General features: G+C 39.4%; 1 protein-coding gene across 1 annotated transcript; it reads right to left on the reverse strand.

Annotated features, from left to right (window-relative positions):
- Positions 1-19,563: 19,563 nt before the first annotated feature.
- On the reverse strand, positions 19,564-56,027 carry MMP2 (matrix metallopeptidase 2; the record flags this gene model as incomplete). Its single annotated transcript, XM_080637771.1, has 13 exons — positions 19,564-19,667; positions 21,481-21,590; positions 25,168-25,327; positions 27,096-27,232; positions 33,439-33,592; positions 35,367-35,522; positions 36,660-36,833; positions 38,990-39,163; positions 45,354-45,527; positions 47,196-47,324; positions 49,400-49,548; positions 51,058-51,284; positions 55,884-56,027. The coding sequence occupies 13 exons, from the start codon at positions 56,025-56,027 to the stop codon at positions 19,564-19,566; spliced, it is 1,992 nt and encodes a 663-aa protein (XP_080493897.1).
- Positions 56,028-144,179: the final 88,152 nt, after the last annotated feature.

Raw genomic sequence — 144,179 nt, forward strand, 5'->3', positions numbered from 1 at the left:
CAGTCTTTCAACATATAAATGACAGGAATCTGGGAGGTTTTCTAAACTATATGTACTGTCTTGTTAAATCACAGTGCAGTGTTTCATCTGACCGTTGAAGACCTCTATAGTAAGTAGAGCTAACAGACAGGTGCACAGGTGACTTTCTTATTAAAAATCAGAATATCCCTCATTTATTTCTGATGTTTTTTCTAAAGGATTTGTGCTTCCAGATGATTTTATGCCTTTGCATTCATTTCTTATTTTGGAAAGGAAGATCTTTTAATAATGTTTAGCATGAACTTCTCCCAGCCTTGCAATTTGCTGCTCTGGTAAAAGTGCTGTACTTCTGCAAAAGCTCATAATGTGCTATATGAAATGTCAAGAATGATAAAGCAAAACAAAGAACCTCTCAAGGAAAATATGCTGCCATGAATATCTGAAATCTACCAAACCATTGCTTTATTATACTTAAATTTCAATAAACACTCTTCTTAAGAGCTTGTGTTTCAGTAGGCAGGGAAATGTGTTTTCTATGTAAACAGCAGTGTTTGCCTTTTCTTTAAAAACAGTATTCTCACCACAGTGGTAAATCCTACAAACAAGCTAAAATACAGTTTAGGCCATGAGATTTGGAATCAAATCTCTGAAACCTCACTCTGTGCTTGCTGAACTGCCTTTTGTGGCCATAGAGCAAGAATGCCTCAGAGAACTGATTTTCACAATGGCTTTAGTGTGTTCAAGTTTTGAAAGTGAGAGGAGGGAAACAGTCCAAACCTTCCAAATGGTGCTAATAAGCTCATTTTGTCTCTTCCTTGTTTTATTTCTTGCTCCAGATTATATAGCTTCAGTCTTTACAGATATGGTATGGCACAAGATTTATTTCTAAGTGCTTATCACTCCTTAATAGAAAGCATTTATGTTTTTCCATAAGAATGCTTTCTGTTCACCTCTTCCTTGGTAGCATTTTTACCCACTTTACCCTGAAGTATCACTTAGAACACAGCTTAGAGGTTGGGAAGGGTTAGTGTAACTATTAGTGCATGGAAGTTGGGTGCTGGAGGTGTTACTACTTTACTGCCAGTTGTGTTTTAGAGCTAGCTGTCTCTGGTGTCACAGGACTTCCTTTCCTAAATGCAAGGCCAGGATTGCACTGTCCTTGTCTGAAGGCTTCTTCAGTAACTCTACTAACTCCCCAGGTCACCTGTTTTAGTTTCCCAAGAAATCAGGCTGAGCCTTGAAAGTTTGAAAATGTATCTGAGATTGTTTTTACAAATATAACTGCTTTTCCCTGGTGGTCAGTTCAATGTGCTTCATTTGCAAGTCTCAAGGGCCAATTTAGGAACCGAGCAGGAAGCAAGTAAAAAGGGTAGAGTATAACAGGCCCAGTTTGTGACTCTGACCTTCACAGAAATATTACTTGAAAGAATATTTTCAGAATGAGAGGCAGTCTCCACTTCAGTTTTATATTCTGCTTTATGCTTTTGTTCTACTCTCCATGTAACATCTGAAAGCTTTTGCATAGTTTTTCAGGTGGAACAGCTGTTACCTGTCATGCAGAGCTTTCTTTTTTATTCCTTCTTTCAAAAAAGGAGCATTGGAGGGGATGATGATGATGATTATAATGATGATGCCACCTGTATTACATTCAGTGCTCTGGTGATTGCTTAGTTTTGCATGGACTAGAAGAAGGCTACAGCTCCAGAGTTCCAGTGTTTTTAAGTCTGCTGGTATTTTATTCAGTGAGGTTGGATTGGTTCTAAAGCTGGTTTGGGAGATTTGATTCACTGTGGGTAAAACTGAAAGTCATGATGCTTATCCATGAAAGCAAAGTTGCTTGCTTTTGCAGAGACCTAAGGCACATCTTCCTTGGAGATAATGTTATAGGAAGAAAGTAGTTTAATGAAGGAAGAATGGAAGCATTAGAAAATTCTTTAGTTTTTTTTCTTGAGATTTTTGTCTTCTGTTCTCTATCTCGAATATTCTATCTTCACATGAGTAAGTTGAATTGTATGTCAATATGGTTGGATAGCTTCAACTGAAGATGCTCTGTCAGCATAGCTAATCACAAAGTTTGTGCCTAGTTTAAGTGCTTCTGAGGGGAGAATAAACATATTTAAGGAACTTTGAGATAAAAGGCTGTGGATTTTAGCGTGTGTAGTTGTGTAACAGCATTCCAGCTTGTTGTACTTCACCAAAGATTAAAAACAACGCAATGAATTACCAGTGTCTTGTGACACAGTGGTCTAATCACATGCCACTGAGCAGATCCTTAGTACAGCTGGGTTGAAGTTTTACTGAAATAAGGAAAAGGGAAATATAACCCCCATTTTTAAGAAGGGGAAAATGGATGACCTGGGGAATTACAGACCAGTCAGTCTCACCTCTGTGCCTGGCAAAATCTTGGAGCAGATTCTCCTGGAAGGCATGCTAAGGCACATGAAAAACAACAAGGTGCTTGGTGACAGCCAGCATGGCTTCACTAAGGGCAAATCCTGCCTGACCAGTTTGATGGCCTTCTATGATGGGGCTACAGAACTGATGGACAGGGGCAGAGCAGTTGACGTCATCTACCTGGACTTGTGCAAAGCCTTTGACACTGTCCCACACGACATCCTTGTCTCTAAATTGGAGAGACACCAATTTGATGGGTGGACCACTCGGTGGATAAAGAACTGGCTGGATGGCCGCATGCAAAGAGGAGTTGTCAATGGCTCGATGTCTGGCTGGAGACCAGTAATGAGTGGTGTCCCTCAGGGATCGGTGTTGGGACCGATCTTGTTCAACATCTTTGTTGGTGACATGGACAGTGGGATTGAGTGCGCCCTCAGCAAGTTTGCTGATGGCACCAAGCTATGTGGTTCAGTTGATACGCCGGAGGGAAGGGATGCCATCCAGAGGGACCTCGACACGCTTGTGAGGTGGGCTGATGCCAACCTGATGAAGTTCAACCATGCCAAGTGCAAGGTCCTACACCTGGGTCGGAGCAATCCCAGACACAGCTACAGGTTGGGCAGAGAAGAGATTCAGAGCAGCCCTGCAGAGAAGGACTTGGGGATATTGGTCGATGAAAAAATGAACATGAGCTGGCTTCAGTGTGCGCTCGCAGCCCAGAAAGCCAACTGCATCCTGGGCTGCATCAAGAGGAGTGTGACCAGCAGGTCGAAGGAGATGATCCTGCCCCTCTACTCTGCTCTTGTGAGATCTGACTTGGAGTATTGCATGCAGTTCTGGTGTCCTCAACATAAAAAGGACGTGGAACTGTTGGAGCAAGTCCAGAGGAGGGCCACGAGGATGATCAGGGGACTGGAGCACCTCCTGTATGGAGACAGGCTGAGAAAGTTGGGGCTGTTCATCCTGGAGAAGAGAAGGCTGCGTGGAGACCTCACAGCAGCCTTCCAGTATCTGAAGGGGGCCTACAAATATGCTGGGGATGGACTCTTCATCAGGGACTGTAGTGACAGGACAATGGGTAACGGGTTAAAACTTAAACAGGGGAAGTTTAGATTGGATATAAGGAAGAAATTCCTTACTGTGAGGGTGGTGAGGCTCTGGAATGGGTTGCCCAGGGAGGTTGTGAATGCTGCATCCTTGGCGGTGTTCAAGGCCAGGTTGGATGAGGCCTTGGGTGGCATGGTTTAGTGTGAGGTGTCCCTGCCCATGGCAGGGGGATTGGAACTAGATGATTTTAAGGTCCTTTCCAACCCTGACTAGTCTATGATTCTATGATTCTAGAAGCTAATTGCTATGTTGGGCTGCAGTGTTGCATTCTGGGTTGATTGTCTTACCTGGTTGTGAATGTCTCCTGCAATTAGGTAGAACATAATGCCACATGTGTGGTTCCTATCGTGTTTTCTAGAGGGAAGTTCAATAAATAATTGTGCAATTTCTATCAGTAACTCTGAATGCTGAGTATTTGACCTTCTCTTTCTGAAAGAGAGACTGTGTTTTCTTGTTCTCACACACCCTGCAAAGGCAGTCATGGTACTGGCAAGATTCTTTAGTGCTGCTGAACTGGGACGCTGCTGGCTTTTGGACTAGCACTTGCAGTCTACCACTAGCTGCACATAATTGCACCAAAATTAAGCAGCACCATAATTATGAGGTGTATGGCCATGCTTTCTTCCACCCTGCCCTGCCTGTTGCTCACTGTATGAGTCTGACATGGTTGGATTAGCAGATGCCTGTGGTTGCTCTGCAGTTCTTCAGAGAAGGTGGTGTTTTGGACCTGGTGCCTCTTCCTGTAGCAGCCCAGACTACTCAGTCCCCAGAGATGCCCCATAGATGAATTAGCTCATGTTTATAATATAGAAAGTGGTGGTGGTGTTCCTTAAAGCTCTTGAACTACTCCTTAGTATAGAGATGCAAGACTAATAGGTTTTATTTACAAAAAAATACATGAGCTGAGAAACACGATGCTATTGCCTGAATTCCAATGAGTTTTCCCCTTGTGGTTTCCTGTTGCCATCCAGCTGACTTTTAAAAACATGTGACTTTTCTATTTTTTTTTTTTTTTTTTTTTTTTTTTTTTTAGAATGGTGGTTGCCTGATGTTAAAATATTTAGCTTTATTCTCATTTTATTTTTAATTGCATACAGAGTGGCTTTGATTAAAAATATTTAGACTGATGAAACCTATGCCAGTAGGCTGTATTTGTATTTGTGCACAGCTCCTCAGGAAATTGCTTGTCTATCTCTGTTGCTTGGCTATATTGCACTCGATGAAACAGCTTTCTGTTGTTGTTTTTTCCAGTAAATCTGGTGTAAAGACTTCAGAAAAAAATATGCTTCTGAAATAATTATAAGGAGAAATGTAAATCAATTTTTTTGTAAGCTGTATTATTTTTCATGCGTTGTATTGCTTTGTGGCAGAAGCCTTGGAAGGTTAGAAGTAGATTTTGCTGTTGGAAAATTATGTAGCTGATACAATGAACATGGATTAATATGGAGTAATTGATAGCGCATCTTTATTTTATTCCACTACTTGTTGATTGCATGCCATACTGCCAGCTGATGAAAGCAAGAGGCTAGTTTTACTTCTTCCTGTAATGAGGAATCATTTCCTTTACTCTGAGTTCACTGGTAGCTGGCAACTCCAGACCTCATATGAGTGTTTGAGTCTTTGCCTGAAAAGATGGACACAGTAACATGGTGGAAACACTTTTTTTAAAAAATAAAAATTAATATTAATAGTTCCCATATTTATTTTATTCTAATTTAACCTGTAAAAATGTGGAGTTAATCTTGTTGGATGCTTTGGTTCTAGGAAGACCAAGTAGTTCTAGCCTCTGCTTAGAGCACCAGTGCTAGACTGAGTTAGTGAGCATTGTAAAACAAAGTTTTCATCAACGAATTAATGTGAAGCACATCTTAAGAAACATAATCTTAAGATTCATAATCTTGAAGAGGAAAGACTGTTATGGACAAATTTGTGAAAGCATATTCTGTATTGGATATGAAATTCTGGTGGATATGTATGTATAAACAGCATAACTCTTGGGCTCTGGAGGTCTGATACAGGGCTTTGGACAGACACTCAGCTACCAGGGTTTGTGTGTTTGCACATAGTTCATTAACAGCATGATTTGGAACCCAGTCGTGTCCTGTGGTTTCCTTGTATCCTTAATGTTGGATGAAAAATAAGCTGCCATTCCTGGCATTGTGGAAACAAAACTACTTAAAAAGACAGTCATTAAATGTGGTAAATTTTCTGTTGTTTGTAGCCTCTAAATCAAGGGTTGTTGCCTATCTAAAAGTGACTATGATAGATGTAGTAATCAGTGGCTGAAATTTGAGGGGACATTTAAGGAGATCAGGCTAAATTATTGCAGTGTTCCTTCAAAAGTAAGAGCTACAAAAGCAATACTGAGCATATGCACAATCAGAATTTTATGTGCCACATTTATTTTGAAATTGGTATCTGCTATTCTGCAGCAGTTGTGGAGGGAGGGGGGCCTTCACTTTAACTCTGCCTTCCCCGGAGTCAGCATGAAGACTGAATTAAAGTGCCATGCAAATAGGAAGGAAGAAAAGAACATTCCTCCTTTATCCATAATGCAGTGCTGTTGTGTTTAATTCCAGGTAAATGTTTTTTTTTAGTAATAAACAAGAGACCTTTGCATTTTGATAAACTAAAAGTGTGTTTGTGAATAGCCATGAGTAGTGTGAGACAGATAAAACCTGTTCATGCTAATAGTATGTACCCATCCCATCAGGAAAATGGATAGGTCTTGCAAGTATAGATTAGATTGTGATGGATATTAGACAGTAAGGGAGAACAGATTAATCCACATAGATGTGAAGCATTTAGTGATATTCTTCAGCTCCAGATAACGAAATGCCATCGAGGCCCAGTTAAATTTCTGTTTATTGACAAACATCTGCTGCAGTGAAGAGCTGCCAGGAGCATGGTCTATGTTTTGAATTGATTTTATATCCTGATAACTCTCCATAATTGTGTGAAACATGCCCAAGTGCTGGAATGGAATTCAGTAGTTCAGTCTATAGTAATAATTTATCTATTACCTTGTTTATAATTATTCCTCTTCTGGTGATTCCTCCTCCCTGCCCCTTGCAAATAATAGCAGCAGGAAGGCCTCTGCTATGCCTCTCTAATGACAAGGTAATTCATCTCCGTTTTGAGCTGCCTGAATATTTATTTTATGCTGTCAATACATTGTTAATATTTCCATGATGCGTGAAGCTTTGGTATCTGCCTAAGTGCAGTAGCATCTGTGAAAGCTGGTTGGTCAAGATTAATTTTTGGACTCAGAGTGTAGCTTTATGTTGCTGCCCCTCAGGATCTGACAGTGAGTGCTGAGTGATGCACCAGGTGGAATGACATGGGGGAGACAAGACCTGTGGTGCATCCCAAGGGTGAAACTGAGCCATAATCTGTGTGGGAATGAACTGCATGGCTACTTATATCAGTTTACTCTGCCACTTTCTTTTTTTCTATGATCATCCTCACTTATGGCCTCTACATATTTTGGTGAATCCTGTGGAGTTGTTGGCTGATAGCTCTGCAGTTTCATTGTCAGTCTGAGACTGGGTTACACAGGCATTCCTCCTCAGGCATTCTCCAAAGACATATTAGGGGTGTCAGTGTGCAGCAATCATCACTCCTGGTTATCAGGATTTCTCACTGTATCTACTTTATTCTCAAGCACACAAAGGTATTTCAGACTATATTTTTGCTGTGATGCTGTAGTTGTTCCATACCTTTTATTCATCGAGGCTGGGCCTGCCCAATTTTCTGTTCCCCAGGCTGCGAAGCTGGCATGCTAGTCACATGCCAAAATCTTAAAAATGACTTTGCAAAGAGAATTCTAGAGTTCAATAACAATTTCCTGTGTTGAATTTCAGTAAGGTATCAATTTAAAGAACAAAGAATTTAACAGTGTGCATGTCTGGAGAAAATACAGATAATGGGTTGGAATACTCATAGTGCATGGCTGAGATACTGCTGAGATGTGGGCCAGAGCAGAGCTTTACTGGCAGCACACTGTGCTGCTTTAAAGCCTATCTTTGCTCGTCAGACTGGCAAGAATTGCTGTGGGGGTCTTACTTTTTTTTACATTTACTCCTACAATGAGTAAATGCCTTGAACCAGCCTCAATCACTCCCACCCTCTCCTGGCTGCAGGCTGTGTGGCTTTGGATGACTTTCCTCCTTTGGCTTGAAGGGATGGTCACTAAAATGGAGAGCCTGAGTGACGTGGGGAGGAGGCAGGCACAAACTCAAAGTAAAATCTTCTAATGGCTGCAGAGTGTATATATATATATATATAATATAATATATATTATATATATATATATATCAGGGTGTATATGAGAATTGTGGAAGATGGTACAACACTTCTCCCTCTCTTTAAAGAAATTACTTTGAAAATGCATTTTCACACTTATTCCCAGCAAAATATGCTTTCCTTTTGATGTTTAAATATGCTTTATCATTTTGAATAGCCTGGTATTACCCCAAAATAACTGACACAAAGAGAAAAAAATGCTGCAAGCCTCCTGCTCGGCAGACACTTGCTCTGCATTGAGGATTCAGAGGGATACAGATATTTTCTGTGCCTTCAGTACACAGGCTTGTTCTGGGACCATGATTTTTCTGAGGGGGAGTAATGGGTTTGGGCTTAATGAAGAAACTTCTCATTAGTTTTCACTGGAGGATCTCCATAAGGTGGCTGTTGCAGTGATTCATTTTAGCCTGCAAGTGGCATTGTTTGTCTGGTTACTGGACTCGATAGTCTGATCTGAAAACCTTACCTGAAGTCAAGTATTTCAGAATAACTCTTTCTTTTCAAATGTTTTTTATGGCAACTTGTTTGCTGACTCTGGAAGTAAAGTCAAACTAGAAGCAGTGCTGTGTCAACTGCAGTAACTCTCCCTCGGTTTGCTCTAAACCCATCAATTATTTTAAAGCCTCATCTTGGCACTGCAGAGGCTTTTCTCTCCTTGAACTTTGGGAATACTTCTGGTTTACATCCACATTTCATAAATGCCCCTCTGAGAAGCTGCCTGCCTTAGGATTGTATGGCGGAGTCTAGTGAGGGTGCAGCTGATTTCCAAACTTAGGACTCTGTAAGTCTCATGAATCTCGGTTATGTTATTTCCACCATATTTTCTGCAGAGGCTCATTTGGCATTTTCACAGTGTGCCATGTGATGTCTTCTACAGCAGCTCAGCTCGTGTCACAATTATTCAGGTCATACTCTGTTATATAAATGTAATTCTTAAGAGTTTTAGCATTGGAAAGCAAGGGAACTACATGTTCTATGAAGATACAGGTATTAAAACAGCATCTTTTTTTCTGTGAGTTCTTTACCTGCTGCTGTTCATTTTAGTCATGTATCTCATCAATGAGAAAATGGAATAGAAACTCTGAATAGTTTGCTATGTATGGCATTCCAGACACACCTGCAAACAACACTGCATTTCCATTGGTCCATTTTGTGTGATTTTTCACTGTTGAAAAACTGGAATGTATTCCCACAAAGACTGAGAAGCCCAAGAGGGCCTCTTTTCTCATAAAATTTTAATTAGGAAATGTGGGAAGGTGGTTCTCCTGTGGGGCTGTATTGTGCTGAGGAGGTGATATGGAGCTCGGAGTCTGGATTATTTTATGGCTTTGAGAGATCTTTGCAGTGCTATAACAAACAATTTAGTTAGGATTCATGGTGCACTTACAAAGTGTGAATTATTATCTTTAATTTTTTATATAAACTAGGGAAAGTTCAACACATGAAGAAAAACTGAAGTTAATTTCAAAAATGATCACCTAAATGGATGTTGTAATGTGTGTGTTCTTAAGACTTTTGGGTTCTACATAGCATAGCCTTTGCCAGCAGTGATTAAAATCCTAACGAGGAGGAATGAGATATTCCAAAGAGATGAGGAAGGTGAATTCAGCTTGGTGTTTACCTGTAAAGTTTAAAAGGGTGAGAAAGAATGTGTTTCCTTGGCTCTAGACCACTTCAACTTCATAAAGGGAAAATTCCCCATGGATTCGGGACTTTGCTGCCTGTGTATAACAACTTTGAGTAGACAGAGTTTTCTCAGGAACACTATAAGCTGCCAGTATGCTCTAGAAACATAATATATTTTAGCTATATTTATTATGATGTTAGTTTTAATTTTCAGAGACCACATCCACTTTTGCATGGCTGGAATTTATGGAGTAGAACTGTTCAAGGACTAACATTATTTAAAAAGAAATATTTTCATTTTTCAGGCACAGAGGCCCTGTGAGGCTTCAGAATCCACACAGCTTTCAATTTAGGAGTATTCTTTCCTGTGCTTTCAGGAACATTTCACATTCCTGAATCTAGTTACGGGATTTCCCCCCCCTAATTGAATCCAGGCTTAAACGCTGGAGTCATGCATTCTGACAATTACTGCAAATAAGTTCTCTGAACTCATTTAATGGGTGCAAATAGCATTTATTTAGCACTGTCTGGAGCACTGTGTCTCCAGTGTATTTTGTCACATTTTTGTTTCCAGTGTATTTTATCACATTTGTGTCTCCAGTTTATTTCATCACATTTGTGCAAAGGATGCTGGAATGTTCATATTTTTAAGCTTTCCAAAAGGGTCACAGGAGAAAAGCTATCCTTTGGGAAAGTGATTGGCACAATACCAGTCACCAGTCATGCTCAGCTGGCGTTCAAGGTGCTTTTCTGATGATGGTTGAGCAGCAGAATTAGCTACACAGCTTTTATTTCTTGGGATCCCATTATGTGGATCCCTCTAGTCAATGTAGTGCTGGTGGAGGCTGTGGCTGGATCAAGGCAGTCTCAGGTACTAGGTATAACATAACCCTGGGTCTGCTTGCAGACATCTGTGTCGTTTGGAAAGGTGGTGGAGCAGAGCAATCATTTTCCTAGGGGAAGTTAAGTAAAGTACAAGTGTATGGAATCCTTTTCTCAAAAAATGGTGTGTTTCTTTCTTCTCTGAAAGTAGCAGAGCTAGAAAGCTGGAGTCCTTGCCCATGTGCAGCCTGGGGAGCTCACAGTGCTCAGGCTGTTGGCATCACCAGCTTATGGAGGCTTCCTTGCCAGGTTTCTGGGCCACCTTTGCACCAAGTATTCTTTTTTTTTTTTTTTTTTCTCTTTTTCTGTCCAGAAAACTGAACTTCAAACATACAGTCCCAAATGCAGGGATCTGGCTTGATGAAAAGCTTGCTCTCAGTGAGGGGAAAAAAAAAGCAAATTTCTTCTGTGGTGTGTTCCATGTTGCACTGCACAACTGGGAAAAAAAAAAAAAGTCCCCCAAACTTCTTTTATTACTGCCTTTACTGAAGGCTGCCAGCTAAGGAGCTAGCAGCGGAAAAATAATGGTATAAGAAGTCCACAAAGGGATGTCAAATTGGCCAGGCAAGCTTCCCACTTTGTGTGGACAAGAGTTACCTGCAGCAGCTAGGCAGCAGGAGAAAACTGCTCAGGAGAAAACTTTCCTCAGGAGAAAACTGCTGCCTAGTTATGTTTCCTGTCATAACATCTTATGAAAACTGACAAAGTGCTTTTGCATTGGATTATTACCTCTAGCATGATGAAAGAATACAACAGGTTAAAATCCACTGCAGTATCTATTTCATGGGAGACAAAAGATCTCACAGCATTATAAGCAATCCATATTTAATAGCTTTCTGGATATATTGATGAGTGTGGCTTCCAGTAATTTAATGTGAAGAATTGCTAACACAGTGGAAAAATCAATTACGTTTATTGTACTGAAGGTAACCTGATCAGAATGCATCTGCAAGTGGCTTTCAAATCGGGTTGGTGTACGAGTGCACAGTTATAAGGTCTCTGACAGGAGAAGACCAGGTCAGCAGCTTACAGTGTGAAATGTTAATATTGCTTTAAATTTGAGACTTTTTTGTTCATTCCTTGCCAAAATCTGCTTGTGCCTAACGTTGTTACCTTTGTTTGGAAGTGTGCACACATTGATCTGAAATACTGGGAGCAGTGAATTGGCTCTTTACTACATTTTTACCCATAAAGGTCACTGGGGATTCCTGTCTGAAGAAGAAATGCGAATTGAGATTCTGAATAGGAAATGTGAAGATCCAGAGTTGTTGCTTCTTTAACAACTTCATTTGTTTGCAGTTTTCACATGAGGACTTTGTAAATTTTTAGATTTTAAATTTGTCTTTTTATTTAATGCTTGTTTATCTTTCAAAGCATGTTTGCAACATAAGATGGGCTGTGTAGTAGACAAAGTGAAGAGTGTTTGCTGAGAGCATGAGCCTATTGTGATAAGCCTCAGTTTACCCTGAAGGGTAATTAGTTTCTAAAAAGACATAAAATAACCTAGTTTTGAAGTGTTCAGATTACTGCAACCTCAGTGTGTGTGATTATGTCTAAAACTTGCCAAAAACAAACAAGGCAAAATTATGTGGATGGACTCTTGCTGGGCCACCTTAAAAATGCTGTATGAGGTTTAGCAGGAGGCAATTACCTCGGTCTAGTTTAGGCACATCTGTAATTTTTGACTCCTAAATATTTTAGAAAATATGACCTAAATCCTGATGTGCTATTGATTTCCTTTCCCTGTGCTGGATTTTCCATGAGATTAAGATCAAATAAATATTTCACCCTATTCTATCTCATTTCTTCAGTTTCTGCCACACTTTTTGTCTTGTTTACTTTAGACATTAGGACCTTTGACATACGGACGTGTGTTGCTGCCTGTTTGCCATGCATTGCATACCAAATATCCACTCTCAACTGTGAACTTCTGCTTAATGCAGGTATATAGTATTTTATGCAAATATAAATATGCATAAATATCAACACCTATTTATTAGGATAAATATATAATAAAATAGTTGGCATTAAAATTCTTATGTGCCTCTCTGGCTCGAATGCATACAGATGAAACTCCTTTTTTCTGAACTTGAAATCAAAAGTAGAAATAAAGAGTCTTTGTAGCAGATGTATAAGCAGCCAAGGGAGTGCTGAGATTTAAATAGAAAAGCTCTATTTAAGCTCATGGTTTCACTGAGAAAAAAAAAAAAAAAAAAAAAAAGGCAGATCAAGCATGGAACCTGCTTGCAGCTTCTGCTGATATTTCCCAATTTTTCTGTCCATCGTACAGAATTTGCGTGCAAAACCAGAGTGTATATAGACAAAAATACTTGAAGGTCTTGTTTCCTAGGGTAGGTTTGAACTGATAATTTACAGGTATTGACTAACTCCTCCCTGCCAATTTCTTTTTTTGGTTCCAGCATCTAATTGTTTATGTAAGAAACAAACCTGAAAGAACAAAAGAGTAAAGAGGTGATAAAAGTGGAGTGAAACCAAAATAAAATCTATACAGGTCCTGAGTGCTTGGATATATTATGCATTTCCTCAGTGGACTTGAGGCAAAAGCCAAAGCAAAAGCCAAACAAAACCCAAAAGCTGAAGATCAGTTAGGCAGGTACCCTACCTCTTTGGGTTGGACACTTACTCCCTTTTAGCTCAAAGATGTTCTTAGATTCAAAAATACTACATGAAAGTGAGAGGAACTGGAATTTACCTATTTGAGCGTAGAATCAAGCCATAATTGTGCACACATAATCAGTGATACAAATGACGGGATTGAGGACTGAAACAGTGGTACACAGTACTATGTAGGAAGGCATCTAAACGTAAGAATGGATGAATAGCATTATTCACAAAGAAGAAAGTCCTACAAATGAGGATTTTAAAAGGGCATAAATAGAAGCCTCCTTGACCATGCAGGAAACAACAGAAAATGGATTTTAAGGATAGGTCCTCTGACTTCATTCTTTTGAGCTGTTGAACAAGAGAATTGTCAGTGTCCTTGAAAAGTACATGTTTCTTAATGGAAAAGAGAAGCATGAAAATGCAAGAATGAAATGAGCCTTGCAAGACTTCAAATAATGAGAAATCATTCTCTCCTTTTAGAAGACTGGGTTCAGCTGGGTTCAGTTAGAGCATTGACCACAGAGAGAAAGATCATCTTCCTTTTGCATGCGAGACTTGCCTCTCAGTGAATTGCTTCAACTTGGTTTGCCTAATAGGATAGTCAGCTGCCATCCCATGGCAGTGAGCTATGCTGCGGTGGGATTCCATGTAATTCAAATCAAAGGACTGGAAAAGGAGAGCAATGGAGAGAGGCAGTGGCCAGAACTCTCTATTATAAGTGCAACCACAGAAGAAATGACGTCTCCATGGTTTAACTAAGTGTATGATGTGACGCTGGATGGGAGACCTGTGGTTGAATTTCCTAACTGACTGGTGATGATTAGAAACTTTGCGCAGCAGAGGTGCTGGGTCTTCATCATTGCCTGGCTCCTAGCTGCAGAATGTGAAGCTGCTTTCTAGCTTCAGCCTTTTTGGCAGCAGTATAAGTGGTGCTGTAACAAGCAGAGGGAAGGCAGGCTAAAGCTATGAAGCAGACCAAGGTTAAAGCAGTGGTTAAAGACACAAAAAACAAGCCCACTTGGATATTTAATATTGCCAGTTCCTAAAAGAGGAAGGGGAGACCACCTCCACATAACTCCAGGGACAAACTGCCAGGCTCCAGACTAATCTAAATTAAAACAATTATCCTCTTACAATTTTGAGTTTATTTTGGCAATGCTAGAAAATTCTTAACAGCAAAGTGAGTTAGTCATTCAGGAGTAGTTCCGAGAAGTCCCAGAGGAAAGCACTGAGCAGTAACAGCTGAAAGCTCAATGGTTTTCTGTTTGGTCACCCTCTGGCTCACTGTGCAGAGCTTGCAGCAGGGTTAGCAAGGGCAATGCAGACCCATACTGATGTGAGGCCTTTCGTTCTTATCTCCCTTTTTCCGAGTGGCTTGTTGCTTGTCTAGTGGAGTCTGAGCATGCACATGGTAAAGCTGGCTGAAGCTGAACTTTAGAAGCATACTGGGATTTTGGGGATTTGCAAAACGAGGTGAAAGTGATCCAGATGTTATACCAGTGGGCAGTGTGGATACTGCCCTCCCAGTGCTGGTTAGGCTAACCAGCCTGGTGGTGTGGGTAGAAGCTGCTGTGACTTGTTGAATGGTCACTCATAGTGTGGAGAAGTTGCTTATTGTTGAAGCAATAAAACTAATAAACTACTTATACTGTTATCTCCACTGGTGCTACCAAGGAAGTACACCTGTACAGATTGAATACTTGTACTTTTATCTTGCTGTATTGTCCTTTGATCAAAATGTGGTGTATTTTATGGAGAACGGAAAACTGGTGTGATGTGCTAAGCAGGGTAAGGTTGATTAGTATTCAGGCAGTTGGACTAAATGATTGTTGTAGGTCACTTCAAACTGAAATACTCTAACATTCATATTAAATCCTTAATATTATTTCTTTCTGTGTGTGTATGCATGTACATATGCAGTCATATATTTAATACATAATGTTAAAAAGCCATTGCATATACTTCTTAAAATTATGTAAATTAATTTCGTATCCTAAAGCAGCTCAAAGCTGGAAGACGTTCACTTAATCCCCACTTTTCCAGGCCAGATTATTTTTCTCAAATATGCTGTATTAACACCACAAATAGTATGTATGACTGAAAGATATTCTCCAAATAGGAATGAGGTCTTGATCTGAAGACATAAGAAACCCTAAAACAAACAAAACGACCAAAAGAAAAAAAACCTGCCTCTTACTTATTTTGGTAGCGTGGTACACAGGTTAATTGTGTGATAATAAAGTGTGATTTTTTTTTTTTTTTTCAGATCCTGTTATTTTCTAGACAATGATTCATGCTGTGTCTTTCTCTGTTAGGTTAAAGAGTTCTGAGATAATAACAGGTTTCTTAATATTTGTCTCAATTAAGAGAAGACTAATTTGAGATCTTATTTAAAAACATTTTAAAATTAGAGGGACAGATGAATGTTGTTGAATTGTTTTGTTTGTATGGAGTATCACATACCTGGAAAATTTGAGCCCTTTTATTTCTGTGGGTAAAGACTTGATGTTGTAGTCAGGGTGGGGGAGGCCATGCACCCAGCTTCCTGGCTAGTTGTGTGTGAAATCATGGCTGTTTGTGTGTAAGTTTAAATCTTGCAACTGGACAATGTACCTGAAGATGCTGTTTTGCTCCCACTCTTTTTTAAGAGGAAATGCCAGAAGGAGATATGTTTCAAGTAATAGCATGTGACTGACAGGCTTGGTATGCAGAAACCTTGCTGGGAACTTTTGAGACACTTCCATTTCTGCCTGACAGTCTTGGAGTTGTGGGTTCTGTTGTTTTGGAGGGTTTGTTCTGGTTTTGTGGTTTTGTCCTTACTGCAGTTCCTTACATTGAAATACCTTAGTACTTATGAGCATTTTACATAACTGGTCTGGAACAAGTCTCTTTCCCCTTGCAGATATAAATCTGTGCATTTGCAGTGATCCCATAGAGCCCAATTCCTCCTCATTTGTTGGCTTTATCTTTTCCAAAAGCAGCCTTTGCTGCTAGAAACGTGCATGTCTGAGTTCGTAAATAGAAATAACTTGTCCCAAATGGGCTCAAAGGACCTACTTCCTCTTGATTTAAAGAGCAGCACAGTTACAGTCAATTGTTTAAATTTATGGGTAGCTGCTGCTTTGTAAAATCATGACAGAATAGCAGGAAGAAAATGTGTTTTTAACAAATACAGAGTGTTAGTGAGACACAAACTGTTAAGCATGATTCACAGTTCAGACTGCTGTGTCAATTAAGTATTTAAACTATGGCATTTCATTATAGCCTTGGCTGCCTTCTATGTATTGTGGCATAGAGGTTACTAAACCACTGCCCTTTATGCTGTTGGGTTGGAAGTGGCCTGCTGAGTGTGTACAGGCTGTCCTGCTCTGAACTGGTAGAAAATGTCCTTCAGCTCAAGGAGCAAGTGTATGAGCTCTATCCATGTTGCAAGAAGCCCTTATGCAACTCTACCCTGAACCCCAAAAGTCCCAAGTGAATCTGACTTCAATTTAGTAAATCTGTAGAACAACTTTAGATAGACTTGATAGAGGTTTATGATGGGTTTTATATGGCTTTGAAATGAAAACTTATGCTTTTTGCCTTTGTTTCTTCTTCTGTAAAAATGGTAGGTAAAAGTCTTGATTCACTTGTGAAAAGTAAGTAAGTAAGACAAGTCCACAGTGTTGAGGCAGGTTCAAAGACAAACAGGGAAGCAAGTCGGTGTGACCAATTAGCATGGGATATGGCCAGGTACAGGCAGAGCTGCAATGCTGCTCAGGGAAAGACCTTCCATCTTGCTGTTAACTGATTACAAACAGGAAAGAAGAGGTACAAAATCATTGAGAAAGTGTACAGTTTCTTGATTTTTGCCCATAGGAAAAAGAAAGGCATTCCTAACTTCAGAAGATGCATTGAAATAACTTTAAAGCTTCTTCTCAATTACCATGGTTAGCTGCTATCCTGGAGATGGAGAGGGTTGTTTCTGAGTTCCAACAGTGAGATTTTAAGAGGGGCTACCAGCAAGTGGAATTAGAACCAAAGATCTTTTCAGGCCACATTTGTGACTTTTGGCATCTCACAGGTCAAATGTGAAAGGCTACTGAGAAGGGTCAGTATTCTCCTCCAGCTTGTCTGATATATGTAGAAAATGACCTGCAGATGTTACAGTTCATGAGCATAAACAGGTGTTTACAAATGGCGTATAAGATTAAGGTTGCCAGTCTGAAACTGAACCCGTAGAAATGTGAGTTGGTTTAAGGATAGAAAATTTTTTTTTGTTTTTTCTGCCCGTGATGTAGTCATTGGATTTACATGGGCAAGAACAAAACAAGAGTCTGAGCAGAACTCCTTAAACCCACCAGATGTGCAGGGCTTTGTGGGATTACAGTCTTACTATGACAGAAAGTAAGCTGGTAGATTTGCTAGTGTTGCAAAACAAATACATAAATTGTAGGAAAAGAAGGAACTATTTCAGTCATCAGTAGAAATGTTCGGAGTTCAGAGCTGAAAAAGCCTATTGCAAATGTTCCTTTAGTATATCTGTTTTTGAAACCCCTTCCATATTAAATACAGATGCTAGACTGCATGGTTTAGGGCAGCATTGACTCAAGAACATAAAAAAATCTTCAGGGAATGGTTATTGAGAATGCTTAAAACAGAACTTAAATTCTCTAGAGAGAAATTATTGCAAAACTCAAAAGGAACTCCTGACAGTCATTAAAGGTACAGAGTATTTTCAATGCTAGCATAGGGAGATGTTTATGGTCAGAACAGACCATACATCCCTGCAGTGGCTCACTAGATCCTGCAATTCTGAGAAGGTTGCCAGTTGTATGCAGAAATTGTAGCAGTGACATTTTGCAATTACAGCTACTTTGTTTTGTGCCTTGTTTTGTTGACGCTGGTGCAGGACTAAGTGGGAAGGTGGTTAATGGTTTCTGTAGAGAATGAATATGCCGAGAAGGAGATGAGCCACCTTTTCTTTTGGCATAGGTGAAATAGGACTGTTCATCTAGGTGAGAACTGTGTGTAGTAATCAATAGCTTCCCAAAGTGGGCGCTGTGTCTGGATAGTGTGCAATGGAAAAATGGTTTGGCCATGCAGCCACTTTAGAAGTGGTATCATTTCAGAATACCATAGTAAAAACCACTGCTTAGAACAAGAAAACACTTCATGTCACCATGAAGAGGACATGAGAAAAAAACAACTGATCACTGACTCAGGTATTAGTGAGTTACTAGCCAGTTCTATGAATCATGGACTCATTGTAAGAGGTGTGTTAAGAAGGATCTGGTTTGACCATGTGCATGATGCAGTGCAGTGTCTCACAAAGTGTTTCATGTGCATTGAGCTGGATAAGATCCTTGGCCAAATGGTGTCTGATCTCATGGGCAGGGATAAGGTTTTACATCTGTTTTTCTCAAGCTTACAATCCGTGTAGGACGCATATACCATGTCTGTGCTGATGCTTCCTGACTGGATTGTGGTGAAGTAGCTGCTGGTAAGGAGAAAGAGCATGGATAAGAAACAGGTGTGTAAAATGGTGTGAGAAGGCAGCGGGCTTTGTGGAGCATGGGACCATATCATCTGTTTAATGTAAATTGCTACAGTTACATCTTACAACTAACAGAGAAGATAATGTAAAATAAATCCAGTAGGCAGTTATATACTGGAGTGATATTGTCTTTCCTTTGACAGGTATTTCCCTGTAGCATGCTACTGAATTTCTAGTTTCAAGTGATACAAGGAAGCCTGGCCATGAGAAGTGTTGACAGTGTAATTTGATTTTATTTGTATCATTGGCACTTCATATGTGGGAGATTTTTTTCTGGTTTATTTTTTAATGAGAAACATTGCATTACATTGTGAAAAGAATATTTTCTGTTGCCCAATGCATAAGCAAAAAACCTAACCAAACAGACCCCAATGTTATAAAGAACAGAAAAATAAACCAAATTAAACAATAATACATGACTTTTATGTATAACGCATTGACTTAAAAAATCTGAGTCATTCCATCCCTATAAACAAGTTATATAGTAGTAACAAAGTGCATGAAGCAAATCGCTAAATTTAACTAAGATATTAAAATAAAAAGTACTTTAAAACAATACTTTACAGTTTCTTGCCATGATTCCATCATGCATCATCAACACAAATCAAATCCTAAGGCAACCTGTGCCTTTGACAGTCTTTCTGCATTATTATGTAAATAAATGGAAGTAATGATCAAACTCGCAAAAGGGTGAAAAACATCAAGACAAACCATCTATTTATAACAGAGTTGTATTAAAAAAAATAAAAATCAAAGTGCACTGCTGGTACATCTCATTTGAGCCTATTTTGGGATATGTATAAGGCAGGGGCATGATCCAGTCTCCAATGGCTTCAATGCTTTGTTTAAACATCCAGGGACTAAAGAATGATGGATATTCTGTTACTAGCATTACTATGAATGAAAAATTGTACCAGAATATATATGTAAACATCTTTTGTATACTGAGGAGGCAAACACTTAAATTATCTGATGTGTACAGTACTGGTACTTAATGTTTAGGTGCCAGTACCAGACTGGTCCAGTATTTAGCATTCAGATCTATTTCTAATACAGATAAGGCATATAACAAAAAAGTAAATAAAATGGTTATTAATAGCTCATACAGTTCAGCAACCCAACCAGTCAGAATTTATCTTGCCAATTTTAACAATCTTCAAACTCTTGTCTTCCATTTGTAGGTAGTACTGATCTTTGAAAAAGTAGGTGTATCCTGTGAAGGTAAATGAAAAAGCATAGTCAGATTATAAAGCACATAATTCTTGATCAAAGCCCTTTGTCTATTTGACTTCATGAAGCTCAATGTACTGGAAAACTTATTTTCCAAAATATTGGTACACAATAAAAAAGATTTTAAAAACAAACAAAAGTTCCCACTCCAGAGAAGACAGGTCTTGTTCAATTGGAGCCTGAAGCCAGGTCACCATTTTGTGACCCAGAATTTTCTGGAAAGAAGTGTTTGCTGGCAAAATAAATGTTGAAAATGTAATTGAGTTGAGACTTGTGATACCAGTGGTGCTCCCAGACATTTATGCATATCTGTGCAACATAGAAGGCCACTTAAAACCATGGGCCAGCCTCTCAGCTGCAGTTGATAGGAGGGTAAAAAAAAAAAAAAAAGGCAAAATACAACCCATTTATGATACTCAACGAGATTATCATACTTGAGTTCTGGCTGTGCTAGAGCAGGAAGATCCTGAAATAGTGCTATGAGTGCATGCTGGTGCTGAGGAAACTATGGAGCTGTCAGGAAGTCAGGAAATTTCCAAGCCATATGGGCCGGTCTGATCATGCCTTCTGCTGTTAGGACATCCTGGGTGGCAGGAGTCACTTTACTCTCTGTTTCAAACTACATTAGAAAGAAAGTTCTCCACAGAGCTAATTTTCCCATGCCCAGATTGGAAAGTCAGCATGAATCCAGGTCTGAGCCTTTGGAACATGTTGACATAAAAGTGACTGCATCAGCTTTCACTTTTCTGCATCTCCAGCCTACATTTATGCAGCAGATTTCTAGACCTGTACAGCATAGCATGGAAAAGAGTAAGATGCTTCAAAACACTTAAGAAATACCTTTTTTTTTTTTTTTTTTTAAGACTAAGGAAGTAAATTATAAATAGTAGTAGCAGATTGAAATTAAATGACTTTCCCTTAAATGAAAAGGGAAATTATCACATTTGCTTGATAAAAACATTCAAAAGAGGTCATATTCTCTTGTGGTTTAACCCCAGCCAGCAGCTAAGTACCATGCAGATGCTTGGTTACTGGTACTTACACACACACACACACTCCCTAATGAGGAGGGGAGGAGAATTGGAAAAGGGTAAAAACCCCCATGGGTTGAGAGAAGAACAGTTTGACAATTGAAATAAAGTATAATAATAACAATAGGTAAAAGGGGAGATGAATAAAACCCAATAAACTCAAGTGATGCACAGTACAACTGCTCACCACCCACCGACCAATGCCCAGCCTGTCCCTGAGCAGCAACTGATCCCTTCCAGCCATCTCACCCCACTTTCTGTACTAGGCACAACGTGCTATGGTATGGAATACTGCTTTGGCTAGTTTGGTCAGGCATCCTGTCTCTGCTTTGTCACAGCGTCTCATGCCCCTCCTCACTGGCAGAGCATGAGAGACGAAGAGGTCCTCGATTAGGGCAGATGCTACTGAGCAACATCTAAAACAGCAATGTTTTATCAGCATTATTCTCATACTAAATCCAAAGCACAGTACAGTACCAGCTACTACTACAAAAATCCTCCAAAACTCTATTCCAGCTGAACCAAAGACATCCCATAATGTTTCCTTTTAAAAAGTCTAAACTGTGATTAGTAGGGTATTTATCAACTGGTGTTTAATAGGAAAATAGAGAGACAATAGAAGTTTATTTGAACCAATATTTTGAAAAGCTGAATGGGAATTTGGCTCCATTTGGCTTGTGCTCAGTAAGAAATTAAATTCTCCAATAAGTTTCACAGCAGACAAATAAGAGCTGCTTGGTCACTTGAATCAGAATTACAGCTTACCACTGTCACCAAGACCCAGGACAGCATCAAGGTTATCTGGAACGCCATTCCAAGAGTCTGCAATGAATTTAGGGGATGCAAGCTCCATTTTCTTCTTTTCTTCATTGTACCTGAAGAAAATCATATCACTGCATTATGAATCTGTAATTAATGTTAAATTTTAACATAATTTTTCAGGGAGTCCTTAGCAAATGTGACTATATATAACAATCAGATAGAAATATAATAACTAAGTTTGTAACCATTTCTATTTCATTATAATTGCATTATAATTATTCCTAACTCCTTTAAAACACCATCAAATTTTGTGTCTTTCCTTTTGGAAATGCAATTCTTCCTGAATAGAAAACACATTTTCTAAGCAAAACCCTCTTCAGAAATGTAGCTTTAAAATTCCAGACATAATTCTAGGAAAGGTAACTTTTTTCTGGCAGCTGCCAACATCTGAAGATAGCAGATTTTAATGTGAAATGGCTGTCTTTCCAAAATTGTATTTGAAATATGCTTGTAGTCCATGAATGCTGTTAAATTACTAATTGCTTTCCCTAACATTTCATTAAAAACCCATATTATTTTCACACAGTCTCTATCTCTGACGATGAACAGATAAATGCCAAGTTAAAAATAGATGTTTTTCTGTTTGAGGAGGAGCCAAAGCCACCATAGCTTTCACAATCTATGCTTTCAAGAGGAAAACTCAGCTGATATAAATACACCTAACATGGAAGTTGGATCTGGTCTGCAGTGCCAATCAGGATTGAGTGGACCTATTGGTGTCCACATCTGCAGATCATGAGTTATTTCATTTACTCATTTACTCCAGTGTGATTTCCACTGTAGAATACAAACACAGGTTTGTGCAAAGCCAGTTTTGCACTCCCACGTCCAAGTAATCCAGGATCTCGCTTTCCCTATATAGGAAATAAATGTCCCAGATATGCAAGGTGCTTGAAAGGAAAGAAGGTGCAAGACTGTGGCCTGTTTTCCCCATTTATCTGATCCATAGATGGGAGTCAGTGCTGAGCAGAAGTGGAGATGTCCTGTGGAGCAGTGACATGGGATATAGTTTGAATCAGGCTTCCAATGCATGTGAGGCCTCAGTCACCGTAGCAGTACCTCTTCAGGAGCAATGGGCTTCAAAGAAGTGAACTTCTTTCACTAGTACTGGAGGGAGGGTTTATGTTCTTTATTTTTATTTATCCATATCTGTGTGTATCTTGGGTTACCTTTCTCTCATTACTGTATAGACCTGGATTCTATCAAAAGTTACATCAATACTAATGAGCAGTAGGTTGGCCAAAATGATTAATTTAAATTACTTGCTATTTTTCCTAGGATATTTAAGGGAAATCTAGTATCTTCTTGGATAGCTTTAAAACTTCAGCTGTGGAATCTGAGCCAGCTTCTCTTCCTCTCTCTCACAAAACTTTGCTTAACAATCTAGTTATAATAACACTAAAAGAGCTTGGGGCTGGAAGGAGAGAGAGAAGAAAGCTTTCGAAAAATCCATTTAAAGCAAGTGTGATAATGGCACAGGAAAGACTATGGTATGTAACTGTTTTGCTCCCATGTGGCAGAGTCCTAGTATAAAACAAAACATACTTAAGGTTTACAGCATCTGTGTTAAACAGAGATGCGTTTTTTTCTGAAATATTTGTCAACTGCTTTCTTCTTTACACAGATAGGAATCACTTAAGCTTATTTTGGTTCCTTAAAAATAACTTATGCTTTCTGCAGTGACTGCAGTTGATAAGGTACTTTGATAGAATTACTGTCTGTGATTAGACTGATGAATTAGTTGGAGGCCCTGGAGTACAGTTAATCAAAACAATAGTTGGTACAGAGGAGACCTCCAGCTTAGCTGACTCACAGTCTGTAGGTTTCGGTAGGAATATGAAGGATTACAAATGGCTGTGTTAGAACTACTTGCAAATGCGTAAAATGATCTTTACATTATGACATTAAAAAATGAATAATACTCTAGTTTTTAAAGTTTAGCCTTTTGGGATTTTTCTCTTTAAATAATGGAGAAGTGTACTGTCGTCAAAGTAATTGAAAGTTATGAGCAAGTGGCAGTTGCGAAAAGGTATTTACTTACAGGAATCCACAGCCATTAGGATACAATAAAGACACACATCCAGTTTGATCATAACATGAAATTAATGTTCACATAAAGTGGATTGAATTATACTGAGACCGCCTTTGATATTTTATATAGAGCATCTCTCAGGAGGAATCTTTATAGCTTGGCAAATCTTTTAGATTTCTGGTGGGTGTTTCTGATCCTATAATAATGAAATTCTATTAAATGCAATTAGACTTTTCATCAGATGTAGGGTAGGATATTTATTTCTTCCACAGTAATGGCCTTAGACATTTTAAGGACATCCCTTCCTAGTCTAAGAGCCCAAGATTTTTCTTTGATAGAGCATGGTAGCAGGTCACCTGAGTTTGGTTCCTTATGTTGTGTCATATTTTGTTTGTCATACAGTCTTTCAAACAGAAACCTTAACACAAGTACAGTTACATGCATTTGTGAAATACCATGTTTGTGGTGCTTTTGCAACAAAAACTTCCCTGAGCATGTACTGTAAACACAAAAAAGATTGTAGACACTCTCAAAATGAATAAAAGCTAAGATTGGATTGAGCTAAGGATGGATTTGGAGCAGCTTTGAGGAGAAAGACTTGGGGCTATTGGTTGACTAGAAGCTCAATGTGACCTGACAGTCTACACTTGCAGCCCAGAAAGCCAACCATGTCCTGAGCTGCATCAAAAGGAGCATGACCAGCAAGTCAAGGGAGGTGATTCTACTCCTTTACTCCACTATGAAGATGGTGAGACACTGGAACAGGCTGCCCGGAGAAGTTGTGGATGCCCCATCCCTGGCAGTGTTCAAGGCCAGGTTGGATGAGGTTTGAAACAACCTGGTCTAGTGGAAGGCCTGTAGCAGAAGGGGTTGGAACAAAATGGTCTTTAAGGTTTCTTCCAACCCAATCCATTCTGTGATTTTCCCAGAGTACTAACGCTCACATCTTGTGGTTTGTTCAGATCTCCTCAGTGCCAACTCTATTAGTAGAGCAGATGTGTTAGTGACTGGTATATCAGGTGCTGAAGGATTTTCAGTCATCCCCAGCATGCTCTGCTAGTCACACTGCTGATTCTTTTATGTCCAGTGCTTCCAAAGCTGATGGCTTACTGAAAGAATTTCCAAGGTAATCTGGTCAGTCTTTGGCTTAAAGTGATTTGGGGTCAGCCCATTTTTAAGGCATTCCTGTCAGAATTTTCTCCCAGCAGCTGTAATTTGACAGTAGGTAAGCTTGCCCCTCTTAAGAGCCTGGCACTGATGAGGGGCAGTTTGCTGGTACGCATGGGTTGAGGTGTAGGTTGTTAGTGAGGAGCAGCCTGACAGGGACTCCCAGATATCCTCTTCCATTGCAAGCTGTTTTCTCAAACACATGCTTGTTCTCTGCTGCTGTACTAATGTTCTTTCTTAGCCATGCTCTGTGGTTAAGCATCCTCACTTGCCACTGCTAAGTTCTGTCCTGGCAGCCCTCATTTTGTATTCTTCAAGGATGCTCTCCCTGTGTTTGGTTCCTGCTTCCTGAACCTCAGTGTGCACTTAGCCCTAAAGATGAGGCTTGGCTAGCAGTGTACCACCACCATCACCACTTCAATGGGTCTTACTTCCAGTATCTGTCTCCAGCAAAAATGTATGTCCTCTTGTTTCTGCCCCAGTTGAAAGCTGCATCAACACGTTGCACATCGGAGGGTAGTCCCAGGTTGGTGAGTTTCTTTGGATAACCCCTATCCAAGTTACTGGCTGAATAAACCCAGTACTCATTTCCTAAGTAGGAGAGAAAACAAACCAAACACTATTTAGTAGTTGGATACAGAGGAGTATTTCTTCTTTTACACTTCGCCATGCAACTTTTCATTGCACTAACTGTATTACCAGCCTTTCTAGTATTTTACTGCCTATGAAGCATTAGATTAGAGCACAGGTGTACTGTGACTAGTTTCTGCTTTTGCCTCTGAAGTGTTGCTTGCCTCTCAGAAAAAGGCATCAGCTCAGTGTGCTCTTGCTTTCTCCCTTCTTAGCTGCTTTATCTTTGAGGCAGACACTGTCTTAATACGGCTGGGGTTATGTTAAAACAGAGGGCTAATATTAGTATTTTTTTGTATAATGAAGATAGTCTGAAGTGAGGCGTGGGCACCTGAAGGTTGAATGCGGATGTTCATGTTCACTCTCCATTTGTTTGGTTGAGTGTTTTTATTGAGAAATTAACAGGTAGGTTTTGCCCAGAATTCCTATTTCCATTCCTTCTTGTCATACAACATTTTCTCATGTCTGTCCAAATATGTATTAATGGAAGAGGTGCTAGTCTGTTCTTTACATGGAATTAGAGTTTACTTAGTAAATACCCTTACTAGATTCACTGAAAACCATGGAAAGATTCGTTAATGAAAGAACATTTCTCCGATTCTATGCTAGTGGGAAAGTAAGTAAACTCTTCATATGAGAAAAGTGTAAAATGTGGGATTTGAGTTCCTGAGAAGTTACTAGCTCACCATTCAGGAGCAAAGGGTGGGTCTTGGTAGTCAGTATTTTAAGTTAGTTGAGCTACATGTAACTTTCAAACCAATCTTTGATAGTTCTTACTTTTTAAAAGCAGGTTAGTTACATTTTTCTGGAAATTATAAAGACAGGGAGAGAGGTTTGGATGCAGCAGGATTATATATAGTATATGCAATATTTCAAGTGTTATGGCTTGCCTGAAATAAAACTTTAAGCTTCCTCTCCCCCCATGTAAACCAAAGCAAATGGCCTTTGAGACATGTGGAATAGATTATCATTACTTTTTTCTGTCCTGTACAGAAAATGTACAGCAGCATCAGCCATATGGTTTTTACATGATTGAAGGTATTTAGTCATGTTTTTAGTAGGTACTGAAGCCCAGTTTTTGCTGGCTCAGTTCTTCATGTTGCAAACAGTTTCCTAGCTCCGCTAATTTGGCCAGGACAGGGGAACCATGTGTGGCTTTGGATAGACAGAGCAATGCTTCCTGTTATCCTCCTCTCCCATGGAGGCAACTAGCATGACTGCCTGTATCCTCTGCATGATGAGCCACCAAGGAAGACACTTGGAAGCCAGAGTGGTGGAAGTCTTTGGCAAAAGAGGATAGAAGGAAAGGCATGGGAGTAAGAGAGAGATCTAATCTTCTCAAGCAACATGTACAGAGACAATAGCTTGAAATTAGAGGAAACAGAAGGAAAACAGAGCAGTGACTAATGAAACAGAACTCCTGCTGTGGTTGCTTTTTTGGTTTAAATAATTACTTTTGTTTAGTCTTGCTTATTTTTGAATGTATCTTTTTGGATGCTTATAGGTCCCCTTTGTTGTAATGGAGGCTGAATGCTCTTAGGTCTTTCAGATGCAGCCCTTGTCCTAATGTCCTCTGCATGGGTTGTTTGACATCCGTCACCCATACCCGCTGGCTATCCTTGCTCTTAGGCAGGCCATTTCCTGGCCCAGTTACAGCTGGGAGGAAACTAAGCTTGAATGCAACATTTATGCAAATGAATGCTTACATTTTAAAACTTAAAACCAGTACCTGAAAAAAATACAGCCTTCTCATCCTGGGGGGCCTCGTAGACGGCATCGATTTTCTCTGGCAGATCAGGCCAGAATGTAGCAACAAGAAGAGGACCTGTGGGTTTTCCTCGGGGGTTTACAGTCCTCCACATGAATCTGGGCAGAACAGAACATTGTATGAGATTTACAATGAACTAATTCACCAGCACATCTGGTTTTCATAATTTCTGGCAAAGTCTGCGTAAGCGTGCATATACCCACACACGTGCACACACACAAGTTAGCAGCAACACACATTTGTAACTATTTTCCTACAGTGACTGCAAAGCAAATCATTCATTTGGAAGCCTGTTGCTAAACAGCTGCACAATAAGCTGCATGCTGGACTGCAGGTGATACTGCTTGCACTGATTGCACTCATTGCTTTGGAGTTTCTGTTGCTTTTTGCATCAGGGCAGAATTTATTCTGTGTTTGAGTATAAAAATAAACTCCTCTACAAGGCATTTAAACTGTTAGAGCTCTCATGCTGTTGTGTATGGAGCAGATGGATGAGTGAGAAAAGCAGAGATTTCTATTCCATTAATGCTTTTGCAATTACTATTGTAGTGACTAAAAGTTCAAATTTAATGACAGTATATCAAACTGCTTGAAAGTGAGCTTGGCTGTAAAAGAAACTGCTAGCACTAAAAATGTTCATTAGAGAAATGCATAGGTTAATTTATTAGCTATTTTATGTGTAAGTAGAATCATCATTTGATTTAAGCTTTGAAAAGCTGTAATTATCTTTAAATGGCAAAGCTTTGTGCTGAGGGCTTTTGGTTAAAAATGGCTCTGCTATTTCCTCCTCTGCAGGGAACAACTTTTTTTCTCAATAGAATGAAATTTTTGCCACGGTGATAAAATGAAAAATCAGCGGCTCTTGTACCAAGCTATAGATATTACATTCTCAGGTCAAACTGCTTTTACCATTATTGTGTTACAGAAGCTCCAGGTGCTACTGGCATCTTACTTTTTACAAAATATAAATAGCGATTACCCATTCCCACCTAGAATAATTATACCTTGAGAAACACAGCATCTGAAACCGAATCTTGGTTTTGCCTAAAACTTGAAGGAGAGATTCTAAATTAATTTATTAAGTTGCTGTATTTTTGTCAGCGAAGTTTGATTGCAAGGAGAGCTAGATAGGACAAATAAAACATCTTGAAACAATTTTTTTTTGTCTCTTAATTAAAAATATGTATTAATTTAATATGACATATAATAATAATTAAGATAGTAATATGTTAACTTACTGTCATTTCGCGTACCTATATGTGTTTTTAACGTGCAAAAATATCAAAGCATAACTCATCATAATTTTAATTTTAAAAAAGAAGCAAGGAATAAGGCATTTAATTACTCTTGCTCTTGACAGTATTTAGACACTATAAAAGGTAATAACTTTTTTTCATGCATCTCTCTTTAGACAGAAAAGCAGATCCTGTATGGTATCAAATGGAAACCCCTATAACAAATCTTTCTGACACTGCATTTATAAAAGTATCTCCTTTGAAAATCCAAGTTACAGAATTTCAATCAGATTTGGACTTGATTTATGGCTGAATCAGCACTAATAATTACTATCCGCATGAATTCCAAACTCTCCAGAGCCAATGGATACTTGAACTTGGGCTTTTGTTAAAGCACACATTTCAAGGGACTTATTAAGACAGTGAGGTTTTCTTGTGGAAAAGGGAGCTTGGTCAAAGCTGAATTTTCTTTTGCTTTTGAGTAGGGCAGGAGGTATTTTTATTGCTACTCATCTTATTGAGGAATGGTGAAATAAATTATTTGGCTTTCTCATTTCACTTTGAGCATGTTGAAATGTTTTAAGTCATTCAAGTTAAATTTTAATATGATCTTTATAGACATTTAATACCTTTTTATAGTAAGTATTTTATATTTTAACATAATCAAGATTTGCCATTGTTAGTATAATTATTATTAGCAGGTATCTAAAGGGACTGAATCAGTGGGTCTTTTTTAATATCTTGGTAAGCTTCAGAAGTTTGAATTTTGTTCACTTTCAGAACAAAGCCATCTGTGTAAATGCTATAGTTGAGCACTCTGGTTGCTTGAGGATTCTGTGCCTGGTGGAAAAGCTCTGTAAATGGCCCACAGCACCTCCAGTAATTCCCATTTTTTCCTTGCTTTGAAGGGGAAAGGAAAAAATTTATTTCTTTTTTTTAAATCCATCTTATCTGACTTCCTTTTTGCTAATTGTTCCTTTTGCATGTGTAATATGACAGATGCTGTGCTTGTTTTCATGAATCATAAAAGTCACAGAACACATAATAGACATTTGTTTTTTGAATTCCAAAAGTGAGTCATAATGCTGTATGCCTGATGTTTGAAAAGCTGCAAGACTGACAGGCAAAGCCATTCCAGAGCAAAACAATTCAACAATTGTCTGCTTTTGCTGATTGTTAGATAAAGCATGAATTGGTTGGAACAGACTGTTTTGGTATTTGCATAGTTTTTTGACCAGCTGTATCTGAATGTGAAACACTTCTGTTGGTATTATATAGAATACTGAATCACTTTGACACTAGGGGTATTGTTAAACTTGGAATCATTTCTACTGCTGTGAGGATATGTTTTACCTTTTGTTTTTACACAATGAGCTGAGGTTAATACTTTAGCTTTCTGATGACTATGTTAGCAAAAGTGGGTACCAGTTTTGGCAAACTTGTTAGACCAAAGTGGTGGGCCAGCTCTGTGCAGCTTGTTGGTAGAAGAGTCCAGTGCTGGCATTCTGTAGGGCTGGTCTGTTGATACTGCGGGACCATTTTGCGGCCAAGAAAGAGCTGTTTCTTGCCACTAGGGATTACTAGATTGTGAGAAATTTTATCCTGCCATTGACAGGGGCCAAGAGGAATAGTACAAAAGGTATCACAGACAGGTTGAGTGAACCCTTTGTGCCCCTTGCAGCTGTAATGGAATTATGTTCTTACAATGGGAAGTTTTAAATCCCATTTCTGCATTGCTAAAGCACAAAGCCTGTGGTAAAGGTTAAGTCAAACTTCAAATCCAAAGGACACACGTGTGATTGGGTATTACATAGATGGGAATTAGAAGGAAATGCGCTGAAGAAATGGCAGTGTACCATGGCCTGTAAAATTACCCAAAAGACCATGACTTTTTGTTATGAAAAGCTGGTAAGTAGAGTTAAACCATGCAGCATATTAATAATTATTCATAGCTTCTAGATGAAAATGTAAATCTGGAAAAGATGGCTGGACTTTTACAGCACCAGGAAACACAAATAACTGGTGTTTCGTGAGGAGGACTTTGCTTATTGTTTCCTGCTCCCTTTTAAATTTCACCTGACATCTGGGAAGAAGCAATGGACAGGTTGGTTGTAATACTTCCATCAGCTTCACATGCTTGTATATGTTTCTCTATGATAGGAGACAGTGTCTGATTTATGCACACACAGTGTGTGCATGGGCTCAGATCTTCAATGGCTTTGGGAAAATGTTCAGGGTAACTGAGGATAAATGATTTCAAATTGGGCATTGATTTAAGACAGAAGAAAAAGAGGATTTAGTGTGTCTTACCATGGTGCTGCCAAGTCCTGCACTTCTTAAGAGATGCTCTTCATTGCTGAGCAGCTGGGTAATACAGACCCTGGCAAAGGCAGCAGGAGCTGCAGCTGTGCAGCTACCTCATTTTATCAGGAATATCTCTGCTCTTGCATCAAAACTGCCTTTTGTGTCTTCTGCCTAGAAGGCTTTGCACATGTGGAGACTAACCCAATCACTGGTGTCCTGACAGTACCATGAGTCACATAATTCTGTTACTTAATGGACTCAACCTGGATTAAACCATTCAGGCACAAGACTTTTCTTATAGATTTCCATGTTTGTATCTTTACGAACATAGGGACCAGTCTATTATACTGAAAATTATGCTAGCACTGGAGATTTGCTAAAGCAGTGCCTCCATGGTGGAAGAGACATTTGAAATTATTTCTACTAGATTTGGATGAACGGCTTTATTTGGTTCCTAGAAGTTAAGAAGGGAGTTTTGCTACAATCAGATTTGAAACTTTCCCCAAAGTGCAGACTATCTGAAATGAAATCAGGAAGGATAGTGGTTGCAGAGCTCTACTCCACTGAAAGTAATGGGATTTCCATTGCTGAATTACAATCCTTGTGGGTTTTGCTACAAAAAGCATCCGGAAATACTTTATAGCGAATGAATCTTTATTTGGCAGGCAGTAGACTGGCTAATGCATCTCTTCCATTGCTAATTTTGTTATTAACATTACAGATGTGTAAATCTGTAAGGATCTGGGAGGGTCATATCTGGTTTGCATAAACATTTAGGTGTTTGGATTCGTCTCCCAGCTACTTCACCCTTTTAAGCAACCCTCGTGTGACTCCACAGAAGCCAGCAGGGCCAACATCAGGGTTAATTTTTGCTCTCCAAAATGTGAAGCTGGATAGAAAACATCATGAAAGCAGGCTTTTATGTGAGGTTTGTGGCATTTCCTTGCCCTGATTTTAGCTAGAACTACCACCAGCCCGGTTGTTGTCATAACATCTTGGCATGTGTAATCTCAGTGTAGTGCAGAAACCAGAAATCAAAAAATACCACAAAACTGCCTAAAATTATCACTGAAGATGAAAATTCCACATTCTCGAAGAAGTTTGAGGGTAGCTCTAAGAAAACGTGAATTTAGGCATAATCATCTCACGTACATCTGATTAGAGACAATCTTTTGGACATGAATGTGGTTGGGAGTAGTCAGCATGGATTCTCAAATGGGAAGTCATGCTTGACCAACTTGATGATGTTCTATGGTGAAATGACTGGCTTGGTAGATAAGGGGAGAGCAGCTCAGAAAGGTTTTTGATCTCCTTTCCAATGAGATTCACTTAGAGATGCTATTGAAGTATGGGTGAGGTAAGCAGACAGTGAGGTGGACTGAAAATTGTCTGATTGTCTAGGTTTAGAGAGCACAGTCAGAGGTACGAAGTCTAGCTGGAGGCCAGTAAGCAGCAGTGTAACTATCCCAGGCATCAGTACTGGATAGAAGACTGTTTAACGTCTTCAGTAATGATCTATTTGTATGATGGGGCAGAGTGCACCTTCAGCAAGTTTGCTGATGACTCAGTAGTAGGAGTGGCTGATACACCAAGGGTTTGTGCTGCCATTCAAACAGACCTTGATCCCTGGAGAAATGGGATGTCAGGAACCAGGCACAGCTACAGGTTGGGCAAAGAAGAGATTCGGAGCAGCTCTGCAGAGAAGGACTTGGGGCTGTTGGTCAATGAGAAAATGCACATGAGCCGGCTTCAGTGTGCGCTTGCAACCCAGAAAGCCAACCGTATCCTGGGCTGCATCAAAAGGAGCGTGGCCAGCAGGTCGAAGGAGGTGATCCTGCCCCTCTACTCTGCTCTCGTGAGACCTCATTTGGAGTATTGCATGCAGTTCTGGTGTCCTCAACATAAAAGGGCATGGAACTGTTGGAGCAAGTCCAGAGGAGGGCCACGAGGATGATCAGGGGACTGGCACACCTCCTGTATGAAGACAGGCTGAGGAAGTTGGGGCTGTTCATCCTGGAGAAGAGAAGGCTGCGTGGAGACCTCATAGCAGCCTTCCAGTATCTGAAGGGGGCCTACAGGGATGCTGGGGATGGACTTTTTGTTAGGGACTGTAGTGACAGGACTAGGGGTAACGGGTTAAACATTAAACAGGGGAAGTTTAAGTTGGATATAAGGAAGAAATTCTTTACTGTGAGGGTGGTGAGGCATGGGAATGGGTTGCCCAGGGAGGTTGTGAATGCTGCATCCTTGGCGGTGTTCAAGGCCAGGTTGGATGAGGCCTTGGGTGGCATGGTTTAGTGTGAGGTGTTTCTGCCCATGGCAGGGGGGTTGGAACTGGATGATCTTAAGGTCCTTTCCAACCCTAACTATTCTATGATTCTATGATTCTAACCTTACACAGTCCAACAAGTGGCAATGCAAAGACCTGCACCTGGGGAGGTACAATCCCAAACACCAGTACAGCCTGGGGGCCAAGAGGCTGGAAAGCAGCTTTGTGAAAAAGAAGCTAGGGAAACTGGTGGAAACCAAGTTAACCATGAACCAGCAGTGTACCCTTGTGGCATAGAAGGCCATATTATTTAACCATGATATCAGACTTCGCCATGTCTTTCCCTTAGGAGTTGACAGGACACTTTGCTGTCTCTGAATACACAAAAGAAAGGGCAGAGATTGTGCCTGATCATAAATGTCTAGGTTTTGATGGATAAGTCTGACAGGTTCCTCCACGTGTGAAATCCCATTGATAAGCAATTTATCTCACTTACCTATCTTTGAAGAAAAATGTTTCTCCTCTAATTTGTGCGACTCCATCAAATACAATGTCATGCTTGCAGAGCTCTGGAGTGACAGGTCCAAGGGTTGGACGTGGGCCGGGCCCTGGTCCTGGCCCTGGCCCAGGTTCTACATCAGTTGACACTTCTGTAATGGTGAACAGAGAAGTTCTGTTACACTGAAATACAGTGTGGCATAGGTTCTACATAGCGCATGAACTACCATAATTCCTAGAAGGGTAATAATTTAGAGGCAGTGCTTGAAGGAGCAAAAACTTATAACCTTTTCAGAGGAAGGGTGGTCAAGTACAGCTGAGAAGGCCATAGCTTTCAGTCCTGCATTAATCTACTCTGTGGCCTTATTCACATTGCCTGTGAATGTCTATCCATGCTGAGCTGTCTGTTTAACTTGAAAGATACTCAGAAATTACTATACTGGGTATAAACGTTAACATTACAGTTTTTATTTCACCGGCTTCTGAAAAGATGAGAAATGCATTTCAAAGTGCTTCTACTCAGAATTATCCGCAACTCCACTGAGAGGGACATCAAAGTGAATTTCTGTTCTACAAAGAAGTGCCAATATTTTGCAAGTGACAAAGATGCATTTTGAGCCATTTATATGATCTTTTTGCCCTCATCAGCAATCAAAATGTGCCCTTAAGAATATGCACTTTGCCATTTGGTTTATTTTGGTTGGGTTTATTATTTGGCTGTGGCTGTATTGCCTTATAAAGCATTTGCCTTTTTTCTTAAAAATCAGGTTGATTTACTGTATGAAACAAAGTTGAGTGTAGCTGACGGAGATACTAATGGAAGAAAACAAAGGTTTCTTTAATACTTGTTTTATATAGAAAGCAGTTTGTAAAGGGTTCTATCAGTTATAAAGAGGCAAGAAAGATAGTTTTGTCTCAAGTTTTGAAGTGTGCCTTGAGACAACCGAGTTAAATTCTGAACTCTATCAAAGATATGTTGTGCAAGCTTAGAAAATTCATGGAGCCTTGACCATGTCTCAATTCCCAGTCTTAATTAAAACAGCTAAGAACAAGGGGAAAATTGAAGATTCAAATCAGATTTTTGATAAAAAAGTGTCTCATGTGGTAATCATTTTGGTATATTCCTATTATAATTTCTAAGGTGTTGAATACTGTAGAATATAGTGACTTACAATTAGGAAGATACCTCAGCAGAAAAGTGAAAAGCACAGAAAAATAAATGGCATAGATTTTCTCTGCTTAATTGACTGTAGCAGATTTGTGTCTCTACAAGGCAGAAAATATATAAGTGGAAGGAATTTTAATTATAATAATACTTGTGAATTTTACTAAGTATATCTGTGGAGAAAATAATAAATTTTTAAGATATACCAACACGAGAATGCTTAAATTCACTTTTTCTCCAGGAGCTTGCCAAATACATTTATGTCAACAAATTAGCTCCCATACACGCTGCAGTTGTCGTTGTTATGGTATAGTTTGGATTGTGAGCAAGCAATGTGAACTGTTTTCAAGCTGGTGCAGGAAATAAGGTCCTTCCCCTCACTTTACAGGGAGTTGCAATCTGGGAAGCTCAGAGTGTTGTAGACAGTAACACCCAAACCCATCCACATGAGGTATTTCAAGCTAGAGAAAAGGATGGCATTTCATTGTCCCAGTAAAGGCATTAGAAATTTTCATCTAAAGGTTTGGCTAGGGGGAGTTTTGGAGCTTCTCTTAGTTTAGTAAATTTAGTGACGCCTCATCCTTAAAGTGTGATTTTTTATTTAAGTAGGAGCCTCTTAATAACATAAAGCAGGGAGAAAGGCACAGAGGGTGTTTCTGGCATTGCTGGTATTGTGCAGTATGTCATTTACTGCAAGTTCTGAGTCCCATATTTCAACCTGTGCTGCATGCTTTTCTGCTGCCAGGGGAGGACCTTCTTACCATATAGCTCCTGTATCCCTTTAATGTCATCCTGAGAAAGTCGAAAGTTCTTGGTATAGGTGTAGATAGGGGCCATCAGAGCTCCTGGATCCTCAGAGTGCTCTAATCCCATGGCATGGCCAAATTCATGAGCAGCAACCAAGAAGAGACTGTATCCTAAATAAGACAGCAAGATAGTATTAACTGCTTGCATCTAAATAGAAGTGTACCACACAGGTTATTCATAGTCTTACAATTTTATTTTTCTTGCTACCCATAAAAAATCTCCCAACAGTAAATATCATCATTATTTACAGATGCCAATGGTGACTGTTACATATATATTGCCAGAAATGACATTTCAGTAGAGAGATTCTGAGGTTTTAGAGGCTGACATTTGCTCTTGTCTCAAATGAAAGTGACTTTGACTGCAGTCTTCATACTTCTGTAAAAAAAAGGAAGTGTAGCAGATAAAATCAGGGAGTTTTTTTAAGCAGTGAGAATTAAACTTGCACTCTAGACCTCAAATCTTATTTTTTGTCATGAAGTGGCATGCAAGTGATAAACAGGTCTGTATACCTGTCTGTCCATGAACAGAGCCTGGATCACCAGTGTTGTACCAAATATTGTCAGGTTAAAAAAGTCTTTTATCATAAGATGGCATTTTATCTATTATGCCCAAACAGTCTCTGAAATTTGGCAGTTATTTCTCTCTTAAAGGAAAAAACTGACCCCTTGCATTTGTTTGTACATTTGTAAAAAGCCTTTTACTATATTTAATTTTATCTATGTTAAAAATGACAAATATTAACCAAAGTAATTTTAAATATGCACCATATAAAAATCATTCTGTCTCTCTCGCTTTTAAACATGTTTTTCATCTTCAGCAATATCAATCACAGATGTTTTTTACATTTAGCATTTTTTCCTAATTTGACAAATATCAGAGTATAATTATTATATATGTAATGTACTTGTGGCTTGTAGCTTTGGAAGGAAAAACTGGTGATGAGAAAACCATTTATTTATTTAAATTATTTTTAAAAATGTTTTTTGGTTTTTGTGATTTCAAAAGACACTTCATGGTTATAAATTATAGAAAAATGTGAATGTTTCAGGCAGATGAGCTCTGGGATTGACTCTTGAAAGAGTCTCCGACCCAGATACAGAGATTTTGCTCAGATTTCGGGCTGGGGAGATTGTGTATTGTAACTATATACAAGTGCTAAATATGAGGATGAAATCATCCTAACTGTGGTGTCATCAGTGAGGTCAGTATGCTGGTACTAGTATATTGCTGTGACAATCTATTACCTTGATCAGGACAAAAGCCCCACTTGCGGTCATCATCATAGCTACTGGTAGAAGCGCACCACAGCTTGCCATCGTTGCGACCTGCACTTGTACAGGACTCATATTTATTCCCAAGGAAGATGAAGGGGAATACACAAGGGGCTCCCTCTGAATTTCCACCAACTGTTGACATGGCTGTGGAAAATGACAGGAAAATGCAGTGAGAAGGGAGTCCCTTTTGAGATTAAGCTGATGTACCTTCTCCTAAACACATGCTAAAATCAGAAACCAAGTAAAAAAATTTGTAATCCTCTTAAGAACATGAGGAGTCAGATTGAAAGTAATATTTGAAAACAAGATTACCTGCCACAGAGAAAAAGGAAAAAGTCTAGGCATCACCATTGCGATTAACTTGCCAATAGTTTTGGTGAGAGTAAGAATGTGTTCACAGCTCTGAGAAAACAGCAGTTAATAATGTTCTGTAGAAGGTGATTATGGAGCAAGTATCATTTGGTAGTCCCTCCTGATGATTTCTTGAAATGCGTATTGAATAGGTTGAAGGTGTAGAGCATCAGTGTCTAGTGTTTAGTGTCAGAAAGGTATAAAGGATTATTGAGTATCCACCTGGTTAGTAGGTGCCTCACTAAAATATAAGCTTTGGAGTTGTCCTGTGTTCAGCAGTAGCAGTCATTTTTCTCCTTAGTAGCTGGTGCAGTGTTGTGTTTTTGACTTTCAGCCTGAGAACAACGCTGATAACACTGATGTTTTTAGTTGTTGCTCAGTAATGTTTAGCCTGACCAAGGACTTTGTGAATCTCTTGCTCCGCCAGAGAGGAGGGGAAGCCGGGAGGAAACAGAGACAGGACACCTGACCCAAACTAGCCAAAGGGGTATTCCATACCACAGCACGTCATGCCCAGTATATAAACTGGGGGAGTTACCTGGAAAGCCAGATTGCTGCTGGCGTCGGGCTGGGTATCGGTCAGCAGGTGGTGCGCAGCTGTATTCTCTTCCTTTGTTATTTCCCTTATTGTTATTATTATTGGTGGTAGCAGTAGTGGTTTTGTGTTATACCTTAGTTACTGGACTATTCTTATCTCAACCCCTGGGAGTTACATTCTTTTGATTCTCCTTCCCATTTCTCTGGGAGCAGGGTGGGGAGGAATAAGTGTGGGGGGGAGTGAGTGAGTGACTGCATGGTGCTGAGTTACTAGTTACTGGCTGGGCATAAACCACGACAGGAGTGAAAAAAAGCATGGCTTAAACATTTTCTGTAGAAAAGGATATAAAATGTGGCTTACTTTTTTTTTTTTTACCAATATTTTTTTGCAAAAACTTGTAATTATTTCCTCTAAGTATGTTCTTGTCTATGTAGTGTATGGTGGTAGTATATAAAAAATAACATTTATATATGAATGTGCAAGTATTTTCTGGAAGAAAGAGGGTATAACTATATTTAAAATTACAGTTTAAAGTAGGTATCATAAATATAGTATGGAAAGAATATAAAACTAATTTAAATTAATTTAAACTGCTATCTGGCAATTACAGTTCCTTTTAAACTATGATTTATCTTCTGGGAAGGTACAGGAGGCAAAGCTGATTCTGTCCCTTATTATTTATAATTATTTATTTCTCATTCATTATTATTAATTAATAAAACAGATTAAAAAAAGAAGAAATCATAGCTTCCTCAAGCAATAACTTATTATGCTGAAAAAAGCATAAAGTAAGTGTATTTCTTGGTTCCAATAATAGAGACTGTGTTACCTAAGACTTTGGATATATTGACTCTTGATATATTGGTTCTTATGTTTGTTGAACAATCCTTTACATGTTTCTCTTCCTATATAATAAAATTCTAGTTAAAAAGTATAAAAAATTGTGAAGAAAGCAGAAATCTATTTTTCCTGGCTAAACCATTTCCCTTAGGTCTTTTGAATTGCTGAAAATGTCTGATAACACAAGCTTAACATATTAAACAAGATTTTTTTTTTTTTTTAAGTATAAATGGTAAGTATTAAGCTAAAATATTGTTCATGCTTTCTTTAGTCACATGAGACTTCTCTTTCAAGGCCATTTGCAAATTGTATTCTACATGTAATTATCCTGCAGCGGTAGACATTTAGTCCTGTGGTTCAATCACATATGTGTGTCTTTCATAAACTTGGTGTGCTATGGCATAGCATATCCTTCACATAGACCTGTTCTTGTTACTTCATTGGCCACCTATGCTGAAATGGTGCCTACTTCATCAACTTCTGTGTGTTCTGATGGAGGTGTAAAAAAGGAGACTTTTGTTAGTTAAAACAATGACAAATTAGATTGTTGCGCTAGTAATGTTCCTCATACCAGTCTCTGGACAGAATCCGTATTTCTTATCTCTGTCATAGTCTTCAGTGGTTCCACACCATCGGTATCCATCTGTCCTGCCTTCGGTTGTGCACTGGTCATATGATTGGCCTTGAAATTTAAAAGGGAATTTGCATGGCTGCCCCTCACCATTGCCACCCATTGTGAAAAGTGCTGTAGAGAGAATGAAAGAAAGAAATGTCACAGGCAATGCTCAGTATAAACAAGGTGCCACTATGTGACAATAGTTTTGACAGAGATTAGACAGCTATTGTGTGTGGAGCAGTTCACATTTAGAACCTTTATTTTACACCAACAGTGAAATGCTTTGGCAAGATAGATGAGGGATGGTACAATCTCACAGTTGTATAGAAAAGAATGAGTGATTGATCTTTATAAATGTATTGGGAGTGAAGAAAATTCTACCAAGCTGTTTGAATGTGGTTTAATTGTGTATATCCTTTATAGCCTGCTCATAAAGGAAATTAATATCCCCTCTTGAAACGACATTTAGAGGATTCTGAGAAAGTCACTCATGTTCCTTAGTGCTCTGCTGATTTACCTTGCATCAAAAGCGTTACATAAAATGACAAACTGCACAAAGCCATGCACAAGCCAGACTGATTTTTCCTGACAGCAATCTGTGTATGTTTTCAGTTTCTTTAAGATGCTGACATACAGTAGAATTAGAGTCAGATAATAACTTGCAGGCTTTTCCTCTAGGTGTTGCTTCTCATGTCTGAGAATCTTCACAGCTGTACTCAGGCACTCAACAGATAAGCAAGAGATGACCAATATGATTCCTCCAGCAAAGCTAGGCACTGGAGGCCTCTCCTGTCTTTTGCTTCATTAATGTTCCTGGAGGTAGTGTATCTTCCAGGGGTTGTTTATTGTCCAGCATATGCAAACAAGGCCCCATGGCTCAACTCTGAGAACCAGAAATCTCTCTTGTGAATTAAGAAGTACGGATTGAACTGAATTGAGAGTTCTGGGACCTGTTTTAGGATTTTAATAAACTTCCATGCAGCCATACACTAATTCTCCCTGTATTTAAGAACAGCACCTCAGAATGAAACATGTCTGTTTGAATTCCCAGTGCAAAGTACACATGATTTGGCCTTTTTTAAGGTGACATGGGGGACAGCTTTCTCTCTCTTCTTCCTCAGTTTAAAGGTAAAACCTAAACGTGTATGTGAGAAGGGTTGGCATGTTATTTTGAAGTTTGCTATTGTCATTTTTGATGACCAAAAAGCCATGATAGCCTCAGTGTTTTTGTGTAGGACTTGAAGGGTTTTGTCTTTGCTTGGTCTGACATATCCATGGGAAGAGATATTGAGTGTGCTTGACTTTTTAGAGTAGTAATAAATAAAAAGCCAAGGCCTTTTCTGGCTGAAAGGTGACTGGGATATGTCTGACATATCCATGGGAAGAGATATTGAGTGTGCTTGACTTTTTAGAGTAGTAATAAATAAAAAGCCAAGGCCTTTTCTGGCTGAAAGGTGACTGGGAAAGGTTCTAATGATGGAGTGTTGTGACACAGATGATTCATTTTGTCTTGTCCACTTAACTCAGTAATTGGCCACAGTATCAAGGTCATGAACTGTTAAGTTACTGGACTAAGTTCCAGTCCACCAAGGAGAGGACTTAAAGCTTTGCAGTCTGGCTCACACACACAAGTTCACTGAACTTCTGATCTAGCCAAGGTCTCATCTGTATCTTCTGCATTCTGGACATGCAAGCAGTCACACAGTGGTCCTATCTCTAGGCAAAAGTAACTTCAGCACACACTGTGCCTCTCCAGAAGAGCAAGTTGTCTCACATGCTGTCTTAAGTTAAGAAATATGCATTAAGTGGGACTGGAGCTATCGTGATTGGAGAGAGACTTTATTTTTTATAAAGAAATGATAGATTTGGAAGGCAAAATTAAACTGAGTTGTTTAGATGACTCATTTACCACATGAGCAGCTTCCAGTTCTAGATCTGGCAAACTCTCTATTAGTCGTCGTCTTTTTTTTTTTTTTTTTAAATCTTTTTAAATGTGGCTAAGTTGCAAAAACCTTATGGAAAGTCAATCTCTTACTGCGTTGCATGGAGTCCTTCTGAGTCATTGTCAAAATGCAGTTTTTCATTTTGCTTGAGGTAACATCATGTGATGGTGACAACAACGATTTATTAACTTTTCAAATCCTTCCCTCTGCCTTAACTAGAAAGTTCTTTGCTTTAATGTAAATGAAAGTTAAAGACAGACTAGTTCAGTTTCCCCCAAAACAAACCAAAAGCTTTATTTACTTGCCAGGGATCTTAAAGGGCCTGCATCATGGTAAGCTCAGCCATTTAAAAATACGATCATCAGATATCCTGGTGTGAGAGCAGATTCAGGCTGGACATTACTAATCTGTGAGCTATAGAGCATGGTTAGCTCTTCCCAGAAGATCAGCCAGTTGTGGTGTAAGGAAACCCATGGCTGGAAGGCTTCTGAAAGGCCTGCAGCACAGACCCAGGTTGGAGGTAGCTGCAGTTTCATGAGGGCTCTGCCTCAGAGAACATGACAGCGGCGGCCTACAACAGCTGTGACCAGTGTGAGGGAGGTACAGGCAAAGTACAGATCTCAGTAACATTAGACATTAGAGGGCAAAAGTTAGGAGCCTGAACTCCCTGTTGTGCCAGTGATTCTGGTAAAAAAGAAAGAGATTCAAGATCCCTTGATCCTATATGGCAAAGCAGAGATTCAGCACACCTTTGAAAGATTTGTGTAGTAGGTAGATAACTTTTTGCTTTGCATTCTTCTGCTTTGCCAGATGATAGTTGAGACCTACAAAACGAGGGTACAGATCTGGGATTGACTTTAGAAAAGCCTGGTGCAGTACTAGAGCTTTAAAAATATTTCCAAACTTGCAGCGTGGCTCTATAATGAAAAGAATTGAGACTAACTTCAGTGAATTAAACGTGAGAGAAGCAAACACAACTTGGAATGCTGCCCCCAGTACAGCCTCTATCATGTAAATCATACCCTGTCTGAACTGATTAGCTGGGTTTTAGCAAATGGTGCCTTGGAATAATGAGTGAATAGCACCACTCTGAATTTAATAAGAGCCATGTGTGCATAACTGTTCAAGGGTCTTGCGAAACAATTACATCAGAAACAAAAGGCTAAAACCCTTCTGTTTGGTTTCAGAGACCTTAACAGAAGCATTTCAGGAACATCAACTTCCAGAACCAGCTCTCCCTGAGAATACTTCACTGCTCACATTTTCAGTCTTGTATGACTTTGGGATTTCACAAAGGTATCAGTTAGGGAATGTGGATCTCAGTTTGTCCCACTAGCTTGTAATCTGAGCTTTGTACTGACTATATATGAGCATTTGGACTATTTTAAAGAAATAAATCTAATTTTACACTTTTCCAGCTGAAAGGATTAACCTGAGGGAGATGAGTAGAGGAGATTTGGTGAAAGGTGCAGAATAAAGGAGATGGCAGAGTTTTAGGAAAAAATATGTGAAGTACACACGTATGATCTCCTGAAGTAAATGTCAGGCTAAAGAAGCCAGTTCTGAAAGCCATGTAACTAACCGTTAACTTTTGTGTTTTTATTAGCTCAAGTCTGTTAGAAGTTCATGTTCCTGTTTTTTCATCCCTTATAGTTGTATAAATAGTTGTCACCATGGTAGGTCCCGGCTCTAGATGTGACCTATAATGGGCAATTAGGGTTTTTGGAAATTAAAGAAGATTTTTTATGACATCGGGGCTAGAAGACTAGTATGTTCTACAGCAGATTATCTTTGCAAACCACAAATGCCCTGATGCAAAAATATTGTAATCTTATATTGGAAACTCTATGGTCTTGCAAATGAACTTGAGAGATCCAGAAAAGGTGTCAAGCAGGAATCCATTTAGTGTTTGGCTACAATAGGATACCAGAGAAGATATGAAGAGAGGGTATCTGAACTTTTCCTACATACATGTATTTGTGATCTGTTGAAAAATTATGTACTTAACTGACACATACATATTAACACACATACATGTGTTTTTACAGTTCTCACAAGACTTGTCTGGGACTGTGGGGCTGTTCTTGTGCATTCGTGTTTTGGCAAACCCCTGAACATGTCTTGTTTTGTTAGCTGTGCATCTCAGACATCACTAATTTTCTTTCAGCAATCTGTATTCTCTTACCTTGTACTGATTGCATGTAGCCATGATATTCAAGTAAGTTTAGTACTATTGTTCCAGGCAGGATTATCATGAGTCTGACAAAAACTCTGCTGTTTTCTGTTTCATTCTTTTTCGTAACTCTTTTATCGTTTGATATAAAACGGCAGTAACAGACAGGAGTTTTAGTAACCCTGTGGATCCATTGCTCAGGATGTAAGGTAACAAGAGTGATGAAACACTCCCTGCTGCCAAAAGCTTATAGCAATCAGTTATGTACAAAGGGAAAAAAGAGGATGTGAGAAACTGCAGCACTGGGAATGTCTGTGAATACAGGTGCCAGCATTGGAACTGGCAAACAGGAGATGGAACAAGTGGCTGAAAGCCCTTTGCCTTTTGAACTTTACTTCCTGCTGATAAATTAGCACAGTAGGGTATAGCCAGTTATACTTATTTGCTTCTTTAAATATTTCCTGCTGTGTGATATACAGGAGATCAAATTAACGCTCATATAATAATAAACTGTCTGAAGTTTTATATGTAGTACACTCATCAAGGTTTTCAAGTGTATAAATAAGTTTCCTGATGTTTAAAAGGAAACATAGTGTCATAATTTCATTTGAAAGACAAGAAACATGTTGTGTATATTTTTAAAGAGTTGTGGCTACATAGAAACATTATGCACATTGTCTAATTAGAACATGAGTGTTTCCAAATATGAAATAAATTGCTTGTGAAACAGAAGAGTCTGTTCACATTCCAAAAAGTTAGAGATTAAGTAGGATCTCAGCTTTCCTAGATCCTGTAGCAGTTTTGTAGAGATAGCATTTCTGAAATACAGTGTCATTCTGGTACCTAAAGTGAGCTGTTGGCACTGCTTTGTGAGGAAGAGTCATAAGATATGGTTAAAAATAAAAACCTAATTTCTAAAAAAGTCAGTTCTCTCCTGACTAGCAATTTCCAATGCACCAACATATAAATAACTTTGCTCCAGCATAGATACTCACTTGAAATGCAGTCATTATTATTTTGAGAAGTAGTCTGAGGTCATTTAAAGGGTGATTAGTGACAATAATAGTGTCATATTGCAGTAGAAGGGTTGCTAGACTCAGTGGACCTGGACCACAGGTTGGTAAAATTGTTGTGCAAAGTTGCAGAGGTTTAGCTTAATGGGTTTTAGCCTTAACTGCTCGTTTTTGTTACTCACTTCTCTTGATGGGGACACAACTTTAGTTGTTTGTGGAATGTGTTTAGGGAGAGATTTCTGTCATTTAGTGTGCTCCATCTCTGAATTTATCTCTGTCCTTACTCTAAAAAGTAGTTGCCTTCCAGGGTTGCAAAACTCAACATGTAATATCTTTGAGGCATATATGGGGCCAACATTGTTTCAGACCTATTGTCAGTATGTCCTTGTTTTTAGAGAAAGGCCTCGGGCTGGGTCATCATTAGTGTCCTGGGTTCAGCAGTAGCAGTCATTTTTCTCCTTCTTAGTAGCTGGTGCAGTGCTGTGTTTTTGACTTTCAGCCTGAGAACAACGCTGATAACATCGATGTTTTTAGTTGTTGCTCAGTAATGTTTACCCTGACCAAGGACTTTCTCAGTCCCATGCTCTGCCAGGGAGGAGGGGCATGGGAAGCCAGGAGGAAACAGAGACAGGACACCTGACCCAAACTAGCCAAAGGGGTATTCCATACCACAGCACGTCATGCCCAGTATATAAACTGAGGGCAGTTACCTGGAAGAGATAGATTGCTGCTGGGGTCAGGCTGGGTATTGGTTGGCGGGTGGTGAGCGGTTGTATTCTCTTCCTTTGTTATTTTCCTTATCATTATTATTATTGGTGGTAGCAGAAGTGGTTTTGTGTTATACCTTAGTTACTGGACTGTTCTTATGTCAACCCCTGGGAGTTACATTCTTTTGATTCTCCTCCCCATCCCTTCGGGAGCAGGGCGGGGAAGAAGAAGGTGGGGAGTGAGTGAGCGGCTGCGTGTTTCTTGGTTACTGGCTGGGCTTAAACCACGTCAGTAAGTTACCCCAAGGGAGTCTTTAGGAAGTTTTGCTTGCTTAGATACTGAGGAGATATTAAAGAGCAGTAAATCTAAATCTGCCAGGCAGGAAGTAGAAAAAGTAGAGAAGTGGATGGGCAAACAGGTAGGAACATTCTACCGAAAATAGCCTACCAGGAAATAACCGTCAAAACAGTGATCTTACTTACACTCATGGGGACAAAAGCCATATTTGCCATCTGTGTCAAAGTCTTTGGTTGTGGAACACCAGAGGAATCCATCATTACGTCCTGCATCTGTGCAGCTGTTGTATTCCTTGCCATTGAACCAGAAGGGAAATTTGCAGTATTCACCATCTGCATTTCCATACTTCACTCTAACCACTGTGAAGAGAACAAATGCAGAAGTGAAATCAGCCATCAACTGGTATAAAAAATATAGTTTCTGTAAACCTTTTCCTGGAGGACGCTTGTACAGAAATGCAGTCTGAATTTGAAATTCAATGTGCTCCTGATCTCTCTATTGGCAAGATGATCATAGCTGAAATGATAACTAGTAGTTTTGAAAGAATTAAATATATATTACTCATGGGGAAGTGTTAGAATGAACAATCCTTAAAAGCAATAAAAAAAATACATATGTTGTTATTATGCCAAGGCAAACTTATAAACATGCTGTTAACACATTTAGTAATTTAGTTTCTTTGGTAATATGGTCTAAAATGTTGAGTATAGTTTGAAAGGTTCCAGGCAACAGCTGAGCATGAGCTGAACATGCCTTTTGCCTCTTAAACCACTTTAGTATTTCCAATTAGCCTTGAATGAGATGTGGACTGGGGGATAGAGTGGTACCACAGGCACAGCCAAGTCAGGGGTGTATTTCAGTTTGTCACATGTGGTATTGAGCCTACAGTACTGGTGTTGTAATGCCTGTTGATGTACAGATAATTCATGTGTCCATAGCATTTCTTTTAATGGCAGTAACTAACTGGATGCTTGTGCAGTATTTCCACTAACACAGAAAACAGCTTTCTCCTGTTTGTTGTTAGTCTGAGCCAGGGATCCAGTCCAAATAGTGCAGCTACTGGTCAGTGCTTCTGCTAAAGTTAAATGAAAGCCAAACAGAAGGACATTGACTATTTTGATATTAAAGTTCAATTATTTTTTCAATGCGAGAACAGCTGAGGAAACTAGAATTTGAAATGAAAGGCAAACATGAGTTTTGCATTCATCTAATGGAAAGTGTCCCTGCCCATGGCAAGGGGGTTGGAACTAAATAATCTTTTAGGTCCCTTCCAACCCAAACCATTCTGTGATTCTGAGTTTTCCAAATTATTTTACAGAAGAAGAATTATAATCAGAACTATATGATTGTGGCAAAGTTTAAGCTGAAAAAAAGAGGCTCCAAACTACTATTACTTAGTCTTGTTTGTCTAGTTCAGGTGATATTATCTGTCCTTCATTTTTTTTCTTCTAAAAGATATGGCAAACTGCCTGTTAAGATTCTTGGAGATGTTCGTAATGCACTCTTTGATGTCAATTTTGTTTGAATCATCACCATTAGGGACTTACATTCCATTTGGTTTTGAGTGTCTAAAACTTATTCAGGTGGATAGTTCAATTTTGAACAACTGGAGCCACAGCTTAAGTTGTCTTAAAAAGGGCATGTCAGCAGAAGAGCCCTGTCCAGTCTGCCTCTTACACATGAACTTAAAGATATTGTATTTGGAGTCCTGAGAACTGAAGAATTCAAAATGACAGTTGAGGCTTTGTACTTTTCCTACAATTCATGAAGGTTGTGCAGCATCAGGGTCATTATTAATTCAGTTTTTCAGGGGGCAACAGTAAAGGAACAGAAAGGGAAATCCTAAGTAACATTTATGTAGGAATTATATAAATATCTTGTAGAGAACAATTTAAACTGTATAAATTAATTTTCACATACCTAACATTTATTGACATGCCAATGAAATAATTTAGTGTGGTGCCTAAAATAGCATTAAAACAGCAGCCAGCAGGCCATATGTTCTGAAATATTAGAAAGTCTGGTACCTTGCCCCTCACCAAGAGTCCACAGTTCATCATCATCAAAATGGGAGTCTCCTCCAATTCCTGGCCCCGGTGCAAAGGCATGAGCCAGGAGACCATCTTTGCCATCAAATGGATAGCCATCACCATGTTCTGCAGGAGGAAGCAGGCAAAAAATGATCTCTGCTGTATCAGAGTCTATATATGAATGATAATCATCATCCCACCCAAGACAGCAGCAGAATAGTCTAGTAAATTTATTGGTGTGGGTTGTGCTAGCAAGACTGAACCAGAAGGGAAGAAGCAAGTTCGAAGAAGCAAGTTCTCATGAAGAACATTGAGTGTCAGTACTGCAGCATGTTATTTTGTATCTTACAAGTATTATGGAAAGGAATCAAAGAGAGTGAAGAATGGTGAAATATTGTGCATTAGATGTATGGCTGCATACACACTGCTGTTTCTTAATGAGACTGGTAGGCAGCTGTAAAATAAACATTATAGATGAGGGTTATTTTCAGATAATTTGCATTGGTCTCTAATAGAGATATTTGAAAAGTAAAGGCAGATTTCTTTCTGCTGGCTACTCTTTTTCTGCTGCACCTCAGACTTCTGTGGTTTTTGTGCAGGATACTAGCTACTTTAAGCTGGAAAGCAAATCGGCTTAGTGTTTCAGCAGTGGAGGTCTGAAAAGCTAGCTCTGAGTCCTGTGAATGAGCCTATTCCTCCTCCACATCAACCAGTCCAAGACTCGGGCAGCTTTCAGGGCAGCAGCAGGTTAAGTAGTGCCCCTGTTATTACACTGTAGGCTTTTCTTGGAAGTACACCGCATGTGGGTAAGGCAGGCTGGCAAGGGCATAACTCTGGTATTCATAGCTTTCCCACCACACTGACCTGTGCATTAGAGCTGGCTGCCAGCATTTCCAGTTGCATCATTTCAAGCCTTTTGGTCTCATGTCTTGCCATTTAACAGAAGCCTCAAATACACAGGCCTGGTTCTTTGCTCTGTTACACTGATTTCATCCTGGTGATACTCTCTTAATACTGGTTCAGTTGACTAATATCAGTAGTCTAGTGTGTAGTTGCTAAGGACAACATTCTGACATATATTAAATGCTCTACTCCCATTTATTTCCAAGAAGATCCTTGCTTAAGAGAAAGCTTAAAAATGGAAAAACCCTGTGGACATCCCACTTCCTGTGAATCTGACATGCAGTAAAGTAATAAGAATGAACGAATGTGGAAGAAGCTCGTATGAGATGGCTGGAACTAAACCCAGCAGAAACACTTCTGCTCTTGTAAGACTTCTGTTTTGTGAACCAGGCCAGCCTGGATGAGGATCTGAAGTTTTGAGTTCTGGACAGAATCTCTGAAGCTTTTGAGGTCAACTCATCAGTACCTAAAGCACAGAAAACCAGCTGGAGATAGAAGCTTTTACAAACTGTTGAACTGTTTACTTCCAAAGTCCACCCCCCATGTGACTGGCTGCACAAGTATCTTCATTAGTATTAAAAATTCCATAACTGTTCATAAGAAGTTAAAATGCCTCAGGTTTACCCTGAAAAGCTATAAACCTTCTTTCGGGGGAAAAAAAATTAATTGAGAAGTCATGTACAACAAAATGAATCAAGTCACTTACCATCAGCTGGACTCAAACCATGATTCAGCTTATGATCCATATTTTTTAAGTTCCTCAGGACCAAAGAAGACATTGAAAGCCTGTACTCTGCTGTGCTAAAGAACTGAGGCTAGCTAAAAAGTCAAAATTGGAAGGCACAAATCCAGTTTTAAGCTCCAGTATGTTAGGACCTCCACCATTATCACTGGAAAACTGAGTATGTAGTTATAAGCAGTACAATGACATTCCATTCTTTTCCATGGCAGGAAGCCAGCTCACATCATCTGAAGATTTGTAGCAATATTTCCCAGTTCTATTTCTGATTTGTAAATTTAAAAATAAAAATGTTGCCCTTAGCGATTTTCTTTTGGAAAGATAAATATAGTATAAGCATATTGCATAAATACGTCTCTCTCTCCCTCTCTCTCTCGTATAAGAAAGAAAAAAAAATCTTAGTGAAATTAGATCTTAGCCTGTATAAGCCAAGTGCAAACTAGGACAAGGCTTGCCAGAAAGTCTCACAGGTACTACTTATTGAGGGTAGATCATTCCAGTACTTAGGATTAATCAAAGGAATAAAACCAAAAACATATGTAAAAATAGAAAAATATACCCCATCGGCCAAAATTAATCATTATGTCTGCTTCTCCATCGTTTATTCGGTTAAATCTCAGTGGTGTGACATCACTCCAGACTTGAAAGGCTCGAGCAAAGGCATCATCTACTGTCTCAGGATCCAAATCTGGGGTATAGCCTATAATCCTTAGAGGTAAAAGGAAGAGTTAAATAACACATAAAACCCCTCCCAGTATTTGCTGATTACTGATCAAAATGCTGAGTAAGCTCAGTAGTGAAACTGTTAAGAGGTAATACTGCTGCATGGGAGAAGTGTGTTTAGATGTGGTGCTTAATATTTATTTTCCTTTGGAACTGATGCAGTAGGATGAAAATTATTCAGCCAGGGGCTGTAAGGCCTGCATGGCAGTAGGCCCTGCACAAAATATCCAAGGCTTTCTGTCAGTGCTGAAGTGCTGGCAAGTCATACTGTCACCTTGGACAAGAACATACAAGGACATCTTGATATGTAAGATTTGCTTGCCAGAAAAAGAACTCAATAATGTTGTAAGAGTTTCAAGCGTGGATTGTTTTGCTCTTTATTACTAACTAGCCCTTTTCCCTCACCTTTATAGTTAGCTATATATCCCTGTTTCATCTGGGGTGAAAGCTCTTAACTGTTTCATGCCAGCTGAATGCTAATAATTTCCTAGTGTATTGGCTACATTGGCAATAGTATATGTGGAGAAATAGTAGGTAAAGCATGTAAAATAGAGCCATAGGCCCAACATGGGAAAGGGGCAAACTCTTCAGTGCATTGCCGCCTTCTTCTTCATAGTTTTCAATTGGACTTCTTAGTACCTTATATTATAACCTCAATATCAAAGAAGTTTCCAATTGGCTGCTGGGGCTGTGCATAATGAGGGAAACTACTGTGTGCCTAAGGAGAATGAGGAAGAACCAGAGGAAGCACGTCAGCAAGCAGGGGCTGTGGGAGCTGCCACGGTTTTCCAGTATTTATTAGGCTGGTCACAGCATGACAGATGCTTTGAGTCCTAACTTGTGAAGGAGCAGCAGGTCAAGCAGATAAGACAAATCTGCTGTTTTGCTCTCGTTGGTGCAGAAAGTTTGTTCCTGGACCACCTAGGATAACAATTTTTATTACTGACTTAAGTGAGAGCTGTATTGGTCTCTAACTCTTCAGAGTAAGAGTAAGAAATTAAAACGTGCCAAACCCTATTGTAATAGGTTTGCTTTAAATCATGTCTGTATTTATGCAAAATATGATTATTTAATTTTAAAATTTATTTGATGACCTTCATTTTTATGACAGCTGAATTCGGAAGAGTTAGTCCTCTTGTGTGGCCTCTGCAGTTCATAAGTGGTTCCTGCTGAGCCTGTGGGCAGGTGAGATACTGCTACTGCAGTTCCTTTTGGATGCTTGCAGCAAAGCAAAGAATAAAATCAAAATCTCTTTAGTCCCAACTAGAGCAATGAAGTTGATCTTTAGATGATTATTGCTGAAATCTTACAATGTGAAGTTTCAGAAGTGTTTGCTAAAGCATCTGGTAGTTATCTGAACACAGAGATATCCTAACTCAAGAAATCCTGTCTAGCCCTCTGAGCAGCTACTCCACTTCCAAGTGTCTGGTCTGATGGCTTCTTACAAGTGCCATAGTTACAGGTGAGCAAAACCCGACACCACCAGTCAAGTACCTGTATGTTATATGATTCTTCTCCCATTTTGGCTTTCTTGGAAAGAAGTTGTAATTGGCTACATCAGGGTTACCACAGCGAGGTTTCTTCATTGTCTCAATAGTATTTTGATCCAAATCTCCCGTTTCAGGCAGCCCAAAAAATTTTTGCATTTTCTTCAAAGTGTCTTTCAGGACAAACAAATTGCAATTGTCTTTTGGGCACCCATAGTATTTATTCAGGTATTGCTTGGGAAAAAAGTACAGAACAAAGACTTTAAAAATCATAAAATAAATAATTAATCATTGAAAAAAATACTGTAATTCCATGATAGCTTTCCATCTGTAATTTGCAATTTTTCTTTTCAAAATTACTGTTGTTAGTAACTGAGGGACCAGCAGAATCTCCTTAATTGACACAAACCAACCTTGATCACACAACATTGCTAATTAAGCAGTCATTTCTACTATTAGCTATCAGCTTTACTTAATGAATTGCTTTATTAGTAAGTAGAGCTTTGAGCTTTAATGTAGAATTACAAAGCAAAAATGGGTTTATCTTTCTGAGTTTCTTTATGATGTATAAATCTTCTTATAGTTTTAGATTTTGTGTATTTTTTTTGTGTGTATTTTTTGTATTTTTGTGTATATTCTTGGAAGGCTCTGGAATATTGAGAAACTGGTCAAGGTATCAAAGCAACCACACAAGTGAGACCACATAAATTGCAAAGAAAAAAATACACCAATTTTTAGTCACACTGCACACAGGTATTTGGATCCTGTGTGTGTTTACTTTTGAGTCAAACATTGCGAAGACCTGAGGAAGAAGATTGTTGGTAACAACTCAGTTGCCTGGACATTGCTGCCAATCAACACCTGCATATTTAAAACTCCATTGAATGCTCCAGCAGATTGTGGCCAAGCTGATCTTTGTGATACAGCCATTGTGGTGATTACAAAATTATCTCTTCTCAGAAAACAGAGGTCATAAAGATCAAACAGGCAGCACAAATCCCATTACCTTAATGTTTTATCTAAAATGATACCCACTCAGGTCTCCTTCACTTTCCATTTTGATCAGTGTGACCTAATCAACAGGTATAGTGCTGTAAAAAAAGGGAAGTCTGTCTGTCTGTCTGCTGCTGCCTCTAATCCTGGAGAAGGAATGGGTTAGTCTGTTCCCTGGTGATTCTTCCAAGTAAGCAGCCATTCTTTCAGATGTGTGCTGATAAGTTGTGTATTTATGTTAAATTGAACTGTAGATAAGCAGCTCTGGTCCCGGTTATCCATACATGATCCCCAACTTTTGTGCAATGCACATGTGAGATCACACAAGTGATTTAGTATTTTGTACTTTTTACCTCAAGTTCAGTGTTGATGGGCAGAATAACTATGAACATCTTGGGGTAGGGACCAACCCAGAGTCTCTAGCATGTGGTGAATCACAGAATCATTGAATGGTTTATGTCAGAAAGGACCTTAAGATCATCTAGTTCCAATCCCCCTGCCATGGGCAGGGACACCTCACCCTAGACCATGTCACCAAAGCTTCTGTCCAACCTGGCCTTGAACATTGCCAGGGATGGAGCTTTTGCCACTTCTTTGGGCAGCCTGTTCCAGTGCCTTGCTACCCTCACAGTGAAGAACGTCTTCCTTATATCTAACCTGAACTTCCCCTGTTTAAGTTTAAACCTATCACCCCTTGTGCTGTCGCTGCAATTCCTGATGAAGAGTCCCTCTGGCATATCTTCAGCAACTGCATAAAATCGTTTATCAACTCTGTTCCTAACTGGACACTAGCAAGCACAGCCACACAACAGCCTGCTGGCTAGCAAAAGATTCAGTGTTTGGATTCAGACTGATCTGAGAAAATCTGTAGCGCAAACTGTAGCTTGGAGTGTAGCAGAAGTAGGCTCAGTCACACAGCTTAGGCTATATGCAGCTTTAGAATATTGAATTTATCTCCTTATTGAGTAGATAAATGGATTATGATGACGATTATGTTAATTTTGGTACTTACTATAATGATAATAACATATCATTACCTAATTATTTTTATTCACAGGTTCTGAACAGCTTGACTAAACTATCTGGAGTTGTACGGTTTATCCAGTAAAGTGGATCTTATGGTTCTCTTGCTCACAGATTTCAGGAACTACAAACTCAAGTGGGTTTGCAATATTTTTATGCCTGAATCTGGAAAAAGCTACAGCCATGTCAAATTGCAGGTGTTCCCAAACCGATGCTTAGCATGGCACAGGGCTGAGAGATGCCCTTGCCAATGGTACTCTTACACAGGAAGGTTGCAAGTTACTGATCTTTTCGATAAACCTGTCTGTAATAGATGCAAAAGCATCCTTTGGGTATCCAAAATATTAACTACAAATTCAAGGTAAGAAAGCATCCTGAATAAGGTAAAGGCATATTTGCCAAAAACATATCAGAAATATCAGGGAGACTTATTTCTGAGGGTCACAAGAAGCTTGACAAAATGACTGCACAAAGTTCTTGTGTGAGGAGGTATTCCTGAGGAAAACCTTACTTTATGTACTTTATGTATCTAATTAATTGACTGAAGGTCATCAAGGAAACTGAGGATAAGACTGCTACATCAGCAAAATATAGCACAGGACATTTGATGACTGCAGTGGGTCAAGCCTGGATTTCACCACCATTTTCATTAAGTCCTAGCGTACCTCATCTGCCTTGCATAGGAAATGGTTCAGAGCTTACTCAGAAGGATTTAATCAAGATGTTACACTATCTACGTCAGAGGGTCTTCCATCCATCTATTGACTAAGCACAGACTATGCCTAGTTTTTGTATGATTTTTATAACTTCTGATGTGGCATTCCTGCGGTGGACTGGCACTGGCAAATAACAGACACAGAATGGTTTCACCTTCACTACCAATAAGCTTCTGTCTACTGTGTTACTAGGGCCTGGTGGAAATAATGTGAAATGCATTAAGAACATAATCAAACAAGCCAGTCTGGAGGACCTGTTCTTATCCCAATTTTTATTGTAATGTAGTTTGATAGATAAAGCTTCTATGTTCATCGTGCAGTGAGCTACCATGATATAATATAGGCTGTACATCAGAACTGAAGTTTAGTGAAGAAGCATGATGCTGATGTTGCCATTTTAGGTTTGGGAGTAAGATATACAACCAAAAATATAAAATAAGGCATGGTAAAGAATCTTACTTGGTAGGATTCTAAATAAAAGCTAACCCCTCTCAATTTTTCCTAAAATGGAGTTTTTACTGAAAAAGAGAAATGAGCATAACCAGCTGTTCTATGAGAAGAGAATCCTGACGAAAATATAGTGTCTGTGTAAACCACATCTTGGCCTAGGCTGCGCAATTCAGTTTCCCCAGAGTCAGCAGGGAGCTGTGGTGATCTGGAATCCTGATCCAGCCCATTAATGAAACAAGGTCCAGCTGCAACACAGCAATTTGTGTTTTGATGCTGAGTGTTGGGGCTGTTCTGTTGGACAGTGTGAGGGAAAGGCAGCCAGTCATCATTACCCTAGAATACTACAAGGAAGACAAAGAAAAGCTGCCGTTTTAAACCAGCTTGTAGTTTTCTTTTGAGTACACGTAATATATAGGTTGTTCACAAGAAGCGGAGATGAGGGGAGATGTGGATTGCTGTTATTGAGTAAAAGCCTTCCCATATCTAAGAAAATAGATTATTTAAGAGTGGTTAAACTACTCTTAGACATATTGAACCTCACTTTCCTCTCCCCCATGCACTGGCCTCTCACCCCCTGGCTGCTGTGCTCCTAAGGCAAGAACTTGGGTGAATTTGTTTTGTTAAAGGCGGAGGAGTGCCCTTTTTGGGTCAGTTTCTCTGTGTTTTTCCAACCTTTCCCCCACAGCTCCCATCTGGATATTATCTCTCTACCCTCACCCAGACCTTCTTTAACCTGGCAAGCTTTCCCAAGATGCACACCAATTTCCAAAGAAAAGTGATCAATTTTCAAACCTCTATGTCCTGAAATAAGAATAGTTTATCTCAATCTTCCTTAAAAGACTTACTGCTGAAGAAGAGAAATGTCTATAATTTACATGCTAAAATAAGGATAATCCATCTCAATCTCCCCTTAAATGGACTTCCCCACAATGTCATTTTTATAAAGGTCCACAGGGCTAACCAAGGTTAGAATAAAATGTTGTAGAGTTATAGCTATAATTCGCTAATGTCATAGAAATCCAAACTGTTTGTGGTTTTTATGTTTGGTTTTTTTTTTTTTTTTTTTTTTTTTTTCCCAGATTGATTTTGGAAAAAAATATTTCTTTAAGCTTCTGATCTAATTTTTTTTTTTCTTTTGTCAAAGTCAGAATTAGTCACAATAGCTCCTGAGCCTCCAGCCAAGCCTTCAAGTGCAATTGTCCCTTAAATCTATGTTTGTGCAGTGCATGGTAAACAATCTGGAAAACAAACTGCTGCAATACATGCGTTAAGTGAGTCTCCACAGCCCTCACTTCTACTTGACTCAAGTAAAATATTAGATGGCTTTTAATTCCCCTTCTTCCCTTTTGCTGTTTCTATCTTCCAATTATAATCACGGTGATTTAATGAAATAATTTTTATGTTCAGTCTTAAGGAACAAGAAGAAAAAAGACACTTTCTTTGCCGACTTTAGGAAATTTAAGAGAGGAAATATTACTTGGCACTAGTTTTAACTTCTGAAAGCTGATACCTTTGCTAGCTAGCTAGCACTTCCAGAGGCTCTGGGGAGAGAATGCTAAAGTCATTCTTTCGCCTCAGCTGAAACAAGAAAGAAACATCTGCTTATGAAACAACAATAGAAATCTGAAGCAAAGATGAAACCAACACTTACCACTGCTAGTTCTTTGTCTGTCTTGGGAGTGCTGTCTCCAGGAAACTTAATAATTGGTGACGGTGCAGCTAAACTTTTGTTAAAAAGATACACTTGGATCAATAGTACTTTAAAAACAAAGCCACAGACACTGTGAGTCTTCATTCTGCCTAAACTTGTGCTCTTCTGTTTGTAAAAAAGCTTCTACCCTCCCGCCTGTCTGTTCCTTTAGCTGCACAGTACACCAGTTGCTTATCCGCACATCTTAACTCGCTGCAGTTTTCTCTTTTGCTTGCTCTAGCAATTCCCTTGTATGTTTAAAACATCCAGATGCGCAGTCTCAAGCTACCACAAGAGGAAGTCTGAAAACTAGTGGAAACATGAGGAAAGGGCAGTTACCAGATGTGATTGCTGTGATTTTAAGGTAGCAACAGGCAGATACTTATTACTGCTGAAAGAGGCCACCTTTTCTCCTCATTTGCATATGTGAAAATGTTTAGTTGCGCCAGGGAGCAGAAAAAGGCAAACTATGATCTTGAAGGGGAAGTGTCCAACATATATCTTAAATTAAAAATAAATAAATAAATTCATAAACATTATTTTCCTGGCTAAATATTGGGGGTTTTTTTTGCCACAGACATAATAATCTGCTTTAAGCATATGTGGTTGCACTCCTTCACAGTGCCTTACAGTAGACATTTTGATGAGAGATTCTGAGACAGAGCCTGTGCAGCCCAGGGAGGCTTCTTGTCCCGCTGCTGCTCAGGCTGTGCAAACTGTAGGTCTGTGTACACAGTGCTCGCCAGTGCTTGGTGCCAGGGTCCTCCCTCCCTGCTCTCTGCAGAGCTCTGAATAAGATTCTCGTGGCTTGTTTGGGTCCAGAACCAGCTTGAGGCTTTGCCACCAACAGGCACCATGTATCACTTTGATACATGGTGGGAGATACAGGGTGAGAGATAATTGGGCAGATTCAGCAATAGAAATTATCCTCAGTGATTGACGTCATAGGAATTGTACAAAAATCAGGGTTTCCTCATGCTGGGATTTGGTCTGCTGATGCAGCTGCATTAATCTGAAATTTTGATGTAAACACAGACATTGTCATGGACAATCTTTTATTGTGTCATTTATAGTATTGCCAGCTTTGAGATGTTTTTGCAAGTGGAATATTTTTGTAGCTGGATATCCCTAATCTAGGCCCTTGGCTTGTGACTTTTTAAGACAGGAGGCTGGCAATTCTGCATGAATGCAAACTGTGTTCTGGCCAGCCAAGTGTCTACAGTTTATAATAAGGGTGAGCCCAGCCATTCCTGTTTCTCTGAGCTGTATATCAGGGTAAAGCTTCTCACAGTCTTTCACTGAATATTAAATGAAATTTTTTCAGATATGACTCTTGTGGTAATGAATAGGAAATACTTTGCTGGTGTTTAGTATTCATATTATTTTGACATTTAATTGCAAATAGTGAATATTGACAGTTTTTTGATTTATGCTAATATCAAGCTATTTCACTAACTGCACCCCACCACCCATGAACTGACTAGTCTCATACAAAAGGAAGGATTTCAAAGGGTATGCTGAAGGGTTTAGGGAGGAAGCATTACCAAGAGGTTTTGCTGCCCATACTGTTCCACTGGCAACCCAGCATGGCAGCTGTATGCATAGCCACTGGGTGAATCAGCCATGGTAAGCAGCACTTAATGCTTAACAGAGAAAGAGGAGTTACAGAGACTTCTTACATGAATGAAGCTTTCTTTATAAGATTTGTATTCATGCCATCTTATCCTTTCTTGATTCCAATGGCACTTAAGTTACAGTGAACAACTTTCCCCTATTGGTTTGGCTTTGAAATGACATCTTTTTTAGCTTTTCCTCATCAGCAAAAATCCACAGTTATTTCTAAGAGTTACCTTGATAAACAGCAGTTCTGAAAATGTGATCCATATTTTTCACTTTATTGTGGGAAGTGACTTTCTTGCTTTGTTTGTGGTGGCAGGTTATATTTGTATCCGGCTGTGTGAAACTGTAAGAGAAGAAAGGGTAAGAAAGCCTTCAGTAGATGTGCCAAGTTACTCTTAGCTTCTCCTTAATTAAGCAAGTGAAAAAATCATGTGTTTTGTGGGTATATTCTTCAGTTATCTCTCTGCTCTGCATTAGGTCAAGAGCTGCTGTAAATCTTAAAGCATAAGAACCATGTCATTTTTATAAGAATTTAAATGTAATTTATGGTGGCTTAGTAGCTTTCATTTAGCAGGGTACTGCAGTGAAACCATTTAAAGCCAAATGTGTCCTGGCACATTGCTGTTGCACTCATAAGCCTCACTGAAATCTAATGAATGCTCAGTTCTCAGTGTGTCCTAATGAACATTGAAATGGATGAGGGAAATTTTGGACTCTGATGTCTGTGCAGTTTGAAAGCCTCCTATAGTTGGTTTCTTATCTTTGCTGGCAGTGAGGAGATTGAGGTCACCTTCTAAATACATTTAAATACAGGAAAACAACAGAAATCATACAGACCTGCAGTAGGGCGTTGTTTCTCACCTTTGATTGCAGTTTTGCTGGTAAACTTCAGTTAGTGAGCAGTTAAACAAGTTATGTTCAATTAGAAAATGTAATGCGTAATGGAATATTGGATTTATGGGTTCTGGCAGAAACTATTGAGTTTCTGACCATTCAGTGGAAGGTGTTCTCTTGCATTAGCATGGGAGATCAGCAGCAGTTTATCAGATCCTGGCTGAGGTGCCCTTTTTCAGATAAACCAAGCAAAATAAACGCTGGTGACACTTTGTGAGAGTGGAAGTCCTATTGTATTACAGCTAATTATACTATCATGTTACTGTTTTCTGTTCTCAGACTAGATAAGCTAAAAAAGGGAGACTCTGAAACGTCTGAACTGATGTGTTTTGACATTGATGGTTTAACTGCTATTAACTTTTAGTGCATAAACATTCCTTGACATTCCATACTTTGGAGAGGCAATCTCTAAATTAATTAGTGACTTCTAAACAAATTCATTCAAGTTAAAAATTAAGGAAAGAAGCTATATAAAAACAAAGAGAAAGAGAACTCTGTGGAAGAGCTGAAACTGTAACCTAAATCTCCTTTCTCTTACCTTAATAGTCACTCTATACAATATTTTATCTCTGTACATAGATGTTACCTCTGGATTGAATACAGGAAATTAGCACAGTTATAACTGCAATGATAGTCTTTTTGCATCTGTGGAAAATATTCAATTCAATGTTGTGTATAACTTTTATTTTAGATAAGACATTTATTTGATATATACATTCTTTTATCTCTCCTGAGTCATAAAAAGCTCCTCTCTAGTTACTGTGTGTGTTTCAGATTAGAACTACTCCATAGTGAAAACTTTAAACCATCTACATTGAGTAAGATGCCAGATTTGCTTTTTAAATTCATACTTTCATACATTAGTAGGAACTGTATGGCAGAAACCACACAGTCTGCAATGGCAAATGCCTCTTTTAAGGACATACTTCAGTAATAACAGTAAAAAAAGGAATCATGATGTCTTTTGAGCTGTAAGCTACATATCTCAGTAGATCTGACTGTGATAAGAGACACATTCATTGTATTAACATGCTGTTTTTATCAAAGGCTTTTTCTGTTTCAGAAAAATATTTTTGAAATTATTCAGGAGCACTCAGCAGTTCAGGATTAGACTTCAGATGGTGCCCTGGGTAACTTGCTGACAGAGTTGTCAACCCTCCAGAAATGCACTGTAGCAATTCTTACTATCACTAATTTCAGCTTTTTATCAAAAGCTGACGACTTCCTAGTGGTTCCAGAGGAACATGTTGGGCTGTGGGAGAACGATGGATTTATCGTAGTGAGGTTTCATGTTTTAAATTGAAACCTGTTGCTAGGTTGAAGAAATAAATAATCATCAGGACAATTAAGACCTCAAGAAAGCAGCTGATCCTCTGATTACTGAGTCAGCTGACTGTAACTGAGTGCAGTGGGATGGGTGTTCCCAAGTATTGTGGAATGTGTATTTGTTGCTTCTAGGTTCTGTGCTGTCAGTTTATGGCTTCTAGTTTAGGAAGCAAAACAAAAGCTTGATTAATGTAGATGGACTTGAGTTGATTTTAGCAGGGCCCATGAAAAACAAATAATCAATTAAAATTGTCAGAGATAATGTGGTGTTCTCAGAGTGTTTCATGCAGAACCTCTAAGCAACTGGAAAACCTGAAGCTCAGATGATGGAGAAGCTTGACTGGGCATCACCTGGTGACTCATTCTCCTTCAGACAGATCTGTTTTGTCCTTTCTCCTGGATCATCATTTCAGTGCCACCTTTCTTCTTGTATGAGGAAGAGAAGTTTCTAAGAACCAGGAAACCAAACAGCTTATAAAAGAAAGCATGTGACAGGACTAAGCTAGAGGAGGAATTTTAATGCATTCTGCCACATGTCTGACTTGTAGGGCACTGTGGTAGAGGGCAGCACGGCTACCAGTGTGAAGCCAGGCTGAAGCCCAGCTGAACCTCAGGTGTATATGATTCATTTACCTACTCACTGCTCTCTCTTAGTGGTACCTCTGAGGCAGATGGACCATCTACACAAGTAATATTATTAATATACTAAGGGACTGCATTCTGTCTGGTGTTTGGCACTTACAAGACACTCATGTCTGTATAAGCTCTGAGTTCTTGCCATTCAATGCCTATAACAGAAACAGTGGATGTCTGCTGCAGCTGACTGCTGGAGATTCGTGTCTCTGTAGGAACAAAGACACAATATTAGCAGTTTATCTGTTTTAGTAAAGTTGTCTCCAGGAAGCAATGATTAGTCACAGTAGTCCCCATTTGACTTTAAAAGGATTAATAACTTCAGCGAGAACTCATTTATATTGCAGGCAAGTGAGCTCATCAAAGACATGTACATTGAAGGGTTGCTCCTACCAGAACATGAGCCTTAAACATCCACATTATTTGTCATCTGGAAATGCTCTCTGCCTGCTCTGTGTCTGGCTAACTACAGTGATCTAATTCACCTTATCTGACCACCACATGAGGGAGTCTTTAAACTGTTGCAAATCAGTGTGTGTGTGCACAGAGGGGTGAGAGCAGGACAATGCACAAAGAGTCAACAGTTGGTACCAGATGTGATTTTCAGCATTTAAGGTAGTAATTATATTTTTGCTTTTTTTTAATCATGCCTTCTGTTTTGGGAAGTTAGGTCCTAAGGATGTGAATTTCTGTTGACCATGGATTTAATTTGTTAGCTTGCAGCTGAATTAGAAATGAATTTTAAGTAAATCTGTTGCTCTCAACAAAGCATTTTCCTTTGCATTTGATCATTATGCTTCTGCCTGAACCAGAAATTCCTGCTTGTGTCCTCAGCTGGTGTTAACTCCATTGCAAAGCTTCTGTTGGTGGATTGGTTGAGCAGAAATACGCTGAACTACTTTGGTCAAAACACACTGCCAAGTTTACATGTGTCTCCAGGGCAAACTATTTCGTGCCTTCTTAACACTGCTAGATGGTCTAGAGAAGGTTTAAAATGCAGACTTCTTTGATAAAATTATCTCTTGCTCTCACACGTTTTCCCAATGATATTACCTGCTTTAACTATTTTGATTTCAAGTATCTAGTAGGATAAAGTGATATCTGATGTGTTCTTGTATCCTAAATTTGGAGTGCTCCAAGTACTTATTGCTGTTAAGCTTTCTACTAGATAGTTAGTTCAGAAGTCATGAAGCCTTTGTGAATTCAGCTAGAAATTAATTTCAAGCACTTCTGTGTGCTGTTGGTCATTGCCTGCATGCCACCCTTGAATTTCATACAGAGAGTAGATACAATTAAAAAAATATATATTTTAGATATGCCCATTTGTAGTAAATGGCATATGCCTGACCTGTTAACTGTTAAGGTCACTAATTGAAATGTGACTTCAGTGAAAATCATGCCAGTAAAATGGAAACTATAGTGCTTTCACTAAAAATGACATAGTTTAATAATGTGAGGGATGTGAATGAGGAAATATTCCTAAATTGCCATAAATGGAGCACACTATAAGGTAATTTCTTATGGTGAAACTATGAAAAGTCTCAGAGAAATAGTTTCTCTACAATAACAATTAATAATAAGGATCACAAATTGGACTAGTATGGAATATAGTGAAAGTGGGTCTTGACAATGTTATTTAGAATGAGCTCAAGAAAGTCCTTTCTAACTTAAAGTGCTGAATGTAAAGAAAATCAAGTTTGTCTATGGTCAAGATAAGATGTTGAGGAAAGAAAAGCTTGAGCGAGGAGATGGTTCTGACTTCTCATGGGCCTTGCGCAAGCAGAGCTGGCTGCCCACACCACCTGTGAATTAGAGAGATAAAGCAAAGTTCACGCTGCTCCTCAGCAGTGAAGTGAGAAAAAGGTGTTAGGGTCAAGCTTTCGACTGCAAAAGTAAGAAGAAGCCTTTATTTTGAAGAAGGAGTCAAGCTGATTTTGAGGAAGGATATTTTAGTTTTGTGTTACTAGCATTCTCTGAGGCCAGTGCATCTGTGAAGGGCACAGGAAAACTGTTGTGTCCAAAGTAATCCTAAGCACTCTGCTTAAAACATAAAGTGATCAGTTTGTATTAATTCAGATAAAAGCATCATGACTATTACTATCTGATGGTATATTTCTCCTTTTTCTCACTTTTCTGTTGTTGATTCTTTTCCTTATTTTCCAGCATCCAGATCCACAGTAATTTATTTATAAACAACATTGTCACCATTGGAATTTGCTCAGTTGGTTGCAGTGTATGAACGCTACCTAGCTATTTTGTGTTTCTTTGCATTTCTCTTTGTGAAGTGCCTAAAGGAAAAAAAAAAAATTAAAATAAAAAAAATAGAAATGTGGGGCTACTTGTAGGGAAAGGGAAGGACATCTGGGCAAGGCTTCTCTATATAAAAAGGAACAGGATCTTGTGGATATAATGTGCAGAACTAATTTGCCTTTAAAAGAAACTCCGCAGCACTGGTGGCTCAGCAGAATGAAGTGTGGATGCTGCTGTATTTGCTTGGTAAGCTCAGCACTGGCGACAGGTCCTGCCATCCAAGGTGGTGTTGGCTTGTGTTGTATTTTGTTGGTGAGCCTTCTGGTCTTAATGAAGCAGCTTGCAGTGAAAGATATAAGGATAATGGGATCTAGCTCTTAGCTAGTAGGGTGGCCACTACTACATAGTAAGAGCAAGAGCTAAGTTGACATGATTGCATGATCAGCACCTAAGCCCCACAGTACAAAGCTATGGAGTTTCTGCTTTCAAATTTCAGAGGCAGACCTTAAGGAGTTCCTCACCAAGTGACCCATTTCTCAAGTTCTGGGAAGAGGCATGTTAGTTACAAATGGCACCACACCAAAGCTGACTACTCCCCAACATTGTCCTGCTTGCATTCATGTGAGATCTCTGCTGCAATAATAGGTAAAGTGCAATCCTGAACTTGTCAGAATAATAGTTCTGCTTGCTTTGCTGCTGCTTCTGTGAAGCTGCTGGTTGATAGGCTCTATACACCTCACTTGTCATTACAGTCTTAGTATTCAGACACTGAGGGGCCTTAATTAATGACTTTGAAGATCTGGTCTTTTATAATTCATGACAGAACTTTAATTAAAATCAAATATATAGCAGTTGAACTAGCAAAGGATTTAAAATGCACAATCTTTGATGGAGACAGTGATTCCCTCTGACCACTGGTGCCATATGCTGAATGCAAATTTCTCTTCGTCACAGCAGATTCAGAGATCAGAATGGGCTTTTTTTGAAACAGAGGTCCCTGTTGTTACAGACTCTGGAAAAAAGCTAAGGCCAAGGGGCCTGCAGTCATTTGATTCCCCCTCCTACCCCTTTTTCTTTCTAACATCGTCATGTATTTTAAATGTCTTTATTGGTAGGAAAAAAAGGACACACATTTGTATGATGCTTATATACTCATTTATTCTTCGTAGAGAAGGTGTGTTAAAAGGTTGTGTATGGATCAGGTACTCACTCTAAGACTCTTGGCAAGATAGGAAAATTCTTATCTCATGTAAGGGGAAACTGAGCCAGTGCTTTCAGTCAGACAACATAGAGGAAATTCATGTACTTTTTAAGATTTCAGCCTGGTGCACTCATCAATTACATCGCTTTCTGGCCTACGTTATGATAACTGGGTTTAAGCAAATATGTAGCAGAATATATTGCTGTAGATTAAATGTGTTGTGCCAGGGACCACGGTTTGCTTAGGACAGTTGAATTTGTTTCAGTTTATTTGGTCTTGATTCACCTGAATTTCTTATCACGTGTTTTTTGTCTAGAGGACTTATACCACTATCCTGTTACTGCAGTGACTTCCATGAAGTTCTTTGAATGGTTCTTCTTCATAGTCTTGCTGTTTACGCTGCCATCTCAGGGTAAAGATTCAGAGGACGTTTGTGGCTCTGTTGCATCTTAAATTTTGTCATTTCTTCTGGTCTACTAAGAGATGGATTCTCCTTTATGTGGGATTAGTTGATTGTCTGGGTTTGCTAAGTTTCCTCTTCCTGTGTATGGAGGCCAATCTGTGATCTTTCCATCAGAAACAAACCCAACCAACAAGAATAACTACCTGCTAGATATAAAAAGCTAATAAACTAAACAAAATTTGCAATTTAATAGAGCTAAGCAAAATTGGTCAATAAGTCACATCAAGATCTTTCAGAAAAAAGTTCCTTGATAGGGAGATGAATGATGGAAAAAATTGCATTTGAATGAATTAGTCACAGCAAGCTGGCAAAAATTCAGAAATGTCTTATTTTGTACCTATAGAAATGGTGTAACTTTAGGAAAGTACAATTTGCCGGTTTTCATTGGTTGCTGAAAAATGTGTTTGATAAATCTTGGACATTATTCAACAGTCTATAGTTACCATCTTTACTTTTACAGGCGCAATAATTCCTTAGTTATAAACATAAATATATTTTATAAATATAAAATAACTTCTCTGGAAAGGAGGCATTACTTAATTTCTTGAATTGTTTCTCTTTGTAATGTTGCAAAACATTTCTTGGGTTTATCTTACTAACTTTTCACGTAGTAATTTAACCAGCCTCTAAAACTACAATTTGTGAAGTGCTAACATTGAATTTCTGGGCACAGTCATGAGGGAGTTTTATCTGGAGTTTTTTTTTAATCAGCAGTTTGCTACAGTAACCTGTTACTGATATTTGGTTATTTAAAGCTGTTTGGGTGGCAGGTATATTTGTATATGAGTTTTAATAGTTACTGCACACCCAGCCATTGTCAGGGCAGCTGTGGCTAGACTTGGATCATCTTCAGAGAGTTCAAACAAAGTGAATGTCATCTAATGGCAGAGTCTCCTCTGGTTGAGCAGTATTTTGTGGCATCATGCTAGAAAAGCTTTTGATTATTTTCAAGCTCAGATGCGCAGAAGTATATTCAATGCCTATACCAGGAATGTTCAGACATGTGGCAGGAGCTGTTTGGCTGTTAAGGAAATCTGGCTTACAGCTTTTATTTAGTGACTGCCTCTCTTGTGTAATTAGGTGTCAAGGTTCTCTGCTTTTCCTTTAGTAATATGTACTAGGTCATTGGTCCATTAAGATAATCTCAGGAACAGAAATACAACCTCATAGATGCCAAAAAGGAGAAAAATCTAAGGGCATCTTGGGAATTTGGAAAGCGAGAAGTGAGGGAAGTCCACTGGCCCTCGGCAGTTAGGAGGGAGGTATTGAGTTCAAAGACAGACCTGCATCCAAGTGAAAACCTGAACCAGAGGTACCACCTGCCTGTCCTTCAGCATCTGCTTAGTGCATAACAGGAATTTAGCAGGAAAAAGGGCAGCATTTTAATGTTTCTAGAAAGGGATTAAATTCCAACTTTTGTCTTTCAGCATTTTTATTACTCTTCCTATGCCTTTTATGAGCCATTAATTTCTTCCATACTTGACCATTATCAATACAAGCCAAATAAATTGCTAAACTACTTCCAAAGGCAACTTGATGGGCCAGAGAGCTCATCTACATTTTCCTGTATTAAATAGAATACAGGAATACTATATTTTCTAGGGGCATTTGCACAAGTTTTACACTGGTTTTTATTCCTGATTTTAAGATTGTATGAAATAATATTACTACTGCTGTGCACAAAATCCAGATCACATGTATTTTTCTCTTTCAAAGAATACTTAAGGTTTTACTCTGAAACGTAAATGGAGATTTACTTTGGATTTATTTCTGGATATCCTTTCTCACATCCCACCCCACTGTGATGTAATAGACAAAGATCTGAATTAGGAATTATGATCATAAGGAAATCAATACATGTTTTCTGATGATAGTAAAATAAGCAGTGGGAAGTTTTCTGTGCAGTGATGGATTAAAAGGCATTACTGAAAACTTGCCATCTTCCATGGTGCAGCAGCGCCTGTACAGTATTGCTAACTTTCCCTTATTTCATTTTTTTTTTAGCATTACCATCTGTGATGGAGTCATCTTTGTGTTCCAGGAGAGGATATCCTGTAAAATGCAGCAAGTCTTCTTGCTTCCAGCTCTTCACATTGAGAGCCTTTGCAACCTCAATAGTCATAGTTGATGATAATATTCTGTTTGATCCCCTGAGCAGCTTTGGGAACGGCAGTCCACATCTCACCTGAGGTGAGACATGATTTTTACACTGGTTGATTTTTGTATGCTGCTTTACTGAGCTTTTGTCCCCTCCTGTGGTGCTCATACCTGCAGACTACAAATCTCTCTCAGGTAATTTGCAGATCAGAAATCTGTAACCTTAAAAACCCCAAATTTCTCTATTCCCAAGGGAGAGTAGGACATTAGGCTTCTTTGGGGAAGGAAATAAGGATTTACTGGTCTACAGAGATCTCATAAATTACGACAAGACGCTTTTTCACACTCTTGGTTCAAGACTCAGTCTTTCCTTTCCACCACCGCTTTCTGAGCATACTGACACTCACCACTTGCTGTTGCCAATTGTATTCAAGTTAATATTAACCATATTTTACAAAACCTGATCCAATACCTTTCCTGATGACAGAATTTATGTTTTGTTTAGCTAAATACTACCTGAGTTTGAGGGAAGGAGGGCTCTCCAGGTGTCCCAGTTACTCAAATACTTTATTAGGTTTTGCATTGCAGGCTTTTACACATTACCTTTTCCAGTTTTCTGCTCCAGACAGAAAAGCCCTGGATTTTCCTCCCAGAATTCACCATTTCAAGAAATACTTGCATGCATGTTGCTCATTAATTCAGTCTTACTATGTGCTGGGCTTTTTCTCAGGTGCATTATTTCATATGCACAAAAACTTCCATTTTCATTTGGTTCATCAGGTCTGGCTTTTCAATAAAGCTGATGAGACCATTCCAAGAAGCGCTTTAGGACTCCCCACTATCATGTACAGAGCTGGGGCTATGATTGTTTGGCTCATCATGTCTCAAGATTTCAAAGTTTTGATGCCAAAAGGGGGAAAGGGGAAGGAGAAAGATCATCATCTGCCTTCTGGATTTCATTTTGATTAAGGAAACCTATTTATATTGCAGTCAGATGAAATCCTAATAATCCATAATATTGCAGAACACAAACTGCAACCCTCATCACAGTGAGTCTCTGACCTAAACAACATCTTAGGAAAACCAGCCTAAGTGAATATTGTTTGTATTTGTGGTTATTGCAGATAGTATGAGCATTGATTCATAGCAGTCATTTGTTATTATGTGAATATACAGATCTGAAATATGAAATGAAATATGTATGGACATAGCTCATTTCACTGCATGAAGGGGGGCTATAGGGATGCTGGGGAGGGACTATTTGTTAGGGACTGTAGTGGTAGGACTAGGGGTAACGAGTTAAAACTTAAACAAGGGAAATTTGAATATAAGGAAGAAGTTCTTTACTGTGAGGGTGGTGAGGCACTGGAATGGGTTGCCCAGGGAAGTTGTGAATGCTGCATCCATGGCGGTGTTCAAGGCCAGGTTGGACAGAGCCTTGGGTGGCATGGTTTAGTGTGGGGTGTCCCTGCCCATGGCAGGGGGGTTGGAACTAGATGATCTTAAGGTCCTTTCCAACCCTAACTGTTCTATGATTCTATGGTTCTATGTTCTCTAAAAGGATTCAAGAATTTATACCTCATAGGTTGCACAAACCTCCTTATATCCTGGATCAATTTTTGGATTGTGTAAGAAATATAACTCACTGATACGTGTCAAACAGGAAGAGAGCAGAAATGGCCATTGTTGGTGTATCAGAGCTTTAGGAAATGCACCACACTTGATAAAATTGCAAAATAAAGCTCTCATAAGGCTGCTGAAGGGGAGAATCTGCCTCTTTTCTCAAACTTCTTAGACTTGCCATTAATGCTCCAAAGCCAGAACAAGATGTTACAGGGGATATTGTAGTTCCAGAGGAAGAGTTACAACTATGTTAGGAAATTTGTATATTTTTTATTTGCTTGTTTGTTGTTAGCCTATGTGTACAGATACAACATCACCTCCACTTTGGTGGGATGGCAAGCAAATTATTGATAGTTTCCTCAAGATCTGGAAGAGAACTTTTTTTCAAATCACAGGGCTCAACTGCTGATTGCTGCTCATTCTTGCAAAAGCTCTTATGGCCTTAATTTGACAAAGCACTTGAGCACTTGGTTTTACTCAATAGTCATGTGAAACAAAAGAGATTAGTCTTATACTTAAATGCTGGATTGGAATGTATTTACTTGAGGAAAATTAAATGCATTTATCATTGCAAAGACTGTAAATTCTATACTGTCAAGTTCCAATGGGATGAAATTCAGTCAAAAGAATAGCACTACTCATGAACAGTATGAAGAGGAAAGCAAGCATAATAGCAAGAAGAATATTTAATATTTTCAAAATACCGTTCACCCAATGAGTTCACACTGCTGTGTGCATAAAAATGATCAACATTTCAACACCTGTGTGAACTAAGCTGAATATCTCCTTTCTCAGATGGGAAAGTCAAAGCACAAAGACTTTGAATGATTTATCTGCATGAATTGGTAGCAGAGCTAAGAATCAAATCTTGGCTTGACTCAATCTGCCATGGTATTATTGCTCATCCCAACTATTCAGTCATTTATCCTGCATAGAAGTGGCAAGCTCTGTCATTCAGCTGGATAAAAATAATTTTAAAATATGTTTTCAGTACAGCTCTTGCCATTCTCCAGGTTCCTTTTGTAAGAAGTTAGCCTTTTTCTCTCCCATGACACCAAGCCTTGGATTTAAATTTTACTGCATTCGTTCTGCTTTTCATTTCCACTAAACAGTAAGTTTGGGCTGGCCAAATCAGTTCCTCCAGTGTCAGTACACTGCTGTAATAAAAATGGGAAGAGGCAAGGCTGTGTGGAAAAATTGTTCTCCCCTTACTGACATATGATATGAGTTGTGAAGTCTGTTACTTGCTTCTCATTCTGAGAGCTATGCAGCAATGTAGATGTGTAACGTACTGTGCTGAAGCATGGGCAGAACCTTTTCTCATACAACTAAGAGATACTTCTCTCTCTCCCATTCCCTGTGGGCTTAAGGTGCTACCCCTACCCTCTCCCCATATAAGTCATGAGAATAGATTTTTTTACGGTCCTTGTTGCATAGAATCTACTGCAAAAAATGATTTTGTTCTCATTATGTAGCAAACTGAAATTTCTACATCCTAAAGAAAATTGCATAAGGAAGAACCTTAACATTATGAGGTTTTTACAACAAAAAACCTTCGTGTTTTGACAAAGAGTGTTTCAAGTGTAGTAAACCAAATAGCTGGTGTTTTACTCCTGAAAGGTTTTATGGTGGACAATTCCTCTTGCAGACCTTGGCAGATTGGCCATTCACTTTACTGGGGAATAGGAGATCGTCCCTTACTTTAAAGACCTTTAACTGCTTTAAGGTTTAAGATTACTATTGTACAGAAGCCAGATGCTTTTCTTAGTCCAGCTGCCTCTTGCACAATGCCCACATGCATGTCCTACTTCTAGTTTATATGCTGCAAGTAACTTTTTAAATGCCATTACAGTCAGTGAAATGGCTACAAAGCAACGGCACTCACCCCTGGACCTGCTCCCCATATGTCTGATGTATCTGCTTACTTAACGGAAATGGAGTTTTATTATTGCTGACAATTAAGAGACAATATCATTGTGGGAAAGAGAGCTGGTTTCTGCTCTGTCTGGTGCATTAACAGCATCACTCTTCATTAAATTTCAGGTACCTTACTTTTATTATTGGTGATGATACTTGAGCCCTTAGGATCAGACTGCTGATTCCAGGTTGCATTTGCAGAACTGGCAGCATGGGAAAAAGTTTAAAAGGAAGAAAGAAAATAACTTGATTTGTAAATTGAATAGGCTTATCCTGGAAGACATTGAGAGACACTAATGGCTCATTACAGCACATTTTCATCATTCTTAAGTTCAAACAAAGTTGGGAGATCCCGAGGAGAGAGTTGTTAATGGATTTGTAGAAAAAATATGTCAAGCTAGGAGAGAGAAATCATGATGGATTATGGGTCTGTCTTTTTAAAAAGGTGTGAGATGCTCTTGCTCCGTTACCTGTTTTATGATGTGTTTCTCCTCCAGGACTTCAGCTTCACCCCATCGTCTGGTTACACACACCTACTTGTCCTCCTGCCCTCCAGCACATTCCCCACAGGCACAGCTTGCACATGCCATTCCATATAAAACTCACTGCAGTGACATTTCTGAGTACCATCATGGCCATTCTGTTTCTACTTCTGGATACTTTACTACACGAGTCTTATCTGACTAGTACTGTTAAAAATTAAGGTTTTTTGTTGTTGTTGAAGTCATAGTATTAAATAATTCAGAGAGTAATTAGTTTTTCTGCATAATTAGTTTTTTCTGCAAATGCAGTCAGAATGTTTAGCACCAGCTGTAATAATGATATCCAAGCTGTTGTGATTTAACCACTGGGTTGTTGGTGATTTAAGACAAAGCCGCTTGCTAAATGGTTGTTAAAGTGAGGCAGGGGGCTCCCACCCCATGATTTAACCACATTAGACTTCTAAGCAACACGCACCCCCTGTTTCATTCAGACATGACATTTCTAAAACTACCTTTTTCTTCAATCGTACATGTTCCTTGGAGGCTCCAGCCCATGGGAAGCTGACACTGCTCCTTGCTTTGCAAAATACATATCCTAAGTCTGAAAACATAGAATCAAATTAACTTGGAGGGGAGCTGAGCCATTCCCAGATTCTGGACACGCCAGGAAATATCTGCTGTGTTTTTGCTCTTCAGCACAACTTGAGTATACACAGCCAGAGTTGGAAGTTTAGGGCTTTGTTTTTTTTCTGCCTGGTAATTCAAAACAATTGTTAGGGCCATTTAGCCAGCAAGTTCAGTTGAGGTGATGATGGCAGAGAAGCCAAACCTGGTGAAATCTGTCCCATAATGTAACACTGGCACCCTAATTCATGCCTATAATTTCTGGAGTACAGGAATTGTTGCATATATTGCTGGAGATTGCTGCCTGCTCTTTCCTGCACTTTCAGCAGTTGAATGAGACATGAGGATGACAGGAATGTCAACAAAGGGAGGTTGGGAAGTGGGCCCAGCTATGTATGTGTAGATATGAACAAGAGAGTGTAGAATGTGAAACCCCACATTTTTTGACTTACCCATAACAATAACAAAGGGAAAAAAAACCCCACAAACAATGGTGCTGGATGTTTCAAAACCAACCCAGTATGGTTGAGGTGGGTTTATACCAGGTGCCTTTTGGTTTGGATTTACTTAATATGTGGGAAAGAACTAAATAATCAACAGGATGATAAAATATCTGTTGTACTCATGTTGATGGTTGACTTGTAAGAGGAAATTTCTTTTCCCTTCATGAACTGGGGAGCTACCAGCTCCAATATTGCTTTGTGAAGTGAGGAGTGCTGGTAATCCCTTAGGAGGTTGGTAGTCACTCTCAAACTGGAAGGTGCAGAGGTGCGGTGCTCCCTCTAAGATCACAATTTTATGCATTCTGTGACTTGATTATGTTCTTGTATCCTCACTGTTGTGGACAACAAAGAGGTAAATAGGCAGGTCTTTATCCCTTTCATGAAGCTGTGACTTGCAGTCTCAGATCAGTCGGACTCCTGGATCACTTATGATCAACAGCACAAAGCTGCATGTCCTAACTCTTACTGGGAGCCCCAGCACATCTCCTGTGGCTGATGTCTCTTTGCCTTTGGACCATGGCTGAGGTCCCACTGCCACCCCTCCAGTTCTTTGACATCACCGTTTTAAGGCCTACTTTTCAGAAGTCCCAAAAATACCTGTAACTGGAAAGATGTTTTGTGTCTGTTTGTCTGAGGATGCCTGTGGGAAATGTAATGGATCATTTAGGTTAGAAAAGGCCTTTACGATCATCAAATCCAACAGTTATTAATCCTGTTACATCATTAATCCTGGAAAAGGTCTGAACTACAGCTTTGACTCCCAGTAAAGGCATGTTGGAATGAGTAGCTTTAGGTTATATATTAGTGGAACAAAGAGTGCAGCATAAAATCACTGATGTGCAGAAAGAAACTGGTCACTCTTAGTGCTTTCATTTCCGCATTAGGAAGTAGCTGTAGTACTGAAAGGGCTGTCTCATGCAAATTTGCCTATCGAACAGCGTGTTCAGTTCCCTTTCAATGGACAGTGTTACAAGCAGAAGGTGAACAGTTAGTGTCTTCCCTCTAATGCATGATACTCAGGAAAAAGTTGAGTAACCTACTAGTTAACCTTGTGTCTGCAACAGCTTCAGGGTAAAGCAACTGACAAAATGTCAGTTGATGCAATAACAGGTAGTTTCCTGTGGACTACCAACTCCTTGCTAAGTATCAAAATTCCGCCTTTGATGAGACTTGATATTCCTGACTGTATGCCTTGTTTTGTTCTCAGTATTAGAATACTGCCATGCTTCATTTATGAGTATTTGCATAAATCAACACATCCTCTTCTTTAATGGGATGTACAGTACTAAGATCTTAACTTAGGCTAGAGTTGCTTCTTCCCTCATATTTTGTGGAGCACATGGACTTGATTTTTAAATTTTTAATTCAAACACATCTTATTAAACGTGCAGGCATAGAGAAGCACCACCAGTCAAAGACATCATTATTATATGCATGGAGGGTTATCTTCTGCCTTTCTATCCTCATCATTCATTAATGATGCACAGAGACTTGTCGTTTGTCTTTTCAATTCTTTGACTTTATTTTATTGCTCATATTTTATGACACACGGAGAGCTCTGTAGTAAGCATTCATCATCAGCCTTTCATATCTATGGAAATATCACCTCTGCTAGGCCAGAAAAAGTACCTTTTGTTCTCTTTGTATTTTGCTTATGGACTTGGTCTAACATCACTTTCTTTCAGTCTTCAATTTTCTAAGAAAACTACTGACACAGCTGTGTTGAAAAAGCAGCTAATCCATTCAGCCTCACCTTTGTCTCATTTCATAGCTGCTCATATACCCCGCTACACACCAGGTATCTTCATTTGAACCTGGGCTGTAACTCCAGTTTACCATTCAGATAGTGACCTTAGATGTGATTAAGATGCTGCTTAGTCTTTGTAAAACTGCCAGATAGGAATCTCTTCTGCCAACTCTGTTCGGCAAGTGTCTTTGCAAGGGAAGTTGTGGTCCTCTGGGAACAATGAGGAGATTATTAGAGCAGTCCTGACTTCTACATGTCACTTCGGAAAGCCCCCCAAGATATCAGAGTGTTTGGAGTGTTTTGAGTTTTTCAAGTTCAGTTTAAAGAGCTTAATAAAACTTTCTGACACAACTGGCACACATTAACATTTTTCAGCTATAAACACACAAAATCAGGAATTTCTAATTGCCAGTAATTAAAGTGTGTGGTTGGTTTTGAAATGCTTTCCTATTTTGAAGAAGTCTGAAGTGGTACAGCTCCCCAGTGACATTCCCAAGGAGAAAGAGGCCTGCCTGAGGCTGCTTCTCAGAAAGTAACAGGGAAGAAACTGGGCTGTGTACTCATCTTGCATAAACATTTGAGCTGAGGCTACTGTTGTGTATGTTCACAGCAAAAATTTGGTTGGATGACTCCTTTTAAAAAAATTAATTAGTTCACCATGCAAAATATCATTTACTGCCTGATACGACATTTAAAAGGATCCTGGTATGCATCATTTTTTTGCTGGAATGGTTCAAGAGCTCAGAAACACAAGCCCACACTGTCCCAGCAGAATGTGGGTGGCTTCTATTGCTTTATTAAAAAACATTTACGAATTAAATGTTCTTTGGACTAGAGTTAACCTTGAATTACTCTGAGAGGATCCAGAGACCTACCAGTTAGGAGTATTTCCTCTGAGCTCTGTCAAGTGCAGAGGAAGACAGTCCTCCACTGGTGCTTCAGTGCTTTATCCAGATGCTGACTTTTGGAGACAGAGGAATGTTCTCCTGGGGAATATGATACACTAGAACTGTTTCACCTCCTCTGGAGCATCTGGTGCAGATGACTGCTAAGAGGAACTTGATAGGGGGCATAGCCTAATCTAATATGGTAATTTCCAGATTTTCCTGATTTTCCTGATAGTTTGATGCTTGACAAAAACCACTGCTGCTTTTCCCTTCCTTTCTCCACTCACAGAAGATTCTTGCATAACCTCACTCAAAAAAGAGAGGAGAGCTGCCGAGCCAGGGCTTGGCAGTCCATTCTCTGGGGATGCACTTGCAAGTATTTTTGCTTCTGAGAGTGGTATTTCTGGTGGCCACATCACAATTCAGTTTTCAAGTGCTTGTCTTTTATTATCTCTCACAGGGTCTCTTGATCTTCCTGTCTCTTCCAGTCAGTTTAAAAATACGGTAAGAGTAGCCTTTATTGTGGTATTCTGGCACTTCTGTTTTCAGTTTCAGCTGTAGTGAGGAAGCCCAGAAGGAAAAATGCCCCTTTTTAATTTTTCTTTTTTCTTGTAAGAGGTTAACTATTTGGAACCTGAATTGGTTCAGCAAGGGCAGTATGGGGTGATTCTTACATTGAAGTTTCTAATTCAAAGAATTAAACATAATCTAATGTTCCTGCACTTACACTGACATAAAATTAATTAAAAAGATTTAATATTTAGGTCATTAAAATGCATTGCAGTGCTAGCAATCCACAAGAAGGACCTTCTTTTACAGCTTGACCAGTCAGTAAATGCACATGCCTTTGGAATACTGTCATGCACGTGCAGAGAATCAGTGAGACCATGAGGAAATGTTAGGCAAGGGGCCATCTAAATTTGATTCCTATCTGCCACCTTCTATTGCTGCTTCTGCTTCAGGCCAAAGAATTATGATACAGCAAAAGGGCTATAGTTAACATGTACTGGGCCTATGATTTCTTTTGCTGTAAATGTCTTGTTTCTTGTGGATACATATGTGTGCCAATGAAATGAGTAATTATATTAAAAATGTATCTGACATCCTGACAAATGGAAGAGAGAGTAGTTTATTGACAAAGTTAGGTTTATAACTAAGTACTTAAAGGGAAAGTGTGTTGGAAGATTAAATGAAAAATCCTAAATTCCAGTCACTTAATTATTCTGAGGTGTTCAGTAAATCTGTGTTCTCCAGAGTGTCCATTTCCTACTGGCTGTGCACAAAGTCACCTATCAAGAGGAAGACATTTCCATGTCACATAGACTAGGAAAGAACAAGAATCAACAGCTTAATAATGCATTTATTGCCTAGTAAGAATTGATGCATGACTTCTATTTTGTTGATTTGTATTTTATTTTGCATTCTTCAAAAGGGAACATGGGGATGGGGGTTTTGCCAGAGTCAGCTCTGCTCAGCTAATGGAGGACATACATTCGGCAGTACTTTGGGTCACTGTGATAAAATGACTCAGGTGTTAGCAATTCTGCTACTTCCTTTGGAAGACTGTTACACAGCTGAATAAACAGTACTACACGAGTTCTTCCCGCTGTGCTTTCATTCAGAGGAAAAGTAAAAAGAATCGTGGTCCCCTCATTCTCTAGGGCAGAACCATACTGGGATCGTTAGGAAACAGCGTGAAGGTGTTTGGAGCAGAAAAAGGTATAGATATGTGGGAGAGAAAATGTGTACTCAGGATTTATGCTTTTAAAACTAAACCAGACAATGAATAAAAGTAAACCAGTAATAGAATGAAAGTAAAATATCCATTTGTCGTGGTTTAAGCCCAGGCTGTAAATTAGAACCACGCAGTCTACTTTCCCCCCACCCTTTCTTCCCCCAGCTTCTGAAGGGATGGGGAGGAGAATCGAAAAAATGCAACTCCCATGGGTTGGGATAAGAACAATTTAATAACTAAGGTATAACACAAATCACTACTGCTACCACCAATAATAATGATGATAAAGGAAATAACAAGGGAAGAGAATACAACACCTCACCACCCACTGACCGATACTGATACATTACCCCCCACCCAGCAGTGATCCAGCCCTTCCAGGGACTCTCAGTTCTACATCCTGGGCGTGATGTGCTGTGATACGGAATACCTCTTTGGCTAGTTTGGGTCAGGTGTCCTGTCTCTGCTTCCTCCCGGCTTCCCCTCCTCTCTGGAGGAGCATGAGGCTCACAAAGTCCTTGGTCAGTCTAAACATCTGTGTTATCAGCTCTGTTCCCAGGCCAAAAGTCAAAAACACAGTGCTGCACCAGCTACTAAGAAGGAGAAAAAAATGACTGCTATTGCTGAACCCAGGACACCATTCTAATGAAGGCAGCTGCAGAATATCAGACAGATGGCAATTATGGAATAGTGATGTTTTCATTTATGCTTCTGCTTCCAGGAGATCTCTCTTGTAGGCAGAATCCATTGAGTGGCAACACTAACTACTCAGCTTGCTGTCAAGCAAATTGTTTTTTAAATATCAAAATCTTGGAAGACCAGGATTCTAAATGTCCTGCTTAGAGCTTTTCCATGCCATTTTTCAAGTTCCAACTATGACTCTTGGAAGTCCAGACCAGAGCTCTGCCATTAGCCTTCCGGAAACTCACTGAGTAATTTTACGGGGATTTACTCAGGAAGTGGTCGTGCATCTGTCCCAGCTCTGCGCAGGCAGGTTCTAGCTTCAGGGCTAGAAGCAAGTCCCTGAGAGCCTGAGCAAATTGCTGGAAATACAAGATTATGTGCTCTTGGTAAAAGTTGCTTTCAACCAGGATCCAAGAGGTGTCTGCCTGCTTCTTTTGTACCCAGGGTAATGAAAATTTTTCCACTTAGTTTATTTTAATGAGCATAATTACACACACTTGCTGTATGTAGTTTGTAATGCTCTGACTTCTCATCTCATGTTTGCAAACCACAAATCAGAATGCTATTTTTAGAGGAGACAGTGTCTTGGATTCATACCGAGTATAAATATTTATAAGAATATGGAGCCCAAATAATTCAAGAATGTTAAATTTGTCTAAATACTTCCAACACGTGGGTGAAGTTAGTTGGCAAGTAATAAAGGTAGAAGTTAATTTCTCTGTGCTTTTACAGAATTTGCTGGACTTACAGTTAATACATATTTTCCAGACTGGTATTTACTCAAAGATCATCTAGACTAATGGCAGAAAAAGAGACATTAGAAAGATTTGGCATTAGAAACTGTTTTGTGTCCTCTGTGTCAACAAATGCAAGACTGTGTTCCTCTGCAGGCAGCAAGTGCTAATGGAGGGATCACAAGTGATAAGATTTATCAAAATTTGCTACAGCCATTTGTGGGTGACTTTCAGACACTTGTGCAGTACACATCACCTGGGATCATGTGTAACTGAAAAGCATTACTGCTTCTACTCTGGAGGTATCGAAGTTTTCTTCTGAAAAGATTCCCTGCTGAAATGTCAGGAAAATGGAGCTGTGCAAAGTATTATTGGACTTGGTAAGTGAGCATAGGGTTGTGATGCAATGAAATAGGGTGAAAGAAGGAAATTGCAATTTATTCTCCTTGTTCTAAACTTAAAATTAGTCCAAGACAAACAGGACCTTTACTCCACATACACTGACAGCAGGAGTACTTACGACAGTCCCATACATATGCTGTACTTAATGACGGGAACACATTTGGGGTGCAGGTAGTACTACCTGTCAGCTTGAAAGCTCTCTTGTAACACAAATGCTGCATTGATAGCTGTGCTTCCTTTGACTGTGTATGGTGAGTGTGCCAAATACCACATCAATGAACTAACAGAAGAAGATATGAGAGTGGTGGCTGTTTATAGCTACCAAGTAGACTGTTTTCTCAGGTGCTTCGGTTGCTCATTAAGAGCACATGTGGTGATGAAAACTCTTATGCTACAGGTTTGTGAGCTCTTAAAACAAGAAAGATTATGAGCTACCTCAACATGATGGTGTCCAGGTGAGCTGGCTAACTCTATTTCATTCACTTTCATTAAGCAGTGAAATACAGCCTCTGCAGTTGGTGTTCACAGCCCAGAGATGAGATAGAAAGTGTTAATGTCAATTAATATACATACAGTCATGGTGAGTATTACCAGTGTGATCCTCAACCTAGTACTAAACTTACCAAGTTTATACTAAACTCCATGAGTTCACAGATCAATAAGCTGCTGTCAAAGTGGTCTAAAGCCATCCTCCAGTTCTGGCAGCCCCTGAACCACTGATTCGTAGAAGCCTGTTAATTTTATCCAGGGAAAAATCATGCTATGTGCTTATTGTCTCTTATGGTCTTCTCTAGACATGTACTCTTGATCAGCAGGGACAGCCACAGCAGAGCTAGATGAGACTTTTTTGTTTGAATTACAGCCTTTCTTAAAGTCTTAAAGGCACCTACTAAACTTAACTTTAGGTCTAAGAAGGGTTGTGAATACAAAGGTTGAGAAATATGAAATGCCTCTTGGCATGAACTTGAGAACATTTTTGTGTGTCCCAGAGAATTTAATTAGGAGTGACACTATTCTGGGGAAGGATTCAGTTTCTCAGACATAGCAGAAACTCACCATATTAGTAATTTTAGATCAAGATCATTTTATGTTGTACCAATAAGTACATTGAAAGCAGACTGAAAGGAAAGGTATTCTGTACTATATTGGTTCAAAAGAAGCATTCAGCACTAACTATGCCCCTTCAGGCTGGCCAACAGGGTCAGCCTTATAGAGGGCACTGTGAGATTTCCAGACTGTAGAACTTCCTCAGTCACACTGTGGTAGGTCGTTGTACAGCATTTGTATCCAGCCTTCCTGCATTCACTAGTGCAGGTCAGAGGGGCAATAGTAGACATCATCTCTTAATTTTTGGACATGCAAACAGTTGTTAAGAAGAATCTTTTTGTTGAAATGTGAAGGACAGTCCAACATCTTTGTGAGCAGTTGGCCAGAACCTAATGTTTGGATTTCGAGCTCCTTGAAGCATGTGCTTTATGTCTGCATTTATCTGCAAAATGCCTTTCAGCACCCTATTAAAAAATGCAAACAGTTATAATCTCTAGCTATTCCATTTGTGCTTGTCTAACCATGAACAAAACATTTCTCTCATCCCTCATTCTCATCCTGGTTTTTAATCCTTTCTCAACTTCTCACTCAGACATGCAGGAGTGAAGGTATTTTCAGGTTCTTTCTGGCTCTTCCGTTCTGCTATATTTCCCAGTGGAATTAATGGAAAGGGTTACGTAGCACGGCAAGAAGTGAATGAAACAAAGGCCTGCCTTGTGGCTTGTAGATGGCTAAGACAGAAAAGCAAGCAGGAATTTTACCTATATAGGAGAATGATGATCCCACTTGGTATTCTGCTGTCAGGTACTATATGGGATGCAACATCAAAAAGAAAAAGGAGCAGTCACTACAAACATGATTATAAAGTTTTTTTATAACTGCCTTGCATAGCTTTTAGTAAATTAGTGAGAGATCCTTTTCTTTAATGCTTGCTGACACATGCACAAAATCCCCAGCACATCTGATTTCTAAGGCTTCAGATGATGGCATGTATTTCTCTGCCATCCAAAACATAAATAAATATGAAAATGCCTCTTTATCTAATACTGATTATGGTCTCAGTTCTGAGCACTATGGAGGAGATTAAAGCCTGATGCTTCTGTGTACAGCCTAAGGCACTCTCGCAGTGGGAGGATGGTGGTCCCCTTGTTCCATGTAATGTTCCAGATTCCGTAAATATCTCTGTCACTGCTGTCACCTGCTACCATGTAAAAGATCAGTCTGGTTCTCTGCATCAACTTAGCTAAGTGCTTGTTCTTAGGTTGAACAGTGCCAATTTGTTATTTTGGGCTGCTCTGGGATATTTCCCTCTCCAGTAGTACATTGTTTGCCAAATCTACATGTTACTGCATTTGTCTGTGCAGTACAGACTGCTTGATAATACTAGGTTTTAAAGCTTGAACACTTTGTAGCCGTAGGCCAAATTCTGTTCTCCGTTACATCTGATCAGATCAAGTCATATCATGCAAATACCTCCACTCTTTCATTTACATCAGGATAATTGTCAGCAGAATTGATCACTCAGCTTTGGATGTCTTTGGCTTAGTAAAATGTAACAAAACATCTTTTCTGTTAGTTTTATTTGTAGAGTTTCATATAAATATTAGAACCATCTAGGTGTTTTGAGAATCATTAAAGATGCTTAAGAAAACAGTAAAGTTATTTTTCGGGTAAAGTATAGTAGGGCCATTTGATGGAGCAAACCAAACACCTTTGAAATCACTTCTACGATGGGAAGCTTAGGGTAGCTACTTTCCTAGCAAGGAGTTAAATGCATAAAGCTGGATCAATGAACCTAACAGAGGCATACAAAGACTTTATGTCTCCACGAGAGATGTGGTGGTGATGTCTGCTGCACATCCTTAGCAATCAGTGTGGATGAGGACATACTTAAAATTTCTGTGCCTTATTTTGCTACCTAGTTCTCTGGAGAAATAAAACAATTCTCTTACAAGGCAACAAAACACTGATTTTTAAGCAAGCTAGATGTTTGTAAACCAAACACGACCAAAAACTGAACTGCTGAAATTACTTTAGTTCCTGGCCATCCCTATGGTTACTGATAGACTTCTAACTTAGAGCTATGCTGTCCTTAGACATGCACATCTTCACCTAAGAGATCTGCTGCATTAGGTCTCCATAAACACATCTACATGAATACATATACAGGGATGTCTCAGCTGGTGTAACTCAAAATGAGTTCCATTAAAGTCAAAAGGAATTGAAATCACTTGAACTACCCAGATATGCAGAAGCTGAAAATCTCATTGATAATCTGCATTGCAAGTGGACCCAATGTTTCTTTTTCCTCACTCCCCAAAGGTTGCTTTCACTTAGGAGGAGTTAGTCTGTATGAATGCTGGAGTTCATCTGAGCCCTTTTGAAGGCATTATCTGCCACAATGTAAGTTTTACTCAATAATGGATATTTTTTGTAGTAGTTTTTCTGTGTGTTTCAAAGATAGCATGAGTAATGTAGAATTTTTTAGAGTGGTGTTACTTTCCTTGTTCTTTTCTCCCATTATACAGCAAAAGACTTTTAACACAAATATTTCCTATTTTCTGCTTTAAATATGTAGCTGATTTCAGTTGCTAGTTGAAAAAAGGCTTGTTTATATTTGGGAATAATTAGTGTCAATATCATGTAGTGAAAAATATTATGAAAACATTTCAATATGTGAACCTATCTCACATACCTTCACTGAAGACAGCAGCCCTGGACTAGTTAAAATTTCAGACATGTAGCAAGCACAGAAATTAAGTGCTAGAAATCTTTCTTTAAATGGCATATAATAAGCTTCATATTCAACATTATAAAAATAATTAACAGTTACCTATCTTTTTCAGGCTACTGAGTAATAAACCATGTTGGGCATTAAAGGAACTTGATAGCAATTTTCTCGCTCAAGATGAAGCAGTCTTTTTGTGGGTCAGGTTTATAGGTATCTTGTTTTACCTAGCAGCTGCATGTGGACAAAGCTGAAATACAAGAGAAGAGGAGAGTAACTGTATTTCTGGGCCTATCTGCTTTTTGGGATGTCTGGGTGATAAACTGATGTGACCATTTGCAAGTTTAAACAAACCTCAGAAAGTAACGCCAAGCTTCTGATGTGGCAACTTGAAAATGCAGGGTTTTTTTCATTGGATTAATTGAATCCTTTAAGGTGTGTGAGTCTGATTAAGGAAAATCATGATTGTGTCATTTCTTTAATGCACTTATGATTGAGGCTGGGCTGATTATTGTTATTATATATTGTAGCTCTGCCAGGAGACCACAGAGGTACTGCAGACTTCTTAATATTTGAGAAGAAAAGAAAACAAACGTGTGGGATGGAATGTTTCCTAATGAAACACAACGTCTCAAATATTTTGTTCCTGTTAGAAAATTGTATCTTGTAGTGGGGGTTGATGTAATCTCAGCAGAAAGAAGTTCAGACTTCAGTCAAAGCAGCTGATTCTGAACCAGTGTGTTTTGATTAGCAACTATTCCTCATTTTCTCTAAGCAGTTTATTTGGGTTACTTCTAATTACAAAGAGTATCAACACTAGGCTGCTTATGTGGGCAGCTTAAAAGGTATGATGGGGGACTTTTTTAATTTGCTTTTTTCATTTCTTCAAGCCTTAATGTAGACTCCTCTGCCCTCAGTCTGCTGGGCCTATAGGAGTCGATTTGGCTTTCTAAGCCCAGGGCTCTGTTGAGACAACATTGTAATAAATTACTTCAGTATTTTGGGAAGCATAAATTTAATATGTATTAATGACTGTAAGGGTTTAAATTCTCAAAAGGATATGGGCATTGCTAGGTGGACAAACTGAGAGAATTCCTGAGTGTATTTTCAGTTTTACTGTATGCACATAAGGGAAGTCATACTCATTTGTGAAGCCAACTATACATGAATCAGTCAGTTACTGTCTGTAACTACAGTGTATCTATAGCTGTGGAGCTGAAATGGATATTTTATGTCAGCTTAGTTTGAAAACCAGAAATTCTTGAGAGTGCTTCCTGTATGGTATTGGAAATAGTCTTGAATATCATTGTTACAATTACCTTTGCAATTCACACTGTATTAATGTCTAGTGAACTTGGGGCATGGATTTCTGTGCAGGTGTAGAGCATTGCTCAGTTTAGCTGTGAATGAATTCAGGAATATTTTCTGTGAGGTTTGACAGTGTCTGCTTGTGCATAAGAGAGCTAAAATGTGATGCACTGCACATTCATTTACATTGTCATGTAAAATGGCTTCACCTGAATTCAGAAGTTGTGAAACTTGTTCGACAGAGAGGGAGAGAATGTGGGAATTGGAGTTTTCCAAGCTCTGAAAGTTGACAGCTGCAGAGAGTGTTCTGAGCCTGAAGAAAATTCTTTTATTTGGGTCTTTCAAGGAAATAAAAATCTAATATTGTAGCTGTGGGGTCAGTCTGTAGATCTGGGGTGTTTGGTGGTGTTTCTGTTGTGTTAGATTGTTTGCATGTGTGTCCCCCTCACCTCCCTACCCTACAAGATTATTCAGGGATGAAGTGGAGCTATGGAGACCTTATGTGGATCACCTATATCTTATACCTGAACTAACGTGCTATGTTGCAGTACAGAGAGATTACAGATATCTTAATCTGAAACTCACTGACCGCTAGGGATTATTCTTCTTGCTGTTCACAGTTTCATTGTGTGGACATTTGATTCTGGTTATCAAATTACATAGGTTCTCTAGCATATATTGGTACTTCTGCCTACCAAGAATAAATTGTTGTGCAATTCCTTGAGCACAATGGTCAAGCTCAGAAACATAAATGTACTGACACTACGGTAGTTTTTTGAAGGTATTGATCAAAAGTCCGCTGAAATCACGTGAGAAATAATGCTGCAAATCTTTTGACAAAAAAAACCAAGAAAAAAAATCCCAACTCTTCTTTTCTATATTTAGATTTATTTTAGAAAGTATATTCTGGTCTTTTGGGGATATAGATGAGTGCCATTCAGTTTGGGAAAGTTAACTCACTCCATCAAAGCACTCGATATGACCTTTGGTAATTTTTGCATCTTCTTTTATTGCTGTTGCCAAGCCAGTAATTGTTGTTTTTTCAGACTTTACATACTAGCCTGTGCAATTTTGATTTTCTGCATGGTACCTTAACTATTTTTTGCTTTTTCCATGTGAATCCATTTAGATTTGCACATAAATTACTGTGCTGTTCTGCATTATAGTGCAGTTTTATTACTGATCTGCATGTTAGGGGGCTTTAAGTGCCCATGATGTGCTGTGAGAGGTCTTGTAGATTACTATTTAAAGATAAAAAAAAAAGAAAGGGTTATACATTCAAAAAGGAAAAAGGGGGTTGGGTGAGGAAAGAAAGGTTAATTTGTCAAATAGCCATATCCATTAAGGAAGTCTGGGTATTACTTTGTGAGTGAAACTAAACTCCAGGTTATAGCTGCCCACACACAAGGAAGGGAAGCCAATAAATTAATTCGACCCTAATAGCTCACCAGAAGTTAAAGCTTTTTTGAGTTCAGAACATGAAGATCTTACTAGGTCCTGGGTAATGCAAGTGATTGCTGTGCCTCAGCCTGCAAGGCGGTTTCTGGCCCTACACCAGCTGTAGTAATGAGGTGACAGCATTTCTCCCTTGCTTTTTGGGGTGGGAGGCGTAAGACAGCATTTCATTCAGAAGGAATGTCCTGGTGGGAAGCAGCTTTCAGGCAACGTGCGACAAACGTCTAGCTCAATAACTTGCTGTACGCTTGCCAAAATTGCAAAGCCATTTAATGTACCTTCGCAAAGCTGGGAAAGTGTTAAAAGTCTGTATTATCAACAGCAGCAAAAAGAAGCATGAAAGAAATTAGATGGTACTTTTCTATGGCTGTTCACATGTGGAGGGAATAGAGGAATTGAGATGTCTTATAATACCTGCATGTTTTCAGTAACTGGCCATCACAACTACAGCTGTCTCTTCTCTGAAATGCAGATCAGTGCCTGACAGTTCAGGGTCCTGTAATGGACACCCTAAACCTTAGCTCTGTTTAACATCAAATCCAAACTCTGTGATTTAGACCTCTCCTTGGGCTTCTGGAGTTTGTTATTTCCTCCCATCAGACAATTCAAGTCAAATGGGACTTCTTCTGATGTAAAAATAGTATGGGATAGATGGATTTTAGTTTATCTAAGGATTATTTCATAGGCATCCTTGACTTTAAAGGCAGGTCAGCTTAAATATCTTACTACAACACAGGAAAATGTTTGGCATAGGGATTGTAATACAAGTCAAATCTTAAAGGGCTCTATACCTGAGTATAATCTTACTACTTACAGCAGTTGATGTGACTTCTGTGCCTCTGTTTCAAAAAAAAAATCGGAGCAGATATGAGGGCATTTTGACCTTAAGCTGCTTTATGATATACACTAGGCAGCTCAAAAAGGGGTGCTGTTGAGCATGAAGAAACACTGCAGAATACTGTGCTCACCATGGGAACTAGTACTTTAAAATCCTGGCCAGAGAGGCATTATATGGCCACAGAAATGTTTTAGTAAATATTTATGATCCAAAGTTGTTTTCTGTTTGGGTATTTTCCTGAGAACTTCAGTGTCTTTCTGTGTACGTATTTTCTCTTTAAAAACAAAAAGCCTTTGTGTGTGTGGGTTTGTGTTTGTTTTTTTTTTTTTTTTTTTTTTTTTCTTAAAAAGGAAAAATAAAAGCAAAATGAAATGCGTTTGATATGCTGTAATGCAGCAGTTTCTCCTGGGCAACTGCTGAATGAGAGGAAGATATAGTGCTGGGGTTTTGCCATTTGATTTGGAATTCCCTGCTAGCATGGCACAGAAAATCTATGGCTTGGCATATCTGTACAGTGTCATTTAACACATCGTAAATGTTCTAAAGGCCCTTCCTAAGGTCAGATATCTGCAGTCAACTAAAGGGAGGTATTTCACAAACATTCTGAAAGAATGAGCCTGAAAACAAAGGCTGATTTTTAAAGTGTTTTAGTAGCCCCAATTAGCCACAACTCCCACTAATTTTGATGCAAGATTGCTTTCAGAGCTGGATTAACTCTGTGCAAAGGCAGCAGTCCTAGTTCTGAGATTGCCAGCTGGCTACAGTTGATAGAAGTGTTCATGGATCTTGAACTAAATCCTGGTTTGGCTGTTGATTTTAAGTGGTGTTTGATCATTTCTGTACTTAGCACATGGCTGTAAGATTTGGACTCACTGAGACAATGACAGCGCTGTGTGTATGGTTGGGAGCCTGGTGGGATGGGCACAGTCCCAGCCCTAAAGGGGACCGGAAAGCCCTTCTGTGTGGATCCTGCTCTCACCCTCCCAGTTATCTTCAGGCTTTACTAACAACTGTAGCCAGCTTGATTAGAAGAGTTTTAGGAAGACTTTGATCTCAAGTATGAAGGTGGTCAGGCATCATGGCGTGGTGTAAGAGAGTGCTTGAACTTTTGCTTGTCTCAAAGGTGTCAGTGGGATCATAGAATCAACTAGGTTGAAAACGACTTTTAAGATCATCAAGTCTAACCATTACCACCACTGAACCATGTCACTAGGGGACTCCTCTGCAAGGTTTTTGAACACTTCCAGGGATGGTGATTCCACCACTTCCCTGGGCAGCCTGTTCCAAGGCTACCCTTCGTACCTGAATTGGAATTTGTTGTGTGAATGTCTAATTCTTCAAATTGCTCCATGTGTGATATCTGACTCCCCAGCAAAAAATAAAAACAAGTGTCAACGGCGCTGTGAGTTTGCCGTGAGGTTCTGGACTGACACGTGGCTCTGAAGCACCCCATCTGTGATCTGGGGACAGAGAGAGAGTGACATTTAAACCCTGTGATGCACAATCAAAAAGCATAACAATGCACACGCGTTTTGGGCTCAGATTTCAGGAGACGCTGCTTTGGGTTGAGTTGGCTTCATATGGCCGGGACTCGTAACCTTTAACAGATCTGGTGGAGCTCTGGCCTCTTACAGTGGCCAACATCTCTGTTCATTGCTCCAGAATGTGGGGAGAGTGTCAATATTGAGCTTTCCTTTGCTTTTATCAAACTCATGCTTTATCCTTAATTACCTGAACCATGCTGAAGGCTTCATTAGTTTAACAAGTCTGCTTTATCCTGAATAGAAATAAAGGGAAAAAGATGTGGCTTTCCACCAGTTTTCAAAATGTGCATCCATATGGGAAAGACATAGGAAGAAAAGGGGAGAAAACTCTCCTTTAAAACACTTCTTAAGTTTGTCTTCCCATGGAATGTTGCCCAATTGAATCCTAATATAAGGGAGTGATTGGTCAGGACACCCTTAAATTAGTAAATGAGTCTTTTTTGCATTCTGAGTTCTTTCAACTGAAATGACATCATGTAGAACTGTGATATACCTGAGCTAAAAGACAAGGGTGGGGTGGAACTTTGCCCTTTTTTTAGATTAAGGAAATCAAGGTCATCTAAATGAATTCAAAGAATTTGTTATAACAAAGAGAAACATCAAAGCATGGCATTACTTTGTCTTCACAACATTTGTAAAATTCAGTATTAAAGTCATTCAACTTAGTGAATAAAATTTGATGTGTGCACATGTCAACTGCTGTAATTCTTCAGTCAACATTAAGACACTGAGCTTTTTCAGCATTTGATCAAAGGTTAACTGCACAGGTTTCACTTTTTTCTGTATTAACCCATTTTCTTTGCACATCCTTTCACTAGCAACATATTTCAAAGTATTTAACAGACCTTCAAATAAATAGTCTTAAACTGACAGATCTGGTTTGGTCTGTCTCACAGAAGAGAGTGAAGACCCTACTGCCCCTACTTTTATTTTATAACCTTCAGAAAAATTGAAAATATTTGGGAATCTTTAAGGGATGTTTTTAGGATTGCTTCTGCTGTTTCTGTTGGGGATACATAGCATTATGTTTTGAGAGTGGCTCTTGAAATGCACTGCAACTTGACTCTTAAATGCAGTCAAAGAAGAGGCATAGGGTCCATGTGCAGAAAATACTGTAATAGATAGAATTCAAAGTAATATGGGAACAAAGAGGAAATTTGGCCTCAGTTCTGCTTGTTCTGGCTTGTGGGGGATTTTCTGTCCTCAGTGGAGGTTGGCATATATAGGTGTGTAGTAGTTTGTTCTACAACAAGATTATAAAAGGATTTGTGGGCATGGGAGAACTAGTTGGGGGTCCAACTTGTTTGAGAGAACATGCCCTGCTCAACTGAATTGTAGGACTGAAGCTTGTTCCTGTACTATTCCTTTTTGGAGGTACTATTTTTACAGCTGAAAGGAGTACTTCTCTATACAAACGCCCGTAGCATGGGAAACAAACAAGAGGAATTAGAGATGTGTGCATGACTGCGGGAGTATGATATAGTAGGCATGACAGAAACATGGTGGGATGGCTCCTACGACTGGAGTATTGGAATAGAAGGTTACAGGCTCTTCAGAAAAGACAGGCCTGGCAGGCAGGGAGGGGGAGTTGCTATTTATGTTAGGGATAGGCTGGAGAGTATGGAACTCTGTCTGGGGACGGGTGAGCAGTCGACAGAGAGTTTGTGGGTCAAGGTTAAAGGGAGAGCAGTGATGGGGGGCATTACTGTGGGGATCTGTTACAGACTGCCTGATCAAGAGGAATCTGTGGATGAAGTGCTCTACAGACAGATAGGAACAGCCTGACGCTCACAGGCCCTTGTTCTCATGGGGGACTTCAACCACTCTGACATCTGTTGGAGTGATGGTACGGCCCGGCACAAGCAATCCAGGAGGTTCCTCCATTGTGTGGAAGACAACTTCCTTCTGCAAGTAATAGAGGAGCCGACAAGGAGAGGTGCCACGCTTGACCTCGTGCTCATCAACAGGGAAGGGCTGGTTGGAAATGTGACTCTCCAGGGCAGCCTTGGTTGCAGTGACCACGAGATGGTCGAATTCGAGATCCTCAGGACAGTGAGAAGAGCGTGCAGCAAGCTCACTGCCCTGGACTTCAAGAGAGCAGACTTTGGCCTCTTCAGGAACCTGCTTAGTAAGGTTCCATGGGATATAGCCTTAGAGGGCAGGGGGGCCCAAGACTCTTGGTTGTTATTCAAGGATCACCTGCTCCAAGCTCAGGAGTGTTGCATCCCAACTAGAAGGAAGTGCAGCAGGAGGACCAGGAGACCTCCTTGGATGGATAAGGAGCTGCTGAGGAAAATTCAAAGGGAAAAAGAGGCTTATAGAAGGTGGAAGCAGAGACAGGCAGCCTGGGAAGAATACAGGGATGTTGTCCGGGAAGCTAGGGACCAGGTTAGGAAGGCTAAGGCCCAGTTAGAATTGAACTTGGCTAGGGATGTTAAGGATAATAGGAAGGGATTCTATAGGTACGTAGCGAGTAAAAGACAGACTAGGGACAGCGTAGGCCCCCTTCGGAAGATATCGGGAGAACTGGCTACCCTGGATTTGGAGAAGGCTGAGGTTCTTAATGACTTCTTTGCCTCAGTCTTCACTGGCAAAATCTCTGACCGCACCACCCAAGTCTTGGAAGGTGAATGCAGGGACTGTGAGAATGAAGACCCTAGGCCCACTGTAGGAGAGGATCTGGTTCAAGACCATCTTAAAAACCTAAATGTACACAAGTCCATGGGACCTGACGAAATCCATCCGCGGGTCCTGAAGGAGCTGGTGAATGAAGGTTGCTAAGCCACTGGCCATCATATTTGAAAAATCATGGCAGAAAGGTGAAGTTCTCCATGACTGGAAGAAGGGCAATATAACCCCCATTTTTAAGAAGGGAAAAATGGATGACCCGGGGAATTACAGACCAGTCAGTCTCACCTCTGTGCCTGGCAAAATCTTGGAGCAGACTCTCCTGGAAGGCATGCTAAGGCACATGGAAAACAACAAGGTGCTTGGTGACAGCCAGCATGGCTTCACTAAGGGGAAATCCTGCCTGACCAATTTGGTGGCCTTCTATGATGGGGCTACAAAACTGATGGACAGGGTCAGAGCAGTTGACGTCATCTACCTGGACTTGTGCAAAGCATTCGACACTGTCCCACATGACATCCTTGTCTCTAAATTGGAGAGACATCAATTTGATGGGTGGACCACTCGGTGGATAAAGAACTGGCTGGATGGCCACACACAAAGAGTTGTGGTCAATGGCTCGATGCCTGGCTGGAGACCAGAAATGAGTGCTGTCCCTCAGGAATCGGTGTTGGAACCAGTCTTGCTCAATGTCTTAGTCAGTGACATGGACGGTGGGATTGAGTGTGCTCTCAGCAGGTTTGCAGATGACACCAAGCTGTGTGGTTCGATTGATACGCTGGAGGGAAGAGATGCCATCCAGAGGGACCTTGACATGCTTGTAAGGTGGGCTGATGCCAACCTGATGAAGTTTAAGCATGCCAAGTGCAAGGTCCTACACCTGGGTCAGAGCAATCCCAGGCACAGCTACAGGTTGGGCAGAGAAGAGATTCAGAGCAGCCCTGCGGAGAAGGACTTGGGGCTGTTGGTCAATGAAAAAATGAACATGAGCCGGCAGTGTGCGCTCGCAGCCCAGAAAGCCAACCGTATCCTGGGCTGCATCAAGAGGAGCTTGACCAGCAGGTCGAAGGAGGTGATCCTGCCCCTTTACTCTGCTCTTGTGAGACCTGACTTGGAGTATTGTGTGCAGTTCTGGTGTCCTCACCATAAAAAGGGCATGGAACTGTTGGAAAAAGTCCAGAGGAGGACCATGAGGATGATCAGGGGATTGGAGCATCTCCTGTATGAAGATAGGCTGAGGAAGTTGGGGCTGTTCATCCTGGAGAAGAGAAGGCTGCGTGGAGACCTCATAGCAGCCTTCCAGTATCTGAAGGGGGCCTACAAGGATGCTGGGGAGGGACTCTTCATCAGGGACTGTAGTGACAGGACAAGGGGTAACAGGTTCAAACTTAAACAGGGGAAGTTTAGATTGGATATAAGGAAGAAATTCTTTACTGTGAGAGTGGTCAGGCACTGGAATGGGCTGCCCAGGGAGGTTGTGAATGCTGCATCCTTGGCGGTGTTCAAGGCCAGGTTGGATGAGGCCTTGGGTGGCATGGTTTAGTGTGGGGTGTCCCTGCCCATGGCAGGGGGGTTGGAACTGGATGACCTTAAGGTCCTTTCCAACCCTAACTATTCTATGATTCTATAATACAAACTACTGATCCCATAAATCTGAAGGAGAAAAGCCAACCTAGACTACTGTCCTATGCCCTGTTTCTTTTGGCGTGGTACTACTAACCTCCCAATTCCTCCTGTCCTGTTGCTTCCTGACTGGGGTTTCATAGTGCTTTTTTTTTTTTTTTTTTTTTTTTTCAGTTCTTTTTTTTACTGTTTTGATCCCTCCCTTGATGTTGTCAAGAAGCATGATGCAGAGCCTGTAGTAGAGAATGAAGCCAGTCTTGAAAGAGACTATAAAGCGTTTTTCTTTATTCCACCACTATGTATAAGGTAGGAGTGTTGTAAAAAAGCTAGTAATTGTAGGGATTTTATGAAGTTACATTTTCAAGGAATAGAATCAACTGAATTTATCAGTTTGCATAGTTGGGTCACACCAAAGGAATTACTGAATTCTTTGGATGGATGCAGACTCAGAAGAACATGTATGTGATGGATCCCTTTTGGTCTACCAGCTCCCCTTCCAAATGTCTAACTTTGGTCTACAGTGAATGCAATACTTTGCCTATGGGTGCAGTACAGAGGCAGTCTCTTACTTAACTGGGGAACCGTGCTCTGAAACTAGGAATCATTTAGAAGCACAGTTTATCAGGAGGTCAAATGTCACATGAAACCCTTATTACTTCCAGTAGTCATATCACAAAATTGATTTTTATTCTTTCTTGATTTCCTTCCGAAAGTTAGATACTTAGTAATTTACATGTTCAGCTTAAATAACCATAATGAGATCACAAATGTATCTGTTTAAAGGACTCATCTTTCACCAAGTGTTCATCTATTGGGATATATTTTCTCTAATGACAGGTGAATATCTGATTTAGAGGTATGATAAGATGTTTGGGGTTCTTCTTTGAAATGCACCAATGTCTTCAGTATTTCAGAGTAATCTGGTGATTTTTCTGAAGACAGTACTGATATTTTTCTTACAGAATTACACACAAACAGGAAGAGAAATTAGACTTTAACAGTTGAAAGTGTAAGGTATTATACTTACAGATGAATCGCAGGAATGCTTGTTAACACTGCTGGGTAGCTCGGTGAGCGGCAGATTAATGACAACTGCACATCTCTGATGAACATCTAGCCAAGTCTGCCTGATCACTTGTTTAGGTGGTATCTGATGTGATATTCTCCTGAATTTGGGAAAACCAGGGAGAAACTTGGATATGACAGAACCAGATCTTGGCAGGAAGATAATATCTGTGAAGTGGGAATTATCTTAGTGGTTTATTTAGGTTGATTTCAGAATTTATAAGGCTTCACCAAAACTATTTGCTGTTATATGGAAACATATATCCAGTGCTGCAGATCTCCTGGGGATTAGACTCACCCAAGTGTTTATCTGGGCAAGCCTGTGTGTTTAGGTACAGCCCAAAGCAAAAACCAGTTAAAGTGAGCTGCATCAGACTACCCAAATGTATCGCTTTCTTCTTACTCTCAGGAGCAAAGTTACAGCTTGAATAGTGGCTAACACATGTTTTAATGAGTGTCTACATGCAGTTTCTTAGCTCTTCAGAAATACATATAACTTCTCTATTGTAGGAAAAAAACCAACAAGCTATAATTTTGCAGTCACCCAGTCTTGGTTTGAAAGCATGCTATGGTTAACTATCATCACACTCGTTTGGGTTGTAGGATAGAAGTGGGAATACCATGGGTATGTCAGTACAGAAATTTAAAGGATAAGATGGGGAACTGGCACTCCCCAGAAACCTCCTTAAATGCTGTGTTCATAAAGACAATGGAAATGTTTAAGCCCAAATCTTGTTATTTGCTTACTCTGATTTCACAGAGTATTTCACAGACCTGAGCACAACTTGGCTTGGGTCTTTCATTGAACTCCAGTTTCTTCCATGATTAAGAATTGGTTTGTGGCCTTTGGCCAAGAAACCAATATGTTCTGAGGTTTTAAATGTGTGCAGTGATATTTGTGTTGGCCCTAAGCATCCTTTACTATTGTAAAGATTTCTGCGAGACTAGACCAACCTCTGAATGACTGCACGATGCTGTTGTTTTAGTATCTTTGGTAAAAGTTGCATGTAATGAAGCTGAAGCAACACCATTTGTGCACATATTAGTACTGGCAGGCAGCCACTCCAGCCACTCTTAGCTCACTTCCAGTCCTCAAGTTCATCAATGATGTGAGAGTGCTCGCCTCCACTCACAACCCCAGCACCTGTAGTGGGAATATAAAACCTGAGTTATGTTATACTGACCTTTTCAATGAATAACACTCAATCTGACTGCCATCTGCATAGAGGAGAAAGGTGAATTCCCTGGCTATCAATGCAAAACACTTCTGTAACCAGCAGTAGTGGACCAGGCTGCCATCAGGCATTACAGGATCTTGCTCTCATGGGACAGGATGCGCAAAAAATGCAAGGAAGCAACAATTTATGGATGATTCTATGTAGAAGGCTTTTAAAAATACTTTTTCCAGAATTACCTGGGGGGAGAAGGGAGAGGAGGAAAGAATATGAAACTTCATTTCTGGCTGTTTTCTCAGTTGAAGACAAAACCTTGCAGGGGCAGAGGTTGCAGTGCAGTGGGACCTGGCAGACAGGTCACTGGATCCCCAGTGCTCTTTTCAGCTCTCTGCTCTGGACAAGTGAGAATCAAAAAGAAAAGCTGATAGCAAGTTTATTTAGGTTCCGAAACCAGGTTGTGGTTGAAATTTTAGTTTAGGGAAGGTGGTTAATATATTTTTGAAGAGGACCTTTTCAAAAAAGTTGAAATTTAAGCTGAGCTTTTTATTTTGTTGTTGTTGTCACTTTCCAACAGTCTTCAAGTTGTGAATTGTCAAACTTTCATACAAAATGACATTTTATTCCTTTGGCATTATACTGGAAATATTTCATATCTTCCCCTGAGCCCTGTGTTTTGAGTTTTTTGCTTTTGATTCAAATTATTTCATTTGGAACTGGAATTAGATTTTCTGCTGCAAAATGCAGCTACCTATTCTAATGGAGTCTTATCAGACAAGCAGATTGCTGTCTTCCTGCCTGGGATTGCTCACCATTTCCGACTTTTGATCAGACAGCTTTTAAAGGGCCACTGTCAGAAAGTGTAGAATCAAACTAATTTTGAGTTTGGTGACACGTATGTAAGCGGCAGCAGGTTTTGTAGAAACAAATCTGAACATAAATGTACTCCTGAATGTAACCAAGTGGTATTAGGAATCATGGATCTTCTAAATCTGACATGGAACAGTCATTTAGATATCCTTTAGGAACTCACTCTTTTGCTGAGTGCGAGTATAACCCATATATTCACAGTGGGTGGATCTGGAACTAATTGCTCAGTAGCTGAAAACATGGTGGTGGAATCAGTATTGCTAAGCAAGAGCATGCTCAAATTGAGCCTTGGCCCCTGGAAGTCAGAAGTTGTGGGATTTTGAAAGCAGTAGAGAATTGTATCTTGTCGCTTGTTTCCAGGTTTTAATAATTCACAATTCACAAATTTTTACAGATACTGACATCTTAATGACCTTGAAACCAAATAAACCTGAGCCTCAAGTAATCACATCACTATAGAAGCTGGGTCATCTTAGAAAACAAATATTGCTTGTATGTTATGTGTTGGCAACTGAATGAGCAGATTTCCTTCAGATGACAAGCCAAATAAACTAAGCCATGAAAAGTCTGCATGGAGTTTAGTTTTTAATTAACCATTTTTCTGCAGGGTTGAGTGTTCATTTGCTCAGTCCCGTTCTACTGGCATTGAGAGTCAGTGAGTAAAAATGACCAGTCTAATTTTGGAGTTCATTGAAGCTGAACAGTACATCTACAAAGCATATGGCAAAACACAAATGGGATTTTAAGAAGTTATCTATATTTTTGTAATCTGGAATGGTAGGAATTTTAAGTGTTTTATGTTGATTAAGCCTTTAAAATGAAATCAGTTTCATAAACATGAATGCGTATTTACAGCAGATATACAGAATGTATAAAATATTTCTACAGATAAAACTATCACATGTGTTTTGCATATTTTAAAAATATAACAGCTTGGCATTTTCCCTTATAAGGGACAGAACTCTGGATTAAGCATGCAAACCCAGAACATACTCTCAAGTCTCATACAAGTTTTGTCATATACTGATATTTTGATCAGCACTGGCACTTCATTGCTGTTGAGAAACATGTTTTACCCCATGAAAATAACTCACTTTAGATGGGTCCAAGGGCTTCATAATTCACTGCAGAATAATTGTCATGGCAATTTCAGTGGTTTCCTTTACTGCTTCCTTTCTCCTTTTTTTCTTTTTTCATAAAGTTGTCATGTTACAACTTGCAATATTGAAAAGCAGCAATGACTGAATGTTTCCTAGTTCTATGTATAGAACAATGTATTCAACAATGTGGTGGGTCCCCTACAAAATAAACGGAGAGGAAGCCAGTCAGATAACAGGGGTGCCAGCTGCCAGCTTACAGCTGTGCTCAGACCAACATTTCACTTCAGTGTATTTTAAAGGTCTACTTTCTGCTAAAGTGTGTGTTTGAGCTTCTAAAGGGACTTTCTGCTGCTCAGAATCAGGAGAAAAGACAGGGTATTTTTCTGTGGTGGGTTTTTTTTTGTGCTTCCTCTCAGGAAGTCAGAGCTGGCCTACTTAACCTCTCCAGTCTACTGAGTAACTACTGTTCATGTTGCTAAACCATGGCGAGCTGGTCACCCCCACTTCTGTAGGGCTGGCAGGTAATCTATCTACCCTGTTGTTTTATTAATAAACTGCTTGTTTATGTAGCATCGAGAAGTCAAATGTCATCCAGACATTGAAAGTAACCTTTGCTTTCCTCAAGTCTTAGCTTTAGACTGTGACACGCCTTGGGCAGGACTTTCATGTGCTTGTCCATTGTCATATTTGCCAAATTTTTTAGAAGCTTGAGTACAAAACTGATTCACCCAGAGATGTTAAGAGGTAAGGCAGCTCTCAGTGAGTTGTCTGTGATGACTTAGGGCATCAATTATCTAAACATGAATAGACTAGTCTTACTTCACGTAGTATCTGATGGGTTCTAGGCTTTCCTTTCAGTAAGATTTATTTCCAAGCTGGTTTGATTCCTGATTCCTGCTTTCTTATCTCTCTGATGCAGAAGTTGAAGGCAAAAAAAAGCACTGCTTATTGTAGTAGGATTTAATCTGTTAAGCAATAGTGAGTAAAAAGGTTTGGTTCTTAGTTTTATGCAAATTATGTTAAACAAACCAAGATACTTTACACTTCCTACAGCCTCGGTTTAGGCTTGCAAGACATGGTCTGGAGTCTGGACCCAGCCTGGCCCTCTAAATGTAGGAAACTTCTCCTTTAAGACTCATGTTTGTCTAAAATTAGAAAAGTTAGGTATGCTTAGCACGTTTGCTGGGAGCCAGAGGAACTTTTTGTAAGCCGCATATAACCCCCCACGTTTATGACTGGTGCTAATATGAAACGACAGCTTGGTTTGAAGTGCCCTCTAGTGGCAAATGGGATTGTGGGTGAGGCGTTTGAAATAAAACCAGCTACAAGGAAGGCAAGCTACAAAGCTAGGTCACCTTTTGAGAATGACTAAGGTCATTATTGCCCTCGTATCTTAATTACTGCCCTGGCAGCACAGAGAACAGGAGTGAGGTTTGCATGTAAAGATGGCCTAATACTTGCTAGATATTCTTCTGGTGACGTTTGTGGTTACAAGGAAATAACCTGAAAAGAAACCCCTAAAGAAATTTGTGCAGCTAGATCCAGTCAGGAAGGAAGCTCTAAGAAGACAGAGGTGTGAAGGTTTCCCATAGACATGTTCAAACTGTTATTGAGGAAGGTGCTTGCAAGTAAAAACTGTGGCTGTCAACTTCCTCAGCTGCGACAGTTCTGAAAGATGCTACTTTGATTTGCATGTGAGATTTGACATCAGACTGGGGAGGGTAAAGTGGTGTGGCACTATACTTTGCATGGAGTGGCTCCCAAGTGCTGGCAAAGCCATGTAGGGCTGCTGGGAATTGTGCTATAGCCAGAGCACATTTTCCCCTGGTGCCACTGCTGGAAGCCAGCACTGAGGTGTCATAGAGAAGACTTCACTACCAGTGTAGATTTAAGAGAAGTATGGTTTCAGAACTGTTTAATGAGTATACTTTGCCTGAGGAGTGACAGCAAAGAATTGAATGGACTGGAGTGAGGGGACAGATATGTTGTTTGCTGTGAATGATGGTGCCAGAACTGAGCTCCAGGTTTATCCCCTTCTGACTTATACTGCCTCTGAGCTACACTCAGAGGTGCAGCTTTAAGGTGGTTACTCATGTGAGTATTGTGCTTCCAGCCAACGCACACATACATGGGGAAACCATGTAGCAGCATCAGAGAGCACTAAATAAAATGCATTCTCACTTTTCATTAAAGGGAAGCCAAAGACCTTTTTTTCTTGTGATAGCTGTCAGTACAATAAAATGCTTACTGAAATACTTTACAAAGCAAATACACATTCACATTTATTATTGTGAAAGGTGGATGCTTCCCAGCTTTCTTATACCAGAGGAGGCAGATGCAGAAGCCCTGGGTGATCCATGTGAATGACATGCCATTAACGGTTACAGAGATGTCCTATACCTCCATCACATGCAGTGAGCAGCACACTGCCAGGGTTCGCTGGAGAAGTTCTTCCTGAATGTAATGCAGGTGGTGAAAATGCAGCGCTTACCTTAAAAATTACTCGTATGTTTTCTATTTAGAGATATGCCTTTGAAGCTTAGGCCTGAAGTATTTACTATGTGGGATCCTCAAAACAAGCAAAAGATGCCTTTGTAATGCTTACAGTGATGGAATATTAGAATTTAATATTTTTTAACTATAAAATTTTCAAAATATTTTAGTGTTAAGACTATGGAAATGTATGATGATACAGCATTTATGGTGTTTAGCTAAAATGAGAGCTAAGAATACTTGGAACATGTTTTTCCAGGATACTCTTATTCCAAGCCCTTATTTTTATTTCATTGCACCATCTAGTGGCCCAGAACACCCAAATGCTCGAGCTTAGTAGCAGAAGTGTGTTCACACCGAGCTGTCTCCTTACCCCAGTGAACACATCCCGTACGCTGCCTCTTGTTTGCCCAGGTACCTGTAGAAATTAAGGTAGACAAGTAGAAATTCGAATGCTGTGTTTCCAAAAAATACTGAATGTAGGAAGGATGCATGCTGAGGCACTGTCGGCACTGAGGTGCAGCGAGCTCAATGATTTCCCTTTGAGTGGGATTCTGAGTGAGCTATGACAGCAGAAAACTATTTTAATTATACCTGCTTGTCTGTTTTGATAGCTGGGCTTCCTCATGCAGCATGATAAATAATGGACATCTCCGAGGATAACTGTTGTTAAGTGTAGCCAGGTAAAAATGAAGTTAAAGTAATCACCTATGGTTTTTGTAAGAGAAAGATATTAGCTGTGAAAATAGAGATTGTGGAGGAACAACAGGCTAGGAAAACTTTTCTCTTTATTTACAAAGCTTAGGCTTCAGGTGCATTAATGGGGGTCTGTGACCACTGTTTCTTTCTACGACTTGTTATAAAACAGTGAGTTCTTTTCATCTAGGAATCTTCAAAAGCTTTACAAATGAAGCAGTTACTGTACTGTCTGTAATTGTGCTGCATTCTCTTATCTGTAATTTCTGTATCTTTTTTTCCTCTTCTGAAAATGGAAGTATTAAAAATTCAATTAATCTTTTAGTTAAAAAAATAAACAACAGAGGTCATTGGTTTAGGACTTGCTGAGAAAGTTACTATCTGAAATTAATTTCCAAAAAGCCTGAGCACTCTGCATGTTATTGTGATAGCAAAGTATTTCTATCACCATAGTGCAGAATATCTCAGAGCTAGCCTGGGTAACAATTCTGTGGTTACAGTAGAAACTGGATCATATAAAAGGATTTATTCCTCTTTGAGAAAACCAGAGGCCAAATTTAAGTCAGTGTGCTAATTCTTCTGTCCTTCCTTCATACATGCTGCACTATCCTTTTCAGCACTTCCCTTTGAAGGATGATTTTTAAGGAAATATATATTGTGTTCAAAGGTTTCTTCAGACAAAATGGACTATTTCCTCAAATTAACATTAAATTAATCTGTGTCAAGTTGTGCAGTCACAAACTGGTGGTGTTAACATGGAGGAAATCAGCCTGGATCGTTTCGTGTTCCTACCTCAGCTAAAAAGCTCTGTTAATCAGAAATAGGTACACCTAGCATACCTGGCCTCTTGCAGAAAGAGGAAAAACTAGAATCTAAGATCGTTTTTGTTTTGAGAAAAGATATCAGTCATGGTGCAGAGAAGCCTGGCTTAGCAAACTTTTTTTGTTAGTAAAGCATCTTCGAATGGGAGGAGTCATGGGCCTTACTAGTTTCTTGATGAGGAAGAAGAAAATTTATTCATGGCTTGGAATTTGCTTTTGTTGCATTTGCAAAGCACACTGAGGTGTGTGTTGAAGCATTTAAGTAGGTAGGAGTACTTTTCTCTTTCGAATTTCTTTTAAATTGATCCATCTAATTTTCTGGTCAGCTAACTGGGGGATGCTTGCTAGTAAAACAGATGAAAATTCTCTTTATTAACAGTTCTTTCCCATGTAACAGCAGGTTTCTAGAATTCATAAGGAAGTAGTTGTGTTACCGTGCAGAAAAGTACAAATCAGCATTGACTGGAAATAACTTCATGGAATGTTTTCCCCAAAAAGTGAATGTGACCAAAAATAAGTCTTTAGGGTGTTGCTTAATTAATTTCCTACTTCTAAAGGTGGGAGAATAAAGCTTTTCATGAGTTTAACTGCTTCAGAACAGCTGATGTCAGAAGACTCTCCTCTGGGTCTGTAAGAACTTTTGGGTTAGAAATTCAAATTAATAATAAAATATTGAAACATATAAAGAAATAACTTTCAGTTCATCTGAACCCTAAATTTTGTTTTGTTATTCACATTTTATTTTATAAAGACTTTCACCTTTTCATTATCATCAGTAAGGATGTGGAATGATGTTTGTCTTTTTGTTGTTGTTTTGTTTTTATATGGGCTCGTGGGAAAGAGAAAAGGCAGTGAGGTAGCTGTGGCCAAAACTCAGTAGCTGTTGCTGCTGCCCAAGGAGTGGGCTTCCCAGGCTGTGGAGGCACTGTAAGGAGGAGCTGAAGGTCCCCAGAAGCAGCTGTAAGAGCTGTCAGGTGAGAACCAGGTTGGCTTGGTTGTGTTTTGTTGAGGAAACTGGACTTTGCTTGACAGCAGTGATTTTTGTTTCAAATTCATAAAGGGTAGGCAACCTTTTGTCACGTTCCCGAAGGGCCACACCTTCTTTTTAGCAGTTCACTGGTAGTATTGACGAGGGTGTTTGATCAAAAACGTGGGTGTTTGGCTCTTTCTTTTTCTTGTGGTTGCAAGTCTTCTGAAGTTCGTCAAGTTGTTTTCAAATTTGCCTGAGCACCATGTACAGAGTGCTGTCTGGTGAGCAATAAAATAGCAATACCTGTTTTGCATACTTGGCTGTATAAGAGAAAACATTACATTTTATGTCTGTTACATGACTGTCCTACCTTTGCATGACTCTGGGCTGAGCTCTCCTGTCAAAGGCTGCACTCTGGTTGTCTAGATTTGTTTCAGCATGAAATGTCAGGATGTCAAACGCATATTGAATGCATTGGAACCAAAAGAAAACCTTTCTGTGAACTCCTGTGATGCACCAGCAGATTTCACAGTTGTGCTCCAGAGTTTAACAGCTGCACATGTGGTGCCCCACAAGCAGATCCTGGAGCGTGGGTGGATGCAGCTCTGTTGGGGATGGGCCAGGAGCCACAGGGCTCATGGCTCTGTGCCCTGAGGTGAGGGGCTCATAGTGCTATACCCCAGGTTGTGCTGGTGGGAGACAAGACTTCTTTTATCTTCTGCCTTGTGGAAACAATCTCTCTGCATAAAATGCTCTCCCTGCTTCTACACTGTGTCTGAAATCAGTTAAAGGAATTAATGGAATTATCCATCCTGGAGAGCAGACCATAGGGATTTCTGATTAGGTAACGTAGTTTTTCAGTCTACCCCTGAACTGAGGTGCTGGAGAAAATCCGAGCAGCTTGTAACTGCACTGTCCCTGCTGAATAACCTCTTGTGTGACGACTCCTCAGTCCCAATAAGGTGGTGGTGCTGTGCTATGACTTGCGCTGGAAGTGGTGCTTGCCACTGGGTTTCTGTGAGGTCTCCTGGTGCGAATGTCCCGTTGTGCCAAGGACCTTCATGATATGTTTAAAGCTTCTCTTGCTCAGAAAATACTCATAGGCATAAAAGCTGCAAGCACACAGCTGAGATGAGACTGATACTAAAATGCAACAGAGGTAAGATTTGCCAGAGCTGTTTGATACCACTTGGGTCATGTCAAGCTTTAAAAAAAAAAAATTAAATCTCCTGTGTCAGTGGTTTAAGAGGGAGCTCTCACTTTTGTCTGTGCTCAATTTAGCCCATCCTTTTCTAACTTATGCTGTTTTCTGTTCTGATTTTTGAGTGAATTGCACCATTGCATTAATCATGCTTCTGCCTAATACTGCCCTGTGGGGCTCTGGCTTGGGTTTTGCCTACACCCCTGAGAGGAACAGGAAGCTGTAAGTTTTGCCTTTGCACAGGCATGTGCATGGCAAGCAGCCTATCTGGAAGACATGAAATGAGATTAGCTCTGGCAACTGTGTCTTGCTTGGAAGAAAGCGTTGCAAGGTAGGCTGAAGATTTGAAACCAGATGTGCGTCTACCACCTTTAGAAGTTACTGGCTGTTGTTTCAGCGTTAGTCCATACATAAATAAATAAATAAATAAATAAATATTCAGGCATTTTTTGGCATTGCAAAAACCATGGCAGTCAGTCTGCTGAAAATAAATACACAACAGAAGGTAGCTGTGAAGATGGAAAATGGCTGTCTCTAGCAGATAAGTAGTGGCTGGAGAAGTCTTATCAGAAATCCCCTAGGAGAAGCAGCCAAACACCCACAGGGCCAGGAGAAGTCTTCTTTATCAATCAAACTAACCCAAGCAAATTGTCCAGTGAAGCCAATGTTCAGTTTTGCCAGATCTCAGCCTCCACCCTGGCTGTGTACTGTATAGCAATGCATATACATACAATAGGCTAAGAAAAGCAGTCTGTGCAGGGAAGGGAGGGAGAGATGCTGCGTTATGCACAGCCACAAAAAGCCCCCAGGCCTTTACAAATCTGCTTGGCTTCAAAGGCAGACTTATGCCTAGCTGCCATTTGTCTCCATGGCAGCTAGAAGCCAGTGCTACTGGAAATTTAGTTCTGGAAATGGTAAAGTTAACTAACATGTGAAGAGGAAAGACCTGGCTGGCCTGTGAGTTCTGCTCCAGCAGAAGCTGTCAGCATAGCTGCAGCAGCCTCCGCATGAGAGTAGCTTTGAGTCCATCCTCAGCCAGTAAGGTCGGGCTGGTTTGCTGAGGTATGAACAGTTTAGGTTGAACACCGGGTTTCAAATACTGTGAAAACACCTTGAGTGTGAAATAGGGAAATACTTAGTAACATATTGTAGTTATATGAGGTTTTCAGCTTTGCCTATCCAGTTTGTCTGACAAAGGTTCTTTGCTGCAAACCAGAGCTGGTAGTCTGGTAGTTATCATCATTACCGTGTTTTGGTTTGCTTTGGCTTTTCAGTGATGTTAGGAGCAAGAGCTCTGCAGAATGCTCATCTGGGCTTTGGTCTGATCTTACAGACTTTTTGTCAGTGCTAGATGAAACTGAACAAACAATTGGTGAGCAGCTTTTACTGATCTCTTCATTTAAAGCTTGGCCTGAATGCTTTGGGAAGGTTACTTGTGAAAGTGCTTATTCAAACAACACCAGGCTAAGAGCAGGGAGCCTGATTTAGGCAAGAAAACAGGCAAGTTCTGATGGGATCCATCAAATGTGAAATGCTCCCATCAGCTGACATCATATTGAACCTGGACCCAACATTTTCAGGAGGAACTTGACAATTTATCTCTTATCCAAAGGACAGGATTGACAGATTGACATCACTTACGTGTGACTGTTTCTTGATACATAGCTTTTTTAAGGGTTGATGTAATGTTAAGATCTGAAGACTTAAATGTCAGAAATAAGCATTTTCACAGTGAGGTAATTTGGCTCCAAATAGATGAATTTGGAACCCAGAAATAGTATTTATGAGACTTTCTGAGCCAGGTTTCAACTTAGCAGAGCCTACTTGGCACTGCTCAATCCAGACCTGGCTGTTAGGAAAAGAAATGCCCGGAAAACCAGGAGGCATAAAGCTACCAAAGGTTTTTATTTTGCTTTCTATAGGTGATCAACTCTAAGAATGAACATGCTTTTTAAACTTTTAAAGTCTTTCAGCATGTGGGATACTTTTAGCGGAAGCAGCAGGGCCTTTCTCACTGTTTCTGTGGTTTACAGTTTCACAGCAGTGTTGAGGGCTCACAGCACCCACCAGTGATTTTCCTGAACTAACTCGTCTGGAAAAATGTTCCGACAATTGTAAAATGGAGTTAAAGTGACCTTTGTCCAGTGCCTTCTGCACCCTTAGACTTTAAGGTTATGTTAGGAATTTTGGAAAATTAGCTTAGAGTAGTTGAGCTTATTCCTGTCCCTTGTTATAGTGCTTACATGCTTCCTCCCACATCATCACTAGATCATTTTTAATGAGCATCTGGACCCTCAAATGGATCTTTTAAATTAAGGGCCACAGAAAGAGTGTGGATTGACTAATGGAAAGACTTTTGAGTTGTTGTCTGTATTTTAATTTGCACTGAATAATCTTATAACTTTTTGACATCTACGAATACTGTATCTACTGAGAAATATATCCAAAAGGCAAAGGAGACTGGCAGAATGTAAGGGAGTTTAATATATAACATATTGCACCGCTTTGTTGACTCTGCTCCATTATTCCTCACTCGTTTGTTTTCTTGATAGGAGACACTGTGTTACCACTCCAGACAGACATTTCCAGATGTTACCGAGTCGAAATTAGAAGCTAAATATTTATGGTTTGTATATAGGGAGATTTCTTTTTTGCAATCAAAAGCAGTGAATGTTTCAAGCCCTCAAAACAAGCCTGGAAAACTATGTAATGTGCATTAATCTGTCCATTTGCTTTGCCTCAGTATTCTTTATCCATTATCTATTACCCTTATTTTTGAGGTACCATTACAACACTCTACACTTCCACTCAGAGGAACACTCTTAAAATCACCAGTGGTATGAACTAGGGGTATTGGCCAAGTGACAGTATTACTTTTAGGACACCAGGTATATCCTGGGTGTAGCAAACCCCAACTGACTTCATAAAAGCTGTTTTTGAGAAAATAAACTAGTTTAATAGACAGCAAGTTTCTCTCTTCGTTCCTTACTGTCACTGCACCTTTTTAAATGCAAAATGTGGCTTCACTGTAGAAACCCATTAAAGAGAGATAATATTTCATTCAGGTAAGTATTGCCTTTCTGCTTAAAGGGAAAACACCATTGTGAGCTTAGTAAAGAATTTAATTTGATGTATATCTGCAGGAAGTAAGCCTTACATCAAAAAGTAAGTACCAGCAGCTGGGTTCAATATGGGATTTGACACTGTTTTCTATAAGCTCTTTACCAAATGTGTGCAGTTTCTGAAATAGCCACATGCCCACCTTATTATGATCCTTTCCTGGAAAGAGAAATACCTTTAATCTTAAATATGACATTCACATGCTTAATTTTTAAAGAATTGATTTAATATGAAGGATTTTATTTCCTGTTTTTTATTAAGATCCAGGTTCCTTGTCAAAGTACTGCCGTAAGTAACAACCTATTGCACATCCTGTTCTTCATTAAAACAGGCAGGATATCAAAGTAAAAAACATAAGAAACATAAATGTGGAGGAATTTTAGGATTGAACTGTAATCTATACCATGCAAGTGACTTAATAAGGATCTCAAATGATAAAGGAATTCAAGTCTGGGCAACATAACCACAGCAACTTTTTTTCCCTAATATATAATCCAAACTAGTGTTTTTTTTTCCTGTACTATTAAAAACATCATGTTCTTGAATTAATATTTATGTTAACTTATGAAGAAGCTTGGAAGAGATACATAATTGTTAATTCCTGCTGGTGCTGTTACTCTCCTTAAGTTTCTATTTTGCAACATGTCTTTTCCAGTCACTGTAGATGAATGCAGATTTTTTATGATTACCTGGTTGCTTTAAGGAATAAATGTTGGCCATTTGAATATTATTTATGGTCATTTTCAGCCAATGCTTTGTTCAGTTTGCTGTTGTGAGTTTCCATGTGAAACAAACTTGAGCTATCTAGGAATTGATAGACACTTACCTAGTCAGGACAGGCAATAGTATGCAAATGTGATTTGATTTGACCAATTGCACTTAAGTAACAACTCCTGCTGAGTATAATTACTGTGAATGTGGAATATGAAATATCCTCAGGGAAGCAGAGCATGTCTGCAGATAAGGATACATTAGGTTTAATCTAGACATCATGGCTAACCAGAGAAATGTAGGAATAGCAGGATGCTTTTTAAAGGCTTTCATGTAAACTAGTGACTAAAGGGTATCTCCAGCAACTCTGGTGGGCTTGAATTAGGCATCATGGCTGCCTTGTCACTAATAGTGTTAGTTATTTTGGGTGAATGAGGCTGGCATGAATGTATCATGTGGAATTGCATGCTTATCTGCAAGTGAGGCACAGAGTACAAGTGAAACTGAGTTTGTCCAGGTAAATAATTCTTCCCTCTTTATTTCTATATGGCTTACCAACAGAATCAAGTTAAATTTCCCCAAATTTAATGGAAGAAATACACAGTGGTACTGGATTGGCATTATTCTTTGAAAATGTACTTGTGAGGTGCGAATGGCCTGAATCATATAGGAGTAAGTAGACATTTTAGATCCACAAACCTGCAAAAAATAGGGAATTTCCTCCTGGCATAGCTATGTGATGAACCTGGGACACCTCACTCTATCATGCCACTAGAGCATAGTCTTGCTTATAAATCACTCTTGCATCTATGATGGCTGGCACAATACGAAGGCAATTGCTTAATGAAGGGGTTTTTATGTAAAAAACACACAGAAGGTAAGTGACATGAAGAACAAACCAGAGAGGAGCTACATATATGATTGGGCAGGTCCTAACTTTATTCTGTAGTGTAGAAAATGAGCCACTATTCATCTTCATTGAGACGAGTGTGAGCACTTGAACTGGAAATGTTCGTAAAGCATGCGCGTAAAGCCAGTGCTGCCTGGGAGACACAGGATAGAAAGGACTTAATCCTCTCTAATCCCTGATTGAAAAATTACACAGATACCACAAACTTTGAAGAAAGAATATATTAAAGGACGCCTTGGAGAAAAAAAAAATATAAAAAAATATCCCAAGCTTGCAGGGGCAATGGGATGTCTTTAGCAAATGTTTCCAGCAGCAGCCAAGCCTGTTTTGCTCCATTTGCCCTTCTTTCCAAGAGCTGCTCCCCTCAAAATGCAGTGAAATGACCCTAAAGTGTGAAGCAATGCAGCCTTGTGAGGAAAAACATTGTTTCTGTGTTTTCTGCCTGTTTGGGAGGGGGTGACTTTACAACTTGCCAGCCTAGCGGAAGCTGCAGTTAAATTGATGGGGGATTTGACAGTGAGGAGAGCTGGAAATCAGAGCAGTGACAAACAGGAGCCCCTTCCATCTCAAGAGCAGTAGGGCTGAGTGCCAGGCCTGGCTTGGTTGAGGGGATGGGATCTAGGAAAGCGGGGGTGTGCCATTCAGGTACTGGCGAGACTGCAGCAAGTCGGTGCCAAGTAACTTGCCCTGCGTCACCAGGGACTTTGCAAATGCAGTTCACCGCTTTGTTCTGTGTTGGCAACAGGAGATTCCAAGTGGGAATGCTGACATACTGCTGCTTCTTGGGCTGTAACTGCCTTGCCTTCATCGTCTCTCTACGTATAGATTGAATTTAAGTGAAGGGAAGGAGACCATAGCACAGCTGTTCGAGGTAATGCGGACAGAGAAGCAACGTGTGACATGCTTGACATTCCTCCATTTCACGTGTCCTGTGATGTCCAGGCTTGGCCAAAGCATTTCTCAAGACTGGGCCTAGGCTCTGCTGCCTATAATGTCATGAGCTGCCTCCCGCCTCTGGCTTCATTTTCTACTTACGGAAATTCACCAAATAGGAGAGGTAGTAAAGGGGAAGTTGTCTTTGTTCACTGTCCTAATCAACTGATACAGATCAAAAAGTTACATTACCATCTATAGGAAGGGCTTCTTATCTGCAGGTGCAATTGGCTTTTGAGGAGAGGTGGTTGGGATATGAACTAAGCTGAAAAATGCAGCAGAGCTCTGCCTTACAGGTCAAACAGAAATGCTACCCTTGGCTATATATGCATGCTGCTCCTGTCACGAGGACTAGGGAATTTGTGTATTAAAGTGGAACGAGCAGATGCCAAGGGAAACATAAACTGTTGGGGCTCCAGCTTTTATGGATATTACACTATTTCTTCAAAAAAGTGCAAAATGCAGCCCTGTACTGAGGTCTGATCTATTTCTACTACCCACGTGGGAAAATAAACAAAACACCTTTGAATTGTTTTTCTTAGATCCTTTTGCCCATCTGTGTTTTTTTTATACACTAATATCATTGTACAGCTTTCATAAAGCTCTAAAATAGGTCAGATTTTGCAACCAGAAGATGCTCACTGGTGTTCTGCTTACAGTCTTGTAGCAGCAAATGTAGACAATGTATAAAAACATGGCACATGTGTAAATTTGCCATCTCATTGCTTTTGCTGCTCTGGCTCTATTGTCAGTAATAATACCACAGCAAGGATGGTTGGAGGGAAGCCAAACTTTTATTTGGTCTTTAGGCTTTGATAGTATGTTGGCAGCTGTGTGATCTTTGTTAAATTCAAAAATGCTAAGTGTAGCTTGTTTGTAAGAATCAGATGAGACTGTTGAGACAGATACTTTTTGGAGCGATACCCGGCGAGCTGTGACACACATGTAAATAGGGCTGTCTGACCACTTGGCCATGTATATTGAGATTTGCCTTGTCTCTGGAGTTAGTTAATTAAGTTGGGATTCAGCGGTACACAAATGAAACATTGTGAGCTTGGACAATGGACGTCTGCCTTTCCACATGCCTGCTAGCTGGGAAGCGCCTCATCTGGAGGCAGAGAGCACACTAGATAAACATCTCTCCTAACTGGGACTCTCATAATGGTAATCTGCTACAAGAACATGGGGATATATTCTCCAACTAAGTTAGCTCCCTGTGTGGTTTATGTGGTATGTCCATAATTAATCTTCTGCCAGCAAGGCTGGGGTTGGTATTGGCAATGGTTCGTGATAACCCTGTAAACAGCAGTAAAGATGCTGCTCTTTTCCTAAGTCAGTTTCTGGGGTGGCCAGACTAAGCAAGGATTTCTGTAAACATGAGCATACTGTAGCATGAATGTTATATGAGTGACTAATGCCTTTATTTATGTGTCTGAGGTTGTGGGTTGTTTTGCCATAAACAGGACTAGAAAACATTTTTTAATCTTGTCTTCAAGGTTGTTATTTTTTTTTAAAGATGCAGAAAAGATGGGTGGGAATGAGTAAATTACTGAGTGTAGGGGTGTGGGTGCCCTAGGTCCTGTTCCTGTTTGAAATCTATTATTTTCCAGAGCTTCTGCTGATGGGGGGAAGGTAGAGGAGAACAGCAGGTTTTCAGTCCCTCACATCTGCAGTGGACCAGACAACAGCAAATAGCCCGAGCTCCTGCCACAGTCAGACTTTTAGTAGAAAGTTAGACCTTCAATTTCCTTGCTACTTGAGTGCAAATGAGAAGGAACTGTACCAAACTATTAGATGTTCCTTTTCCATGACACGTTTGCAGCCAGCTGGGTATGCTGATAGCCAGAATCACACAATAAGATAAGTAAGTAGACTGACAGAATCAGACTGTCATACAACTGCTTAACATTTATTTGTTGTTCTTAGTCTGTGCATGTAATTTTATTACTATGGCCATTTTGGGGCTTGCAGTCAAACTGAAGTATGATTAATTGCACTGATGGTTACTTGCTGTGGCCAGAGTGCAACATGGAAGAGAGTTCAAATGCAACCAGCTGCATAATAAACTGAATAAACTAAGGAAAAGTCCATGGAGTAGATGAAACTATGCAAGCAAGATTAGCTCGGCCAATCACAGCCAGAATGCTGAATATTAAGAGGACCAGAATACTTCTAAAATGAGAACAACCAAGATAAAACAAACAAAAAGAACTTAGCCAGGAAACCACTTATCTTTTGGGTCTTGTTAGTCCCCGGGAGACTTCCAGAATCACATTTTCTTCTTTGAAATAATGAAGTGGCCCAGAGCCACTATCTTGCAGAACTGCGAGGCCAGCTATAAAAAGCTGCAGGTTGCTGAACTCGGCAGCTATTTTTGTTATTGAGGTTGGTCTCTACATGCCAACATGCTCAAGCTGAAATGTAACTTGCCCGGGAAATTAGTTAGTGTGCACACAAGTACAAGATTATAATTACAACTACAGAATGCTGCTCACTGGAGAGTTGAACTTGGATGGGAAAACCAGTCCTTTTCTTTGCCCATTTGGAAAGAAAAGCAACAATGAAAGCTGCCAATATTTTGATGTCAGCATCCTCTGTTTTTCTGGCTATCTGAGACCTCTTTGATCCTCATGCTGCCAGGAATGTTTGCTCTGGCTGTGCTCCTTCTTTTTAGCAGATCAACTATTTTGCCACAAGTTGTGAGAATCGAGGTCTTTAATTTGGTGAAGTTCAGAGTGTGTTTCTCGGGCACCTGTTTCTGTCCAGACCTTTTTGTGGTTTTTAAACACATGAATTAATTTGTAAATCGTGACAACAGGTGACACATGTAGAACCTGAATTCAGGCCCTCTGCTTTTGCTCAGTAGTGAGACTCTGTTTGGCACTGCACATATTATTGCATTTATAATGTTAATTAAATTCTGTGATCAGGGTACGTTTGACACAGATTATCTTTTCAGTTAGGTTACAGTGCTGAAATTTGTAGTTCGTGGAGCTGTCCTGCCATTGTCTTTGGAACTTCTTGGATGAATGATAATAAGACTCAGCTATAAATAACTCTGATTGGTTACTAATAGTTACTAAACTATATCCATGCACAAGCAAACTTATGTGTTGTATTTGTGCCTGACAATAACTTCTGAGTGGGACAGAATGAAAAACTTCCCACAAAGCAGAGGGCCCATATTGGTTAGTCTAGTTATTCTTGGTACTAGAAACTCCAGCTATAATCTTCTAGGAGACAAATCATATTTTACAATATACAAGAATAATATATTAATTTTTCATATTTGTCTAATTTTTCTTGTCTGACCATCTGTATATATAAAGTATTAGTGAGATTAATCTTGTGATAGTTGGAATCCAGTTGAGTGTTTTAGTTGAAACACGTATAAATAACTGAACTAGTATCACACCATAATCCAAAGCACTGATTTACATTACAGTCATATATCAGAATCTTTTTTTTTTTACCAGAGATGTTCTATAACATTTAATGATTACAACAATGTAGGTGGTAGGATGAAATTGCACGTTGTTCTAAGGGTACTGCTGATGTAGGAAATTGCTTTTTTGTATCCACAGATCAGAATACTAAATCATTTAAGAATTGGTGCATATCCAAAACGCATCTGTTGACCCAGATTCTGTCCTCTGATAACAAGACTGACGTGATTGTTTTTCCGAGAACCCAATAGATTTTATTTACATTAGTGGAAATGCCAATAAGTGCTTGTTGTGGGTTTGAAGGGTACTGCTTTACTTAAAGAATGTATTCATGGAACTCGCCTTTGTGTTATCTCCACTTAGCATTCTGTTTAGGGGACATATTAGATCACAAATTTAATAACAATATGAACATTCTAGCAGAGACAAAGGGGAAAACCATGTTCCAGACAACCACCTACAATACTATACTGTTTCCTGGGCAGCAAACGTGATGTAAATCCCACAAACCGGATGCTTATAATAACAACTTTGTCAGAAATACAAGGTAATTAATACTTGCACTGAAGACGAAATGGGGGGAGACCTTGAGCCTGCAGATAAACCCGCTTGATGTGTGTTTTATTCTCTGTAATTGTAAGGGCTTCCAAGGATGAGGTTCCACCCACATTCTTTATTTCCCCCTAAATCAAGAGCCTCTTCTGTTAATCCCTCTGCTCTCTCCTTTACTGAGTGAACACATGTTCTGGTAGAATCAGTCCTGGCATGGAGTATACTGTGACCTCCAAAGAGTGAGCTGGCACTCAATTCCTTTCCCATGTGGAGACATATTTCTGCCGCCCTGCTCTTTGTAGAAAAGAGTAAGCTCTGTATAATGAGGATACCAGATGTTTGCCTTTAGACAGAACTTGCATTATCATGGCTTCCAAGCTGCCAGGAAGGTCTGGACTCCAGCAGTGGGTTATTTCCTTACTGAAAGAGAACAGAGTAGACACATGCATGGGATAGTTTATCCTGATCTGTATGTATTCATAATAATCTACACTTCTGTAGACATAAAATACTCCAGAGCAAAACAAGTAGAGGTTACAACTCTCAGATCTGAAGAAAACACATGTGCTTCAGTCTGCAGCCACTTAGTTTCTCACTGTAAACTACACCAGGTGCTGAGACTCAGACCAACTGCTCCAAGAACTATGTCAAAGCAGTAGTTACAGGCAAACCTGCAACATGGACCTGAAAGGAAGGAAACTTTAATTGCATCATGTTTTCTTGTTCCACTTCTGGGAGAATGGGGCTGATCTGGTTCTGTCAGATGTCCTGAGCAGGCAGCATTGCTCTTGGGGTGGGCTAATGCTCCCCTGTTAGTTCCATCTTACCCCTCTGACTTGCTGAGGACCACCAAGGGGTCTCCTGCCCAGTGACAACCTCTGGAAGCTCTCTCTCCTCTCTGCTGACACACTCAGAGCTCAGCTGTACCCTTCATCTTGTCCGTCCAATGCTTTCCACAGGGAGGTGTAGAAAAGAACTGCTGGAGAACTCAGGGTTCAGATGTAACATGCATGTGCTTATGCCTAATCTGTATATATTTTAATATATAGCATTCTTTTGTATATGTGAGCACCCTTCCTGTCTCCAGTTCATCTGTAGATAGCATTGAGTTAATTTTGTTGGTAACTTACTTGGTTCTTTATTTATTTCATGGTCATCTTCTACATGCTGTCTTTCTGTACAGAGGAAACAATGAAAATTTATGGCACGTTTGCTGAATCCCTTACAGCAAATGAGACTTCTTTGAAGAACTTAAACACTCCCACTTTTCACACTAGATTTTTCCAAGAGGGTTTTGGGCCCAGTGTTGTGCTAATGCAACAAATATGGCTTCTGAACTGGCACTGGCTTGTGTCCAGCCTGACTCTGAGCATAGGCAGAGCTGGCTGGCAGCTGTCAGTACCCATCTGTGGAGGCACAACCAGTAATACTCATTGTATTTATAAAGACCCCTTGCTAGCAAATGCATGCAGCCTTCTGAAACAATAGTTCTTCCAACTAATTAAAACCAACATTACCCCAACAATATTACGTACTCAAGAAGTAAACAAACCATAAAACAATCAGCAAACACAGCAGTATTCATTTAGAAGTGTATCTGCTGGAGCACAGGGTAGAAAATGAACTTGATTCAGGGCTGCAGAGTATTCTGTCCTCTTGGGATTGCTGGTCCTGGCATGGTGGTGGAGCTGCAAAGCAGCAGGTGGTTGATGAGTGAAAGATCCCATCTGGAAGGAACTGAGGAGGTGGTACTGAGAGATTCAGACTCCAGCAGGTTCATCAGTTTCCATTTAATAAACAGCGATTACAAGAACATAAATCCTGGTGGATATGATCACTGTTACTCAGAGCTCTAATCTAGCTTGTCTCTGAGTCCTTCGTAACTTACAAGTGACAAGGGGCTGAGCATTGACAGCACAAAATGGAACCTGCTGAGAGCTGATCAGAAGTCCATAATGCCAATGGTCAGTGCTAGAAATTCTGCAGGCCAGTGTGAGAGAATGAACGTTTCTCACTGACTTTCTCATACACATGAAGTGTGTTTTCCTTATTATTTTGTCATAAAATGACCTGTGAAAAAATGCAAAGCTGAAAACTATTTTCTTACCTTGCTTGGCATGGGACCTTGTTTGGGGAAGGCATGGTCTATACCAAGGGCTAAAAATTTATACTTTCTGTCTAAAGGAGTGCACTTGGACTGTTATGATCTGAAGGAGGAGTGAGTTACCTTGTCAGAATGATCTCACTCAAGTAACATTCCTGTCTCCTCTGGGACAAGGACAAGGCAGCACTGATCTACTCAGCAAGCAATTGCATGACAATAATTGAATAAGTAGAGAATGCAAAGCTCATTCTCTGATGTAAACTTGTTTTGCAGATTTGGACATATCACTTCTTTTCCTTTGTACTATCATGAAGTATTAGTTTGAGTTGTGTGGTTATTAGTATCCTGGTTTTCTAAAAAGAACCAAAGAAGTCAAATTCTAAATCTGTTATTTGCATGCCGTTGTTTTTTTGTTTGTTTTCAAGAAACACCTATGGTTATGTTGTTGAATGAAATGTTTTGCTCAAATCATAGCTTAAGCGCTGCAAACATTTCTGTAGTATGATAATGCGATTCAGATATACCATTTCAGCAGAAAAAACACAATGCTTTGTCTGTTAGTCTTGTGCTGCTGTGTGTCTGCCCCATGCCTCTGCTATGCTTGTCTGTAAGCAGCTGTATATATGCCATGTTGCAGAGTCAACTACCATTGCGTTCTCTTGGATACCAGTTGGTCAGTTCTTATCAGTCTGGGTTTCTCTATGTTATCTATCGGTATATCTGAGTACTAATCAATAGCAGAAAAAGAAATAGTCTTTAATCTTGCTCTTCTCTTGATAGCCATTCTTTTTCTAATGTCAGGTGTTGCTGGAGTTATTCTTGCCATTGCCAGTTTCTAATGGATTTTCATCTTAAGACTAATATGGATGCTGAAAAGGAAAATACTTTTTCTTGTACTGATAGGCCATTGATGCCCAGGTAGTATTAAATGATTGGCCCAAGTGACACAGCAAGGTAGGCGATGAGAACTGAGTCCTTATTTCCCGAGCACCTGCATGATAACATCCTAAATAAGGAAATGCTTATAAGAAAGGATGACGTCTTTGGTTAAATCAACCAATGTAGCTGCAGGGTACAGACAAGTTTCTGGACATCTAAAAACTTGTGAAGTCTTGACCCTGAGAAAACCTTGTGTTCACAAAACCTGTTACTACTACTAATAAAACAAGTTACTGCTCTTTGCCAACCTTGCCTTGGGTGGTTCCTTCACCATCTGGATTACAGCAGTCTGCAACAGGCAGCATTTAGGAGTAGTTGGTGTTCCACTCTTGAATTCTAAGCCTGCAGCTTCTATTAGTGCTGAATTAATTCAGGCAATTACCAACAGAGGGTGTTAAATGTATGCTTTTCTTAATAACAAGTGTAGTAATAGTAATAATACTATTTATTTTGTTCATCTGAGAATTCTCTTCCCAAGTTGAGCTTACCCTGAATTTGCTGTAGCAGTGTCTGGTTCTTAATAGCAGGGCTTTAGTGGTAGCTGCAATTTGCACAGGAACAATGAACTGTTTGTCACAATGAAGCATTTTGATTAGATGAGCTCAGTTGAAAATGAAAATAAATTCTTCTAACTTAGGAAAGGTATCATCTGAGTTATAGCTGGGTCAGGTCACAGATGAGTGTGTATTCTAAGTAATTCCTCTGTGGAATTATTGCCATCACTATAATAATATCTCAATGGAATAAAAATGGAGATATTTGTCCTGATAGCCTTTCATTTTTTATTTGGAAAATCATTATAGTTGCATTATCTCAGGGTTTGTGGAGGAAAGGTTACACAAGCTCCAGAAACATACTGAAAAGTTATTTCAAGGGGAAATCTATTACACTAGAAATTCAGTAAATACTAAAGCCAGGACATTGTTTCCTTTGTGACAAAACTCAGCCTTGAGTTGCATAAAGTTCCAAGTTAATCACATGTCCTTGCTGTCTGTGGCAAGAACTGTCATTTCAAGCATAGTTTGCCTTGCACCACTTTGCCTACCCACAGGAAAAGTACCTGTTGGGTGAAGCAGGCTTTTAGTGGGTTGAGATATTAGTTCTAAGGAGTCATTCAGTCTAGCATCATTCCTTGAATAGTTCAGATTCCCCAGCTGCAAAATCCATTATCTGCTGCTTTTCCAGCCACTGTCTAGAGTGATATGTCTTTGAATGTCAAGAACTTTGTCTTTGCATCTCCCCCTAAAATAACTTTAAGACAGTCTCCTGTCATTTTATATTCCTTTTTTTTTTTTTTTTTTTTTCAATCTCTGTAAAAATGTGTTCACCAGCCTTTCCCTACTGGGGTTTAAAGCGTCTTTAAAGGATTCAGCTCTATGTTGGATGTGTTCCTTGGCTGACAGTATTGAGTGTAGGGTGTGGAAAGCTATCTAAGGTCCTTCAAAGGTCCTTCCTCAGTCATAACTGTTTTTATTTTTTAATGTAATGTACTTATGGGTTTCAAGCCACACTTCCTCTTTAAAGAAATACTCCTTCGAATGTCTCCAATGTGTGCAAGTTTCTTTTGGAGATGTTCTACTTCTCATCCCACACATTTCATATAGAGTTACTTTTCTGTGGACTAAGAGAATATTTTTAGATTTCCGTGCTTGCATTTCTGCTTGCCCTAGTTTTCTTTGAACATGAAGAAGTTAATCCTCCCCTGAAAAAAGTCATATGCATTACCTTGTGGAGAGAAAGCTGGTTTTAATATTACTTTACTTCCCTGCACTCCAGGATGATAGTTTCAGTGTTGTTAGTACTACTACTTTAGGAGGCAGAGAAAGGCAAATCTGGACAGTTAATGCTTTCTTTTAACTGAAAGCCAGAGGAAATAAAAGTCTTTGATGCCCAATGATTTGATGTTGACTGATCTATGTTAACGCTATTCTCTTCTGAAATTCTTGCATCCTCTCCCTGTAAACAAACAAACAAAGAGAAGTTGTCCCAGACAAGTTCTTAGATGCCTGCAACGCCTTAGTACCATGGTGAGTCTCCCACCACAGACTTAAGCAGTGCTGATGGCACAGTTTTCTCTACCAAAGATTTATATGGAGGAACAGGAAAAAATGCATTTTCTTGCAGGGAGAGAAGATCACTATTAGCTGTGCTGACAAACTGTGGGAAGGCAAATCAGCCGTAAGACTCCATTAATTTGATTTTAATCTTTACTTTATAAACCTGAGAGTCTGGATGATAGGATACAACCATTTTAATTAAATGACTTGTACTACTTTTATTTTTTTGGCAAGACCTTTGTGTAGCTAATAAGGATGGGATTACCCCACCTGTACAAAACTGATCTGTGTAACTTCCCTTTTATCGTACCAGATGCCATTGTTCACCATGAATCACCTACAAATTTACAGGTTTTAAGCAACACTGAAGCCTATTGGGCACTTGTGCTGGTTGGCAAACTGATTAAAAACTAACTATAACATTATCTGTTTATATTTTAAACCTAAGAAATCCTTTGGATTAACATTTTTTATTTCTTGCACTTCATGCTAGCCAACATTAGGAAGAAAACCCATTTCAGAGAACTGGGGGTGTCATGCTGCTTTCACACAAATGTTCGTACGTTATAATAGCTCCTGACATAACTTGAACTAAAACTAGTGTTACCTTCTTCCTCCTCCCACACCACCTCTTCTTTCTGAAACACAAGCAGGTTTGCAGCTCTATCTGGCTAGGTAGTTTCCTGTGAGCAATTTTAAAACTGAAGCCAACTTGGGCTTCTTTCCTATGTTGATGAAAAATGCTTCTCGGCTCCTCAGCAGTCTGCCATTAATTATCCCAACTTATTGGTAGCACATGTTGATTGAGTAGATAGTTTATTTTCTTTAGCACAAGAGGTGGCAAAGAAATCAACAAGTCTTACATTGTATGAAAACTTTTCTGGTTTGTTTTCTTTAATTCTTTTATTTTCAGTAGAAGTCCTCACATAAGCCTGCATGTGTGTGTTGGCGTCAGCCTGCTGCAAACAGAAATAATATGCATGAAGTTGTAATCATTGCCAGCATCCAATAACGTGGCTCCTCTCCAGGGCAGTGGGATCAATTATTTCTCTAGGAGGTTATGTATGTGGAGCTGTTAATTTTACAAATGAATTTTACAGGAAGAAAGAAAGAAAGAAGGAAAGGAAAGGAAAGGAAAGGAAAGGAAAGGAAAGGAAAGGAAAGGAAAGGAAAGGAAAGGAAAGGAAAGGAAAGGAAAGGAAAGGAAAGGAAAGGAAAGGAAAGGAAAGGAAAGGAAAGGAAAGAAGCATATTTGACGGATCCTTATTGATGAAAGAATTTATTTTGCCCAGTAACAGTTCATGCTTTGTTTGTGAGGAGGAGAGGATGCTTGTTTATTGTTGCTGGTGCTTACCCTAGAGGCAGAGACAGAGAGGTTTTTATTGCTCTCCTGTCTGAAATTGCTTTTGCGTCATCTCCTACAGAAATTCCTGTTTTTTTGTTATTTTAGTGCTTGCAAATACTTTTTCAAAGTAGTTATGCTGCTGTCTCACTGCACCCGGTGTGTAGCTGGTTGGACAGAAACCCAGAGATTTTATGCAGATGAATTAAAAAGAAGTATGTATTGGTTAATTTCTAAAATGAAGAGCTACAGTATTCTACTGGGGCTTGGTTATTTATTATAAATCTGAATCATAAAATGTAGACCAGCAGTGTTTTTCTTTTCCTGGCTGATAAACGTTGCAACAGTTTTAAAACATTGTTCTTATATGATGAAGTATAAATCCCTCTGAACACTCGGTCCCTGTCCTACACTGCTGTTGGATTTTTAACTTCTCTTTTTGTCCCCTGTCTGAACACAGTAGTAGCAGAGCTGGAGTGCCTCTGGAAAGCCCCACGTCCATTTGGGGAACCTCCTCTTGCTGCTGTGTGCAGAAACAACCTGGGGAAACTAGGCAGGCAGTCCACATCCTTGCAGTGCAGAGCAGCCCAGGATCACAGAAATAAAGTCACGGAGGCATAGTACTGCCCTAAGAAAGCTTAAGCTTTTCTTCAGATTGATTCAAATTGACTGCCAGCACTAAACAGCTTCAAGAGGCTCCTAGCTACCTTTGCACTTCATTTATTCTGGCACAATTAAACAGAGCCTTTCTTCTCCTCTGTTAAGACATGAGAGCTTGTGAGCTTTGCACTCATCCATGATATCACGTACTGGGTCTCAGTTTCAGACCTCAGTAGTAGCAGCTGCTGGAATAAAAGGATTTCTTGAAATAGCACCAGGTCCATGTGGTTGTGCCTGTGTGGAGCAAAGTGTAGGCTTTTGGGTAAGCCCTGTGATCTTGGGCTTCTGCCCATCCTGTCTAAAGCACCTCTGGGAGCATGTTGTGGTGTCCTGCCTCTCTGTGCCTTGGTTTCTTTTCAAGAGAAATCAAAGCACGCAAGGAGATGGTGCACTCTTGTTGTGTCCTGGGATGGGGCTCAGGCCAAGCAGGTCTTCTCTGCTCTGTAACTAGATGCTCTCAGATTCCATTGGCACTATGCTGCTGCTCTGACTTCTGAGGTCTTTGGCTGCAACACCCAATGCTGACTGTCTTTATTTAGAGATAGTATAATATGCTTGAGAGATAAAGCCTGTTATCTAGGTTTTATTGCTTAACACACTCACTATGCTGGTCAAATTGTACTTCTAAGCCCAAAACTTTCTCAGCGGGACAAGAGTAGTGCTCCAGGCAGGGTGTCTGTCTCTGATGGCTGCTTTTCCTGGAAAGTGTGGTGCCTTCACTGTGCATGACATCATTACATGCCAGCTCCAGGCATCTTAGCATTAGCCTAATTGCAGTCCATAACCACTATGATGTAATTGTTAGAATAGGAATATACACAAGCAATGACACTTTGCTGAGCTGTTCATGGGCATGGCTGTGTGTGTAGCTGGACTCGAGTGATATTAAAGCTATCTTGTGTGTGTCATGGCAACTGTGACCTTGCTTGTTCTTATACAACCTGTACTTATTTTGTTCTTGATGCAAATGGTGTTGGCGTGATTTGGTGCAAGGTGTGCAGTGAAGGCGTACCTGTTTGAAGCAGTGAGAGGCTGTGCATGTACAAGGTGCTGAGCTGTTTCCTCGCGGTCAGTCATGTGTGGTCTGTACTATCAGTTCTGTGTGGTGCACATTACCCCGGCAGTGAAAGCCTGTATGTGAACATGCTGCCTGTTCACGTTCCTACTTGGGGTTGGGGTCTTGTGTGTTCTCCTATGTGACACTGGGCATTCATGGGTGGACAGAATGAAGCTGTAGAAGCAGAACAGCTGCTTGAGCTTGTTTTCTAATTCAGACTTTCTATTCCACTTTAAAACAGGAGTTTGATGTTTCAGTAGGGGAGAGCAATGGTTTACTTGTTTGGGTTTTCAATTAAAACAAAAATATATTATTTATCTATTTTAAAGTGAGAGGAGTGGCAGAGAAATCCTTTTAATGAGTGAAACACACCACTTAGATTGCACTTCCCAACAACAGAGATTGAAGGTATATAAAACCGAGAGATGGGTGTGCATTCAGTCTGTGGGTTGAGGTGGATTCATGCCGTACTTCTCTTCCACGTTCTGGCTGCCTGAACAAATGAAGGAATTTTGTAATGGGTCAGTCAAATTGACATGTACAAGTTGATAGTTTCATAATTCATTCAAATTTTTTCATGATCCTTCTGTTGAAGTAAGGGAAATTTCAGAGATACATTTTCACAGGAGGTGCTTTAAGTGTGGAAAAAACTCCCCAATTGTTACATGAGTTTTTTTCCTATAAAACTGGTTTCCTAGAATGCACATTTAAGCATGTTGCCAAAGTTACACATAAGCCAGCAGTTAGGGGAAAGCCTTGATGGAAATTTCCTGGCGTTTCCAAGTGCAGCACCTCCAACAGTACAGATGCTGAGAAATCACGCTTCCTTCACAATATTTGTTACCAAATTGAAGGCACATTTCAGTTACACTGATGCTATGATGTATGGAATCTTCACTTTAGATAAAACCTTACAGCCCTGACTTAATTGATCAAAACAGTCCAGCTGCCCAGGGTGAGGCCACAATATTATTAAGCGAGGGTTTCTGCAGTGGCTGCTGCAGCCTGAAGTGCTCAGCTATTTGAGGACTGTAGGATCATGGAATAATTCAGGTTAAAAGGGGCCTCAGGAAGTCATCTAGACCCATGTCCTGCTCCATGCGGGGTCAGGTATGAATTTTGGTCAGTTGAGTCAAGACTGACATATTTTAGTGGAGGTTTAAAGCGTGCATGTCATCTGCCACAGCCCTTCAAAATCCACAAAGAACCTTTACTGAGAGTGCTCTTGGGAAGAAAGATGGGCTCATGGCCTGAGAGCAAAGAGAAAGGCAATCATCTAACAGGGCATTTACTGCATTACTGAAAATGGAGTTTTAAGAACCACTGATTTGGACCATGATGAAACCTTTAAAGGAGAATTGGTTTCAGCTGGGGAATCCTCTGGGACTTGTTTCTCAGCACGGGCCATTTACATAATCATTGTCGGCATGCAAATTCCTTATTTTTGAAGCATAAAGGGCACATAAATGTTTAGTAAAGAGAGCCTGATGTGGATTTTTTTTTGAGTTCCTCAGTTGCAAGAGAAATATTATAATACTGTTGATGTGCTGCCTACATTTAAAGACATTTGTAATAGGAAGAAATCTATTTTCTGCATATTTGTATTTTTATGCATGTGTAGCTTTGTGTATGTAGGTACAATATGTATACATGGTTGAACCATACGTTATAAGCTTGCTCAGCTGCTAAGTTATATGCATTGAGAAATATGTTGTCAAGCTATACCTTGTACATTTTATGCCTTCTAGAGACAGTTTAATAAAAACAGGTGCTTTTCCATAAGAAAAGTTCAGCAGCCATAAAGAAATATGCACAGCGTGTTTCCATTTCATCTTTACATATCTTGTAATTAAAGATGTGCCAAGCTCCTTGAAATAATTCACTTGGTCAGTGAACCACATTATTCATCGATTTGCAGATAACACAAAAGAGAAAGCCGAGGCATTTTGATTTGCTTTGCAAGTCGACACAATATTCCTTCACGTTATGTCTCAGCGATGCCCAGCAAATAGACTCTTATTGCTTCACACCACGTTACTATGCATTAGTCAAAGCAGCGCGTTATTTGTTTGGATCAGATGTGGAATGTTAGGTGGCACATATTCAAGTCATAAGAAATTTAGCCAAAGAGCCATTTGCAAGGTAAATCTTGAGGAATTTGTTCTCAGTAGATTTATACTTTATTAATATGCTTTAAGACTACAGTCAGTGGATTCTGAGGCAAGTAGTAAAATCATCCATGTCTCTTCAAGGCATGCCTGGTGTGCTTTTTCAGAGGCTCAGGGCTTCGTTTATGTTACAGAAAGTGGGGTCACTACACTGATGTACATGGCCTGATCTACTGCAGTGATACATAAATAGAAGTTCATCCCTCTGCAGCCAAATTCACTGAGACTTCTGCACAACGTGGTCATCCCTGCTGTGGGGATCATCCCTGCTTAGACTGTGAAGGAGGGAGAGTGACCTCTCAAGGGCCAGGGCAGGCTTATCACATTGCCTGTGTTCCGGAGTTAGGGCAGATCATCCCTGAAAACTCCATTTGTCCCCTTAAAGAGAATCCCATTTTCTTGACAGACATCCTCATAGCCTCAGCATCCAGGTGAGCCCTGTGTAAGCTTATGTTCCACTTTACCACAGATGGCTTTGTCAGGGTCTCTCAAAACCTGGGAAAGGAAGAGAAAGATTTACCCTGATCATACAATGATTTTTCTTTATCTCGGCTTTGTTTGAACATTTGGAAATGCATTTTTTATGTCTCCACCTTACTGAAGAGCTGAAGTTCAGTGAATGATCTTTCACTTCCCAGCAGCATTGCACCCTTGTGCAACCATGTAGTAAAAGACAAAGTTTGTGCTATATTTCTGTATCTCACCAGTTTCCTGGTATTTGAAAAATGTATGCTGTGTTTAAGGAATATCATTAGAAATACCTTTCTGTAGTAAAGTCTGAGTGTTTCACTATGGGGTTGGTCTATCTCAGTAGGGGTGGGCTGTTGCAGAGTGCAGCCAGCAATGCAGTCTGGCAGGAGTTTGTAGGAGCCTCAAGGGAGGAAAGTGAACTGCACTGGGGTGTCTTCTCTGGCCCAAGCCAGCCACCTTTGATATTTTCATGCTGGATTTATAGTCATTAGAGGACTATGAGTTGTGAGCTCCATGTACTGTTGTGTGCTGTTCAGTCCAGTTATGTTGCTGTAAACACAGACTATGAAACCAACAAGCAAGTTAATATTTGATGTGCTGGAGATATGTCCAATGTTAATTCTTGGTGCGTGAACTAAGGCCTCCTGCCTCAGGTGTCGAGTTGGGCAGATAGGAGCTGTGTTGGTGTTTCAGCAGCTGAGTGGTCTGATTCATCATGAATATGATGGAGAACGGGTTTTGCCATGTTAAATGTCTACTGGTCAGTGTTATCTCATGCTTGTGCAGTGTCCTGTGGACGTCTCCTATTCTAGGTGCTACAAAGCATTTGTTGTCTCCACATTCTCTACATAGTGAGGGAAACAAAAGATCTGGGGGTCCTGCATTGCTTTCATGAACTCAGCCATTTTTCATTTTCTGAGTGGACTGTGCTGATGATTAGAGTCATGGAAACTTATGTTTCTGTGTTAAACATCATGGTTTTATGGTGCAAAAAAGGGTGCTAGCTGTGCTTTGTGGATTTTTAAGATTCTTCCTAGAATTTTACTTGATCTTGTCAGGGAAAGAAAAGGGGCCCTTTTCTTCTCCCAGCAGATGTTGCATCTTTTTGAGAGTCTGTGTTGCTAATGGTACATTTACTCCAAGGTTCTTGGTGTATGGCATTCAGTGGTTTTTAAAAGTTTGAAAGAATATGCTAACAATTTGGTGAGATTTGGAATATTTCTTATCTGAGGACCTTGAAAGGTTGGGGTAGGCACTAAAGAAGAAAGCAGAGTGTTTCAGTTGCTCAGAAGGCTTAACACTAGTCTCTTCAAATCTTCTTTTGCTGATCTGCTGAAGATTGTGTAATCTCTCTAGCATGCAGATGTTGAACAAAAGAATATTACTGTAACATCCTTAATCTGTCTTTCCCTCTTCCTTTCCTTTCTTACGATTCACTCCACATTCTCCTGGGTATTGAAAGTATAAAATGGAATTTGAGGAAAGGTGCATTTCTACTTTCCAAGACCTAATTCTCTGCAAAGAGATTATCTGCATTACTGGAAAAAGCTACTGCTCATTAGATGTCTAGCAGTAGATGCAGTTTAAGGCTATAAATAAAGTATTCTGGATCACAACACTCAAGAATATAATTAATCGGGTATTTGTTCTTATATGACTGCATAGGGATTTAACAGGAGATCAGCTATGTTTAGTAATTTCAATGATAGCTTTTTTCCTTCCCAGCTAAAGGATTTTACCTTTTCCTGGAATGTCAAACTCTGTCCTAATTTAGTGGAGTCTTTCTTTTGGATACCACAGAAGAGAGGAAACAAACACAACATAAAGAATTTAATTATTTTTTTGAATTATGAAGATAGTTTAAGTCTTTCTACTTTTTTAACTAAGTTAGAGCTGTAGTATGTTTGAAGAGAAATATCTGCACTCTTGAAGCAGTCATAGGATAACACTATGCCTTTAGTCAAACAAAATTCCCGATACAGTCCAGAAGCAAGATGTTCACGTACTAGAAACGTGGAGAAGTGCTTCAGTAAAATAGTGGAAATAATCTGTGTGTAGAGGTGTTACAAGTGCAGTTGCTGAGGTAGGAAATGGATGTGAAGGTCATAGAGGTGCAATGACTTGCAAAGATGATCCTTCAGAGCAGAAATTTTCCATTCCAGAGTAGTCCAGTGTGTCCTGAGTTATCTCAGGAGCAGAACGCCTGTGCAATGGTCGGTGTCTCCTCAGCCCCAGCCAAACCACGGCTCCCAGCTTTGTGATTGATCCAGGAAAATGGTGTTTCCTCAAGATTCGTATGTGAACACTTAGGTCCATCAGGCTCTCACCCATGTGTGAGCACACATGGCACTAGTGTGTGGAGGGGAGAATAATCTCTTTTAATGAGTGGCAAACTGTCTGTCCAGGCAATTTGCATGAGTAAACCCAATCCATCATAACACATCACTACAGATTAGCCTGCTTATGAGAATGACGTGTTTTGAAAGGAAAGCATCAAAGTGAAATTTATTTTCAAACTCCTAAGTTTGTGGCTTTGATCAAGAAAACAAAGCACGATGTTGTTTTAAGAAGACACTAATGACTGAAAAAGAAGTGATGTATTTAAAAGTGTTGATCTGTTGCAGGTAACGGTTGCAGGCCTTGCCTCCAGCTTCCCATTAATGTCTGAAAGACTCCCATGCTGAGCCCTGCTGCACAAAGCTAGCAGAAATTTAAATACTTGTCTCTCTGATTTTAGTAGAGCACATTCCTATGAAAGACTTATTTTTTAATATCAACAAATACGTTTCATATTGCTTGCTGCAGATTGCAAAACTGTAAGATCTGCAAGCATCAATGAACAGTAAAATATATGGCCAAATGACTGGCAGGGCAAGAAACAGACAGGTATTGTGTGTAATAGGCTAAAACCAGTCTCTGGAAAACAACATGAAAAATGGAAATTAAAACAACAGAAAAACAAAGAGCATTTCAAATTTGTCTTAATTCAATTTTTATAGCTTTGCACATGTTACCCAGCCAAAAACGAGTATAGGATTTTATAACTTTAATAGTACAGTTCTGCATTTATATGCTCATGTCTTTTATTCTGTATCAAAGCTAAATGAAAATCAAAACATAAAAGAGTTGACTGTGATAACATTCAGGTCACGTCTCAAACATGTATTTGAAATGTTAACTGCACCAGTTTACTTACAGCTGATAGTTATATGAAGTCTTTAGTATTTTTATTAACAAGTAAAACATAAAGATGGGCACCTGCTTCTCAAAGAAGTAAACTTTTGGGGTTTTATGGGATCATCAGAAAAAGAAATCTCATTTCTCCCTTGCAATTTTAGAATGAATATTTGCATGTAGCTTTCCTTTGTATCTGAACTACCAATAAACCCTGACTGCTTGGGTCTATATCTTGTCTGAAATGTTGTTTCTCTACCAGCAGTCTAGTTCAAAGGGACCAGTAAAGTGAAACTGTGTTTTCCACAATTGCTACAAATCTGAATCTTTTCTTCAGTCTATTTGTACCTGTTGCATTTCCATACATGATCCTGGCTTTTTGTTTCCCTGCCTGACTGCCCTATCTCTGTTTCACATGTTAAGACAGTCAATTAGAAAAAGTAAAGTTGAATGGTGAGTTGCAGGTCTTAACTTAAGCAATAAGTTGTTTTCTCTTTTGTGTTAGGAGGATTTTCACTGATTTCATGAAAGTACCAGTTGATGTGACCTTTTTGAGCAATGCAAACACTATATTGTAAGATCTGCATCAAGTAAACCAAAACCCTTTCTAGCTAGTAGCAAAGTGGACATAAATAAGTTCTATAAGATCCACTTGAATGATTACATCTTTCATAATTAACATTGCGAGGAAGCTGTAAGCTCTAAAGGCTGCTCAGATGCTGCTTTTTTATTAGCAAAACTGCAGCAAGTGAGATGTAGTTTGAACAAGTAACCAAAAAAACCTGTGCAGCCTTTCAGACTATCATCTGGAGCAGGAAAGCAATCTTGAGATAGGTGATCATTCTCCTTTCGGCTTCCACTCCTCTTCCTCATGTGATGCTGAAAAATTGCTCAGCTATCAAATACTTGGTTGGAATGCAGTTGTAATGTAAGTACAATCATTCCTGTTGGATTGGCCCTGCTACCATTTTTCGTTAGAGAAATGAGTATACAGATGATGTCATTGATCTGTCTGCAAGACCCATTTATATTTATTTCAGTGGTGAGTAAATCCTTTTCATGCTTTGTATCTGAGCACTGCTCTGGGTCTAAATGTTGAAGACAATTGGGAAGGGCAGTTACAGGTCATCACTGCTGTGATCAGCACTGAGTTCCTACCAGAAATGTTTCACCCTAAGTTCAGCATGCTCTTTACCTGCCTATCAGTACTGTTGTAACTCAGCTCAGTGATATAAAACATGCGGAGATAAATGGGCATTAAAAAGACTGTCCACTTTCTTCATGTCTTTCAGCTAGCCCAGTCTTGTCTTTCTCCAGCAATTACTTCTCTTATGGATGTATGGCTTCCCATTGTGTCTATAATCACATCCATTATAACACAAAGATTCAAGGACAGGGAAATTGCTATGAAAGTGTTGAAAAGAAACATTCCTCTCTGGGGGTTTGTTTGCTTTCTGGTTTATTGACCTGGGTGTCTCATTTGTCGGGTTCCTCTAACCATCTGTATGTAACTTGTACGTTCTGGTGGGATTGAAAATGTGAAATATGTGAATTTTTATGACTTGGATGGATGGTTGCCGACGTGCTGACTGTTCTGGATGGCAGATGTAGTGTAGGCTGCAGAGGGGCTTTGAGCAATATTCAGTAAGGCTGGTTTGCCTGGCGCTTGGTATAAAAGCAAACATGATCATAGGGGAAAATACTGCCAGAAAACCAACATCTTAACATCTGTCCCATATAAAATACCTTACTTTTGCTTCCATCATGCAATGTTCACTTTCTGGTTTCAGGCTGTACAACTGCAAAGCTGGTAGAGCATTTGGAGTTTCATGAGTATCTGTATTGAAAAGCTTAAACCTGTTTTAAGAGTTCTGTGTTCCCACCTAACTTGTATTTTAACGTTTGAATAAGTCCTTTTTTACTGAAAACTGTAGGAGATGTTAAATTAATTTTTGTTGGAAAATGGGGATATTTTTGCTCTTCAGGATTAAAATCTGAAGTGCTGATGTTTAGGCCATGTTAATTACCCTTATTTCTGATTTTGAGACAGGCTTGATGGTTTTTTTGCATTTGAAGTTTTTAGTCTCTGAAAATATTTGCTCATGAGATTATATGCACATATATATATTTTTATATATATATATTTACATTTATAAAACACCTAATTGGCAGTTTTCAGTCTGGGTCACCATGAGGGTGCTCACAAAAAATAACTAAAATAACAAATTCAGAGCATAGTTTTTCTGGGGTCTGGATCTCCACTGAAAAATATATTGATGTCTGTAAATCAGAGGGTTGGAGACCATTAAACTAATCTGTTTGCATTTGCCGAGAAAAAGCCTTCACCTGTGACTACTGCCTGAATACTCAATTCTCCTCTGGTGACATACTCAATAGCAGGTGTCAACCAAACTTCTGAAGACTGCCTCCAACTTGGGGAATGTGTCCTTAAAATGAATAGGTGCTTTGGGCCAGGCACCAAAACACCCCAGACCCGAGCTGTCCAACCCCCAAATGCAGAGCTCATCTCTTTAGGAAAATGTTAACCTCAAAACCTGACACAAAGGCCATGCAACTCCTCTGACAGTGACTATACAGCACGTATACAGCTGGCTGCATTTTACACACACTAAGCAGCCAGGATGCCTGCTTAAAACATAGCTTTATGTGTGATGCTTACTTGGAAGAAACAGTTTTTAAATCGCAATTAAACAAAGAAAGTAGGAAAAACATAATATTTTGACAAAAAAAGAATGTGCCATGCATGACTGTGAAGTGTGAAAAAATGTAGTTTGGAAGTTACCAAAACTAACAGCAGAGAGCTATTTGATACAGCAAGGATACAAGATTGATATTTCTAATAATGGGGTTGGGGGAGAGGTAATACATTTGGAAATAAGAAAAGACAATACTTTTTCTTTCTACCTGTACATTTGTTAAGCTGAGGTCAGTGGGAATTCTGTTCAATTATATCCACTGTGCCTGGAACATTAGGAGAATTGTTGGTGGTAGAGTGGGAATAGCAATCTGCTAATGATAATAAGATTATGCTGCTTAGATCAGAAGCTATCCGCGTTTGCAGTGTTCATAACACTGAAAAAACAATCTTTATGAAAGGCTGAAAATAAAAAAAAAAAAATATTTTCTTTATAGACTTCTCATTTTTTTGGTTTTTGTGGACTCTTTCTCAATGTTCTGCAGAAGGTATCTCTGAAATATACAATACTGTTGTGTTACTTTCTTGCCAAATTTTTGTATAATTAGTTCAACATGGCACAAGACCTCTAAGTGACCCTTGGTGCTGTGTCACAGCTTGCACTTTGTATGTTTATATGAAATACCAGGTTAAGAGTCAGCCTGGGAGCACTCTGGCAGCTTTGAAAGAGGAAAAGTCTCAGTGGGGCAAATACTTGTGAAAACTACAACTTTATTAAAACTGTTGAAGGGAGTGAGTAAAATAAGACTGCATAACTTCATCAGTGATTTTTCCCATTTCCTATCTTATCGGCTGACATAGAATTTACAAAAAGAGCCAGGCCCTGGATTTTTACAGCATTAAACCTCGTTTTGTAGATTACAGTAGGATAAAGTGAGTGTAAATCATACCATTTTGGTTTACTGCTCTGCAGTATTGTAAGGAACTGAGTGTGATATAAAGCCAAGGTAGGTGCCGCCCATAGTTACTTGAACCAGTTGTATGACTTAAATAGTTACATGTCCAGTTATAGCTGCCAGACGCTTAGATCTTTGGGAATGGTCACAGGGAGCATTTGCCCACCAGACCTAAGCTCCAAATACAGTGACAGATACAGTGTAGAAGGCTTCTGAAAGTTAAAGGAACTGCATTAGCCATTAGCCCCATACAAAGAGTTTGCCAAGCTGAAGAAGCAAGACCCTTGCTTATTGTAGTTTGGAGGACATGGTTATTCTGTGTTTGACCAGCGCTTGTAAGGTCCATCAAAATAGTCCATAAATGTACAAAGAGACTGCTGTGGCCTTGAAGCACGAAAGCAGAAATAAGGTTCTTGCCTTCTCCAGTGTCAAATACACCCCTGCCCCATGCTGGGCTTCATAACACAGAAGAGAGTAAACACTCTCATCTTAATCTTGGTTTTCATATGTATTTCAGTACTATTTTTCCATTTACACTGGAAAAAAAGCTAAGAATAAAATTCTGTCCTGGGTTCAACAGCAGCAGTCAGTTTCTCCTTCTTAGTAGCTGGTGCAGCGCTGTGGTTTTGACTTTCGGCCTGAGAATAATACTGATAAAGCCGATGTTTTCAGTTGCTGGTCAGAATGTTTACCCTAACCAAGGACTTTGTGAGTCTCATGCTCTGCCAAGGAGGAGGAGAAGCCGGGAGGAAGCAGGGACAGGACGCCTGACCCAAACTAGCCAAAGAGGTATTCCATACCACAGCACGTCATACCCAGGATGCAACTGAGAGTTCCTGGAAGGGCTAGATCACTGCAGGGTGGAGGTGAGGTACCAGTCAGTGAGCGGTTGTATTCTCTTCCCTTGTTATTTCCTTTATCATTATTATTATTGGTGGTAGCAGTAGTGATTTGTGTTATACCTTAGTTATTAAACTGTTCTTATCCCAACCCATGGGAGTTGCATTCTTTCGATTCTCCTCCCTGTCCCTCCAGGAGCGGGGGGAAGAAGGGTTGGGGGGGGAAGTAGACTGCGTGGTTCTGATTTATGGCCTGGGCTTAAACCACAACAAATTCACTAAAAAGATAAGCTAGAGATCAGCCTTTTCTGATGGATGTAGCTTGCAAATAAACCAGTGCTGGTTTAGACTATACACAAAAGAAAGATCCCTAGGCACTTCACATTCCACCAGCTGCACCAGAACATCTGCAGGAACACGACATTTACACAAGTCCTGTAAATTAGCAGGCTAATTAATTAAAATCCACAGTATTAAGTTTAAATAATAATAAAAATTAATCCATTTTGTTCTAGATATTTTCATATTTTCTGGTAGGTGACTTAAGAAGGAAGAAGAAGCTCACAATTCCAGTAAACATGAAGTCATGGTTGGAGATTGCAGAGTCAAGTCATTGGATAAACATGTGGTGGAAAAGTAAGGAATATCTGAAAGACTAATACTGAAATGGTGTCTTCTAGTCAGTGTGCTTATAGGGGACAAAAATAGGCTTAAAATAAAATAAAAATCTCAAAAGAATGGATGTTTTGTGGGGGATCCTTTTAGTGTTATCATGAAATATAAAATAAATAGAATTAATTTGGTTCAATAGAACTTCAAAGCCTAAGTACCTTAGGTCTCAAAATCCCAGCCTGGTTCGACTTTCTAAACATTAAAATCTTGCCTTTAACACTGGGCTTATAAAACTTCGTATATCAGAAACAGTTGTGTGGAGTTGCTAGTACTTCTCTAAGTTCTGAGATCTCTTTGAGAAGAAAGCTACTTCTGAAAATACATAATTGTATTGATCATGGTTTGGGAGCAGAATTCTCCTGTTTCTGGAGTAGGAGAGACTTGGGGACTAGGAAAAAAAAATACAATCCTGGATTTCATATCTCTGTTTTCCTGCAGTTGTACTAGTTCAACCTTGGCTGATCTTTCAGATAATTGATTTCTCCTTACTGCAAAACTTTGTTCCTCCCTTCTCACTTAATGGCAGTTTTCTCTGCATCATTAGGCCATGAAGCACCACTTCCATAATAGCACCATAATTTTAACCAGGATATATAAGCTGTTCATATATTCCTTCAATGCCTCTTGTATACCTTTGGTATGGTTTTTTTAGTTATTGCTTACAGCTGTACAAACCATTTTATTGGATGTACTTTGTAGTTCAGAATGTTAATAATCTTAACAGAACTGTCTTTGAGGATTGATTCCTAGTTACTATCACTGAGTGCCTCCTTTAAAGACTTGAACCATGTCTCAGCATTTAAATGACTGACATGAATAGGGTAATTAATGGATTGAAAGTAGGAGAGATGACTCTAGATAATATCTCAAAGTTTGCTTTAGTTTGTTAACATGAAGACAGTGAAAATTTGTTCTGAGAAACATCAAATCACTCCTGTTGTTCTTGTTACATGTTTTATTTCCTGAACTGTATTTCAGGAAAAACCTGCAAGAAAATCCCTTAGCCTACCAAGTCAGAAAACTCAAGTAACTTAATGAGTTTACTTATTAGCTTCCAGCCTGATGACCTGGGAAGAGGTGGCTGAATGTCTAACTGGTTCTGGAAACATTTTCTCTTTGAGCAGTTGAAGATGTGTCCTTTTCTAAATTAACAGTCAGCCTTGAAAGGAAAGTATATGAAGCATGGATCAGCAAATTAATTCAAATTAAAGAGAGAAATGGTACTGAATTTTTGCTTTAAACTCAAAGCCAGTATTTGTTCTCTTCTGAAATTTAAACTTCACATGCCTTTGAACTGTGGACTACATCGTAATGTAGTTTTTCATGGTCCACCCTATCTTACTGCATAACTCATAAAATTCCTGTGGTGGCTCTAGCTGTGGGCTAATAGAAAAGTAGAACTTGGAAAGCATTTAATGCTTTTAGCTTCCTTTTTAATAGAATTTAGGAGCTGGGAATGGGAGCTTTCCAGAGAAAACAGTTTCAGAAGTTTGTTGTAAAGACTTGACTGTGTAGGTGAACTGAACAGTGATTTATTAAGGAGTATCAATCAGTTTGACTGGCATGCACAAAATGCAGGGCTTTCATGAGATGAGACACATGATATTTTCTTTATGTTGTACCCTAAAATGAAGATTGGAATTAATTTTTTGTTTGTGCACTACTATCTATTCTTGAACACTTATAATTCAGTGTATAAATGAGAACTAACCAACCCTGACATATTATTAAAAAGAAACCTTATTTTGTTCCCTATCTTTCAGAATTGCATGCTTTTGGCATCTAAAGTTTACTGCTAATTCTCACTGAAGCCCTTGCAAAGTTACAGAGGGTCATATGGGTTCTTGCTTAGTATAATGTGAATGTTTACTAGTTTATTATTAAACATTAAATTTGAACAAAATTATAATCAGTTCTAACAAGAGTACTCATTTTTGTTTGCTTTTAGTTACTTAAGGTTTTAAAATACTAAAACTGAGAATGTTTTTATATAAAAGTATATAAAATAAAACTTCCCCATCAAACCCCAAATCTAAGGGATTCCAGTGGTAAAAAAGTCTGTCAAAGATTGCATTTTAAACTTCCTGAAGTCCCAGAGATTACTGGGGACTGTACAAAAAATTAGGGGTTAGTCTCAGTTTGCTGGTTATTCTTGAGGATAAAGTTGGAGAAATTAGTAAGTCTTGCTTAGGTCAAGTCATACAATTTATGCGACTAACATGAAAAGATACTGGGTTTAGTTCCAAATTTAGCTTACTGTGTCAATGCTTTAAAACAAGATAATTTCAAATTTTCTGCGTGAGATACTGTATTTTGAATTCTGCTCTGAATATTCAGAAAACAGCTATATCAGATACGTCTGATAAATTATCAGATACACAACATAACATGTTTTAGTAAAAACATGTGAAATTGTATCTTTTGGTGAGAGGGGGAGAAAAACAAATCACAAACCACACCTCACCGAAAAGGTGTCATTCTTCCAAGCATTAGCACAATACACTAATGAATAACACTATGAAGAGGTGCTGGTTACAACCGGTGGGACATTGAATTGGCAACGTGAGGCCTTTTTGTGTAGAATATATGTGCCAAATCAGCTTCCTCATTATTCCTGCAGGGACTAGTTTGCAAACGCTTCTCTGAGGTGGGGCTGGATTGCAGAGAACAGCAGAGGGAGCACCCAGAATTTCACTTGCTGAACAGGAAAAATAGTGGCTCTGAGATGGGCCAGTGGTAGAGCTGGATGTAAGGCCATGTTCCTTTATTCCTGCCCTTCAATCCTGTCTGCTTTACCTCTTATTTCTGTAACTTGGGCCTGTCGGTTTTAAAGGCCGCTTTATAAAAGTGGGAGATTGAGGAGTCCAAGAGTACCTTAAATTTTGTAAACTGGGGTTTGTCATGTGAAAACTAAGCCTGAGTTACTTAAACTGTGTAGGACTCTAATTTATAATTGACCAATTCAAAAGTACTTATTGCAGTTACAAAGTAGCTGCCAAAAATCTCATAAATGATCGTGTTAGTCATATTTTTTCGTTCTTCAGAAGGAACATTTCTTTCTTTTATTAATATAAAACCTCAATGTCATTATGTCACCCATGCATCCACTGTGTAATTACTCCATTTTAAAGATAAATCCATTGTCTTGGGATGCATCCATCATGGATGTCGCCTTAAGCACAGAAGGTGAGACACTAAATGGACACCTTTTACTAATATTAATTTCTATATAGTCATCAATTGCAAATAGACTATCCATTGTTCTCTTTGACAGAGACAGACCAATGACAGAGATTAAAATGTCTGTCTTTGTGAAAGCAAGGGATCTGCTTTGAAGAGTGCTCTTCGAGATCTGGCTTTTCTGGCCTGAGTATATTATATTAATCTCCAATTTGTTAATTTTAAACTGATCAGTTATAGCAGAAGATTGAAGATTGCTTGTTCTTGATTGAAATGAAAGGTCAGGACGTAGAGAAGCTATGAGTTTCTCTTTGAAAGATTTCTGGTCAAAAAAGAAAAGAAAGGGCCTGGTTTTGTCTCTTGCCTGTTGTGTTAATCTGACACTCAAGGCCTCTTTCTGCATCTTCTGCCAGTCTTGTCTCAGATTCTCATGCAATTTAAATGTCAATTTATTGTGCTCATTAAAATTATGCAGGAGTGTTATTCTCAGAGTATACTGAAGGGTACCTCTTTGGAAACTTGCAAGAGCCAGTACAGAAGCCATCAATGCTCCAGTGCCTTTAGCAACTGAGAGACACTTTTGTTATTTCCAGAACCACCTAAACCTGGGGCGAGGAGCAGGCTGCTGCACATGAGCTTACTTACCTTGGTGAGATGAGTATATGACATGTCTCTCTGGATACACTGAGAAACTGACAATGAGACGAATCAGATTAATGGCCTTTGAAGATATTTTCCCAATCCATCTGGATAAAATTCTTCAATGTAGTGTGGCGTTTAGAGATGTGGTCTAGTGGTGGTCTTGGCAGTGCTGGGTTAATGGTTGGACTTGATGATCTTAAGGATCTTTTCTAACCTAAACAATTCTATGGTTCTATGTTTTGCATCAGAAAAGTGTTTAAAGTTATACTTCTTTATTGTCTCTGGAGATGTTTCAGTGTTGTATGGAATGATACAGCAGCCAGCTGTATACTGGATTATTGTTCTAAATCCATCACATGTTCATGAAGTTGCATAGAATAATTAATAAGAAGAAAAAAGGATAAAATGCTGATTAAGAAAGCTACTTCAGTGGGATACAGCTCAGTACCAACCAGCATAGGCTGGTACTGAAAAAAGATCCAAATCCCACTGAAAGCATCATATGAATTAGTGGGCTTTTAGCAAAGCCTAACAACCTGTTTCCTATTAGCCTGTGCACTTAGAATAGACATTCTGTTTTTAGAACAGACATTTCTAAAATGCCTAATCAAGTTCATAGATAGCTTTGCTATAAAAAAAGAATAAGCAATAATGTAATCACCTGTTTTCTTTCCCACCAGATGAATGTTTTCAATAGCAAACTCTGTAGCTATTGTTGCTTGTACACATACCTGGCATGTATGTGTTATCTTCTAGCACTAGGAAAGGAAAATATCTCTATATTCCTACTTATAGGGGTTTTATGGTTCAAAAAAATATTACAGTATGCCCAACACATCAAGTTAGTCTTATTTGCTTATAAAAGATAATATTCAAGAGAAAAACTGGAAATCTATATTTTATTTGCAGTAAATGCAGGGGACAAGAGCTTTGATCTCCAAAATCAAATGAAGGCCACTTTTACAAATAGCAGTTCCATAGGTCTTCCTGCAGTGATGGTACAGGGGTTGTGCTCTGTGCTGCAAACTTTGGCTAGGTATGTTTGTACAGGCACAGCAGTTCTGGACAGGGCCATGAGAAACTGGACTTATTACAGCTCATAATACTTCCATGATGAGTTCTGCCAAAAGAAATTTGGTCTCTGCTTTATTCAAATTAAGACACTTTTCTGCATTGACTTTTCTTTCAACATCTAGTTTATTTAAACTTTACGGAGAATTCCAAATTAAATTTCAGTGTAATCCAAAATGTTTTACTTTTGGAGTTAGGAAATTGATATCCCCATCCAAAAATAGTTGTCCTTTAAATAGTACTTATTAAAACAGACTCTGTGAAATGTTTGCATTTTTTTGATGGAAGTGTTATGTTCTGCTATGTAGAGGTAGTGCAAATAATAAATTGGACAGAATACTAATCTTCCAAAATACAAGAAATTTTGTAGCAGATTATTGGTAGTTAATACTTACAGTCTGTCTTGTAGTAAGTGAGCCTACACCCTTCTTGGTGTTTTTAAATAGTCATCAGGCTATTTTAATGATTTGGATTATTATTCATGTGTCTGCAAATTGCTAAATGGTTTTGTAACTGTAGTTTATTTTCTTCTGATTTTTAAATGTAAATTAAAATGGGTAATTTTTCAGTACATGCAAATCTCTTTATTGGTAAGGTCCTTTGCTTGTGGCATTACCATTTTTTATTTACTTACCACTAGCTATGGTGATAACCTACCTTTAAAAGCTTCTTAAAGAAGTTAGTGCTGCCCTCATTATGCTCTTGATTCCTTTGTATTGTTGTGGTTTGGTGTTCTTCTACAGCAGAGACATACAAATGAGCAGAAAATATGTTAAGATTGCTAGGAAAACAAATCGCATTTTTATCACATTAAAGACACAATTATTGAAAGTATTAATACATGGTAAATATGAGAAAGACTTTAGAGGGTGTGTATAAAAAGTCTGTGTTATATTAAGGCATATGTGTATTTCTGATGTGCTGATAACGAGGGGAAGCACAAAATATATGTTAAGCTTTGTTTAGAGTTTGACATAACAATATTTTGTTTAGTGCCATTATTTTAAAATGCTGAAGTCAAATTTAACTCAATTAACAAATATAACACTTCTTTATTAACAGCTTCAATAGTTGTAAATTTGTTGGCAAATTGTAGCTTTATCCCTCATTCTGGGTATTCATCTGCATTTTGTTATAGGAAATTCTGGGACAAACAAGGGACAAATACTGTCCAAATTTTGGTATTTTAGACATCTGCTGCACATCAACAACCAGTGTGTGCATGGTCTTCAGAGTGTCTGGACTTCTTTCTATAACAATTTGTGTAGTTGTTAGGGGTGGAAAAATTCATTCTAGAAGGACTACTGTTTCTTTTTAACTGAGTGACCTACAGTGGACAACCACCATGAAAGGACATTAGTCACAAAGTTGGCTAGGAATACTATTTTATTAGGAGAAGAAGAAAAAGAAAAAGGACTCTACTTGAGTGTGGATCTTTTCTTTAGTCTTAATTAGAACCACAATCCATCATGCTGGAAAGTTTCTATTCATTTTGGTGATTGGGGACATGACAAATGAATCTCAGAATAAATGGGATGTCAAGGCAGAGCAGGAGATGGATGTGTTCTGCATGGGATGAATGTAATAAGTACAGTTAATGTTGGCAACTAGCCAGTCACATTGCCTCACACTGGGTGAGTTGCCCCAAGGCTCTGACCAGGGGTAAAACACCAATAAATGATTCCCCTCATCTCCCATTTATTAGAAAATGAAGACCTTGTCAAGATTCATTTTCTGTTTTCCTAACTCACTTTGTTTCAGGGATGGCAACAAACTGAACATTAGTTGTTTCTAATAAAATGCTGATAATTAGACAGCTTTTCTCATAGTGCTGGCCCAGGTCTTCTCTTTAATTTCACTTCCCTTTCAGTAGCATCTCTTTCTCACACAGTCACGTCGAGACTGATTATCTGCAGCGAGAGAGAGGCCAAGCAAGAAACTTCATTTAAGATTAATTTCAGGGAAACTGTATTACAATTTTTCTAAATTGAATTTAGTCTTAATTTTAAAGTGTTAAGTGTTGCATGTCTTCAAAGGTTGCTTTTGGATAATCTATTATGTATCAAGTAATCAAACCCACTCTTGAACGAGGATGCTCAATGGGTACAAAGGCATTCCTTGGATTTAATCATACTGACTAGCCTGGTTTTGCTCAAAAGTGTTGGAGAGGGAACGGAGGCATTCCCTGGCAGGTATGCTAGCTTGCCAGTAAGGTAGCATCTTTATTTATTATTAAGTAATACCTAGAAAAGACTGTCTTTTCCTCTTTATATCAGTTCCTCCAGTCTTTGCTGATCCCCAGATACCTCCTGTAGTTGAAATAAGCACAGGGGACATGGATCTTTCCCCCTAAATGCTTGAAAACCAAGTCTATAATAACCATGTAACTTCATGTTAGATCCCAGATCAAGATGTGTTTTCCTCATGCCAGCTAAGGTAAGACTCAGATGTATCTTCAAGTGTATTTGAAGTGTAGTCTTTTTTCCAGATCCATTAAAGAAACTCTCAGAAATCTAAGTGCCACTAATTTAGTTGAACTGTGATTACTTGCACAGGGTGCAAAGCTGTGCCACAGGACCATTCTCTGTGTTACCTGGAGTAAACCATGCTGCAGCAAACACATTCCAACCTAGTTTGCTCACAAGCTAAAGACAGTATAGTTTTAACAGTGCTGCTATCAAACACTTCTGCAGCCTAGTGGTGGGGAGACGTGCCTGTCTGGTACGGGTAGAATAAGGAAAGCAACAAAGCAGTCTAGAATTCATGCCAGGTTGGTGCTTGTTTGGCACAAAAATGCACTCCTAAGATCCTTTCCCCCTTAGCCTCTATCTCTTCCCACACAAGACAGGCTTAATTTGTTTGACTTCCCCAGGGGAGGGGATGAAGCCATAGCACCTCAGCTTCTTTCAGTATCTGATTTGTGCAAAGATATTGGGAGCTGGATGTTTGTACCACAGCAAAATGCTGGGCAGCTCAATGTAAGAACTGCTGAGTTGGAAAAAGAAGCTGGAGAAGGATGAAATGAATATTGAAAACAGAGAAATAAGCAAATGGAACATAATGCAAGCAGAATTAGAGTACATGGAGTCTGTCCTAAGGTATTCCTGGCCAAGTTTGTCCCTTCAAGCAAATAAAACAACCGCAGGGCGCAATTTGGTCTACCACGTATACATTTGGACTCTCTGAAGAGAAGCAGAGTAACCCAATTGCATGGACTGAGAAAAACTGTAACAGCTTTTCCATCCTATTTTTTGCTCTAGGAGATGCTGAATATAATACATAGATCATAGACAGTCCTTGTTAAAATAAATTTAATACATTTTTACTAGCTTTACAATGTACCATTTATTTAAAAACTTCTCAGCATGAGGAAAGGTCAGATTCTGAATGAAGGCAGGTGAGCACTGTCCTTAAACCTGCCAGCAAAGTAGGTCTATAAGACTTCCTAAACTCCCTGTTTTTTGCTAGCAAACCTCTTATCTTAGCAGAAATTGGACTGGCAGCTCCCAAAGAAAACATTCAGTATGGTTTTCTTGGGTATGTCTGTGCAGTCATATAGGATTGTAGTTCATATAGATACATCTGAGCCAGCTTTAAATTAGGAATGTAATCACAACCTCATGGAGCTAAGCATGGGACAACATACTTGCCCTGTTTCTCAGGTAGGTTTTGTTGTGTTATGCTGGCTGAGATGTGTGTGTATATCCTTTCTCATTGCTCAAGAATGTCATAAGACCTTTATCACAAGAGAATTTATTGATCTTCTTGGGGACAGACCAGGCCTGATTACACAAAAATTACATACCCTGTATGCATGGTGAGTATAGGTGTTGGAGAATTCATGTTGCCAAGCCTTATTCTTTGTAGAAGTGGAGATAGATTAGATGGATATATAGATAGATGTTTCTTTTTTATGGGGGATTTTCTTTATTTTCATTAGCTACAGTGATCTATAAAGATGGTAGGAGAATTATTCGTTGCCAGGAAGGCTTGTACTTAATGGCAAAGTCCATTGCAACCTACCTGAAGTAACTCTGTAGTACTGTAACAAATGGGCCCTGCATTGGAGAGAAGTATTGCAAGCTGGGAAAGATGGTGTAGAAATTACTTTTAGGAATATTCACATGCTTTGGTCTTGAACAAATGGTCCATTGCTTCTGATTTTTCACTGGAAACAGGTGACTGATGAAATATTGTAATATTGTTTAAAAAAAACATGTGGAATTGCTTGTAGCCTGCTATCAGCTTACGCCACTGGCAGTTCAGTTTGCAGCACCTATGATAAATTAACAGAATTAATAATTGCCAAGTGCTGCCAGATTATACTTGATGTAAAGTGGTTTTGTGTTTGCTTGTTTGTTTGTTTGTTTGTTTGTTTTTTAGTTCAGGCTGTCAGCAGATTATTTTACTTATTCATCTATTTTTAGAAACTGTGTAACAGCAAATGAATGTGTGCCAGATACTGCAGGTTGATAGACAACTCAATGGCAAGGCTATAATGGGATCTTTCAGTTCTTACTGTATAAAATCTGATTCCTTTTTACTACTCTGGTTGGACTTATATATCAGCAAATCATATTTAAAGCTTCTAGGAGTCTGGTATCATCCAAGAAGAAATGTGGTTTTTTCCAGAAAGGAGAAGAATTTTGAATATTTGTAGGCTCATGTGGCACTTACATTGCCTTTGGGTTTGAATTGGGGTTTGAAAGTGCCTAAGAAGGGAAAAAAAAAATGTATATCCATGTTAGTGGGGCCCTTCCTCCTGATTCTCCCCTCCCGAGGCCACAGGGATGTGTTTGTGGGTGATGTGCAGGGAAGCCTGTGCCATTCAGTTACCAGTTGCTGCTCTGGAGGACATGAACCATTGCCCAGCACAGCCACCTAAGACACTTCTACTGGATCATCTGAGGGACAGAGCTACCTGCAAACAGATGAGGTTGTACCTGAGCTGACATGGCCTCACCAGGGAGGAAATATTTCTTTGTTCAAAGAAATCTAAAGAGATTTCTCTTGAGAGGAATTCTAATTCCTAATAAAAATCCAGATAATGGGCATTTGGAGAATGCCTGCTTCTCCCTGCTCAGCTGTTTGATGAAAAGGAGTAACATTTTACAACAGTGCATATAAAAATTCAGTAGGAAGACTTTTTTAAATATATATATAAAATTGTTTAGTAGCGAGTCATTCTAAATCAGTAAATGTCCTCATTTAAAGCTTTAACTACTTGACAGATGCAGAAATGTCAATTTTCATTATAAAATGTAGCACATCTTCTCCTTGAGGGAACCTCATTGGAAACTGGATTTGAGGAAAACCCGTCCCATGCCATACCCAATCCTGTCTGATTAGTTTAACACAGGGCTTTATTTTCAGATAATGAGAGCACATTAAGTTTGCTTGTCCCTTTTGGATTTGCTAGGAAGTTGAAATGCCTGTAAGTGGGGTAGAAGAGGAATGCCCAACATCCTGGTTACTTTCTCCATGTGGCCAGGTAAATATTTAGCAGAGGTGATTCAGGCTTTGTGTCCCTCAGGACAGGGTGTCGCTCAGTAGCAGAGAAACTGCAAGTAATGTGAAATACCATTCCTAATACCAAGCCATAATTGTGGCCCTTATACACAAATGTAGATTTTGTAATCAGCTGTAGTCTGCAGCTGGAAAAACATGTATGTAAAGTGTTGTTAAATTATTACTGCTCAGGGATCATAAGACAAAGTTTACTTGTCTAAATCTGTCTCATAAACAAATTAACACAGTGCTGCTTTATGTTCAAAATATGATTCTTGTTGGAAGGATTAAACATGTTAAATCCAGCTAGAATATGCTGTGATCATGTTTTTTAGCAAAGCTGCAATAATCAGACATTTACAACTAATAAATCGGTACTTTAATTCCTTTGCAATAAGGCTTTGAAATATAATCTGTCATTTTAGATTTATAGAACATGACTTTTCATAATTATAATTCTCAAATGCACATTACTAGTTATAATTAAATTCGCTTTCAAAAAATCTGAAGCATTTTTGTGGATTATCTGCTCATATTATGTTCTAATGGTAAAATTAATATATAATCTGTTGAATAAATTTGGTTAGTTCTTAGATAGAAAAATATGCTCCACTATTGATCAAGTCCTGGGAACTTAGATAAGAAGAACGAAAATGTGTGCTGTATATCTTAAGAGGACTCTAACAAAGCCAGTTCAAACTCAATCATAGGGAAAAAGGAGAACTTTCCTTCATAAAAGAAAAAATGAAAGGATTTCAACTAATTTAAAAGAAATTAAAAAATATTAAATTATAGCTCGATTAGAAAAGATGTTAAATATTGGCTCTGGTTATCATGTAACAATGGATTGAATTATAGACTCATTCAACTGAAGAATGAATTCATGGGAACAAGTATATTTATTTGTGGGTGTTGGTTCAATAAAAGCTCAAGTGTATCACTTAGCTTAATGTTTCTCATTAATAAGATACCCAAGAACCTGATGTATTTCTTGCCATTATTATCACACTGCCCTGTTATTTGGCTAAAGCAGAAGCTCAGATTTTAACATTTCAGTTTAAAAGTCAGTGGGTCAGATCCCTGCTGCTGTGCTGTGGGGGCTGGAAGGACGCTCCTTGAATGGCTATTCCTCGCAGTGTGTCCTCCTCCTTCTGCCTCTGTTCCATCAGTGCAACTGGAGGTGACTAGTATGTATAACCCTTTAGATTTGTGAGGGATGAATAATGAAAATAACTTCTTCTGCCAAGCCCTTATGTGAGAAGTGTAGAGAAGATAACAATCTCTTTTGTCTAGTTGGGGTGATTCAGCCCATCAGAGGATCAAATCACAGATGGGTTTGGAAATAGTCTCTTGGAGCCTGATCTGTTATCCCTGGTTGGTTTGTTGTTGCTGCAGGGACCTCTGAATTCCTTTTGCTGAGGGTTTAGAGTAGTTGTGTCTGCTCTTTTGGCCTGAGCAGGCTGCATTACTGCCCTTGGGGCACAGAACAGGTGATAGTGCATGTGCAGGTGGTATGTGTTTCCTTATGGGCAAGAGGAGCCCATATCCTCATGAAAAGCACAGGAACTGAGCATTGCTACTGTTTCCTGAGACCTGCAAGTCCTTCTGTTCTCACTTGTTTCAGAATGCCACCATCATAAGTCTTCAAATGGCTATCATATGCTAACCTTTTCCCTGAGCATGACAAGGTGGAATAAGCTCCCAGGACACATCCAGGGCCTGTACTGCACTTCTATGCTCTGGGACAGAAGCAGACTGTAAGTTATACAGCTCATTTTAATGAGCATGATCTGGCCAGTGTTTTATGTCAGCATATACAGATATCAAATTACATCAGAACATATGAAGCTGTGCAGCTAAACTTCAATGTGGAGATTTTCTTACCCTTGGGAAAGCTTGTGGGATAGTCCAAAGTCAATAGGAAACTGAAGACTTAGAGAAGAAATGTGCAGTGAAAAACAGGTCATTCATATGAGAAAAAAATACTGCTGGGCCGGAGGAAGGCAGCATTTGTATTTAACTACCTTCCTTTTGGTAGGACTATAAGCCATTTAGCAACCCCACTCCTGTTTAATTTTCTGTTTCCCCAAATAGTAACATTTCACTTCCATGTAAAATTACATCCTTTAGCCTGATTCAGCCTCCCTAACTGAAGATAGTGAAGGAAGGAGTAACAGAGCAAGAGAGGGTTGAGTAGTGCCAAATCAACCTGGAAACTGGAAATCTAAGAGAAACAATAATTAAAAAAAATATGTCTGTAACTAGTCCAAGAGCCGTTTCCTTGCAAATGAATGTGAAACTGTAGGTATGCTTTGGTACAAAGGTAGCTGTATTTGAAGAGGTAGGAGCTGGCTACCTTCTTAGGCCTGTATGCTTTATGGGGTTGTTGTACTTAAAAGAGTGAGAAGGCTGAAACAGGATTGATAGTGATGGGTATCAGGAGAGTTAGAGAGAATCCGGTGCTCCTGTGACCATTATATGACGGTATTCTTAAATATCGGCCTGTAATGCTGAACAATTTCCTTACCTACAGCAAATATCAGCAGGTTTTGATACAGGAGTAGAAATACCTAGCTGTTGAAGGACAGTCCTTGCCTTAAACAATTTATAATCTCCACAGCTAAATGAGGCAAAAGTGGGGAGACCAAGGCAGGCTCAGGGAAGTGAAGTGACATGGCAAATTAGCCATTACACTGAATTCATAACTATGGTCTCCTATCATCCAGCCTGGTGTACTGAACCATCCAGCCCTTCTCACATGCTATTCTTTCCTCAGAGTCTGAGAGAGAGTAGACAGTAGTGAAGTGCAGTAAATAAATAATTCAGGGCAATATGTAATGATCAATGGAGCATCCTAAATGAATGGATGCTGGCCAGCGAGCAAAACTATGTGGCTGAAAGTCAAGGTTGTTTAGGGACAGCTTGCTTGTGTGTTCACTCTACAGTCTTTAGTTTATATTCTAATGACACGCATTAATAAACCTTCATTGTGCGTGGAGAGGGATGTGAAGGGCTTCCATTCCTGCTGGATACCTGTAAGGCAAATGACAGCAAACATATCAGGGATGGATCTGTGTGCTCCCTGCATGAGTTGGCCCACCTGCAGCTGCACTGCTTGTGAGAACTTCTAGCTTGAGCCATATTCATATCCAAGCTGATGAAAATTCTTAACCAACTCCCTAGAAGAATGGATATTTATCTATCACTAGTCTGTCCACTTAACTAGGAGGCTGCAATAATACCATTAAAAGATATTATTACCATTACTAAAAATAGTTGCTAAAATGACATTTTTAGAATTGGCTGAAAAACAATTGTTAAGATGTACAGTCTGCTGCTGTTTGAACCATTCACGTCATCCCATCCAGTCTTCAGGTGCGGGGGGAGCAAGCAGAAGCTGGTTCCTTTCCACCTTACACATGGTGCAGGTGGAGCAAGTGGGGGCGTCTGGCAGCTTGGTGTTCAATGAGTACTGTGATTTCTTATATTTTATTGACTCTGTTTTCAAGATTCAGGAAAATGCAGGATGATGAATAAGTAATGATCCATGTCCTCTGTTTCGTATTTGAACATGAAATATTATGTATGCAATCTGATTGTCCTAAATTTTTATAGCTAAAGATATATGGCAAAGAAATATGGTCCTTGGGTAAGAGATTTAAATAAGATGAGGTTTTATTCCTATACTGTGTCAGGTAAATTTGACAG

This window comes from Psittacula echo (assembly GCF_963264785.1).
Source record: "Psittacula echo genome assembly, chromosome: Z".
Classification (NCBI taxonomy): Eukaryota; Metazoa; Chordata; class Aves; order Psittaciformes; family Psittacidae; genus Psittacula; species Psittacula echo.